General features: G+C 39.1%; 1 protein-coding gene across 2 annotated transcripts; it reads right to left on the bottom strand.

Annotated features, from left to right (window-relative positions):
- Positions 1-53,876: 53,876 nt before the first annotated feature.
- On the bottom strand, positions 53,877-142,225 carry LOC149251426 (SH3 domain-containing protein 2-like). 2 transcript variants are annotated; one of them, XM_089459436.1, is made up of 11 exons: positions 141,891-142,225; positions 141,612-141,678; positions 137,625-137,747; positions 137,459-137,528; positions 137,212-137,363; positions 77,322-77,423; positions 76,940-77,140; positions 76,780-76,842; positions 76,494-76,649; positions 76,311-76,385; positions 53,877-54,412 (listed from the first exon to the last, which is right to left on the bottom strand). In XM_089459436.1, the coding sequence occupies exons 2-11, from the start codon at positions 141,669-141,671 to the stop codon at positions 54,296-54,298; spliced, it is 1,119 nt and encodes a 372-aa protein (XP_089315562.1). In that variant the 5' UTR covers positions 141,672-141,678; positions 141,891-142,225; the 3' UTR covers positions 53,877-54,295. The 2 variants fall into 2 exon arrangements, with proteins under 2 accessions (XP_089315562.1, XP_089315563.1); XM_089459437.1 differs by having other exon boundaries at positions 141,908-142,225.
- Positions 142,226-144,179: the final 1,954 nt, after the last annotated feature.

Raw genomic sequence — 144,179 nt, 5'->3', positions numbered from 1 at the left:
AAGGAGGGATTGAGAATTAAGGGTGGGAGATAGTTGTGAAGGATAAAAATTGTTTAACTATACATTCAAACTTAACTACATATTTCTGATAATATCTTATAGATAGATTAATAATTGTTCGACTCACCATTAAATTCAACATTGAAGTTGAATACCTACTTAACCTAATTATAATATAATTAAAAATTAAATAAATAAAACAAAAAACTAAATTTGACTTTAAAAACAAATAATCCATGCTATTTGATAGATAATTCTCTTTTGCAGATAGAAGTGAACTCCCTAGATCTATTGGCTTATCTAGAAACAATGGGAACAAATTTAAATACTAATTCTTTCCTTAGAGAAATTGGAACATGGAGGAAAGACCAACCTAGAGTCCAATACAAGTTCTCATCTTCTCCTTGTTTGCAAGCTTTAGCTCCAAACCCAAATGTTATAAATAGGACCTACCAAAAAACTAAAACAAGAAAGATAACTATAACATACAAATAGCATATCCTAACATCTCTAAACAATGACTCAAGAAGGAATTGCAATACATATGCATCAATAAGGCATAAGCATAGAAAACATAGCACTTTTTTATTAAGGAATATAGGAGAAATTACAACCCTTTATAGTTATTGACCTTGTATATGTCTCCCAGCTATCATGTCCTTCCCTTGTCGCAAAGCAAGCCTTATATCACAACTCAAGTGCATGGATGGATAATGGATACTTAGGCATAAAGAAGCAACATGAGGGCATAACTAAGAGTCTCCAAAATTACAACCCATACTCTATGGTAGGTAGTGAATTTATAGGTTACATGAGGCTATAAAGGTTAGGTGTAGCTGTTGTGAATCATAGTGACAGTGATCTGGCTAGAAGCACCAATATAAGCATAGCCTAGAGCACCTAGAGCAAGGACAAAAGTTGCTTGATTTGGTAAGGGAAGAATATCCAATTTGGAAGCTTATCTTAGTGGCTTGCCTAGTTTTGATTTACCAATCTAGGACTTAGATACACATATGAGGGTGGATAGTATCTCTTATTCTTTACGGATAATTCTCTTCTACAGATAAAAGTGAACTCCCTAGATTTAGTGGTTGATATAGAAACAACAAGAAAAAATACTAATGCTTTCATTAGAGAAATTAGAGCATGGAGAAAAGACCTACCTGGAGTCCAATGCAAGTTCTCCTCTTCTCCTTACTTTCAAGCTTTCAATCCAAACACAAATGCTATAAATAGGACTTGAAAAACAACTAAAACAAGCAAGATCACTACAACATACAAATAGCATGCACTAACATCTCTAAACAATGAGTCAAGAAGGTATTCTAATACATATGAATCATTACAGCATAAGCATAGGAAAATAAAGAACTTTTTGTATTAATGAATATAGGGGAAATTACAACCCTTTATATATCTTGGCCTTGTAGATGTCTTCCATCTATCATGTCCTTCCCTTATCACAAAGAAAGCCTTCAATCACAACTCAAGTGCATGGATGGATAATGGATCCTTAGGCATAAAGCAGTAGCATGAGGGCATAACTAAGAGTCTCCAAAATCCAACCCAAACTCTATGTGAGGTAGTGAATTTATAGGGTAAATGGGGTGGTTTGGGATTTACCAATCTAGGACTGATATCCACATATGAGGGGGGATAATCTCTAGGGATAAGAGATAAGACACCAAGCACAAGAGTTCAAGATCTCAACCAATAGTAAATGGTTAAAACCACTTGTGAAGCTTTTGGAAATAGAATATTTGAAATTATTTTTAATTTTTGTTGAATTCTAGAGGCCATCACACCTGCATTGAAGGAAACATTCTTTGGTCAGTATAGTTGCTTAGTGTACAACTTGCAACAATGTGGGTTGCATGAAAGGAAAGTGTGATGGGTCCAAAAATTAGAATTTTAAGTTGTTTAATCCAAAATTCTTGGAATTTTTAGAGAGTGCTTTAAGCTTTGCATGGGATGAATGCAAGGTGTTATTTATGTTGATTGATCTGATTTTCAGGCCATTCGATTGGATGTGACAAAATGACTTGTAATAGATTTCCCCCTAAAGTACAAATTCAAAATCAATGGGTGAGGACTGAAATGTTTTACCTTATGACAAGTCTAGATCAAGAATAGATTATTTGACATCATCATCTACTATAATAAATAATCATCAAGATATCATTGTTGAGGTAGGCAACCATACTCAACATATAATTCAGTTTACATGTACAATAATCAAATTCATGTCCACTAATTAAAGGTGGTGTACCCATTCTTAGATGACTTTCTGAATGATCATAGCCATCATACTTAATAATCTTGTATAAATCCTAAAATTTCACCCTGTATGGATGAAACTAGATTCGGGGTCTTCTACCTCTCCACTCGATAGTATGATTCTAACCATGTGAATAAATGTGTTGGTGTCGAACATGGTAGAAACCATTTGATTACTAGACAATGATGTAATTTGTTAGCAGATGCGAGGTACTATAGTAAAATCTATGGGGTGTGAATAAATGAGATGAATTCAAACACCACACAGTACCTTCCAATCGAAGGTCAATGATGAGAACTTGTCGCCAAAAGTGAGGAAACTTTGCATTGAGGTATGCAATATCCAAGGCACTAAAGGGAGTTTCTAAGTCAACTTCTTTTATAATGTAATGATTTTGATAGGAAGTGACTCATCACAAGAGGGCCTTAATATATCCCCCATCAACAACCTGAAATGGGTATCAAGTTTTGATACAAAATATAATAATTCAGAGCTAGTTCAAGAGAGGAAGACATGAAGTAAGGCTTAAGGGTATCGTAGCAGATGTCAATTGAGGATGGAATTTCTCTTGAACTTATTAGTGACACTAACATGGATTTTCCAGCATTGACTCAAAGACCCATCATGAAGGCTTTCATTAAGGTGTGATCAAAAGAGAGACAAGAGGATTCCCCAATCCAAATCAGTCATAGAAATGAAGTGAAAGAGTATCATTTTCAAGAGCGACTTGCTACCATTAATAGGTATTATACCTTATTTTCCTAGTTTCCCAACCATTCTTGGACAATACCTCTTTATTTTTTACAATATTGAGGAGGATAACATATGCTTTATATATAACTTCATCCTTCGAATGAATCCTTCTGATTGTTTTTAACAAACCCTTAGAAGGAGTGGTTTGCTCTCGTCATGCTTAATTAGCCCAACATTGTTTAATAATTTTACGAATCCAGTGAAAGAATAACTTGACTTCTTTTTCATGTTTAGAGAGTTTGAAAAAGAGGAAAAAAAGAAAACTCCAACATGTTCCTTTTCATAAATTTATCCTTTGGTCCTGAAAAGGCGTAAAACAATACCCTGGAGAACCTTTTGAGCCATGTGTGACTAAAGTATTCCCTTTTCATAAATAGTCTATCTAGTCCAAAAAAGGGTTAAACCTATACTGGACAGACGTCTTTTCATTTATAGATAAATTTCTTTCGGAGTAATCACATCATTAGGATTTGGTCAACATTTTGAACCAACTAATGTGGTTCATCCTCAAGACAAGGCGAAACAATCATACAATCTTCATGAATAAATAGTAAGGATGCATCATGGCCCAAGGTCAACAAGCTGACCTTGGGCCATGATGCATCCTTACTATTTATTCATGAAGACTGTATGATTTTTTCACCTTGTCCTGAGGATGAACCACGTTAGTTGGTTCGAAACGTCGACCAAATCCTAATGATGTGATTAATCCGAAAGACATTTATCTACAATATGGATCACAAAAGTCTTAGTCTTTTCATTTACTTTAACGAGTTCGAAAAGACAAGTTCTCGACAATGTTTCCATGTTTTGGGAGTCTGAAAAGGGCAGAAAGAGGACTCCAAGGGATTCCTTTTTCATGGTTTTAAAGAGCCCGAAAAAGCGATAAAAGTATACTCATTCAAAAAATGACTTGTATCTGACTCATAACCTGCATTTCATCCTTCAATTATCATTCAACCTGCTCAAAACACTACAAAACATTAAAATATAAAATATGTGGTAAAATTAGGTCGAAAACATTTAAAAATATCAAAATATATTAAAATAATGAGTTATTTTGACCATAAAAGTGAAACAAATAATTTAATTTCTTATCATTTTCATTTTACCCAATTTGAGTGAGCTCTGAGCAGTTTTTTACCTTCAATTTTCAGTAGTTGATTACATCCAATCTGATGGACCATTTCAAGTACCATCAATTCCAAGTAGGATATATATCCTTTCTTGTCATTTTCATGGTTTCCATTTATTGCTTCATGCATTTTTTGAGAAAAAAATTGAGTTTTTAGGTTTAAAAATTCACCCTCGGCCCGTCGTACTCCTCCTATATCGGGAGGTCTGATAGATCATTAAAATTAACATTGATAAACGCAACCCAATGCACTCACTAGTGAGGGTGAGTGTGATGAGTCACTCTGCTCAAGAATAGACAATGGGCGCAACAAGGGTTTCAAAAATTGGATTTTAAGTGATTTTTCTCCCAAAATTTTTCAAATTGTTGATTCTATATGTTTTTCCATGTTATTTTGTAGGCATTTATCAAGGTGAAATGGCTTTAACCTAGAGAGAAAGATAGCATGAGGCTCAATATATGGTTGCTTCCAATGATCCAACAATTGTATAAGCTTTAAGGAACAATGGGCTTATGAAGTTTGGGCATGAGGGCCTAGTTAGAGTTGCTGGAAAATTTGGTAAGATGTTGGGACACACATGGATAGTACTTCAAGATTGCAGTACACATTTGCATTATAGATGTTGAATACATCTACTTCCTAATGGGGCTATCATGGAGAGAAGCTCTGGTTTCATTATCTAGATTCAAGAGAGGTGGAGAGATAGTGAAGGATTGCATTATTGTTCATTGTTGACCTCACTCTAAGGTAACCAAGAATGTGAAACTTGAGATAAAGGATGTCATTTAAATTCCCCTCGGGACAATCCTTTTTACTATTACCCGGTTGGCATATAGTGTTTCTTTACACTTAGCTACCAAGACCCAAATGCAGTACGCATTGGAATGCTTAGCACCCATAGTATTCAACTGGCATGAAGTGGTTTTAGTTAATATGAAGGAACAAATCAATAGGGAAAAGACTAGATGATTGAAAAAAATTTGATATGGCTTTATCTTAGTATCGTTTTCTTTATAGAGGGTGGCATTGCTATGACATTAGCGGGTATCCCGCGAAATTCCAGAACCTAGAGAACCTCGTATGAGGCAATGGGTAGATTTGATGACACGGCATGAAGAGCCCCCATAATGAAATTCACTCCTATCTTATTTGATTGGCTATGGAAGAAATTAATTATGATTTAGGATTATCCATATGCCAGAGTTAGTTTCCATAGAGATCCAAAGCTTGTTTTCTCTGAAGGAGAAATGGAATGATGCGGGTAAAAAAAAAATCATTTTGAATTTTTTGGTATTTTGGATTTTACTTTTTTTATGTATCAAAGACTAACTATAGGTTTTATATGCATATATTGGACTTGTGCGACCAGTAGGCATGCCACCTATTCATCATCAAGCACAATCACATCTTGTAAAGGTTGGAGTTGTAGGGTGAGAGGAAGACATGGTTGATCCTGACACAATGATGGTACCTGCCACGTTTGAGCATCATGTCAAGGGTTTGACCCATAGTGTGCCATAGATGGGGATGAATGAGGTTTCTATGTGTTTACAGTGGTACACTATAGGAGTGTTGGCTCATATCGGTCGATTACTACACAAAGTTACTCGCGCAATCATATGTTATCATGAGCATCATCGGGATTAGTCACTTGGGAGGATTTTGAGCCACATTTTTGCTTACATGTATTTTGATATTATAGGTTGTGGACCATATGTGTCTCATACACAATTTTTGTAAAACCAAACATTATATAAATTTATTTATCTATGGATGTTTTCTATCTATTCTACTTTTTTGCACAATGTATAATGATGATTACATTTTTACATGTATTGCAAATGTTTGTCTAATACATGATTGGCTAATGCATATGTTAATTTATTTAGACTCCTAGGAACATGTTGATATTGAATGTAATCAAAATGTCATTCTAAGAGGCAAACCCTTAAAAACATGCATAACATAGTTGGACTTCGTACTAAGTAGACATTATTTAAATGTAGCACCATAAGTTGTGAATCAAGTCTGACGAACTAATGATGAATACCACATGAAATGACATCAAATAAAATTTTGATCACTGCATTATACTCGGCGATATCATTTGTTGAGCAACTAATTCAAATTCCTTGTAAACTCACTAAATCATCATTGGGAGCATAGATTTCCCACGTTGCGGAGGAAAGGTTTCGGGTACTACAACTAGCACCATCAGCATAACCAACATATAGTTGAGGGAACACCAACATTTGAAAATCAAATGTAATCCAAGATAAGCGTAGGAGGTAGAAAACTCTCAAGAAAATGGACTACAAACACACTAGCAAACATATACAGTATGTACAGTAGAAAGAATCTAATCATAGTATCTTTTGAGGTACAACCCCTTTCAGGGTTAAGCTAAGGGAATTCTATCAAAGTCAACAAGCTCATAGGCCCCTTTTGCTAGTACACATTTAACTATATATGGACCTAACCACATTGATTTGATTTTCCCATCTCCTAATTTATTAGCTTCCTAGTCATACAAAAGAACCATATCACCTTCCAAGAAGGCACTTTAACATTTTTTTTCACATTTTATTTTGATACGCTTTTTGTGAGCCTTGCCATTGTGGCATCACATAGAGTCTCATCTAGTTGTGCTAAGTGCAAAAAATGTTCTTCTTCAATGGAGGTTGTGAGAAAATTCTCAATATGTTGGACACAAATTGTCATTGATGTCAATATGGCAATATTCGAGGAGCAAACGGAGCCAAGAGGAGCAGACGGAACGGAGCCAAGAGGAGTAGATGGGGCCGAGAGGAGCAGACGGCGCCAAGAGGAGCAGACAAAGCAACCAAAGGAACTAACAGCAAATAGAGCCATTAGAGCCACAGAGGAAGTAGACAGAGTTATCGGGAGTCATCGGGAGCCATCGGTGGGCATCTATGGCACATTACACTATCGGGAGCGGCAATATGCCTCAAACTCATGTATACATACACTTAACACTATCATAGGCGCAAACGGAGGCCAAAGCGTACATATTACAAATACACTATCGAAGGCGGAGCAGTATATTATATCAGCGGATTCTATTAAGTGTCACACCTGAAACCTCCGATTGTGATTGTAAGAGTGGACCCGAAACTGTGACTGTCGATATGCTGCGACTACGACTGCCGATGTTGCAATCGCCGATAGCTATTATCACATCGGGAATTCGGAGCGAAGTCATACAGTGGTAAGCGGCCCCTTTGTGATTGCCGATAGCGATGAACGTTGCGGACCCAATGCGACATCACAACTTGGCTTAATATAACATCGCGTCCAGTGGTGAATCGCCCATCGGACATCAGCGATAACATGAGGTTGATGTATAAAGGACCCCTGGAAGACAATCGCAAGCCGTTATATCTCGGACGGACAAATCCAATGGTCGCGATGCACGGAAGATGCATAAGGTTTATCGGGCGGGGAGAACAGGCTTAAGCGGTAAGCGGTAATGCTCGCACTGCCCTTGGGATTCAAGTGGTATTTGTACACGAGCTCACGATTCCATTAGAACTGTGATGCGTGGTGGCAGGGAACAGTTGAAAACCGCTTTATTGTGAGTTAACGCGCGGGAGGTTCATGGGATCAGGAGGAGCGAACGTTGTCGGATCGCCTGATGAATGATTGGATGGTAGGTTTAACTTCACGTGTTTTTTGACTTATGTGATAGGAGAACAGCGGATTAAGGATTATGCGAAGGCGCGCGGTTATATGGGTTTAGTACTTAGCGCCTAGGGGCTTGATGGAACAGAGGTCTATGCTGAGTTATGGAGGAAAAACCAGAGAAGGCGAGGGTGAAGAGAGTATGAGAACAATAAAGGAGAAAGAACAAACAGACTACTACGGGCTGCCTCGGCGCCTATCACACGGCCAAGCTTGCGTCTGGTCCTCCAAATGTCAAGACATGTAGCAGAGCTAACAGGGACCTCTTTGATATTTTTTAATAAGCATCATTTTTATTGTAATTCAGTCCCTCTTCCTCTTGAACGTGTCCTGTGAATCATTGGTTAATTCGACCGCAGAGGAAGCTAAAGCGAATGGAGGAGGGAAGCCAGAAGGTCGAACGAGTGTTGAGTAAGCCAAAGCTCAAGCAAGCGAGAAGGAAGCCAAAGAGCCAGCGAGTATGCAGAAACGAATGGACAAAGGCATGGGAATGTAAAAAACAATAGAAACTGAGAACTGTTGGTGCTGTTGTTGTGGTGAAGAACAAGGGCAGAAGAGGGAGTAGAAGCAGCGGAGGCTGTAGAAGCAGCGGAGGCAGGAGAGTAGGAGTGGGAGAAACTCAGCTGAATAGAGTGCAGCAGCATACTAGTGTATGCCAATATTGGGTTGGAGCCCAGGAGGTTGGAACCTCAGAACTAAACAGGACTAAATTCATTAGGGGTAGGTGCTCCTAAGTGCAGAACCACTGCTAAACAGAGCTAGTGCTCTGGAGGTTGGAGCCTCACTGAAGTCCAAGTTGGAGCTTGGCAACTATTCACAGCTAGATATATACTTATATTGTATTTATTTCATTGCATTGTCTTGAGTTTTAATAAAAGCATTTATTCCAGCTGCCGGTTTCTGTGTTCTATGTATACATATACATATCTATATTTTCTTTTGTAAATCACTAGAACAATTAAAATATTGTAAGAAATATTGATTCACCTCGTCCCTCAGTATTTCCAACAATTGGTATCAGAGCAGGCTTCTTCATACTAGCCTAACAGCTTGAAGAAGGATCCGCAGTGATAATGAGAATCACGAAGCATCAGGAAGACCTCCTTTGTTCGATGGCACTAACTTTGATTTCTGGAAGAAAAGAATGACCTACTACTTAATGTCCCTTGGACCTGAAGTCTGGCATTTTGTTCAAAATGAATACCAAATGACTTCCACTCTTCCAACAGACCCAGACGAGAGGAAAGCCTACATCGCAAATGCAAAGGCCATGAACTCCATCACCAGTAGAATCACTGATTCCGAGTTTACAAAAATCATGCACTATACCTCTGCCAAAGAAATGTGGGAGAAGCTAGTTGGCTTGTACGATGGAGACTCAAAAGTAAAAAAGGAAAAGCTTAAAACTCACAGAAGACAATTTGAAAGTTTGAGGATGGAAGATGAAGAAGATATTGCAGCATACCTCCTCTGAGTAGCTGGAGTGGTAAATTCCCTGAAAGGATTGGACAAAAAAGTTGAAGAAATTACCATTGTTCAAAAGGTATGGAGGTCTCTTCCAGACAGATTTGACTCCAAAACAAGTGCTATAGAAGAAGCAAATGATCTAGATACCCTCAAAATGGATGAACTCCATGGAATTTTCACTACCTATGAAATGAGGAAAGGTGGCGCAAGCTCCAAAGATGCAGCATTCAAGGCCTCAAAGTCAAAGAAGGGGAAAGAAAGGAATGACTGTAGTGATGAGTCAGATGTGGAATCCGAATTGGCTCAATTTGTACGAAAGCTGAAGAGAGGATCTAAGCTTAAAGGAAAGTATCCTCTTATTTGTTTTAAATGTGGTAAAATAGGTCATTATGTAGCAAGATGTCCTCATAAACATGACAGTGATGATGAAGGAAATTCTAAAAGAATGGCACACAAAAAGAAAGGGTTCAATAAGAAAAACTTCTTCTCCAAGCAAGATGAGTCTGATGAGGATGAGTTTATGGTCATCAAAAAGAAATCAAATGAGGAAAGTGATCATGATGAAAGCCAAGAAACATTATTCATGGCACTCACAGATGATGATGACTTAGGGCTGGAAGGAAATGTAGATGAACTGTTAATAAGCACCATTGAAGAAAATGAGAAACTACGGAACAAAATCATTTCTCTCAAAGTGGAAAATGAAGAAATAAGAAGGAGAGAATATCTCCTGGAAGCAAAGCTTAAAGGAAAAGAAGAGACTTGTGAAGAACGTGAGGCCGAAATAGTGTCTCTAAGAAAGGAGTTGGAGCAAATTAAAAAGGGCTGTAAAAGCTCTCAAATACTTGAGACTATTCTGAAAAATCAAAAACCTCAACATGACAAGTCTGGAATAGGTTTCAAAGGAGAATCCTCAAGCACTAAGAATAGTGCAAAAAGCTATGCTGATGCACTTTCCTGCAATCCAAAAGATGAAAAAGTATGTTATCAAAAGTGCATCCCAGATCCCAAGAATGAAGAGAGAATTACTCCAAAGAAGAATGTGGAGTCGAATCATGCGGACTACAGCAAATACAAACCTGTACTCCACCAAGGACCCATCGCAAATCCAAAGAATGAAGGAGTAATTCCCAGGAAGGAAATCGACTCAAACCGTGGTTGCTTCAACAAGTACAAAACCATCTTTCTTGGACATTGCTTTCACTGTAAAAACTTCGGTCATCAAGCCAAACATTGTATGGCTTGCAGAAGTGGAAAGACAAAGCTAAAGGACTAAATAATCAACTCATATGCCCCCAAAAGGCAGGGACAAATCAAAACCTTCAATTCATTTGATCCCTTGACCAAATTTGATCCGATTTGCTCTTTTTGCTACAATAATGGACACTATGAACAAGACTGCCCACTCAAAGGAAGAAAGACAAGTACCAATAAATCCATCATGGACAAATGCAACCTGGCTCTATATGCTCAAAATAATGGAAACCAGCAGTTTGTAGATAGTGGGTGCTCCAGACACATGACAGGAGACAGAAGGAAGTTTGTCTCACTGAGCAAAAAGGAAGGGAATGTGTCCTTTGGAAGCGGATCTGGCAGAATTGCAGGAAAAGGAATAGTTACTCTGATCAATGGAAAAGGAAAAGTTCAAGATGCTCTGCTGGTTGATGGACTCAAACACAACGTCCTAGGTGTCAGCCAAATCTGTGATCAAGGACATAAGGTTTTTTTCAGCACCAAAGACTGTGAAATAAGGAACTCTGCCTCAGGGAAACTTGTGGCAAAAGGGGTGAAAACACCAAACAACATTTACATTCTAAACAAGATTCAATAAAATAAATGCTACTTGAGTCAGACATATGAGATTTGGTTGTGGCACAAGCAACTTGGACATACAAGCTTCAAAAATCTTATCAATATCAGCAAGATCAAAGTTGTACAAGACATCCCAAGGCTGTTCAAACCAAATCAAGCAGTATGTGGTCCATGTCAACATGGAAAGCAGACCAAAATCAGCCACAAGACAAAGGAGCCCTATACATCAAAGCCCTTGGAGATCATCCATGCTGATGTGTGTGGGCCAACTAGAAATCAAGCACTCCAAGGAGAAAGGTACTTTGTGTTATTTGTTGATGATTATACTAGAATGATGTGGATATATTTCATAAAGTATAAACCTGAAACTTTTGAGTGTTTTAAGAATCTAAAAGCCCTTGTAGAAAATGAAAAAGATTCAAAAATTAAGTGCCTCAAAACAGACAAAGGAGGAGAATTCACATCAAACGAGTTTAGTGAGTTCTGTAATATTCATGGAATTAAAAGGGAATTCTCGACTTCCAGAACACCTCAGCAAAATGGGGTAGTTGAAAGAAGAAACTGAACAGTCCAAGAAATGGCAAGAACTATGCTATTAGCAGCAGACTTACAACCTAAATTCTGGAGAGAAGCGGTAGGGATAGTTGTCTATACATTAAATCGAACTCAATTAAGACGAAATTGTGGAAAAAAATCCTATGAGCTATGGAAAGGAAGACCTGCTTCGGTGAAGTACTTCAAGATCTTTGGAAGAAAGTACTTCATAAAAATAAATGATGCCTCACCCGGAAAGTTTGATTCTCGGGTAGATGAAGGGATATTTCTTGGATACTCTACACGGAGTAAGGCTTACAAGTGCTACAATTATCGACTAAAGAAAATAGTGGAAAGCATTGATGTAAAGGTTCTTCCAGAAAACGAAATTGAAGAACATGAAGATGACTCTCTCATTGAAGAAGAAGAACCTAAAGAAGAAGAAATAGATGAGGAAGAAGAAGAAGAAGAAGAGGAAAGAGAACCACCTAATACCCCTTCAAAGATGAAGCATGTCCAAAGACATCATCCAGAAGAGAAGATCATTAGCGATAGAGATGAAGGTGTGCAGACCCGAAGAAGGATATCAAGCACACCCATTTCCCTCCTATCTATGATAGAACCAAAAACATTTGCAGAAGCAAGTAAGGATCCTCATTGGGTAAAACCATGGAAGAAGAAATGTTCCAAATTGAGAAGAACAAGACATGGGAGCTGGTACCTTGTCCAAAGGACAAAAACATAATAGGAACCAAATGGGTGTTAAAAAATAAAATGAATGAGGAAGGACAGGTTATCAAAAACAAGGCAAGACTTGTCTGCAAAGGCTATTCACAAATTGAAGGAGTTGACTTTGAAGAGACATTTGCAATAGTGGCCCGTATGGAAGCTATCAGGATGTTCTTGGCATTTTCTTGCTCAAAAGGATTCAAAATCTATCAAATGGACGTGAAATCGGCATTTCTAAATGGGGAACTCAAGGAGGAAGTCTACATGGAGCAGCCAGAAGGTTTTGATCTAACAGCAGGAAAGGACTTAGTCTGTAAGTTGAAAAAGGTTTTATATGGGTTGAAACAAGCTCCTAGAGCTTGGTATGCAAGATTGGATCACTATATACAACAACAAGGTTTCAAAAAGGGAGTGGATGGAAGCAATCTATACATAAAGACAGATCAAGGTAAGTTACTAGTTGCTCTTTTTTATGTCGATGATGTGATTTTTGCTAGTAATAATGATGAAATGAGCCATGAATTTTCTCAAGGCATGTCAAAAGAGTTTGAGATGTCAATAATAGGAGAGTTGTCCCACTTCCTTGGACTTCAAGTATCCCAAACCAAAGTAGGATTACGTATATCTCAAACCAAATATCTAAAAGACATGCTCAAAAAATATGGAATGGAGGATTGTGCACCCATGAGCACACCTATGACCACAAACTGCAAACTGAGCAAAGATTATGACTCCCCTCTAGTGGATGAAACTCATTACAAGTCAATGATCATGTTATCACCAAAATAGGACCCTGATAGGCTTCTGATCAGACTATCTCAGTGTAACTATTTCAAACCAATCTTTTAGCTAAGGCTTAGCCTCCTCAGCCTGAGAGGGCTCTCTCAAAGGGTTAATGATTTAGATTAAAGATATGAATAGATGGCTAACTCTATGGTTTGTAATTGTATATGTTTATAGGTTGAAAGATGAAGGCTTGCTACCATTGGGCTATGGAGTCAAAGTATGTTTCAGTACCACAGCAAGATCAGCTTAACATGAAGTCAGGGCATTCAGCATTTGAATATTCAGAACATACACTCATATGTAACCACACAGTTTATAGATGCATACAGGAAATCAGAGCACATTCAGTGAATTCTGAGTGATTATACATCCATACCACTGTAAACAAAACTAAGGAAAGGACAACATTACACATTCTGAATATAAGAAATCCTTCATGAATCCTGAGTAGTGAAGCCAAAGCATTCTACCTAGCATGGAAGTCAAGGCATTATAGAGTTCAAGTGTAGAAATGACAATACAAAACAGTGAAACATAGTAAGTTTATCTATGAAGGAAGTCAGAGCATCAGTGATGAGTTCTGAGTATCATAAGTAAACACCACTGCAATGTAAGTATTGGAAGATGCCATCATAACAAGAACATACAAGAACTCTTCATGAATCTTGAGTTGTCTAAGTAGAAATCTGCATTAGGTTAAAAATATACACAATCTGCACATAGAGCAGCAGCTGAGCCAAAAAGTCTCCAACCCCTTGTACATAAGCTCTTCTGCTATATATAAAGCATTTACAATTATGATTCCATCATCCCTCATCAAGAGAATTCGAATTTTCCATCAGTGACACCTATTCTAACCATAAAACAAACCATTAATTAGAACTAGCTGTTAACTAGGAGTGCTAGTGACCTAATACAACTAGGAGTGTAACTCATTATTATGATTACAACAAACTTATCTAAACATTTAAAACATTCTTTGACACCTAACACTCCATGAAGTCGAATTTGATTCACCCAACTGCTGATGACAAACCCTAGACAAACCCTAGAAATTAGGGAACATGTTTCCCTGTTTTTAGGATTAGATACTTGAAAACTGGCACGTGGGACAGAGCCTTTATCTCTTCATCCATGACACATTTTACGAAACTGAAGGAGGTTTTTGTAGCCCATGTTGTCCAAAACAAAAACCTCTCCTGGTTTTTTAACACATTTCTCCAGCTGTCCAGAAACTGTCCTTGAAAAACATGTGTCAAACAGGAAACTGTCCCTTGCTCTGTTCTGGCTGAAAAATAGGTCTTGGGACAGAGGTCATAACTTCTCGTAAAAAATGTATTTGGAAAAAATGAAGGAGGTTTTTGTGAAACAATCCGTGCTTAACAAAAACCTCTCTTGGTTTTTTGAAACATCTTTTCTACCGCCCAGAATGAGTCTTTGAAAAACAGGTGTAAAACAGGAGATGAAAAACTGCACCTACAGCAGTTTCGTAACGCAACTTTGGTCCTTCATTTCTCCCAGATCATAATGGATTTGAAGAAAGTGGAAGATTTTTTTGTACTTTAGTATCTTAGGAATAAAAACCTCTTTCAATTTTCAGAGATTAGTTTTCAACTGCTCAGAAAAGCTTTTGGAAGTTAACTAGTAAAACAGTTTTTTCTGCTGAAACATGTTGCTACAGGGGTTTCGTAGCGCTATGAAAACACTGATTTCGTAGCGCAAAACAGGATTTTTACACTGTCTGCGCTACGAAAACGTGGATTCGTAGCTAGTTTCAAAATTTCTCCGAAATTATGTGAGATATGTCTTCTAAACATATGGTGAGGCTTCTAGGACATGGAATGAGGCTATCAAACTTTATTTGAAGATGGAAATGAGACTCTAACCCTATGACTTAGACTCTAAAACATAAAAATGACTTGACCATGACTTGACCATGACTGATACAAGAATTGAGAAACCATGTAAGTTGTCCAAACTTTTTAAGGAAGTTTTACAGTGATAACAGATCGGAGCCCTTCTATACTTAACAGCTACACGACTAGACATAATGCAAGCAGTAGGAATGGTGGGAAGATTTCAATCTGCTCCCAAACAATCCCATTTATTAGCCGTAAAAAGAATTCTCAGATATCTGAAGGGAACTTCTGATTTCGGTCTTTGGTACCCAAAGAACTCAACACTGACTATAACTGCATACACCGATGCTAATTGGGTTGGAAGTATAGATGATTGGAAAAGTACTAGTGGAAATGCATTCTTCCTAGGAGACTGTTTGGTATCCTGGCTCAGCAAAAAACAGGCATCCATATCATTATCCACAGTCGAAGTCGAGTATATTGCTATAGCAGACTATTGTACTCAGATACTTTGGATGCAGGAAGCTCTAAAAGATCTCGACATATGTACAGATCAACCAATTACTACCTATTGTGACAACACAAGTGCTATCAATCTCAGCAAAAATCCAGTGATGCACTCAAGAACCAAACACATACCAATCAAGTATCATTTCCTCCGTGAGCAAGTAATTGAACAAAACATTGTCCTAGAATATATCAGTACTAAGGAGCAGATAGCTGATATTTTCACAAAACCTCTTCCTCAAGAAGCATTTGAACATCTGCGTCAAAAGATGGGGGTTATTTTCTTATCATCACTCAAGTTCATTCATAAAGATGTAGCAGGACAGGGGGAGTAGTTTGACAGGGGGATTCCGTATGCATTCCTTTGCCATTAATGTCAAAGGGGGAGAGAGCAGAAGAATATTGCCATCAAAAAAAAAGGGGGGGATTGTTGGACACATATTGTCATTGATGTCAATATGGCAATATTCGAGGAGAAAACGGAGCCAAGAGGAGCAGACAGAACAGAGCCAAGAGGAGCAGACGGAGCCAAGAGGAGAAGACGGCGCCAAGAGGAGCAGACAAAGCAACCAAAGGAACTAACAACAAACAAAGCCATCAGAGCCGCAGAGGAAGCAGACAGAGTTATCAGGAGTCATCGAGAGCCATCAGTGGGCATCTATGGCACATTACACTATCGGGAGTGGCGATATGTCTCAAACTCATGTATTTACCTGCCGGCGGAAAAAACCATATATACATGCACTTAACACTATCAGAGGCACAAACGGAGGCCAAAGCATACATATTATAAATATATTATTGGAGGCAAAGCAGTATATTATATCGACAGATTCTATTAAGTGTCACACCCAAAACCTCCGATTGCGATTGCAAGAGTGGCCCCGAAACTGCAACTGTCGGTCTGTTGTGACTGCGACTGCCGATATGTTGTGATCGTCGATAGCAATTATCGCATCGGGAATTCGGAGCGAAGTCATACAGTGGTAAACGGCCCCTTTGTGATCACTGATAGGATGAACGTTGCGGACCTGATGCGACATCACAACTTGGCTTAATATAACATCACGTCCAGTGGTGAATCGCCCATCGGCCATCGGCGATATCATGAGGTTGATGTATAAAGGACCCCTGGAAGATGATTGCAGGCCATTAGATCTCGGATGGGCAAATCCAACGGTCGCAGGGCGTGGAAGATGCATAAGGTTTATCGGGCGGGGAGAATAGGCTTAAGCAGTAAGCGGTAATGCTCACACTACCCTTGGGAGTGAAGTGGTATTCGTACACAGGCTAGCAATTCCATTAGAACTGTGACGCATGGCGGCAGGGAACAGTTGAAAACCACTTTATCGCGAGTTAACGCGCGGGCGATTCGCGGGATCAAGAGGAGCGAATGTCGTCGGATCTCTTGATGAATGATCAGACAGCAGGTTTAACTTCACATGTTTTTTTACTAATGCGACAGGAGAATGGCGGATTAAGGATTATGCGAAGGCGCACGGTTATATGGGTTTAGTACTTAGCGCCTAGGGGCTTGACGGAATAAAGGTCTATGCTGAGTTATGGAGGAAAAACCAGAGAAGGTGAGGGTTAAGAGAGTATAAGAACAATAAAGGAGAAAGAACAAACAGACTGCTACGGGCTGCCTCGGTGCCTATCACACGGCCAAGCTTGCGTCTGGTCCTCCAAATGTCAAGACATGTAGCAGAGCTAACAAGGACCTCTTTGATATTTTTTAATAAGCATCATTTCTATTATAATTCGGTCCCTCTTCCTCTTGAACGTGTCTCGTGAAGCACTGGTTAATTCGAGCACAGAGGAAGCTAAAGCGAATGGAGGAGGGAAGCCAGAAGGTCGAACGAGTGTTGAGGAAGTCGAAGCTCAAGCGAGCAAGAAGGAAGCCAAAGAGCCAGCGAGTAAGCAAAAACGAATGGACAAAGGCCTGGGAATGTATAAAACAGTAGAAATAGAGAATTGTTGCTGATGTTGTTGTGATGAAGAACCAGGGTAGAAGAGGCAGCAGAAGCAGCGAAGGCTATAGAAGTAGCAGAGGCATAAGAGTAGGAGTGAGAGAACCTCAGCTGAATAGAGTGCAGCAGCATACTAGTGTATACCAAGATTGGGTTGGAGCCCAAGAGGTTGGAGCCTCAGAACTGAACAGGACTAAAGTCATTAGGGGTAGATGCTCCTAAGTGCAGAACCACTGCTAAATAGAGTTGGTTCTCTGGAGGTTGGAGCCTCACTGAAGTCCAAGTTGGAGCTTGGCAACTATTCACAGTCATATATACTTATATTGTATTTATTTCATTGCGCTATCTTGAGTTTTAATAAAAGCATTTATTCCAGCTGCTGGTTCCTGTGTTATGTGTATACATATACATATCTATATATGGTTTTGGCAATCACTAGAACAATTAAAAAATTGTAAGAAATACTGATTCACCCCCCCAGTATTTCCAACACAATAGATAGCTTTAAGGATGGAATTTCACACTAAATTGGAAGAACAAATTCCAGAACATACAGCAACTGAAAAGGTGTGAATCTAGTAGCAGTTTGGACATACATATGGTATTCCTATAAAAAAAAAAAAAACAAAACAAAACAAAACAAAAACAAAAACAAAAAGAAACAAAAAACATAAAAACAAAAACCAAAAAAACAAAACAAACAAAACAAAAATAAAAAACAAACAAACAAAAACAAAATAGCAGGCCAATTCATTTTATGAATCCCTACCATGTGTTGAAGCATTGTTTTCAAAACCTTATTAATGGCTTCTACTTGACCATTGGCATGTGGGTAGTAGGGAGTTGAGATATCATGTTGTAAGAGTAGCTAGTTTAGACATCATGTAATTGTGAAAGTGTTTACCATGGTCTATAACTATAGCTTGTGGCACACCAAATCTGACAATAACGTGATTGAACAGAGATAATGCAACAGTGTTGCCACTGTTGTCCTATGTAGGCATCACTTCGGCCCATTTGGTAAAATAATATACATAATCAATTATATAAATATGCCCCCCGACCAAGTGAGGGTTATAGGTCATGAAGTTGATACCTCATTCTGCAAAGGGTCCCACAACGACAATTGGATGTATTGGAGTAGGTGGAGCATGGACTTTTTGGTTATGAATCAGACATGTGTGAAACTTTTGGACCGCTAAGATTAATTCTCTTAACACAGTCTGCCAAAAGTAACCAACATGTAAAAAAAGTTGGGTAGTATCATAGCCAAACATATTTCCATCGCACGCTCTAGCATGAAATTCATTTAAAGTTTTCTCCACCTCCTCATGGGTGAGACATCGTCAAAAAATCATATCAACACTACGGCGGTAAAGAATGTCACAAATTATGATGTATTGGCGAGCCTAGTATCGAATCTGACATTGATTAGAATGAGTAGTGTCAGCCAGAAAGTTTGGGTCTAGAGATAGATGATTATATCTCCATACCAAGGATCAATAGAGTTGATCAAAAACAATGTTACATCAGGGATCAAGTCATTAGTTGTTGATTCTAACAAAGAGGAGGGAAGGTTTCACATTAGTTCGAAAAAGACTAAATATTTCTTAGACTTGGATTTGATAAACTCCAAATAAAATCGTGGAGGATAACGATCCACTTCGAGTATTTTTCCCCCAGTAATTGACGTGACAAGATATAATTCATAGGGTTTCAATTAGAAACCACAAGAGTCTTATGAAGAAAAATATAGTGGCGAAATCTCAGAATAGTTTGGACAACCTCCAAAGTTAACTTTTCAACATGTGAATATTTGGCTTTAGTACCAGTCAGATTATATCTCAAGTAATAAATAGGATTTTCATCTCCTAAATCATCTTCTTGTACCAATACCATAGCGATAGTGGTGACAGTTGTAGAAAGATACAAGAAAAAGTCTTGATGATAATCTAGGGGATACAGTAACGATGCTTTGGCTAAGACACCCTTAAAGGCATCAAAAACCTTTTAAGAGGTATCATCCCAATAAAAAGGAACCCCTTTCTTCAATAAAAGAGTAAATCCTTTAGTAATTTCAACATAGTTAGGGACGAATCTTCGTAGAAAGTTAGCCTTCCCTTGCAGGAGTTGTAACTAAATGAGAGAATGGGAGGCTATAAAATCAAGGATAGTTTAGACTTTCAGGGGATCAATGTGGATTCCTTGCTTGGATACTATGAATCCTACAAGTCAACCAAATTGAACACAAAAAACACATTTGTTTGGGTTAGTCAGATATTATAGTGTCAGCAGTGTAAGAAAAATACTCTGAGATGCACTGGATGGTCGTGATGACTCTTAGAGTGGGCAAGAAAACCATCAAGGTAGGATTGCATGATATTATTAATATTGTGAAAAGCATAATTCATTTCCCATTGGAAAATTGTGCCAGCATTCTTAAGGACGAAAGGAAGTTTACAATAAGTAAACATGCCCCATGGGAAAATGAATGCAGTATTATGTTGGTCTAATGGGAGTATGTTTATCTGATTGTGACCAGAGAAGCCATCCATAAATGATAAAATTTCACTTACGCCACAATCATCAACAATTTTTTCCATGAAAGGGATTGGGTAGTTGTCCTTGGGACAAGCTCAGTTAATATCCCGATAATCAACGCAAACTCATATTGTACCTTATTTCTTCATTACATGAAAAATATTCAAGACCCAATTAGTTAAAGGAACAGGATAAATAAAACCATCATGAAAAATATTTTCAACTTCTTCCTTTATCGTAACAACTTTCTTAGGTTGAACTAGATGCAAACGTTGTCTAACTGGATTACCATACATATATCTTTTTATTTCGTGCACCACAATATTTAGATCAATCTTTGGCATATATTTGTATGTCCAAGAAAACACATCACGGAATTCTTGAAAAAGGTCTTTATAATTCTTAATCTTATCACGAGAACAAGATGCACCGATATGGACATTTTCAATAATCATTGGCTTAACTGAAACGTCGAGGGGAATAGTGTCCTCAATATTTGCTAGGTTTTTCTTAGAATTCACCTCATAGATGGAGATGTTTTTCTAAGGTTCCTTAGTAAATTTAGAGAATAAAAGGTTTCAAAATTACTCTCAAGAGTGTCAACCTGAGGCAAGAAAGACGAACAATGATGATTACCAACCCAAGTTTTCTCATCTCACATCACGATCTTCGTGATGCTTTCATCTATGGAAATGTGTTGTTGAAAGGATTATATTGTGAAACTAAACCTGAATCTTGAGAGGAATAATCAACCAAATTCATCAAGTTATCGATTTCATAATTCTTCGAATAGACCAAGTGAATAGCCTCATAAGCTAACTCAATCGGGCTAAGAAACATACAATCAATAAAAGAGTCAATATTAGAACTATGAGGAACTATCCAGGCATCATATGGAATAGTACTAGACAAATCATGTTGATCGAAGCAACCATAGTGGGAAAGTCAGGAGGAGTGCGAAAGTTCCAATCAAGGATGAGTCTTTTAATAATCCTACTATGACATTTTCAAAAGGCAACGGGGTCTTTCCCACAAAAGGTATATTTCCAGTAGCCTAGGAATCGGTGGCGAAAAAGGAAATCTCATCAATGGCTATGATTCCCCCCTGGTGAAGGAAAAAAATCATCCAAAAATAGGACATATTGTGGCAGAGACAATGCCTGATCATGGGCCTTCACAAGAACCGCAGGACGATATTTTCCTCCATCATCATTCAGTTTCCTCTTTTCTATTTTTCTGCAATTTCTTTTATTCTATAATTTCTATATTTCCAAGAACATAATCAAATCTTGGAAATCAGCTTGGGAAACAAAGCTATCATAGGCCTAGACAGCTAGTCAATCTGACAGTTGGCCCTGGGCTGAGATATTTTGTAAATGTGGATTCAAATCCCCCCTTCTTTGTATAAGTAGGGGGAAGAAACACTTAACGGAGGTTCCGGAATTCTGCACCCAAGTGGTCCAAATTATTTGGTTCCATGAGATACATTGTTGAAGGTTAATGGAATGGGTACTGGGACTCGAGGATTAATGAAACTATTATGTTGATTCCTATCAGAGCAATGTGCAGTACATTTCCTCTTTTGTTTATCACTTCACGTATGTTTTTCTCCCTTTGAAATAGTGTGATCAAGCTATTGGTTTCTCTCTAATTCATGGATTTATCTAGGCTGCTGAATAAGTGAACAGACCCTGTGTTTGAGATAGAGTTAGTTTTATTAGTCGGTAACCTACAGTACCTGTGTACAAGATAGATTTACTTATGTTATTCGATTAACCTGCAATACCTGTGTGAGCCCAGATTTATTCATGTTGTTTGGTGATAAAGGTACCCATGACCTATCTGACATGAAACCTTCATCAATGCTCCATTGTTTCTATGATTCCACCTCCTCCCTATTCCATATTTCTGCTGGAACATTGTTGCTTAGGATTTTGTTTGTTTATAGCCCTATGGGTCGAATTCCCTCCTTTCCTCCTCTTCACTTTACTACAAAACCAATATTAATTTGTGTGTTGTTGTGTGTCAGCCACTAGAACAAGGCATTTCCCTTTGAGGTTGGCTTTATTTACGCCCTAAACATTTGGATCCATGTATTTTCTTGAGTTTACCTTCAAGAAGGCTGATTGAACCTAGCCCCCATTTAATTATCTAAACTTCATGAAAATTGGAGTGCAACCGAAAGCCCCCATTAATAATCTTCCATGCACTCCTCTATTGAAGGTGTCCTCGACACTAGTCTACAATCAACCCAAAGGTTGTCTCTAGGAAGCTTTCTAGGTCTCCCAAAGCACTTGTACTACGGGTGCCAGAAAAATCCACAACACCCTAGAAAATACAGCCCCCAAAATACACCCAAAACCAAACTTGGAAACAAGGATGGTGAGGATATGCTTACATAAATATTTCAAGTTATCCATAATGCCCACAGTAGTTCCAACAATATCCACAACAATTTCCACAATACTCTCTCCAATTTCAACAACCTTATTTTAACCAACATCCACAACCTAAAGGTACTCAATCAACATAACTACAATTTCCCTCAACTCAACCTCATCAGCCACCAACTAAACTACCTGCTCAACCCATTCTGAACCTAAATAATAAAGTAGCTCAAATTTCTTATAATACCAAGCTACACAAATTTATATCTTATATGATTACTCCTCTTGATTTGAATGATATTCATCTTAGATCATGGTGAGTACATAAAAATTCTCCTATTATTATTGAAGAGGAAACTCCTAATCAGTCAAACAATAATGCATAAATTAAAAACTAACAAACAAAACTTATTTTTCTCCTCTAATAGATCAATCGTCAACATCTAAAATTCCACCTTTTCCAAATAGGTTGAATGTACCGAAGGATGTGTAATATAATCTCATTATGATCTATTAGATGAGTTAAATAATGTATGTATTATAATTCTTTTAGCAAGAGAAATCAAGGATATTCCAATTTACGTAAAAATGGTAAGGGAGTTATGTTTAAAGAAATTGGCAATGAATAAAAAGGATCTAAAAGCAATACAAGTTATTGGAAAATTGTATGGTTTAATGATGGAAAAAAAAGTGTATAGAAAAATAATATTGCAATTCCAAACACTTTAATAAATTTAGGAGCAATAATTAATGTTATGGCAAACAGTACCACGAATGATGTCCACTTAACTAATATTCATCACACACCTATAGGTTTACCATTAGCAGATAGTCTACAATAAAACTAGGATTGTTAGAAGATATTTTGGTTTCTTTAGTCTCATGGGAATACCCGATAGATTTTATGGTTTTAATACCTAAAACTAATTTTGGAGTGCACCAACTAATATTAGGGAGGCCATGGTTAGCTAAGTTGATGCAATCATCAATTATAGATCTGGATATATGACAATATCAAATGGAAGTCCAGTTAGAAAAAATACTTTATATCCACCTAGAAAATCTATAACTAAATTAGAAAACACATAATGGATTGAAGATACAAATAGTGATGAAGAAATTATGCATGTCCTAACAATAAACCAAGTTGCCTCTTTTAAGGAATATATTGAATAAAATCACATTACCAATTTCATTAACAAATTTTATTTTTCTTAATATCTTGGAGGGTAGTTTTCTTATGTTGATACCTTGGACCAAAAAAAATTAGGAAAATTGTACTATGGCTAGTCTATCATCACTATTTGATTTCATGTCTTTTATTAGTTCAATATTGGAATCTTGTAGATCTCTTATAGAGCTTAAGCAAGGAAATGCCTTTAATATCAATTCTAAACTTAATGAATCTCAAAAATCAAAATTAATTAAAAAACTACAAGCACATTCTAATGCTTTTACATGAGAGTATGTTGATATGAGAAATTAATTCTAATGCATTTATGCATCGTAATTGTTTTTCAGGAAAATTCTAAACTAGTCAAACAACCCCAAATACATATGAATCCTATCTTAAAATAATTTGTGAAGAAAGAATTGTAGAAATTACTAAATGTAAATTTCATATACCTTATTTCTAATAGTCAATGGGTGTCACCATTAGTAATTGTTTCTAAAAATAACGTAAGTGGCATGTTTGCATAGATTATTAAGAACTAAATAAATATACCTTAAAGGACCATTTTCCTCTTCCATTCCTAGATCAAGTTTTAGATACTTTAGCAAAGGAAAAAAAGTTATTTCCTTCATGGTTTTATCGGTCACAATCAAATTCAAATCATGATAGAAAATCAAGATAAATGACATTTGCATTCCCATGGGGAACTTATGCATATTGAGTATTACCATTTGGGTTGTGCAGTGCTCCTACTACTTTTCAGCAGGTTGCATTAGGTTTATTCTCTAACTTGATTCATGATTGTGTGGAAGTTTATACTAATAATTTTGTGGTTTATGGTAATAATTTTCAGGAGACATTGAAAAATCTTTAAAAAGTTCTTACTAGATTCCAAGAAAATAATTTTTCATTAAATCACGAGAAATGTCACATGTTACTAATCGAAAATATTGTATTGGGTAATTGTATTTCATGTACAGGAATCAAGGTTGTTCCAACAAAAATATAATTTATTTCCAAACTTCCAAAACCAAAGACTTCAAAGGATGTAAGAATTTTCTTGGGTCATGTAAGTTATTATAGGAAATTAATAGAATTCATAAAAATAGTTCATCATTATTTAGATTGCTTCTTAAAGATAGTGAGTTTTATGGAATATTCCTTTCCAAATTGGTTTAGATATATTAAAGGAAAAAAAATTGAAGCAAATGTTTTAAGAGAACCAAGTCGATCTCTCATTTTCCATGTATTTGTTGATGCTTCAAACATAGCCTTAGGAGCAATCTTGGGACAAAAAGAAAATCAAATTTCTGATGCCATTTCAAAGAATTTAACACATATTAATTTAAGTTATATTGTAACAAAAAAAAAGAGTTTCTTGCAACAATATATGCCATAAATAAATTTAGGCACTACATCACTAGTTATGATATTTTTATTCATATTGATCATTTTACCATTCAATATTTAATGAAAAAACCAAATACTAATGGTAGGATAACTAGGTGGGTTCTTCTACTACAAGAATTCAATATCATCATCTTAGATAGACTTGGAAAGAAAAATGCGGTTGTAGACTTTCTTTCTAGAGTGCATAATAAAGGTGAAACAGTTGCTATAGATGTTAATTTTCCAAATGAGCTTTTATTTGAAAATTTCTACTAAATCTCCTTGGTTTGCAAATATTGTTAATTACTTGCTATATATTCTTGGATTGGAGGATATCTCTTTCTACAAGGCATGATTTGATCATTTGATGTGTGCGAGAAGCTAAAGTGTTGACATTTTCAAAGTATGTCATGATGAACCTCATGTAGTGCATTTTGTTGATAAAACAACATCCTATATAGTTATAAATTACGCATACTATTGGCCTTCCCTCTTCAACTATGCCAATAAATAGATCAAATGCCTTCAACCAGTGAAAGCTGATGAAATTCCTTTACTACCTGAAGTCCTTCCAGTGTTTTATAAGCTCCATTACATATAATACCACGAGCAGAATACTATGGGTACACAATACCATGTGCCCCAAAACCATCACTGTTTAACCTGGTCAACTTTAACTCTATCCCGAGTCAAGTTTACCTAACAATTCCCCCCTTAAACTTGACTTAGGGTTCCTTGATTAACTCCAGCCAAACCTGCTAAGTGAGACAATCCCGCTCACTCTAGCTCTTACCCCACCATTATTACTAAGAGGAATAAATATAAAAATAGCCAGCAACAAGGTTGCACGAAACGGGGAAACGGGTACAAGTTTCCGAAACGGGAAGCGATACGAAATGCAACCTCCCCAAATTTTGGAAACGGGGAAACGCGATATATATATATATATATATATATATATATAAAGACATTTAAGAAATATGTGCAATCATAAAGCATATATGATACATTCTAATTTATTACATTATGATAAAGTTGTCAATTGTCAATGCATAAACTATAAGTATCTAAATTTGCATCACATTTACTCATGAATAATCACATAATGAAAATAGAAATATCCAAAATCAGCCACGAGAAATTTCTAATTTCTTGTTTATTAAATACAAGTTTCATACCCTAGTACCCTACATTCTCTTGATTATTGGGAGTTTCCCCTGCATAGAGGGCTTGGTTCTCTTGATTAAATACAAGTTCCATACCCTAGTACATGATAAAATCCAATGGAAACATTACAATCCCCCCAATCCTGAAATCCTGAAAAACAGATAAGTCTGCTGGATTTTGAGTGAGATCTAAAATTTTACTTTCTCCATATGAAATCCAATGAGGGCGAAACCACTCTCAAACATCCTGAGTCATTTCATGGTAATGTTAAAAATTTAAGTAAAATGATGAAAATGAAAAATAAAGGAGAATATCACTTTTACTTTAAGAATTTAACATTACCATGAACTACATATCAACACTAGGGCAAAAGTTCACTTTTATAACTTTAAACAGGCATCTGGAAGCAACTAGAAGTCACTAGGCTAACGTAAGAATAGATTAGAAAACAAATAAATTAAAAAATAAATTAAAAAAAACAAGTAAATGCTTAAACGTGGCCCTGAAACGTGCTTCAAGCTGTATTGGCCACATTTCAGTTTTGTGAAACGTGGAAGTACGGCCTGAAACGCGTTTCAGGGCCATACCAAACACGTTTCAGCGTTCCGTACGGAAACGCCCTTCTGCCCCACGTTTCCTGCAACATAGGCCAGCAACAACCATAAACACATAAACGCAAATGTTTATCTGGGAAAACCCCAAATCCGGGGAAAAATCCAACCTAATAAGATCTCGGATTTTAGAGATCTGTGGCATGAATCTTTTAAATAATTGACCGGAGAATCCACAGTTTTATCATTTTTGGATCGACGTTTCGAATCCCAAGTGGGATCCATCTTCAGGATGAGAGAATGATGGATCCCACTTGGGATTCGAAACGTCGATCCAAAAATGATAAAACTGTGGATTCTCCGGTCAATTAATTAATAAGATCTCATTAGGATTGGCCAAAACCCTAGCCAATCCAACCAAGTGAGCCTTCACCGCTCACCTCCAGGTCTTGCATTACAATGAAGTCCTTCCAGCCTTTTATAAGCTCCATTACATATAATACCACGGGCAAAATACTATGGGTGCACAATACCATGTGCCCCAAAACCATCACTGTTTAACCTAGTCAACTTTGACTCTATCCCGAGTCAAGTTTACCTAACACTATTGGCCTTCCCTCTTCAACTATGCCAATAAATAGATCAAATGCCTTTACAAGTACAACCAGTACAAACTGATGAAATTCCTTTACTATCTGAAGTACTTATACAACCTTTTGAAAAATGGGATGTAAACAGTGTGGGACCCATTAATCCAACTTCAAGAAAGAAAAGGTATAATATTGTATGTACAAATTATGTTACTAAGTGAGTAGAATCTAAACCTTCTCTTTGAGCTATTGAACAATCATTCATAGATTTTTTATTTTAAGAGATATTTACTTTTTTTGGTGTGCTCAATATACATCTAAAATTATGCATCAATTCTAGATCAGATATCAGGAATCTTCCCCATATCACCCATAAGCCAATGGGAAAGTGGAATCAACCAACAAAGTTCTATAATCCATTCTTACTAAAACAGTTCAAGTCCATCATAAATATTTTGTATATCTTCTTCTAGAATAATTATGGACATTCAGGATCACCCAGTAAAATACAACTAGATTTTCACCATATGAGTTAATAAATGGTAAGCAAGTTTTTCTTCCTATTGAGTTTTAGATAAAGACTTACATAATAATTAGCAGAACTAGACTTAAATATTTCAGAAGCATGTAGCATAAAAACTTATGCTAAAACACAAACGCTGATAGCTTGTAGATTTAATTGTTAAAAATACACACGGGTATTTAAAATAATTATTTATTATTATATAAAAATGTATAAGATGATTTGAATGTACAATGAGGACCTTGCTTTTATATCTAAGCGGATGACCTTTCATGAATGGGCATGTCTTTTAGACATGCATTTTCACTTAATTTAATGACTAATTAACCTAAATAATATTTAATTATTTAATATTTATATTTATTTTATTTAGCTAATTGTTATGAATTATATTCATAACATAGCCTCTCCCTTAGGAAGCTTTGTCCTCAAAGCTTTAATACTGAGGTTTTCTTCACTTAGTCGCTATCGATGTATACAACTTGGTCATTAATTCGTAAAGTAGCTTATTAATACTATTTCCTTGGATTTATTTATTTATTTTGTTATTTTTTTAATTATATATATATATTTTTTTAATAAAAAAAATTCTAACTCTTCTTTTTAATTCTAACAAATTTTTTTAATACTCTCTTAATTTTTATTTTTTTTAACTCTAAATTTTCTTTTATAACTCTTATCATTATTTTTTTTAACTCTAATTTTTCTTTTATAACTCTCATCGTTATTTTTTTTAACACTAATTTTTCTTTTATAACTCTCATCATTTTTTGGTTACTGTTTCTCTTTATTTTATTTTTTAACTAAAATATATATATAAAGTTACACCAAATAGTTTCAATTCCACTCACATTTAAATTTTTCTTAACCTCTTATCCTCACATATATGTTAACCAATTTGATATGTTTCTGGAGTATCACGTTTTATGTCGCAACCGCAGCTTGATTAAGCAAATGGCAATGGTAATTTTATTTTGTGAAAGGTTACAACGCTTCAAAAAGTCCTTTATTACCCAAGACATCCAGTGATCAATCAGTGACAAGGGATTTTGCATATAGCTTGTAGACTTGCTTGTTACATTAAAACAATGGCCAAGGCGATATCCTAGTCGGCCTAACGAGCTTTTATGTGGTTCATAATATGCACCGAGAACTAACGGGCGATGCTGCCTGTTCCTGGTCACAATGGTTGACCCTGATATAAGCCACGGCTGCACCTGATACCAGCCACGACTGCACAATTTCGAAAATTTTGGGCGTTTTGCCCTGATTTTCAACAAATATGCCCTGGTTCACAATCCACTTGCAATGCAGGCTCTAAGATAAATAACACGAGTAACTGCGAACCCAAAAGGAGAATTCCAGAGCAAGGGGCTGGAACTGTCCTCGAAAGTGTGCGATACCGCCATGAGTGGCGTTGTATCATAGGAGTGCCGCATTTCTCCGTCTTCAATCAATAGCCTATTCCTCTCTTCAATGTCTTTCTCCCACCTGAGCGAATTATATTTTTCCAGCGTAATAGCCCCTCGCAGATTGATCGCAGTCGGTGTCGGCGTGGGCAGATCAACTCCACCCATGGGAGTGACACCAGGTGTAAATGCTGATGGTGTTGCCCCTGGCAACGGTATGGCGCTCCCCATGCTTGCCGGAGTCTCATCCCATCGTGACCTCGTCTTCTTGGGTGTAGGAGTCGCCATTCTAGCAAGCTTGGGGGTGGCATCCCATGTCATACCTGCAGGTGTTGCGCCCGGCGTAATACCTCCTACAGGAGTTGCATTAGCATCGTTCTCACACATTTTCCTTACTTGAGACTGGAGTAGCTCAAGGTTGTTGGAGGTAGCCCTAGTTTACCCGGATATTTTTTTGGCTGCAACATCCATCTTATTAAGAATCAAAAGTTCCTTTTGCTCATTAAAGGATTCACGAGCACTGAACCCCTCGAAGAACATGATAGCATCTCTAACACTAAGTCCATGATCAGTGTTAAATCGGGGTTTTAATGCTTTGATATGGTCATCAGGATAGACAAGACCAGCTTGATGAATAGCATCAAGGTAAGTATCCCAGTTAGTATAAAATGCATGAGGAGAAACTGTTAAGCATCTGTTACATCCAAAGGTTTCAACAGGAGTACATATTTCCCTTGACTTTAGAGATGTTGGAGTATTATACAAGCCCTCAAGAGTTTGTAACGAAGCCTCCGAAACTCCGACACGCTCATCACTTTTGGGAGAATCCTCACTAGCCATGAAGTCTTTTTCGTCAACTGTAGGTCCTGCACTCTGGTACTCTGAGGCCAACTTCTGAATTACACTATCTTTGCCTCTTAAATCTTCAAATACTTCTTGTGCAGAGAAAAAAACCTGAATTACAAGACATCCATTACAGGCTAGTGGGTGCATGAATTCAAGGGATTGGTTCGTGAATTAAATAGGCTGCAAGAGCAAGTATCAGGCCCATGTTGCTTGGAAAATAAGAAGAAGAAAAGAGAACATATATTTGTGAAGAGGGATTGCGCATTGCCAGGCAGCAAGGACGCAGCAGTAATTGTGGCTGAGAAAGAGGCCAAGGTAAAAAGCACAAGGGGGGAGAATCCCAGTAAAACAAGAAAAGACAAAAGCAAAGAGGCATTCAAAGGAAAGTTAGAGGCAAAGAGGGGGAGACATTCATTCAAACTTATGTAGGCTAGAGGTAAGTAGAGAGGAAGATGAATTGAGGATTCAACGAGAGCTTTCTGCAGGCAACGTTGAAGAGAAGAGCAGGGGATTGGTTCTCTGTCCCTAGAGGTTGTGGGTTGAGTTGCTAGTCTCTAAAGCCCTGTAATATCTTCTGTTCCCTGGAGGTTGTGGGTTGAGATAGGATACCTAGAGCCCTATAACAGCGTGGGTCCTTGGAGGTTGTGGGTTGAGACATAGGTCTCTGGAGCTCGGTAACATCTTGGGTCCCTGGAGGTTGTGGATTTGGATGGAATCTCTGGAGCCATGTAACAACTTGGCTCCCCTGGAGGTTGTGAGTTGAGATGGCGGACTTTGCAGCCATGTAACAGCTTGGGAAGAGGCCATCCTGAAGCAGCAGCAAAGGAAGAAATGAGTACGCAAAGGAAGACTTACGGTTACTGCCCTATGGGTACAATGGATTCTAGAATCCCTAGAAGGGGTGGATCACTGTGTGCACTTAGGGTGAGGTGGAATACCTATGGACTCCCTATGTTGACAAAGGAAGTAGCAATGAGCGGGTGAGATTGAGGAAGGGGGTCCTCTGCAGTCCATGTTTCAATGTGTGACTGGGGTTTTAATCCCTTGAGCAAGCATCCCCCTCGGACTCTGGAATCTAGCTCGGGGGTTGCATTTGCAAGTGTGGTTGCAGTTGTCTATAGTTGGGTGGAGAGTCCTTGTCCTAGACTCAATTTTCCTACAAGTTCACAGATAAGTATCTATGCATGCTTTCTTACCTATTAATGTATTATGATGCATGGTTTCTTGCGATGGTTCTAGATTTAGGGACTGTATTGAGTTGTATATGCTTATGCATGTGGTTAAAACCTTTATGCGGAAATTTCACTGATAGATGCATTGAATGTGTTTGTGCATGTGTTATCTCTTGAATGAATGACACTAATGAATAAACCACACAATGCCTTGAATTTTAAAGTAAAATACTGAGTGAATAACTTACTGGTGATAAACATAGAACTTTTGATGCATAAGATGTGTAACAAACCACATGATAACAAGGACTATGTTATAACATTGAGTTGAACCTTAACTTGAATGAAATGCTTAATTGTGTTAGGAATAGCACATAAATAAATACAAAGGAACTCATGACATGTTACGGGACGTAACAAAGGCCATAAGGGCTCAGAATAAAACTTGAAGACATTGGGCTCAGGGACCCTCAATTAATATAAAGATTACATGAAATACCCTCTGCTTAGCAGGGTCTGCAATTTCTTAAAATTATTTGTTTTCCAAGTTACAATTTGGTGTGCCTCATTGCAAGCAATGCATCAATGTTGAGGGAAGCTTTCCCCGGGGCCAGTCGATCCCATCAGATTTACCTAAATGGACTTCAACCTTGCATTCTCAACAGGCTACATATATATCATGGGCATCTTAGTGTTGTCAATGAGACACCGGAAGGCCTTATGTCGCGACATGGAGTTGCTTATAGGCTCAACATGGATTCGGGTACCATTGGTGTGTGGAAGGAGAGGTGGGAACCTCTCAGCAGCCCGCACCAATCCTGTGGTAGGTAATAGACGCAAGAGTGCCTACACCACCATATGTGGAATTCCCTATCCAAGGGTAGGGAAGACCCACAGGCTAAGAACCCATTAGAGAATTGACCGCCCAAGCTGAAGAAGGGTAGCACCATGGAATGTCTTTCTTAGCAATTGGAATAGTTACAAAGCCTTGATGTAGATATGGAGGTCTACCAAATCTCTGAGACAGAGCCATTGTCACGAAGACTGGATCGAGGAAGCTTGTGCAGTAGCAGAGCTCGTCTTTGGGGCGATCACAGAGATCCCCTTCGGACACTTCACATAAGGTCGATTTGAGATCCCTTCGTTGAGCCATGGTAGGGATTGAGAGGAAGGACTTGTTGCAGTGTAGAGGAGCGGAGCCCTGAACTTATAAGGAAGGATTGGATATCCTTATCCCTTTACAAATCAAAACCCTAATCGGGAAAGCTTCCTATTGGCGTGGCTAAATCTCCTCTTACGTGATTGGTCGAGAGCGTGATGATGTGGTCAGAAATCCCAAGGAACCAGGAAACCCAAAATCTTGTAAGTTGTTTTAATTGAGCACTGAGAAGTTTGTCAAGTGTTGGAGCAGGAACTGTCTACCGACTGAATCTCATGATGGAGATTCAAGTTGAGGTCAGGAACCCGTAAGCCCTTGAATCTCATAAGTTATTTTAATTAAGCACCGAGAAGTTTGTCAAGTGTTGGAGAAAAAACCGTTTATTGACATAAGCTCGTGAAGAAGATTCGAGCAGAGGTCGTGAACCTGGAAGCCCAGAATCTCGTAATTTGTTTTAATTGATTACCGCGAAGTCTATCAAGTGTTGGAGTAGGAATTGTTTACTGACAGAATCCCGTGATGGAGATTTGAGCAGAGGTTGGGAACCCAAAAGCCCGAAATCCCGTAAGTATTTTAATTATAATTCTATAGAGCACCAAGGACCAAGGGACCAAGGACCGTCAAGAGATGGTGACGATAAAACTTGGCGTTCCCCGAATCTGCCAATCGATGGAGTTGTGGGGCTACAATGAATAGTTAGCCCGGAAGTATTGGGGCCAGAGACTGTCAAAACACAGTGATAAAAACTTACTTCCATTACCTAGATTTGTCAGCGCGGAAGGAGTTTCCCAGAGGTTGCTTAGCCCGAAGGCCTGGAACTCCCGAAAGGCCTGGATCCCGTAAGATATTTAAATTGAGCGTCGATTTGCCTATAATTTTAGTTGATGACGCACGGGTTGACAAAGAATTTCTCTGTACCCAGTACAATTAGCTCGGAAGTATTTTAATAAAAGGGTATGGGTTGTGGGGCCTGCAAGGCAGTGATCACGTGGTGAGGTTTTCCTCATAAATGATACATGGTCCATCCTAGAAGACCAGAAGCTTGTAACTATTTTTAATTGAATTTTAAGAATAATCGAGGATTTGGGGTAGCAAGGATGAGTGGTGGTATAGACCGGGAGGTTGGAATCCTGTAAGGGAATTTTAATTGCATTTATAAGAGCTTTGGGGACTCGGGGTTGCGAGATTGAATAGAGATAAAAGGGGTCATAATGGTCTTGCGACAGTTTCCCTTTCAAAGCCTCTCACATCAAAGCAGTACAATTGAATAAAAAAACTACCCCATTTCTCGAATGTCAAAGAAGGGGTTGGGTATAATACAAAGTGGTATCAGAACATCTAGGTTCAACACTTGGACTAGATGGGCTTCGTCACGGGAAAGTGATGATTTTTGAAAAAAAAAATGAGTGATTGTTCAGGTACTAAAAGTCGGTCTTAACTATTGTGTGTTTCTTGCTAATAACCTTGGGAAAACTTGAAGAATGTTAGAGCCATTACTGAGAAAGAGTTGACATGGGAGGAGTTTGATAAGCTCTTCAGAGAACAACACTTGTTTGAACACTACTATGATAATAAAGAACAAGAGTTTTATAAACTCAAAATGGATCAATTAACTAGTGATGAGTATGTCACGAAGTTTTTGGAATTGTTAAGGTATGTACCATATCTCAAGGATGAGAAAGCCAAAATTTAGAGATTCATTAGTGGGTTGCCTATGGCATTCAAAGATAAAATTGAATTGTTGGAACCCCAAACCCTTAAGGATGTTATCAAGAATTAGAACATGGCTATGAACAAGCAAAGCGCAGGCCTAATATTAAAATAATAGGCAGGCCAAAAGCAGCGCTAGACGTAAGAGGAATAGGCCCAAGAAAAACTTAGAAAGAAAAGAGGGGAAACACCCAACTCAGACAAGGCAATTTCAGCAAAAAACTAATGTTGTTGTTAAGAAAAATGTGCAGCAATCAGCGTCAGCACAGCCCAAGTTTGAAGGCCAAGAACCACTCAAGTGTTGGACATGTGGTGGGAACCATAGGAGGAGATATTGTCCACATCAGCGAGTTGTCAGACCAAAGGTTTATAGTGCCCAAGAGGTGAGAATAGTGGGTGAAGTATCTCAGAGTATGCCAAGAATTTATGCAGCAATGGACAACCACCAAGCAAATTACCATGCATCCATCATTGAGATGGAAGGTAAGCTACAAGAGAAAGAGATATATATTTTAATTGACCCAGGTTCTAACTATAGCTATGTTAGCCCAAAGCTTGTTGAGAAGAATGGATTGGGTAAGGAATTGCATAAAGAACCTTGGGTGATTCAATTGGCAACGGGGAGAAGGAGAAGAATCTTCCATCGGGTAAATTCATGTGCATTTGAACTCAGTGGCATACCTACAACAACCCACTTGAATGTGTTAACATTAGGTGGGTATGGCATATTACTGGGCATGGACTGGTTATACTTACACCGGACCAAGGTAGATTGCTATGAAAAAAAATAGAATGCTTGGATGAGAAACGAACAAAAAGAGTGTTGCAATGCAGGAAAAATCCCATATCAGTGATGTTGGTCACTGTTATGCAAGCCAAACACAACAGCAGAAAAGGATGCAAGTTTTTTGTAGTACAAGTTTCGAAGAATGAGGAAGCCGATGGAGAAACAGAAGATAAGGAAGTTGAATTGCTTCAAAGGTACCATGTTTTGCAACAGTGTGTGAATGTATTCCCAGTGGAGGTTCTTGGATTTCCTCTTCACGGAGATATAGATTGGTACTTGAAGCAGCACTAGCATCTAAGGCTCCATATAGGATGAGCACCCCAAAGTTGGTTCCGCTAAAACTACAGCGAAAGAAAAATCTTCACAATGCTTACATAAGGCCAAGTGTGTCCCTCTGGGGAGCACCGGTATTATTTGTAAAGAAAAAAGATGTAACCCTTAGATTATGTGATTACAGACAGCTGAATAAGGTAACCATCAAGAACGGGTACCCATTACCAGGATTTATGATCTCTTTGACCAATTAAGGGGAGCATCAATTTTCTCCAATATTGACTTTAGGACAGACTACCATCAAGTACGAATCAAGGAGGAAGACATACATAAAATTACTTTCAGAATGAGATATGGGCACTACGCCCCTACCATGTTCATGTGCTTGATGAACGGAGTGCTACATCCTTATTTGGACATTGTGTCATTATGTTTGTTGATGACATATTGGTTTATTCAAAATGGAATAAGAGCATGAAAAACATATGGTTGTAGTGTTGAAATTATTGAGAGAACATAAGCTCTATGAAAAGCTTAGCAAGTGTGATTTCTTCCAGTCACAAATACATTGCTTAAGGCACATCGTCTCTAAGGAAGGTCTATCAGTGGACCCTAAAAAGATCAAAACCATAAGGGAGTGGCCAACTCCAAGAATGTGGGTGAGGATAGATCATTCATGGGATTGGCGGGATATTATAGGATATTTATTTTAAATTTCTCCAAAAGCTTTGAGCAGTTAAAATGATTGCTCACAAGTGCCCAGTGCTGAGAATCACAAATCCTGACAAGGATTTCGTGGTGTGTATAAATGCTTGCAAAGAGGGACTCAATGGAGTCTTAATGTAGGAAGGGCAAGTTATGTGCTACGAGTCTATGAAATTATATAAGCATGAGGAAAATGATGTGACACATGATTTATAATTAGCTTCCATCATTCATGCTTAAAAAATGTGGAGGCATTACCTCCTTAGCAAGAAGTTTATGCTCATGTCAAACCATAGTGGGCTCAAATATTTGTTTGGATAACCGAAGTTGAATGCTAGAAAGGTAAGATGGTCGACCACGCTCAGTGAATTTGAGTTTGAAATTAAGTACATAAAAGGTCAGGAAAACAAGGTTGTTGATGCTTTGATCAGAAGAGTAAATCACTTGGCAACAGCAAGTTCATATGCAACAAATCTGGAAGAAAGAATTAAAAGCACTAGACAACAGAATGAAAAATATTAACAAATGAAAGAAAGGTTGTGGCAAAGCGGTGAGGATCAAGGATATCACCTCAGTGAGGACGACCTAGTCAAATTCAAAGGCAGAATTTATGTGCCTAACAGTGATGAAATTAAAAGACTAATAATGAAAGAGTTTCATGTTAAGCTTTATTCAGGCCACCCAGGGTATCAAAAGACCCTTACATCCATTAAGAAGTACTATCACTAGTTGAACTTGAAGAAGAAAGTGGCATATTTCGTAGCAAAATGCATACAGTGCCAACAGGTAAAGGTCAAATGCAAATATCCGACAAGACTGTTGCAGCCTATCCCTATTCTAAAATGGAAGTGGGAGGTAATTTTTATGGATTTCATTACAGGATTGCCCAAAACATCTAAGCAAAATGATGTAATCATGGTAGTGGTGGATAAGCTTAGCAATGTCGCTCATTTTGTGGCAGTCAAATCCACCAATTTCGCTAGTGATATAGCAGAAATCTTCATAAAGGAGATTGTGAGGCTACATGGCATCTCCAAGAATATTGTGTTAGACAGAGATGTCAAGTTCACTTCCAAGTTTTGGAAGTAAATGTTTGCAAGATTGGAGATTGCATCCCTCAAATGGTATGTAAAAGAATTAAGCTTATGTTGCTTGCATGGATGTAGAGGAAATGGTAGACTAGGATTTAATGTAATTCCACAAGGGATAAATGAAATATGACACAAGGTGGAAGGAAGAGGTTGTATTATATGTGTCTTATGAGGTGTAAGAATAAATGTGGACTAAATCTGTTGGGTTGTGTTATATTCTTTCCACGACTAACCCACGTAGTTAACCGGGGGCTTAGAAGGGGGGCGGAACCCCCCCTTTGTTTCGCCGATTGCATAGTGGAGGGGAGTCATAGGGGGTTTGAGGGGTGCAGGTAACCCCAATCTACGGGGTCTGGGGCAGCACCAAGGAAAATTTTTTTTTTGGACTCTATATTAAGTTGGGTGGACCTACCTGTGGTTTTGTGCATGATTTTTCGCACATGGTTTTGGACGCGATGGTTTTCAGTCCATGGTACTGGATGCTTCGGCATATATAAATATGTATTGTAACATTGAAAGGAATATAATGAAAAATCAAGTTGGTAATCCCGGTTTTGGGATCCAGGAGAAAATCTTTGTGTATCTGTGTTTTATGTGTTATGCTCTTGCATTGTTTATTTTTTGTGTTTTAGAATTCGTATGCAGGTAATATATGTATAGGGTTAAAACCTACATTTGGTATCGGAGTTGTTTTGGATTCAAGGGGACGCCTTTGTTGCTAAGGGGTTTCGCTTGGGCCTGTGGTAGACCCTGTTCAGTGGGAGATCTACGAGATCATCTCTAGTGGTAAAAGAAGATGGCGAGCAGTGGAAAGATAGAGATCGATAAATCTAATGGTCAGAGTTTTGAGTTATGGAAACTCAAGATGGAGGATATGTTGGTCGATAAAGATCAGTGGATCACGGTAGATCCAGGTACTAAACCAACAGGAGTGTCTGATGAAGAATGGAAGAAGTTGGATCGGAAGGCAAAAAGCACAATACGATTGTGTATCTCAAATTCACTATGTTGAATGTATCAAGGGAAGCTACGGTGAAGGCTTTGTGCGACAACTTAGGGAATTTGTACCAATCTAAGTCTCTGGTGAATAAACTGTTCCTACGGAAAAAGCTGTATAACGTGAGGATGAAAGATGGAGACTCGGTGACAGAGCATCTGAACGCATTTAATATTGTGGTAATTCAGTTGTTATCTATTGATATTAAAATGTCAAATGAAGATAAGTGCATCAATTTGTTGTGTTCTCTACCAGATTTGTGGGATAGCCTGGTTATTGCAATAGGTAGCAATGCAACTGCCTTACAGTTTGATGAAATAGTCTCATCCTTGTTGACGGAGGAGATGAGACGGAAAAATGTGGAGAGCTAGAATGGTGATGCCTTGTCTGTACGAGGACAGTCCTAGAACAAAAACAAAAATAAGTCATCAAGTGGGAGATATAAATCTAGAGGGAGATCTAAATCTCCAAGAAAACATGTAAAGGTGGTGTGTTGGAAATGCGGAAAGGAAGGGCACTACAAAAGGGACTGTAAATCTAAAGCTCCTGATAAAGGAAAGGGATCTGATGATGCTCCTTCTACAGAGGTGAAAACCACCTCAGATGAAGGTGGGGATGTGTACTTGGCCTCTTCAAGTACACATGTAGATCATGAGGCATGGTTGATTGACTCAGGTGCATCCTTTCACTTCACTCCCCAAAGAGAGTGGTTCTACGAGTATGAGAAATATGATGGTGGTGATTTCTTCTTGGGAGATGATAGGAAGGCTAGAATCGTTGGTTGCGGAAAAGTAAAGATGAAGTTGCAAGGTGGAAGGGTTAGAACACTTCCGGGTGTTCTGCATATTCCTACATTAGCCAGAAATCTGATTTTTGTAAGCAGGTTGGATGATGCAGGTGTAAAAACAGTGTTCGAGAAGGATACATGCAAGATGGTTCGGGGGGCACTGGTATTGATGCAGGGAGTTCGAATTGGAACTCTGTACAAGCTGCAAGGTAGCATTGTTGTTGATGGGTGCAACAGTTCCATGGTTCCTAAAAGTGGAGCAGAAAATCTAGTGGTCTCTGGAGAGAATACCATATTGTGGCATCAAAGGCTTGGACATATTGGAGAGAAGGGCCTTCGAGTACTTCATGGTAAAGGTATGGTAGAAGGTATGAGTAATAGTTCTTTGGATTTTGATTTTTGTGAAAATTGTGTATATGGGGCGTAGAATCGGGTGAGTTTCCCCTCTGGTGGTAAGAGGGTGAAACAGATATTAGAGCTTGTGCACAATGATGTGTTTGGACCTGTGAAGGTTCCATCACTAGGTAAGTCTGTGTATTATGTATCATTTATAGATGACTTCTCAAGGAATACATGGATATATTTCCTTAAGAATAAAACTGAAATCTTTGATAGGTTTAAAGAATTGAAGGCTCTGGTGGAAAACCAAATAGATAAGAAGATAAAGGTGCTGAGGACAGATAACGGTGGAGAGCTTTGCAGTAAGTAATTTGAAGAATTTTATAAGAAGTGTGGTATAGCACAGCAGAAGACTACTCCATATACATCTCAGCAAAATGGAGTTGTAGAAAGAATGAACGAGACGTTGATGGAAAGGGAAAGAAGCATGCTCAGTGGTGCCAGGTTAGGGCAAGAATTCTGGGCAGAGGTGGTGGAGACAGCATGTTACATGGTCAACAGATCACCTTCATCAACGTTGGAGGATAAGACTCCATAAGAGGTATGGACTGGTAAGAAACCCTCTCTTTCACATCTGAGGGTATTTGGATGTGATGCATATGTACATGTTCCAAAGGAGAAACAAACCAAGTAAATCTAAAAAGTGCATCTTTACTGGGTATAAGGATGGTTTAAAGGGTTATAAGCTTTGGAACCCAGTAACAAGGAAGGTTGTGTACAGCCGAGATGTGGTGTTCAGAGAGGTCAAAGATGTTATTAAACATGAAGTCCAACCCAAGGAACCTGAGAAGATAGAGTTTGAGCTAAAGGAGGAAGAATTAGACTCTACAGCAGAGGAGGAATCAGAAGATGAAGAGCCACAAACTCCGGGTGTGAAAAGATCAGCTCAAGAAAAAAGGCAACCAAAAAGGTATATTCCATCTGCTTTCAGTTCAAATTTTTCTTTATCTATTATTGATGATGATCCCAGTACTGTGAAGGAAGCAGTAGATTCAGAGGATGGAAAACTCTGGAAAGAGGCCATGGTTGATGAAATGGCATCTTTGCACAAAAATGAGGCTTGGGATCTGGTGGAGTTGCCGGTTGGAAGGAAACCCATTGGCAGCAAATGGGTGTTCAAGAAGAAGATAGATGTAGAAGGAAAGGTGGAGAAATACAAAGCTCAGTTAGTAGCAAAAGGTTATTCCCAGGTGTCGAGAATTAATTTTGGTAATATTTTTTCTCCTGTTGCCAAGGTAGCTTCTATTAGATTACTTTAATCTGTTGTTGCTGCTTTTGGTTTTGAGGTAGAACAGATGGATGTAAAGACAACATTTCTTCACATGGATCTGGAAGGGGAGATCTACATGAAGCAACCTGAAGGCTTTGCGGTGATGGGTAAGAAAGAACCAGTATGCAAGTTAAAGAAGTCTTTGTATGGGTTAAAACAATCACCAAGGATGTGGTATCAGAAATTTGATACATTTATATGGGGACTTGGCTTCACGAGAAGCGAAGCAGATCACTGTGTGTATTTTAAATTAATTGGTGATTGTGTTATTTATCTGATCTTGTATGTGGATGATATGTTGTTGGTTGGAAATGACAAACAAATTATCCAGGATTTGAAGACCCATTTGTCCTCCAAATTTGACATGAAAGATCTTGGTGCTGCAAACTATATTTTGGGCATGGAAATTAAAAGAAATTGGACAAAGAGGAAGCCTTGGTTAAACCAGAGGAAGCATGTCGAGACAATATTGCAGATGTTTAATATGCAAGATAGTAATCCAGTGAAGGTTCATATTCCTGTAGGTGTAAAGTTATCTGTTAAACAATGTCCCAAGACACAAGAAGAGGAAGAGGACATGTTTTGTGTTCTATATGCAAGTGCAGTCGGTAGCCTAATGTATGCGATGGTCTGTACTAGACCAGACATTGCACATGCAGTGGGAGTATTGAGCAGGTTTATGTCAAAACTAGGGAAGGAGCACTGGACAACAATGAAGCCGGTTTTTAGGTATTTGCGTGGCACTAGTGATTATGGTTTGTGCTACCAAGGAAGACTAGGATTGGACAGAGTGTTGGATATTCGTGGCTTTGTTGATGCAGACTGGGCTAAAGATCTAGATCAGAGAAGATCCAGAAGTGGGTATGTGTTTAACCTATTTGGAGGTGCAATCATTTGGATGAGTAAGAAACAATTTGTAGTGGCACTATCAACTACAGAGGCAGAATACATGGTAGCCACTCATGCAAGCAAGGAAGCAGTTTGGTTATAGAAATTGTGTTCAAGTATAAGGTTAGTACACGGAGCTATAAGGATAGACTGTGACAGCCAAAGTGTAAGTTTCTTGGCAAAGAACCCTGCATATCATTCAAAGACGAAGCACATTAATGTTCAGTATCACTTTGTGAGGGATATGATAGAAGACAAAAAGGTGTTGCTGGTAAAGGTGGACACTTTGAAGAATACTGCAGATGCATTGACAAAATCTGTGAGCTCTGAGAAGTTCTCTTGGTGTAGAGAAACAATGGGCGTTGCAGGGCTGGATAAATGACTAAGCTCTCTTGTGGCCCCCTGTGGAAAGAAAACAACAAGTGGGAGAATGTTGGGTTGTGTTATATTCTTTCCACAACTAGCCCACGTAGTTAACCGGGGGTTAGAAGGCGGGTGGAGCCCCCCCTTCGTTGCGTCGATTGCGTAGAGAGGGGGAGAGTCACAGGGGGTTTGAGGGGTGCATGTAAACCCACTCTATGGGTTGGACCCTATATTAGGTTGGGCGGACCTACCTATGGTTTTGTGCATGATTTTTCGCACATGGTTTTGGACTCGATGGCTTTCGGTCCATGATTTAGACGTGATGGTTTTCGGTCCATGGTATTGGATGTTTCAGCATGTATAAATATGTATTGTAATATTGAAAGGAATATAATAAAAAATCACGCTAGTAGTCTCGGTTTTGGGATCCAAGGGAAAATCTTTGTGTATATGTGTTTTATGTGTTATGCTCCCGCATTGTTTATTTTCTGTGTTTTAGGATTTGTATGCAGGTAATTTTTGTACGGGGTTAAAACCTACAAAATCAAATTAAAAGTGAGTTTTCTTGGGGCTTCTTAAGGGCCAATAAGTAGAATCCATGCGTCAAGGTAGCATGATAAAGGTTAACAAGTGGGTTGTGGTGGAGCAACAAGTAACACACATGAAAACGCATAGAAGATACATGATTCAAAATCATTGTGATACTTGTATTAATGTTTCCATCACTAGAATAAGTAAAAGATGGGAAGGATAAACCCACTTCAGTTACAAGAAACAAATGAAAAGAACATATATATATATATATATATATATATATATATATATATATATATTCAGAGAGAAATAGTACAAAAATCTTATTTATATCAGCAGCAGCAAACCCTAGATCAGCGGCATCAGCATCACCAGCATCACTGGCATCACCGGCATCATCGGCATCACCGACATCATCGGCATCACTGGCATCAGCATCATCGGCATCACTGGCATCAGCGGCATTTCCAAGGAGAGTCAGCTTCACCTACTGTGCAGTTCTGAGAGAGAGTCTGATGGTCAATGTTGGTCAAACTTCTGATCTGCAATTGCAGCCCTAAATTTTGCATCCTTCCTTCCACACGTGTGAGAGAAGAGTCCCTTTTTGCGCAGTAGGAGAAGAGCCTCTTTTCTGCGCAGGAGAGAGAGAGAGAGATGTGATGAGATGTGTGTGTCCAAATGAGGAAAAGACCACCTGTATTTGTATACAAATGTTGATGATGAATAGATGCATCTGTTGGGCTTTTGAGCCTACATGAGTTGCTGGTCAGCTTGATAACTATTCCAAAAATAATGTAAAGGAAGACCAATGTTTGACACATGACAAGGTTTGTTGCATTCAAGAAAAGAAAAATTCAATTGCAAAATTCAATTGAAAAATTCAATTCTATATGAGCACCAAATTAAACCTAAAACAAAATGGCCTATGCTCTCGCATTTCTCATCAAAATATTTGTACAAGATAAGAAAGAAAAAAGTAGTGAAATAAATGACTAAAAAACACACTTTCCACTACCACTTCAAGGAAAACACATGTAATAATGCTTCAAAATGGTGTCAACTCCGTAAGGTATAGCACCCACTTAATGTCTTCATTGAGCTATGTAATTATTGTGTATGGAGGGAAGTGCCTAGACTCCAAGCAATGATGTGATGGGACCAAGGATTTAAAGCCCTTGCAATGGTGTGGCAACATAATTGTAATGAATGACAAACTTGTCACAACACTGTAGAGAGTCCTTACTAGTGGCTTTAGACTAAGTCAACACAAAAGCACCATAGGAGTAAAAAGAAATAACCCAAAATAAAATGGATGTAATTGTGTACAACAAAGATCTCTCAATTACACAAATTGTATAGGGTACTTGGTACACTCAATAACACTCAAAACTCATTAGACTCCTCCAACATGATAACTTATTACTATTATGGCAACAATTGAAGGCATACCAACTCTTATGGTGAGAATGAGTCCATTAGACACAACACTTTGAACCACATAACAATGACAATATTACCTAACACATGCAAAATGGCATGATCCTACAATCAAAGGAAATATGTAGGGCAAAATAGGGTTTTGGACTTTGGAAAGGGGAATATTCCATGCGGGGCTCATTTATTGCTACAATGTTAACATGAGCCACAACCAATGTGGCCTAAGAATCCCAAGACTCACTTATAGCTATGATTTTAAGTTAGGTCACAACCCATGTGGTTGGAATGCTCCAACATGTCATTGCAAAAGGTCTATGCATGCCAAAGTACAAATTTGGGAGGATATGTGACCAAATAATTTACTATGGGTGATCATACAAGATGCATAGGAAGGCATAAAGAAAGGTGAGACAACAATAGGTTCCACACTTGATAAAGCCAAGCAGTAGATACAAGATAATTGTTGGGTGAGTCTAAGATGTCAAATTTCACTATTAAACATTGATTAGCAATATCCCTTATTCGAAGATAATTATTGTGGTTATTTATGATGTGTCTCATGAGTAATTCCTTGATCCAAAAATGGATCATTATATAATTTTCCATCTACTTTGTCAATTCTAACTAGAAGGCATCGGATCTATTTGCTTGTAGAGCAAATTTCAAGGGTGTATACTATTTTGTTGATTTGCAATCCTAAAACTTCTAGAGCACATTTGGGACATTAAAAGGTTATTTTTTGGGTGAAATCCTTAGGGACAAATCATAATTTCTTATGCACAGTGAGAGTTTTCCAAAGGCGCAAAGATCATCTCAATTGAAATTCATATGAGTTATGCCCCCAGAAGTTGACTTGTGTTGTTGACCCCCATGGTATTGAGTGGACGCCATATTATCTCTCATTGGTCACACATGCAGAGCTAGTCATGTGTGGACTTTCAAGAAGATTCTAGGAGGTCAATGTATAAATAACTCAAAATTTCCAGTTGCTAATGAATTCAGAGTAAAAAGAATAGACACAAATTTCTTCTACTTAATCTACGAAAGGGAAAATATACAATAGAAACACATGCAATCATTCAATCACAATAAACACAGTATTTTTAATAAGGAACCCAACTGGAAAAAACCCCTCCTCTATTTGTATTATATCATATGAGACAATGATCAATTAAAATGACATCTTCAATCCTTGAAGCACAACCTACACTGCAATATTGATCTCCTCCTCTTGAGTCTGCTCTGCCCGGTACTTAGGAAAAATAGGCCTCTTGCTTCCTTAAATTTTCCTTGCACAATTCATGCTCCTGAAGAACAGGGAAGCTCATATTTCCTTGCATAAATCCCAAGAGAATTAGCTCACCTACTCAATGCAAAATTTGTACACTCACTAGTATATAATAATGATTACAATTATGCCTTTTTCCCTCCACTCAACTAGGCAATTCGAAGTGCACGCATGACTAGGGTTATTTTTAGTAAATTGACTAGTTAACTGAGAGATCAATGAGTTAACAACAATTACAACTACTCCATTGAACTCATATTGATTATATTCAAGACTAGAGCTTAGATAACTTAGTTTCACTAACTATAATTCCACTAGATTGCTAGATCTTAGCAATCAACTCATGCACAACTCTACTTCTCGCCCACAAACTCGAATTGACTAACTTAACTAAATGACTTGGCCATATCACTCCTGCTAACTGCGACTCAAGTCATTGTGCTGATGTGGAAAATTGAATTTCTCCATTTGACTAAGTTACAAGTCAAATGAAGTATTTTCTTGCTACAATATAACACTCCCTCTTAGAAAGAAAAGGGTTCTGCATAACCCGAAACATGCTCTAGTGAAATGTACAGTAACACAACTAACACTCCCCCTCACTGTTGGTTGCTCCTGCAACTAAGAGCATCCAAAATACCGAATCAATTGTGTCCTTGAGCTGCAACGATCTCCTGAGTCTCTGACTGCTACTAGCCTCTACACAGTCGCTCAAGATCTGATTGCATCACTGACACTGATCCTTCTGCTACTAAATAATGTGGGCCCCTGTAGCAAGGGCAATGATCCATTAGAAGAGTATACTACAATTGTTGTTGCTCTCCTATGGACCCTGCCCAAATCTTTGCAACTCTGGGACTAAGGCTCTACATTGCCCCACCTCACTCCTGGAGGTATAGTTGCATGCATGGCGAAATCTACCTGTAGCTTGTAGATATTTTTAACTTGAACACCAATTTGTTTTACTTGTCTAATAGCAACATGCTTCATAAAAGCTTTCCCCTTAGTGATCAACACATCATATCCATGGTCTTCAAGTACAGCTACAGAAACTAGTTTTTTCTTCAGACCAAGCACATACATTACATTCTTTAGGTGAAGATGAGAGTCTGACTCCCTCTTAAAGGTGACAATGCCAATCCCTTTAGTACTATACCTCCCATCATCTCCAAGCTATGTGTAATTGTAGGTCCTTCTCCTCTAGGTTGTTGAAGAACTCCTTATTTCATGTCATATGATATGAAGCACCAGAGTTTGAGTACCACTCACTCATTCTTACTGTGTTTGTCATGCAAACAATGAGGGTGAAATCCAAATCGAATTGTGATGTGAGAACATCTCCTCCTGTTGGTGCTAAGTTCCTTACTAGATTTCTTATGCGGACACTTGGTTGCATAGTGTCCATACTCATGGCAGTGAAAGTATTTGCTTTTATAGAGGTATTTCTTCTTGCCATGGTTTTGGCTAGATTTTGTCTCACCTTGGGGCCTTCTTTCCTTTGGCATTCTTTCCTTTGCTAATCTTCTTCCTCATCAACTTTGAATGTGACACCATCTCTAGTGTTTCTTCTAATCTCCTCCTTCACCAAATTAGATCAAAGTCTCTCCCACTTTGGAAGTTTTCCTTAACTAAATCCGGATAGTTGTGCCAAGACTTCAGAAGACCAAGGAGTGTTAAGCCCACAAACTCAAATGTTGACACAGTCTCTCCTACTCCTCCAAGTTCATCTCTAACCAAAGTGAATCTTCCAGGTTTTTGCAATATCTTTCTTCCACTATGCTAGTTGTTGTGCATCTGATGTTGTTGGTTTTGGAATATCAATTTGGGTGTACTCTAATACTCCATTGTCATCCAGCACAACTGTTGTGCATCTGATGTTGTTGGTTTTGGAATATCAATTTGTGTGTACTCCAATACTCCATTGGCATTCAGCACAGCTTCCATTCTGTCTTTCTAAGCCATGAAATTTAAAGTGCCCCCTGATGCATACTCAAGCCTCAATCCATATGACATTATTCCTACAATGAAGAAAATTCCTACACCACAAATCTACTAATCGAAATTTCTCTAAGAGAAGATCAAAATATGGTTTCTATGTAGTTTTCAATAGCTTTTATACCATGTAGAAAGAGCTCGAAATTTGCAGTTGTTAATGAATTCAGACTGAAAACAATAGACACAAATTTCTCCTACTCAATCTACAAAAGGGAAAACATACAATAGAAACATATGCAATCATTCAATCACAATGAACACAGTGTTTTTACTAGGGAACCCCCTTGGGAAAAAACCTCTTTGTTTGTATTATGCAATGTTCCACCAAGTCTCCGAGACGGGGAGACGCACAAAGGGGACATGTGGGAGAACCCTGAAATTTTAGGGAAATTTAGGGGAGACAGGGGGACGTCGAGGTATATATAATATAATTTTAATTATATATATTATATATATGTATATAATTTTGAAATTTTCGTGTTCATATTCATTGTTCAATAATGCTAATTCATCAAGATTCAATACCATAAGATTCAATAATAAATTCAATATGAAATATTCAAATACAATGTACATTGATCCATATCATTCATCATTCATCAATCATCATTCTGTAATTTACATCATTCTATAATTTACATTGAATCATTGATTTAAAAATTAAATTGAAAATTGAAAATTCTGAATTCATCATTTATCAGTCTAGTCTTCTAGATTCTAAATTGAACACTAAATTAAAATTTTCAATTTATATAACTCAAAGTTTCAAACTCAAAAATAGTTAAGAGTGAAGAGTCGGTCATCAATATCTAGTGTCACAACTCAAATGTTAAAACTTAAAAGTAAAAATGGAAAATGAACATTGAAAATAAAATCAACTTCAAGGACTCAATCTCAATGATTGGTCCTCTACATCCATCGACTGCATGAAGTCATCAGGAACATCAATGGGAATGTCATTATCTGAGTCAGAGTCACTCTCTTGAGTAACCAATGGAACTCCAACCAAACCATGCTGCAACTCATCTGGTCCATCCTCATCATCTATCTGTGCACTATCCTCTGGATCCACATCCCATCGTGTTGTTGGTCCCCTCCGATACTCTGGTGTCTTCCTATGTGCAAAACGTAGAGAACTATGCACTGCAACTAGCTTCTCTGCTCTCCTAGAGGAAAGTCTATTCCTCTTGATAGAGTGGATGAAGATATATGTGGACCAATTCCTCTCTGTTGCAGAGGAACTAGCAATCTAAGACAATAAGCGAATAGCAAGATGTTGGATCTCTGGAGCCTCATCCCCATGCATGGTCCACCAACCAATGGGGTCAGTCTGGCCTAAATCATTGCAATCTTCCCTTGCATCCGGCTTGTTGAAGGGACCACTGAGACTTGCAAATTGCATCCATTGTCTCCTAATGGATCTCCCTTCTTCTGAACTATACATCTTTGTAATGGCTGCTCGAAATCCCTTTTTGACCTCTGGATCTTCAATGGGAAGAATTCTACCACTTCTTGCCACATACCATTTTGGGTTGAGTGCATATGCCGCCATGTGCAAAGGTGTATTCATTCGATCCCACCTACACTGAATAATGGGTCGAATCTGAGTCGTATAGAACTCTAAGGAAGGATCTTTCTCATGAATGGCCGCCCTTACTTAATCCAACATACTATCAAAAGTCTCATAGATTTCTCCAAGAGTAGGAGAATCTATGTCAGTGTAGTGAATGACCTCAACTACAGGACGTAAGAGTGACACCAAATAACCACAATCTATCCACCAATCATTATCCAATATCTGAATCCTGATTTTCTTCCCTTCCTCTGTCTTGGATTCTGCCCATCTGTTCTAATCTGGAGTCACAACCATGGCCTGCAATGCTGACTGCACCTCCAACATCCTCTCTAATAAAAGAAAATAACTACCATATCTGGTATCGGTAGGCTTGAGGAATTCCTTCCTCGCATGAGACCTGTACATGGCTAAGGAGGTGTGGTGATTGCAAATAAACATTTGCACATTTCTTGCAGATGTCACCAAGTTAGATACCCACTCAATTTTGCCAATGTCTTTCAATGCATTATTGAGATCCTGTTGATCTACACACTACCGCTGCATCTGTCACAACCTGTACAACATTTGTAGAGCCAACCTCCTCTATAGCATCACGAAGAAGCTCAAATTGCAAAGCTGCATCTTTGCGCTTTCCAGAACAATCAATAGCTCTAAGAAAGAAAGGCCCCTCTCGGCAAGTGACTATGATGTTGATAAGTGGACATTTGGCAATGTCTATCCACCCATCCATAACAATAGAACAACCTTCCCTCACCCATGTCTACCTCAAATTTTCCTTTTGCACATTAATATTGGCCACTTGCCTTTCTAATATCACTGTCCTCAACTTATGTTCACCTGGGGGCACATATGAGGGTCCTGCTGTTGCAATTGCCTTGACCATCTCCTTGTAGTAAGGAGAACGACTAACATGGAAAGGAATTCCGTTGGCAAAAAGAAATTTTCCAATGACATCATCTGTATCATCACGGTTCAACTTACTGTACATCCCTGCAAGAGTTGGTCCCACTGCACAAGAGCGGGAACCCTTAGTCCCAATATGAGATGGTGGAGGCATATCTTTCTTTGATTTTCTTCTTGAGGTTGGGCCATGACATTTTTGCTTGAGAACATGCCCTTTGCATCTGCTGCCATTTGCATTCTCAAGAGCTATGATTTTTGCAGCAATGTTAAATGTGAACATATGCTAACCCCTTTGCCACCTACACCCAAAAGATGCATCCTGAGACGACTATAACTCCCAGCCCAAGAATGGGCACAAATGTCGCATTTCCAATGGCGTGTCCCACCTCTTGTGCTTCCCAGTTTTGGTTGGGTTGAAGAGCCAGTGATTTTGGTAGCATATAGCAAAAGAGGTTTGCTTGGATTGAATGTCCCCTTTGCATATTCTGCCAATGACTTTGATGGGGTTGGAGTCGTTGAAATGACATCAGCACTAGCTGTACTACTAACATGGGTTTCATTCCTTGTTGATGGCGTTTTAGTTTGAAGAGGACTCCTTGTTTCAGTTTGAGAATCATATTCATTTTCAGTTTGACTGTCACTGCCACTTTGGTTGTCATCACTCATTTTGCAAATAGTTTATTTTGCAGATTTTGTATTATTTAATGCCCTGCAAGAAGGGTTTGCTTAAAAAAAATTAAAATTTAAACGATTAATTTAACAAACAATTTAAATTTTACAGTCCTGAGTTTAAAAAAAAAAAAATTAATAGTGAATTTGACAAACAATTGAATTTACAGTTCTGAGATTTTTAATTTTTAATGCCATGTAAATGAGAAAACTTCAAAACTTTAACACTGAAATAGAAACATGAAAAAAAAAATTGAAAAAAAATTGCAGTCAAACTCACTATGTACAGTCTGGAGCAGCTGCGTGGAAGTTTGGAACAGTGTTACACTTTACAGGCTTACAGTTACAGCAAAGATGCCAGCTGCATGGAGGGCGATGGTATAGCAGCAATGCTGCCTGCGTGGAGGGTTTGGTAAAAGTTAAAACAGTTTAATAATAACATTAATAATACATGCCCTGAACAGTGAAGGCTGAATCGAATTAAAATTTTTAAATTTAGACAAAACAAAAATTACCAGCGGCAGCACGCTGTTTCAATTTCAGTTTTGAGATCAGCCTTTATCACAGGTCTATATCGGTCCTTTCCCAAGGCTGAGACTGAGGTCCAATAAGAGTATGACAACAGTTCCAAAGTGAAAATAGCAAAATACTGCTCCAAAAAACAAACCAGAAATTATGACCAGAAAAGCCCAAGACTTGTGAGCAGAGAAGCCCAACGAAACCACCTCAGAGACAGCAAAAAATCCACGAAATTACTTCACAAAATCACCTCAGAAACGAGTTTTTCTTGTTTGAATTCGGTAGTCAAATGAAGAGGCCCAGCTTCAATATATTCAAGATTACGCTGAATAGTTCGTACGCTGCCGCCTGCCGCCTTCGTGGGAGGATGCCACTGCAAGTTTGCTGAATCGTTGAATCTTGATACGTTGCCGCCTGCCGCCTTCGTGGGAGGATGCCACTGCAAGTTTGTTGAATCGTTGAATCTTGATACGCTGCCGCCTGTCGCCTGCGTGGGAGGATGCCACTGCAAGTTTGCTAAATCGTTGATACGTTGCCACCTACCGCCTGCGTGGAGCAAGAGGGAGGATGCCACTGCAAGTTTTCAACGTGTTACGTAACTGCTAAGTGCTAAACCTAACAACAACTGCTAAGTGTTGAACCTAACAGCAAGCCGCTGCGTGGAGAAGAGGGAGGATGCGTTGAAGCTTTGAGGAGCAGATGGAAGAAAAAAATGCATTGAGGTAAGAACATAATGAATAGCGGCAGAGTGAAAACTTGAAAAGTAGAGTTAACCCTAACTTTTCAATGTTAATGTAATTTTTATTTGTAATTGTTAATTTAGTTTATTTTTATTTTTTATGTTTTTTTAATAAATTAATTTTCATTTTTTTTATTTTTTTTTTTTGTTTATAAAGGGTAATTAGACAAAAATGAAGGGGGACACCTAGAAGAACCCCATTTTCGGGGGGACGCCCAGAAGAACCCCATTTTCGGGGGGGACGCCCAGAAGTACCCCTTTCGGGAAGTCGAGTCTCCCACACTGGGGAAACGCACCCCCTTGCGTCTCCCCGAGTCTCCCCAAAAGGGGGACGTGGGGAAACGCACCCCCGAGAGTCTCCCTGTCCCAGGTGCGCAGGGTGCACGCACCCCACCCTGGGGTACGCGTCCCCGTGGAACACTGACTATTTCCTTACGCAATTCTTGCTCCCAAAGAATTGGGAAGCTCATATTTCCTTACACAAATTCCAAGAGAATTAGCTCACATTCTCAATGCAAACTTTGTACACTCACTAGTATACAATAATTATTTCAATTATGCCTTTTTCCCTCCACTCAACTAGGCAATTCGAATTGCAAGCATGACTAGGGCTATTTTTAATAAATTGACTAGTTAACTGAGAGATCAGTGAGTTAACAACAGTTACAACTATTCAATTGAACTCATACTGACTCTATTCATGACTAAAGCTCAGATAACTGAGTTTCACTAACTATAACTCCACTAGATTGCTAGATCTTAGCAATCAACTCATGCACAACTCTACGTCTTGCCCACAAACTCGAATTCACTAACTTAACTAAGTGACGGCCATGTCACTCCTAATAACTGCAACTCAAGTCATCCTGCCGATGTGGAAATTCGAATTTCTCCATTTGACTAAGGCACAAGTCAAATGAAGCCTTTTCTTGTAACAATTTAATAGTCAAAACCCCTAAAATCGCAATCGAGAGTTGAGGCATGAAAAAACCTTGACCAACAATCATGACACATTAAACAATGCTTTACTCATAAGAGAAAGGGTTTCATTCATGTTGTATTGATTACTGTTCCATAATTGAGTTGAGCAAAGGAGTGGGATATTGTGATAAGGGGAGTGTATATATGAGAAGAAAAGAGCAAGACATAGTCCTCACTTAGGTTTCCCCATATTGGATTTCCTAAAGAACATCTTGTTTCCATTGTATGGATAATGTAGTATTTCTTTTGCTTTCTTTTATTTCATTCTCAACGTATTACAATAATTTAAACACTAAGCTTATAATGTTAAATTTTAATCTGAAATAAACACTACATAATAAATATTTTACAAAAACTTGTAAAATATGTTATAATGAACTATTGTAGTGGAATATCCACCACAATTTACAAATCATTTATATAAAAATATTATCTATACATGGCTTTGTTACAATCAAGCTTACCACTACTATAAAATTAAACCTTAAACAACAACAAGCTTTCATGTTATGTTCAATACCTTATAAACCTATGCCCAAAGATGGGGAATGAAATGAAAGCATAACTTTAATGCAATATTGTTAGTGTAGATGAGGCATCCATTCTTCAAATAAGAAGAAAAAAAATTGTGATTCAAAGGTGAATGAAGTACAAAAGTTTAAGCTCTATTAATTTTGAAAATTATTTGAAATTTTTATATATAATATTTGCGGTAAAATTTTAAGATTAAATTTGGAAGTGAATATTGATTGTAATATGGGAACATAAACTTTTGTAAACTGTCTAATTGCGACATATACCAAAGCAACACATATGACATGAAAACAACAAATACGATGAAATATTTGCACCAATAGCCCAAAATGTTTATAGAGTCAAAAAGAAAAGTTGTTCATATAATCAAAAAGAATATAGTGGAGAGTCTTTAAAATTGATCAATCACAAATGTGAGGTGCCCCTTAAAAAGATAAATAGATTTGCCTTACTTTTATAATGAATGATTGAGGAAAAGCTTAATATAAAATGGAATTGGATGAGGTCCCTTGAAAAGATAAATAGATTTGCCTTGGTTTTATAATTAAGTGATTGAGAAAAAGCTTATTATGAAATGGAATGGAGTGGAAGCTATTGGTGGATTTCAAGTGTTTACTCTAAGAATAATAAATAAATGCAAGGGATATTGGATTCAAAATGTTTGCACTGAGAATAATAAATAAAGCAAGGATGTTTTAACCATTAACAATAAAAGCGCTGTCATAATCCCACACCTTACACAATTTACAACTAGAGCCCTTTATAGAAAATATGAGAACAGCTCTTCCTCGTCAAGTATAGTTATTTCTTGATAATTGTGGAATCAACGTTATATAGAAAGAGTGATGATCTATTGAAAAAACGCTAAAATGGAAGAAAACAGAAAAGGCAGTAAGTAATACGTACTTATTCATTAAAAGATTTCAGGAAAGTACGATAATAAAAGGGATACATAAGCATAACTGTGTTTCATAAAAACAACATATTGCATCACGTAAAATGCTCTCAAACTGTACTTTCTCATTTTTGTTCCAAGCAAATATAATCGAGTTCTTTCTTCAACATATTTCTTCTTGAATCATGCTTATCCTAAGCTGTTCTTGGGATCATCAAGAATGATAAGCTAATTATTACCAGAAATTTATAAGTTTGCAATATTTATGCCCCAAACAAATGTAAATGTAATGAAACACAACTGATTTTCTTTTCCAAACCATTCACACAAACTCACAAATCCCTTTAAAACAATGCCACGTCACAGATTTCAGGTTGACATGGCTGTTTATGAACTGAATAGTTAGTCAGGAACTATTGATAATCAAACAATCAGTAGCTTCCAATACACTTAAGTTCTTAACAAACACCAAAAATGTACAAATCCGGGGCAGGTAGTTGAAAGGATGAAACCATTAGAATACTTCAGCAACTTTGCTTGCTTGAACCCGCTGACGCCTCTCCACATAGGCTGAAGGAAACCAACCTGCTTTTCCATTACATTCACCTTCAGACCAACCTGAAGAGTTGACCTGAAAAATGAAAGACTATTCATATCAGCCACCATTCTCATATATCATATATTAGTCAAAACAGGTAAAAAGGCATATCAATGCTTAAGCACCGAAATCCCTCTTGCTCTTTCTACCACCCTTGTTTTGACGCCACAGTTACAAGTTGAATCATATCATATTGTACGATGAGGTTTATGTGATGGGTGTCAAACCAAGCATGCTGAGTTATAATGACCCCATGTTACAATTATGTAAATGCATTAAGTATTCCAAGTGTGGAGCCCAGAGCAAAGGCCCAACTAGTAAATAACATGTTTGGGCCAAAGCAATGGACTAAGATATGGTGTGGTAGGTATGTTTCCAGCACCCACCATGTGGATACCGCCATGTAAAAGCATATATAAAAATAAAATATATTAAAGTGTTGTACTTTTTGGACCCATATGCAACTAAAATCAATCAAATCATGACGAAAATCAATGAATATACAACCAAAATAAGTCTAAAAAATAGAACAATAAGACAATTCCATGCATTAACATTCACCGAATATGTTTCTTGAGGATGCAACAAAGGGACTATGATGTTAAACTTCTAATTCCAGATCTGGTTTACTCTTCTATTAAATTTATAAGTTTATAACCCAAAAATTCAAATATGCACTTAATAAAAACAGACTGGAATTTTAACTCAAACATTTACAGTGGAAGCAAAAACAAAAAATAATTCTTGCACAGAAATTAACCCTCCAACTGAACTTCACTTTTATTATTCAAAACAGTGAGGGCTCCCTAACTGAGAAAATAACCCTACTAAAAAATACAAGCTACAGCAACTATAGATATTTTTGGGCACCTGTACCAGCTGTACAGCCCTCCAAATCTCCTCTGGAACATCTCAGCAACCTGCTGTTTGCTTCAGCTTGCAATCTTCCCTCAACCAATCTGGACTCCTACGCACCTTAGCACTTGTACCAGTTGTACAAACCCTTCCGACGTGGCATGTGTAAGATCTTTATCTATTCAATACAGCCTCACATGTGTGGCTGCTCCTTGCTGATTTGTTGTACAGCCCTGCAGGGAATGATCTCTTGCTGCTGAAATTTCTCTTGATATTTTCCTCCTTGGTCTTGACCTCTAGATGCAAGTCCTTCACCTTTCATTGAGATCTCTCACTCAGAAAATGATCTCCTCAAATCTGTCTTCTTCTCTCCTTAGGCTGTCTTTCATAATTCTCCATTGAGTTAAATCCCTAACTCTAATCTTCAAAGCAATTGATGGTTGAGTTACATCTCACCTCACTTGAAATCAATGGTTGAGTTTAAATCTGTCACTAATATAATTACATTTCCTTAGATTTCTCAATAGCCAACATTAATTTTACTTAATTAATGTGTTTTTCCTAAATCAGACTTAGCGATATCATAAAAAACAACTTAATAAATTAAGCAAGTTTCCTAAGTGAGACTTTGGACAACTCCTACATGCTTGACACCTAGCCTATACAGAAACACCTGCCCGCTGCTAAACTTTAATATATGATACATCGATACCACAAGAGGGGATGAGGTAAAGGGGTATATAAGTGATTTGACATTGACAGTTGTCCTTTAGAGTGTACTAACCTTCCTTGCTCAAATGAATCTTTGACTTGTGTGTACCAAATACAAGTTATCACATCCTTGGGAAGACAGTAAGCATCATGTAATATAAGGTCTCTTGCTTTTCATTTATCATTCTTCTATTCACCAATCAGCGTCTTCTCCCTTGTTATGGATATTTTCCTCTTCTTGATTGATGATAGTATCTCATGTCTTGGAGGCGCTAGCGTTTCTTGGCAATTTTGGAGCAACTTGAATTCTAAGGTTAGGGTTTCATCCTTTAGAGATAGTGGAGCTAGGATTTTGTAATTAAACCATAGATTATACTTGTTGAGAGTTGAACATGAGGAGACATCTGTCCCCATAGGACGTGTTAGTGTGATGCTTGCTTGTTGGAGCTCCTTGGTATTGGCTAGGGTTTTCTCTTGGTTTTCCTTAGACAGGCTTTTGAAGAGCTAGAGGACTTTACTACCCTTGGGATGAGGCTATAGTATGTACATGAACTCCATCTTTGGACATATATATGAAGTTTTCATCAATCCAAAATTGTCTTATTGAGGAGTTGCATTTAACATTGATCTTGAAAAAGATGAGGTGAAAATTGTTAAGTAGTTTAATATGATCTTGAGAAAGATGGGGTGGATTTACTCCAGTAATTACAATTGTTATAAAATGAATTTCAGATCTGTTTTATGTATGATAAGATTTCTCTAGAAATCTTGGACTACCTTGTCGATTGGGGTTGTTAAGAGGTGAAAAATTATCCATTGTTGTTGTTGTTGTTTTGCTTATATTCCATAACCACCCTAAAGTTGAAAATTCACAAGGTTAAATATAAGAAACCTCAAGTAAAGAGGTGAGATTTTGAAGTTACATCAATTGGACTAGATTCAGAAATTTCTATATGATATTAGAGCTTCTATTGCTAATATCGCTTTAAGTGTAAGGTGGAGTTGGTATTTCCATTGTGGTGTAGCTGGGAGAAGCACTTAAAGCCAAGAAAGGATTTTGTCTACTTCATATGTTGTTGATTTGTATACTTAAGGATTGCTCAGGATGTGTAAGATAACTTTCAGTCTTAGAGGGTTTGACAGGGTGGATGAAGTTTTCATTTTTGATCCTCAAAAGCTTAGATTACAGATACTTATGGAGGAAGCCAATCCTTGGGAGCATGGTAAGAAAGTAATTTTGGAACCTATTTCCAATATAGTTGGTCATTCATCGAAAGAAGTGTTGATTTTTGTAGCTCAGGCAAGTACTTTCGCACAGGGCTAAGTGTCTAGGTGTGCAAAAGTCACCCACGATCTCCTTAGCACACTTGCTCTAGGTTGAGCAAGTTGCTTTGTAACTTAGGAAAAAGCACATATTAATATGTTGGGTCATTGAGCTAAAGTAAACTTAGGAAAAGTAAAGTAGTTTACTTTAGTGACTTTGTTTAAATCTCAACCGTTGATCTCAAGTGAGGTAAGATTATTCTCTATCGTCAATCACTTTGGAGATTAGGGTTAGGGATTTAACTCAATGTAAAGTTATAAAAGTGAGGCTAGGGAGAGGGAGAAGCAGCACTAACCTCGAGAGGAGGAAGAGTGTGATATTCCAAAGTGCCAGGTCCAAGGGAGTGCAAAGAAGATAGAGATTCATATCTGCAGAGCAGATCAAGCACCGATCTAGGGTAGATTTGCTATATCGGGTCAATTTTATTTTGTATTCTGTATTTTCTCAGTTGGGCCATTTCCCCACGATGGGAGCCCACGTTCTAAGATTTTATTAATAAAGAGTTGTGATTAGGAAGGATCTATTGTGTCATCGTGATTAAGATCATTATATTTTGCTTCAGTTGAATTTTATTATGTTAGGAACCTAACTATGCATTTAAATCAGTATTTAATTTTTCTGCTAGGAATTTAAGTGTCAAGTGCTAAGTTTGCAAGAATCTAACATGGAATCAAAGCGGAGAAGAAAGGAATCTAACATGATATCACAAAAACCCAGGTTTGTATAGGATCATTGGGCCAAGTTCGACTGCAATTATGCAAAGGTTGAATTTCCTCTTCTTTTTTGCAGCAAGTGGGGGGTTGATTTAATACAACAAAAAAGAGACAATTCGGGCCAGCTGGTGGTGAACAACAGCTCCGCCAAACCATGCAACCAATAGCCGGCAAGGCAAGGGCCGCTGTGAAATGACAAGCTCAAGGAGATTGGTGGCTCAAATCGTAAAAATGGTTATAGCAGGGACAATCCAATTAAGAGAGCCATTGCACAAGTCCAGCTAGTTGCAGCAAGAGAAAGAATGGGACATGAGAAAGGTTATGGTCGAACTATCGCAGTTGTAGGTAACTGAACAATGCACAAGGAAAAGGCTTAACGTCTGGTGGCAGACACCCAGCAGCGACATGAGAGCACCGACAAAAAGATTGGGCAAGGCGCGAGCAAGACGTTATAACGTAGTGACAAACACTAAAAGAAATCGTGACAACCGAAACAAGCCACCAACTGTCGTGGGCTTGAAAGTCATATATTGTGCATTGTTGCAGTGAGAAGGGTTGTTGATCAATTGTAACGAGGAAGGAGCGGTTGATGAGGAAGATGAAAAGGTCATAGCGATTCAACAACAAGAGAGATAACATCAGGGACGGCCTCCTACTCGCAATGGACTAGGACGTGGCGAGGGGGTCGATGAACTAGCAACGGAGTTGTCAAGTGAGACGTTGACCACGCGCGGGGGGAAATTAGTCAAAGGAGACAATCATAGACTTGAATCGAGTTGAATGGTTAGAGCCGAATTGGTGGCGACAGGATGAACACTACAAGACGCAACCTTGATGTGATGCAGATCGTAGCAATTGAGGGCAGATTTTAGCGACATGCACTCACGGGCTACAAATAAGCAAACAACCACCAACAAGCCAACGACAATCTTGAGAGAGTTGGAGAAGGTTGTGGGGCCACTAGTGGACATGTGAGCCGAGTTAGACCTATGCAAAAAGAACAATCGCACAGGGCCACAAGAGTGGTGATGCAGGTGGTCAAGTGGTGGCAAAGACTACGTGAAGAATATGCACAAGAGTGTCGGGGTTGTACATGAGGAGCCATCGAGAAAGGGTTGCACAATGCAGAGTGCAGTCGAACTATGAATAAGCTAGTTGCAAAGGGAGCGACAAGGTCTAGTAGTGCCATAGAGATAGGCTACAAAGGATCGCGTCGATGGTTGTGTGTCGTGCTAGGCATGATCAGCTAGTTGTGAGACATAGTAGCTAACAAGGAGACGTTAGGTAGGGGATCTACCGCAACAGGCATGAGCCAACAATTGTTGGCAAAGTTGGTAGACGTTAGGTAGGGGATCTACCGCAACAGGCATGAGCCAACAATTGTTGGCAAAGTTGGTAGTAGCTAGTAGTAGGTACAAATGACAATACGAGTAACCAACAAGATTAGCAGAGGTCAGCTCTCAAAGGGAGAGGAAGACCATACCAATCGATGGATTGGCAACAGATTTCATGAGTATCTCAAAGGAACGAGATAGACCCATAGCAATGCTAGAAGGACTTAGCATAGAAGCAATGGCAAAAGGCATTACAGTGACAAAGTACAAGGAGAGGGAGGCTCTGAAGGTTGAGCAACTTAGAGGGAGTCGGCCTTTAGGATTAGGTAGGAGGAGCAACCAGTAGATTCATCCAAGTTTGTCAAGAAGGTCTCTTGGTACAAGATGACCTTACAAGATATTCAAGAGTAGGAGACTTCTAGGAACAATGCCAAGGGGAGTTGGACATCGAGTATCTTTCCACACCATGTGGCAGAGAAGGCTTCCAGTTCAAAGGTAGTAGGCAAGGTAACAGACACAAGTCCAGGATCGAAGACAGGTCCAAGGGGTAGAAGTACCTCCCTCACTAGGAGGGAGTGTTGATTTTTGTAGCTTGGGCAAGTACTTTTACACATGCTTAAGTGCTTAGGCGTGCAAAAGTCGCCCATGATCTCCTCAACACACTTGATCTAGGTTGAGCAAGTTACTTTGTAACTTAGGAAAAGCACATATTAGTAAACTTAGGAAAAGTAAAGTAATTTACTTAGTGACTTTGTTTAAATCTCAGTCGTTGATCTTGAGTGAGATAGGATCTAACCTCTATTGTCAATCACTTTGGAGATTAGGGTTATGGATTTAGCTTAATGTAAAGTTAGAGGGAGAAGGCACACCATACAATGGCACTAGCTGCAAGAGGAGTGTGATACTCCAAGGTGTCGAGTCCAAGGGAGTGCAAAGAGGATGGAGATCCAAATCTGCAAACAATATCGAGCACCGATCTAGGGCAGATCTGTTGGATCAGGTCCACATTTATTTTGTATTTTGTATTTTCTCAATCGGGCCATATTCCCACAATAGGAGCCGAAGTGAGTTATGAGATTTTATTAATGAAGAGCTATGATTGGGTAGGATATGTATGATTGAAATCGATATACTTTGCACCCGCTGAATTTTATTGTCTTAGGAACTTAGTTGTGCATTTAAATCAATAGATAATTGTTTCTACTAGGAATTTAAGTGTCGGGTGCTAGGCTTGCGGAAATCTAACAAGAAGAAAGCCAAGGCTAAGAGACTAGTTATTGATATCTGATGAAAGATCATTTCATCTCTCACATTGCAGTGAAGAAAACAAGTAAGGACATGTTTGGAGCTTTGGTTGATTGGTCTCATGAAGGAGATCAAATAAGTATATATAAAAATAAAATATTAGAGACACAAAACTAGACATGGCAAAAAGGCCTCAGCCTTGATGTATTCCTCACATTCTCATTGTAATATACAAATAATGTTTATGATACATATAAATACATGAGGAGAATTTGTCTCAAGATAGTGAGTCTATCTTGGACACTATGGTTGAGAAAATATCTCAGCCAAACACTAATCTAGGAGCCTAACTAGTTGGAGAGAATCTCTCAACCAACTAAGCCTAACTTTACTCCTAATTATGAGGAACAAACCCAATCTAGAAAAGTAGGAATAAATCCTAGCTTTCATGATTTAATTAATTTCATATTTTTGGACTTATTATTGTTTTTAATGTGAGAGTAAGGCTAACATTCCCCCCTCAATGATAAGTCCAAAGTAAGAACCTGGTACCATCTCCAAGTCCTCATGCTGAAACTGTTGATCCTCAAAAACACTCCCTGAAAAACCGCCAAAGTTGGATGCTGAAAAAACTCCAATTTGAAGAGAACATGAATCAGCTGCAAGTCTGATTCATCTCTGAAAGTTGCTTGACGACTCCATCACGTGCCAAGCTACAAAAGGATCCATTTGTCCTTCAATCAACATCCTTTGTCCACTGACAAAATGTTTGACGATGCCCACTAACGAATTTGCTTTGTCCACTGGCAAAATATTGAGAACGCCCACTGGCGAATTTCCTGATGTCAAAATTGCTCACTATGGTTTGTTGAAAACTACTCACTGCTGCTTCTGTTGTTGAACGCCCACAGGCGAATTTGTTGATGCGAAACTACCCACTGGGTACTTGATGTTGATGATGGCAAAAATTGTTGATCACCCACTAGCGAATTTGTTAATGATGCCCATTGGATGCTTTGTCGATTCCCACTAGCTAATGAGGATGCCCACTGGTTGATTTGATGAAGACTTCCCACTGTCTGCTTTTTCTAATGTTGTTGAGACTTTTAGTCTGACAACCACCTTCAATTCCATTATCATTTCCCCCCTTTGTCAGCTGAAAGGAGAGACAATCATTTGCACTTGATTTCTGAACCCCCCCCCCCCTTCAAGTGTAGGAGAATTTCTTAATTTTACTGTAGAATTGGTCTTCATGTGAGACTGAATCCTTCGGTAACACATAGACAATTGTTTAACTATAGATGACCACTTCCAAGGATCAATCCATGCGTAATTGATCTTCACTCTGGGTGGTTGATTTCGCTTGCAACATCTTTCAAATGAATGATTTTTCTTGTCACAATGGTGACAAGGATGTAAGTCAAAGCATTTACTCTCCATATGGCCATTTCGTTTACAATGGTTACACTTAACCATATTATGATCACTGTCTAGAAAACCAGCACTTACAAACTGAACTGGCTTTGAGAAATCAAGAACAAAGTGTTTTCTTTGTTGTATCCTAGGCCATGTTGATCTTTGTTGAAGGAGATTTCTTCCCAAGGTCTGATCACTTTCTTGGAAAGGCTATCCTGTTGTTATTCTTCATACTTGTTGTTGCTGCTAACATTCCGTCCTTGATTTATTAAATCTATTGTATCACACTGGAAATCAATCATGAACAGTTCATTTGTTTGACATGCTACATCAAACTAATCAATTTGATCTTTGGTACTACTTGTTGCATCATGAAGTCGTACAACTGGTTGGTTGAGATCACTTGTGTCACAACTTATATCAACTTGATTGATTAGATCATCTGTGTTGCAACCTTCATTAATATGTTGAATAAGATCACTTGTATCACAACTTTCATTTGTTGTTGTGATGAGATCTTCTGTGTCACAAATTGCATCTGCCTTCTCTGCACATTGTGCATCTAATAAATCTTGTTTTTCACTTAACTTAATTTGAAGTGCATGAATGAGTTTTTCTTTCACTTCGAGCTCAATTTGAAAGTCTTTCGCTGCTTCTAATGTACTGGTCATTTGATTGATTAAGGTTTGATTTTGCTTCAACTTCCATTCCAATATTTCAATTGTGTTTTGTAACTCATGATTGCAATCTTTCAACTCTTTAATTTCTAGCTCTGCACTTTGAAGACGTTTTCCACCTTTTCCCATTTTGACACACTTGCTTGCACTGGCTCGCTTGATTTGAACTTTCTTGATTTTGTGAACTTGCTTGCTTGATTCTTTGCTTGACTGTCACTTGAACTTTACGCTTGCTTAAATGCTTGCTCAATCAGTTTCAAGCTTGCTTGATGTTGTGAATTTTGCATTTGCTTGAACTCACTCACTTGATTGATCAAAAGAAGGGTGTCGAATACTATCAAAAATGCACCCAAGAGAAACGCTTACAATGATTCGGCTCAGTTAAAAACAATGGATTCACTTGGTTTAATTGATTCCCTATCAATTCAAAGCTTGGGTGTCGGGTTCAATCGAGAATGCACCCTTACAATTCAACTCAATTTGACTTTGATTACAAGCTGACTTACAAAAATCAATTTATTTGCAAGTTACACAACGACTAATTGTCGTTGAATGTTGATGTAGTCTTTTGAAATGCATGAGTTTGTAGTTGCATTAACTTGAATGCCTTGCGTGAATTTGCTTGTTGATGTAGAATGTTGATGTTGCCAACTTTGATTATGTGTTGTAGTTGCACAAATGCATGTGATTGTTTGTGTTTGATTGAATGCTCGTTGCAGCTTCTTAATTTTAGGTGCTCTGATTAATGTGCTTGTTTCATTCACTTGCTTTAGACTCCTTATGTGTGTTAGATAAGATAATTGTAGTGTCAAAACTAGACACAAAACATGCACAATCAATCACTACACAAGGTGTACCTAAGATCCCCTTATTCAATTTCGGGCGGATCTAGGACACTTAAACACCACAGAAAAATTATGTCTTTATTAAGTATTTGAGTACATAAGCAATCAAATTCACCCTTATAACTCCAAAATTTCAAAAATCACTTATTACTCCAAAAAAAACACTTATTACTCCAAAAAGCACTTATCGGTCCAAAAATATTACAAAAACAAATTGCTTATCACTCTAAATATAACACAAATATACCTTTATCTCTCCAAAAGAAATACTTTATAAGCTTCACATACCCACTTCCTCTTCTTTTTTAATGTTTTACTTTTTTTTCCGAAAAGTAAAACCATTGAATAATAAAAGTTTTATTTTAACCATTAAAAAAATATTCCCATATGTTTCTTATAACTAAAATTCGTGGGCATCAGCGTTATTTATGAAGCACTCAAGACACACTTTGTCCTCGATTTATAAATATAATTAAAGAGAATTTAATGATACCTTCCTCTTTTTTTGCATGCGGCCATGGACTAGAATTTCATGATCTTCATTCCACACATGGTTCTCGATTACTGTGGCTATGAAAAAATTGGTTCCATTATGTATTATTTTTTAATTCATGTTGGATGTTGGCTCCTCCACTGGTGCAAGTAGGTTCCTCCACAGGGTCTAACGTTGAGCCTCAATGCAGATTTCTCACAAGCTTACAACATACCATATCAGCACTGACACAAGGCATGGGAAGGCGATCCAGTGCTGCAAATAAATTGAACCAGTGACCCACTATAACACTTTGTTAGTTCCGACTTGACGTTGTACTAAGTTTAAACTTTGTTCCAAATTAACCAATTTCCCACGCGCCTTGCTGCACAATCTGTACGCTCCAAGAGTCTTCAATTTCTTTTGCGGAAGCAATATGATTCATTTCACAAATAGTTAAATCGTATGTGCACTATTTTTTGCTCATGAGCATTGCGCCTATTTAACATAAGCATCACACAACGCCACACTACATCGATTCCACTGATTAAAACAGACCACTGCCTGACATACACAACTCCAGTCGATAGCCTTCAAGATGTCAGTTGATTCAAATTAAAATTAAAGAACCGTGGCATCAACGTCAAAAATTCTCATTTTTCAATGTTGTTCTATGTATACATGCTTTCCACTTCCGGTTATCCCCATTTGCGCCATAGAAAACTTCAATGGACTGGGCATCTTAGCACATGGCAGTGATCTCATGCCCTTTCCCAACAAGATTGATAGTCTGGAAGCCAATATTTGTAGTCCAGAGCAACGTTGGGATCAATGGGGGTATAAATTTCCTGGAAAATGAAATGGGGTTACAGGGACCTTCTCAACCCTTCTCTCGTCGCACAAGTCATCACGCAGCCCTGCCATTCATAAATGAAGTGCAGCCCATGCTACCAATGAACGAAAGTAGAAAATGACATAAAACTTTATGGTCTACCGTTGTGATGTCTAGTGTTGTTGAGAAGGATAAATCTTGCAAACAGATTCGATAAAATGTTGCAGCAGTTGTGTAATTCAGCAAGAGTCATCCTCGGCCATTTGTCTTCCCCCAGCAAAGCTATTGCGACATAACTGCAATAATGAAGGACATGTATTGCACGACAATGACAATTGAGTGATCTAATTGTAGAGGATCAATTCCTGACAAACTCTCGCATAAATGATAGAGTAATCAAATTATGGCAGAAATTCGACCACTACATAAACTCTCCCAACTCTCACAACAAATTCGACCTCTACACTAATTCACCCAACTCCCACCTAATGCTTTGATCCACATGAAGGAGATCAAATAAGTATATATAAAAATAAAATATCAGAGACACGAAACTAGACATGGCGGAAAAGGCCTCAGCCTTGATGTATTCCTCACATTCTCATTGTAATATACAAATAATGATTATGATACATATAAATACATGAGGAGAATTTGTCTCAAGATAGTGAGTCTATCTTGGACACTATGGTTGAGAAAATATCTCAACCAAACACTAATCTAGGAGCCTAACTAGTTGGAGAGAATCTCTCAACCAACTAAGCCTAACCTAACTCCTAATTATGAGGAACAAACCCAATCTAGAAAAGTAGGAATAAATCCTAACTTTCATGATTTAATTAATTTCATATTTTTGGACTTATTATTGTTTTTAATGTGCAAGTGAGGCTAACATCTCAAAACTCTTTTCTACAGAGATGGTCTTGCAAAATAGCTTTCAATTGTTCATATGAGCAAGGCAAATACTATGTAACCTACTTGACGAGGATCGCTAAGTTAGGAGATCAGTGGGCCACCACTGCAACACAAGTGGAGGATCAAGGATCAGTGTCCATTGCCTTGAAAGGACTTGCTCTTTCCTAGAAGCTTTAAGTTCAAGGTGTTTGTGCTCTAGAGACATTGCTAAACTTCACAAAGCATTAGATTGATCTTGTGCAAGAAGAAATTAAGCAGCAATATTTTTCAAGGAAACGAGGGGAAGTTGATGTGATTGGTCTCGTTAGGAAGACAAAGAAGGGTAGTAAGAAATGCCACAAGAGAAGGTACAAAAACATGAAAGTACTTGAGGTGAAAGGTTCCCAATGTCACAAGATGGGACATTATGTTAGCAAATATCCAACGAAGAAGAAGGGAAAGAGAGTGAAATAGGTCTTTGTCGGAACTATTGTAGGTGACAAGTGTAGATGAGGATCCCTCTCACCTTGACACTTCCTTTTCCATGATCTCTTGCTTATCCTCAAACATTATGTCTAGTGTTGGATGGTATGTGGACAATGGAGCTTCAATATATGTGACATATTACAAGTCAGCCTTCAACGGACTTCAAGAGCACGAATAAGGCCCAAGTGTCAAGCAAAATTTAGGAGCTACATTTGACAAATGGGCTAATTTTCCATGCTCTCCCCCCCCCAAAAAAAAAAAAAATAATAAATAAATATATATATATATATATATATATATATATTCACCAATTTCCATTTTTTCAAAACTTGATTCACCCAAATTTCATAGGGAAAAATTATTTTGCCTTAAGAATTGCCAAAATTTTATAGAGATTATAAAATCATTAGAAATTTAAATATTTTTACAAAAATATTTCCAAAGATTTTACGGGTTTCATATTAGGGACGAGTAAGATTCACCAAGTTTAATTTCCATCCTTAAAATTTTCCCTAATGAGTGTGGAGCTTGGTGATGATGCTATTATCTAAGTCGAGTTGGCTCCATTTCCTTCCAAATGCCTCTAAAGTAGTATTCTTGAGTTGAGGGATGTTCTATTTATTCCCTATTTTAAAACAAATCTCCTTTCATTTTCTTGTCTGACAAATGTACAATGGAGAGTTACATTAGAGGGACAAAAGTGCACCATCAGTGATTATAGTCTAGCTAGTCCGAGAACATTGGCTAGACGGTGAGAGAGGGTAGCCTTTGCAAGTTTCTTCACTCCAGCGAAGCTAGAAGAACCTTCGAGTTTTGAGCAAGCTCAAGCATGTGGGAGTGCCCAAATATTCAGTGATAGCGAGTATACCTCCTAAGAGATATACTAGTCATATTGCATTGGTTTCTTCCATCCATGATTCTTTTGATGAGCACAAACTTATAATACAAAGGGGTGAATCAATATAAGAAAATTTTTACTTATTCAAACATTCATGAACCACAAGAGAACTATCACATATGAAATCTATCAACTGCAGAACATGGCATACAAACTTACGCGGAAACCCTTTCAAGAGAGAACCACAAAACGTCTTTTTATAATTCTTTGTAAGCACCAACATATTGTTACAAATATTTGTAGGCACCAACCTACTAGAGACACCAATCCCCAACATTGCAAATACCCGTAGGCAACATCCTACTAGAGACACCAATCTCTACTACTGCAAATATTCATATGCACCAACCTACCGAAGACACCAATCCCCACCACTACAATGGGGTTTCAAAAAACTCAAGCAGGCCCTTCCTTTCAAACAGACTTCAAGGGTTTCATTCAAATCCTAACCTCAAATATTCATCAAACCCTAACTCTTCTTGCTATAAAAAAGGTGCCTAGGGTTTCCTTCAAACCCTAGAATTCTTTTAGGTCTCTACCATCTTCACTGGCTTTCAATAGGGGTGATCTCCATAACTTTTCTTCTGAACCATCTCTAATACCATGTTGATTTTACTTGGGGCAATATTGTTCTTTGCTTTAAAAATTGCATTGCATCATTTTCAAATTAAATTCACCCCACAGCGTTATAACAATATTACAACATATGCAATTATGTAGAAAGAACAATTCCATCAGTAATGCAACGGAACAGTAAAAAGGAACATCAAAAGAAAAGCATGCACATAAAGAGACACCAGGATTGGTCGAAGACTAAGGCAAAACCCCACAAGGGGGAAACCCTAGAGTTCTTCTTCTTCTTCTATTAGATTTCATCAATTGTTCAGCTGAGATACAAAGTACATCATTATCATTGTAAATCATGTCAAGCCATCTATGACCAATATAGAGGGGTTCACAACAACATTTGTGAACAATACGAGATATTGTCATCTGACTCTGATAAGGATACAACTGTGTATATCTTAATTAAGGACAAACAAGCCATACAGTTGTTAAGGTTGCAACATAAATATTGTTGAGAAACAAACCCTACATACAACGATGATGTCGCATTGTAATGCCATGAAGAGTATCTGCCTCGACATATAAGATATGTTTGCCATAACATACATACATATTGACTGCCATGAAGAACAATACCATATCGTACATACCCTTTCCTGTCTTGTCTTGTCTACCATGAAGATCAATGTCATAGAGCCATACCATTCATACATATTGTCTGCCATGAAGAACAATGGCATACCATGCATACCCTATCATGTCTACCATGAAGATCAATGTCATATATCCATACAATATATATTGTCTACCATAAAGAACAATGTCGTACCATACATACCCTGTCCTGATTGCCATGAAGAACAATCTTATACAACCATACCATATATATTGCATGCCATGAAGAACAATCTCATATAACCATACCATATATATTGCCTGCCATGAAGAACTATATGTAACACGAAGTAATACTAATTATACTGCAAAAGCTGAGATCAACTGAACTGTAAAGTGTCGAGACCAACTATACAATGACCATAATGTCTCACCAATGTAGTGTCATCAAGATCATATTGCTGAGAGACGAAACCATATGTATATATACTGTCCTGTACCTAGGAACAGATTGAGAGCCGCGTCCATATGTCACAGTCGAGACTCATGTATATAAGTTGTGCCGAGATTGATAATGCGACAGTACAATTTAGTGCCATTACAAGATGCCCATTGTGAAAGTGATGCTAGCAGTGATGACATAATGCGATGCCAACAAAAACCAAAAAAAAAGAGATAAGATGCCATATAGTTAATGTGATGCCATGTGGTGCCATGTAGAGATCATACCATAATGCGAATGTAGTGTCACAGTAGGAGTGAAGATTTTGAGTCTTCATAACGAGAACGAAGTTAATGTGAGTCCATTTGAGCAGAGCAAGTGAAGATGCAAGTGTCTCAAGCAAAGATGTGAAGATGAAGACAGACACAAAATTCGAGCTTCAACTCAGAGCCATCTGAATCTCACTTGTGCAAATATGACTAACTTGATCGATGATCCACTAAAATCTAATAGGTTCCTTTTATAGATTAATGGGGATTCAACCCGACCTTGATGTGGAGGGAAATAATCTAAATTCAAAATTTAAATTTTCCCAATAATATTTGCTTTATTAAATAATATTTCCTTTTTACCAAATTGAGATCTTCTATAGGGAAATTGGGTTTTCTTGCTGGGGAAGGGGATTTTCCCAATGGAAATTGATCCTGATGTGGAGGTTTGTCGTTACACCAAAACCCGCAGGTTTTTGGTAAACATTACAAGCCAGTAACTAGGATCCCCAGGGTGGAAATTACGGATTCTATAGAAGTGCGGTGATTCTTCCAACACCCCCCCTCAAACGCAACTTGGGGGAATCGAACCTGGGTCCAAGCTCTGATACCATGTAGAGGAAGGAACATGATCTGAAGACCTTTTATCCATAAAGGCGTAAAAGGCAGACTCTGTCTGCTCGGAATATTCTGCAACATTTGCTGTCTGATGTGGCCCTCCCTGTTTCTTCTGTTCAGAAGCAATCCTCTGTCGGCAATCTTTCTTCATGTGACCGAACCTGTGACAGTAATTACACTGCACACTTTTCTTCCTAGCAGGATCAAAAGGCTGAGAAGAGCCTTTCTGCTGAAAGGACTGAGAGGACTGATATTTTGCAGCAAATGCATTTTCCGAGGACACTGATGAAGCACCACTACCAAACTGTTGTTTCCACCGATCCTGCTGCAGAAGTTTGGTACATAATTCTGGAAACTTCAGATCAACATTTGTGGTGGTAATGTTGAGTGTTTCTATGAGATGTTCATAAGATTTCGGTAGACTTTTCAAAGTAATGACTACCATATCTTCTTCCTCCATGGTCCGGCCAATAGCTTCGAGCTGATCTCGAATGTCTTTAATTTTGTTGAGATGTTCCTGTAAAGACATATGTTCGTCCATCATGATGGAGAACAACTGATTTTTGAGAAAAAAAAGCTCTGCTTTTGTCAGATGTCTCGTGCAGTTCTTTCAACTGTTCCCAGATTTCGGCAGCTGTCTTGCCAGAAGGAATCTGTGGTAACTGATCATCAGCGACAGAGAGCTTGAGAAGCATAACAGCCTCTCGATTTTGATCATCAAATTTATCTTGATCGGTACCAGCTGTACCGGGACGAAGCTCTTTGCCCAAAAATTAGCTGATCAAGACGCCTGTATTCAAAAATGGTCAACATTCTTTGTTTCCAAATGTTATAGTTGCTGCCATTAAAGCGTTGATTTCCTTCTAACATCAGATTGGTGAGGGTGGCCATTTTCCCAAAGAAAATACAGAAGTCTGACACAAAGAAAAATGTAGCTGCCTGCCAATTCTGGTGCAAATCAAAACAGACCAAAAAAAATAAATCTCCACAGAAAAAAATGCGAACCTTCCGTTTCAGTTTGGCCACAATCTATATATTAATCGGCATAAGCACAGTTGTATGCCTATTGACGACTGGCTGGACGCTGATACTGATGATGACGAAGATTTTCCAGAGGGGAAAGAAGAACCAAAACTTTCCTGTGACTGACTGTAAAACACATTTAATTCACAGTAGTAAATACAGGCCAAGCAAATGCAAGTAGACTGTATATTCAAACGCACAGCCAGTCAACACAAACCGCATGTCGTTGTAGATCGTTTACAAAAAACTGCGGTACAGGTGACTGTGGAGAGAATCTGTAGTGCAATAATTATAGTGGAAATATAGCTGCAATCACAAAAGTGGAGTTCGAACTTCTGGGCGGAAACAGGAAAGCCGGACCTGTTTGACCTTACGCTGGCGAGCGATTACTGTCTTCCAATGTCTTTGTCTCTGTGCTGCAGCGCAGCCAGTGGCTTACAAGACGCTTACAAGACGCTGATTGTGGTAAACACTTGCAATTTCTCAGTGTAATGTCGAATCTGATATTTATTATCGGAATCGATTCATCATAAAAAAATTCCCGGCAGTGCCAGATTATTCCGCAAAGAAAAAAACGATGACGTGTGGGCGAGATCGATATATATATATTGTTCAACACAAAAGTGCCACAGCAAACATGCTAGATTAGGCAGCACGTATATATTAAAACACGCTGCCACGATCCCGCTTTGGTCCCGATCCCTTCAAATTGACGGATGGATGAAGCGCAAGGTTCTGCGGAATTTTTCGATGCCACCGAATGATCGAAGGGAATGCGAATATGACTGCACGCCCTGTCCCTAAAATTCTGTGGGGATCTTGCTGCATAAGAACACGACAGAGACGTAGGAGAAGAATCCAAGAGAAGAATCCATTTCTGTATCGAGATGGACGACTGTAAGCTTTTATCACGGTGAGCAAAGTCGAGGCTAAGACTCAGTGAAGGCTACCTGGCTTACAGAGGGCTCGACCTTAGAAAGGACTCAAGAGATTAGGGTGCAGAGAGAATAACTGTTCAAGAAATATCTTAACCTCGCTCTAATACCATGTGGAGGTTTGTCGTTACACCAAAACCCGCAGGTTTTTGGTAAACATTACAAGCCAGTAACTAGGATCCCCAGGGTGGAAATTACGGATTCTATAGAGGTGCGGTGATTCTTCCAACACCTGAAGCTACCCAATTTCAACAGTTTGATGTTGTTGATGGAATCCAAACTCTAGCAGGATCTATCGAAGCCACAAGACTTCCTAACTTGCATTGTCAGTTGCTCAGTACTCTGCTTCTATTGAAGAAAGAGCAATAGCTTGTTGCTTTTTACAAGCCCGAGTGATAGGTCCAAAGCCAAGACTGAAAACATAACCTTCAGTAAACTTCTAATCATCAGGGTCACCAACCCAATCTGAATCAGTGAAACCAACCAACAAATGAGCCCCCCCCCACCCCCCTGTAAACTATAACATATCCCAAACTGAACTAAACACCGAATATATCGAACTATCCTTTTCACTGCTTTCTAGTGACTTTCATGGGGCACTTGCATATATTGGCTAATAACAAGAGTAGCGAAGGAAATATCAAGACAAGTATGTGTCAAATATAAGAGGCTACCAACTAACGACACAAAGTGGCATCAACCTCAAGTGTAGTGCAAGTGGCAACAAGTTTGACTCCGGACTGAAAGGGAGAAGGGGATGGTTTACAATATTCCATGTGAAAACAACGAAGGAGGTACCATTCATACCTAGATTGGGAAAGAGAAATTCCTTCACTGGTTTGCCATACTTGGAGACCAAAAAAATAATGCAAATAGCCTAAGTCTGATGTATCAAACTTCTTCTTAAGGCTTGATTTCTCATGGATTAAGAGTCTATGGTCGTTACAACGAGGATAAGATCATCAACATAAAGAAAAAGGGTTATCAGATGGCTTCCAAATTTCTTGATGTAGGCATTCGGGTTAGAATTACATCTAGAGAAGTCGCTGTCAAGAAGAAAGATATCCATTTTGCATACCAAGCTCAAGGAGCTTATTTAAGACCATAGAGAGATTTCTTAAGGTGGCAAATAAGGTTGGAGTTACCCTGAACATACCAAGAGGTTGTTCCATGTAGATTTTTTTTATAGATCCCCATGCAAGAAAGCAAATTTAACATCACTCTGATGGATCTCCCATCAATGTGAGGCAGAAAGGGCTATAACAAGGCAGATAGAATTCATTTTGGCAACAGGGGCAAAGGTTTCATTGTATTTAATTCCGTCAACTTGAGAGAATCCTTTAGCAACTAATCAGACAACTTCTATCTTATGCATACTTAGTTCTATGCACAGATTTACAATTTTACATCTGACAAGTTTTCTTGAGTTGTTGTTTCCCAATCTGGATGGCCTGAAGCTTCAACAAGTGCTTATGGGTCATGAGTCTTTGAAACTTGGGCCAAAAGAGAGGAGGCTCGCTAGAACTATGAACGAGTATGACATCAATGTCACTAGTGGTTTCTCATGTTGAACAGACCCATCAGGGAAACTGGGGTGCTAGTGCAGGTTCATGTTCGTTGGACTCATCTTGAGAAAGGTGAGCAGGCAGAGGTGGAATTTCATCCTCTTTGTGATCATTGGAAGACGAAACCAGAATAGGAATAGGTGGCACAAATGCTATCTCAAGTTTATCATGCTATAGTTTTTTCCAAGGTTGTCAGTCCCACTGTTGCAAACCTAAGTAACCAGATTCGTCCTAAACCCCCTATGAATCCAAATCCTGCAAATCCCGTACGGACACGTCGTGTCCTGATTCTGGGATTCGAATCCCCTAAAAAGCAATCCGTGGACTTAAAATACGCGCTGTTCCTTTGGTTTTTCACCTTATTTCTCATTCAGTTTTCTGCTGCTTCTGTATATCACTATCAAACCATGGCAACCTCACTGTCACTGTCGCTGCTTCATCTATTCATTGCCTCTGAAATCATCAACAACAATCTTTCACAAGAAATGGCAAGTCAACCACATCACAAGAATAATATTGTTGGAACAAGAATAGTACTGCTGTCACAGGAATAACATTAGTGTAACAGGAACTTTGTCTTAGTTGTCAATGGGTTGCCACACATCCCTGTTCATATACTGCCACTATCACTGCTCTTGTTATATCACACAGTCAACTCTGCTTCTTCTTGACTGTACATTAAACCTTTGCTATCACAACCAATTCACTGCTCAGCATTTCAGTTTAACAACAACACATTATCTGTTGAAAGTAATTCCCTATGCATATCCGCTTGCACACTGCCCAATCAACTCTTGTTAACACATCATCAGGCTTTTACTGTCATAATTCTGCTGCAAGATTAGGCCACTTCTCAACTGGATGCTATTTCTTTTCTGAGATGACAACACACTGCAAAAGAACTACTTCAAGATAAAAACCCTAACTGCTGATAATAAAGACCTTGTACAATGAAACCTTTATAATTCAAGTAATGAGACCCCTGCTGCCAGCGTACTTATGAAGTAGTTGTAAGCAGTGTTTTACAAAACGGACTCGGATTCGGACTCGGCCGAGGATCGACTCGGACTCGGACTCGGAAACGGCAATGACTTGGCCGGCTCGATTTCAATGACTCGGTCGTTGTAAAAAATACATTAAATATTTATTTTTTTTATAAAAAAACATAATTTTAAATATTTTAAACATAATTTTAAAGATTTTCATTCAAGTTTCCAAACACACAACATCATCTCATCCCGTGGAGATATCTGTATTAGAGAAGGGAAACGGCTGTCAGTTCTTGTGATTTCTAGCTGACAAGCAAAGGACATTTGAAGCCACTGTAAAAGTTAGATAATAATAAACTTAGGTGTCTGCCAAGTGAAGAAAGATGAAGTTACCATTGCTGTAGCCATGGAATAGAGATAGAGAAAGGAATTGCAATTATAAAGGAGATGCTTGTGGAGATAACCGTGTTAGAGAATGGAAATGGCTGCCAGTTCTTGTGATTTCTAGCTGCCATGCAAAGGACATATGAAGCCACTGTAAAAGTTAGACAATACTAAACTTAGGTATCTGCCAAGTGAAGAAAATTGAAGCTACCATTGCTGTAGCCATGGAATACAGATTGAGATTCTGTTGTTGCAATGTGTGAATAGTTTCAAGGTTAAAGTTGTAGCCAAAAGGATTTGGTGCAGTCTTGGCAATCATAGAACTTATTTGGTGCACTTATGTCATGCATATTCCAAGCAATTTGTCACATGGAATATGATTAACTAGACTCTGACACAGTCATCAATTCAACCCAACCTCACTCTCCAAATTGTAATATTGTAGGTGAAACCAATTCCTCTTCACAACATCACACAAGCATTAGTGCCCTTTAACGACTAGCTTCTTTTATTAGCAATTCAACAGCTCTGAATTTCTCTTTGATTCTGACCATAAGTGTATTTCACCTTTTTTCCTAATTACAACCTATCAAAATTAAATGACAATTAGCAGTTATATGCGGACCTTCACACTCTGACAACAGCCTAGTTATATGCTATGACTCGGCCGTTTTTTGACGAGACCCGGCCGGGTTGACCGGGTCAGCTATGACCCGGCCGAGTCATTGGCTGACTCGGCCGGGTCATAGCTGACCCGGTCAACCGAGCCGGGTCAAAGGCCGTTTCAAATTTTTTTTTAATAACTCGGAACGAAACGGCCGTTTCCGTTTCGGTACGGCCGTTTCGTAAAACACTGGTTGTAAGTTGTCTTTCATTTATGAATTATGAATCATGATTTATGTGACCACTGACATGTATTTGAATTTTGTATGTACTATGCATGCTATAGATGAAGATCTATGTTTGAAATCAATGAATTTGTATCATTAATTAGAATTTGTGTAAGAAATATCTAATTTAATATATAAATAGATATATATTTAATAAAATAATATATAACAAATCCTACATGTCCTGTTCCGGGTGGTCAACGTGTCCGAACCGTATCCTACAAATCCCGAATCCCCATGTCAGATGACTTAGCTGCAAATTGCAATAAAATCACAAAAACATCACAAAGTCACAATTTTTCTGCCCAGCTGAAAAAATCAGCCGTCAAAATCAGCGATTTTTTCAATGCCAAAAAAACGTGATTTTATCATGAATATTGCATGATTTTCATGGGACAACTGAAAATTTACCAGGCCATAGATGGGACTGATTTAAGTTGGTATTTTCTTTTATTTTTTTTCCTTATTTTTTTTAATTTTACCACTGTTTGCCCATTTTTACCGATATTTTCCCAATTTTTATGATTGTTTGCTTTTCCAGACCCTTGCCAATTTTATCCCGATGCCAATTCAGCAACATTGGTTCTGACCAGCTATTATTTTTTAGATCAGCTTGCTAGCTTTACACTCCTAGTCACTTGGGAACAAACTAATGTTCTGCATGGGATTTATAATAAGCTAATAAAACCTGAAGTCACTCGGGAAAAAACTAATGTTCTGCAGTGGATTTATATATGCCCATGCACATTACAAAAATCTTTGCTGAAATCAATCCATAACAGTGCTTCTTTACAACAAGTTTATCACGAAATGTTTGCAGCTGATCCAGTGCACAGCACTGATACTCTCACAAAAAATGAATTGATAATATTTGCACAAAATGTTCAAATTTTCAAAACTATGTAACCTGTAACATGGGTATGAGACCAAACCTGTCGAACAACAACATAATCACCAACTGCCAAACTCAATTCCCCCTCTGTCTCAGCTTCAAATGCATGCATTGCCTGTAAGTAAATAGGAGGCAGATTTGAACTTTCAGAATGGCAAATGTCTGGACAACGCTGCATGTCATTTTTCTGCATATTTATGACCAAAAGATATATGCAACTCACCTCTGCCAAGAAATACATAGCTTTATCAACAGATCTATCTAAAGATGAAGCCTGCATTGTCCGACCCCCATTCACACTGGACTCATAAGATGGAGGCATGTGATTATTAGCTACTGTAGGAGGTGCAGATTCAATCCGCTGTCTTTCTGAAACCATCTGTGAAGACAATATGGTACTGAACCAGTCATAAGTCTAAACTTCCAACAATATCTAATAATATTCAATGAAATAATAGCATGGAATTTGTTTAATACATTTCTTTAGGCCTGCCAGTGTAGGATAATACCTCTGCTTGAACCTCATCAAGGATTTGTGCAATTCTTCGATGGTGTGCACTTTCTGCTTCAACCTAGAAAATATAGCCACCCAATCAGCATGTTGATGAGAACAAAAGTATATTTTTCAAAAGCAGGGAAATAAAAGTTGTACTGAATGGACAAGTATACCATAGATATAAGACGCTGAAGTGTCAACCTTTGTTGTTGTGCCTCAACAGCTGCCATTGCAGCTACAGCTTCCTTTCCCAAAACTGCCATGTTGGCCTTGAGCTCTTGCATCTTGGTTTCAGCTGCTTGCAACTTCATTATATTTTCAGGGTTGCCTGGAACCTCTCTAACCCTTGCTTGTCGTCTCGCAATTTCAGCTGTCTGTTTATATACAACATTCAACCATAATGATAAGATCAAGAGTGGGAAAGGATTTGATTAACCAACTTCCCTCTCTTCAGTCTGCAAGTATTCACTAAATGTCATATTTGACATAAAATCATAGTAATTATGAGCAATCTAAAATTTCAGATACAACATACATCTCAGAACAAAAAGAGACCTGTAGTTCAGCTTCTTGTCGCATTCGATCATAACGTTGAGCGAGATGGCGAGCATCTTCCAGAGGAACTCCTGTGATCATCGCTCTTAAAGGATCTGCTATCTGGAGATTATCAGTACCGAATCAGTATAGATATATTTGAAAAGGATGACATTATTCACTGCCTCAAATAGAAGATTCACCGAACTAATAATGCAAAAAGATGAAGGAAAAAAATATAAACATCAAGCTTGATGGCAAGGAACATGAGAGTATACAGAAAGGATACATGAAATAGTTAACCCCAAGATACCGAAAATATTTCTTCACATTAACTAAAAGTCATTAGAACAGAAGATCTATATTCCTTCATCAAGTTGTAAAAGGAAAAGGATTTCAAGAAGTAACTGTGATTGAAGCTACTTGGTATATACCAGTGTTTTTAAAACCGGAACCGGTGACCGAACCGGTCCACCTAGCTAACCAGTTTACCGACCGGAACCGGTCTAACCGGGACTGGTTTGGTCTAAACGAACCGGTTTTTAAAAAATACATTAAATAATTAATTTTTAATGAAACAAAACTATTTTTAAGATGTAAAACCATGATTCCAAGCCAATAGAGACAAAATATGCAAAGTTTGCTCATTTATATACCATGCAAAGGTGAATATATCAAAATGGCACCGAGTGCAATACATATCATCGACAAAATAGCAAAATACATAAGAAATGAGGCTCTAAATGGCCTATAAAGTCCAAAAACAATGCTGCAAGCTATGAGGCCATTGGCCTACTACAAGTCTACAGTGTACACATGATCAATCATCAAGTCCATCACCACTACTAGACACAGGATCATCATCAGGAGCTACATAGACATCATCTGGTTCAGAGTCTGAGGATGCCTCAGCACAAGTCAGAGTAAGGTCTGAGTTACCTATGTGTTTGAGACTGAGTCGTGAAAGAAGTTCAAAGCCAGATCTCTGTAATATTGTTGTGTAATCTGAACTCTCCTAAAAGGGCCTAATCTAGGCCTTGTTGCAGATATTTTCTAGCAGAACTTGATCAAGATATTTAAAACATATTGATGACACCTTGTTGATGGACTGACGCCAGCAACCTGTGGAATAAAAGGTTCAATCACAAAGCGAAGATGCATGACAAGAATTTATTATACAGGAAAGAAGTAATGAATTAGTCATGAGAATGCAGACCTACAAAAAGATCATTGAAACAAAGCCAGAAATCAAAGTCCAAAACATATTAAAGAAGGCCCGTCGTGAAGTTTACAAACAGATTTTGAATTGCACTGTCAAGTACCTCATTTCTCTTTGAGATTTATTTTGTGCTTTTTTGAAATACAAATCATTTCATAGTTTGAAGGACTCTAAGATCTCCATGCAAAAGACATTACAATGATGGGTAGCTCAGCATCTCATAACTCACAGCCATAAATGAGTCTAACAAAATTATAAGTCTGCAAATGAAAGGTATGCATCATGGCTTGATTTACCCACAGTGACCTTAATCAATATTAAAGATTTTGCTTTGGCATCATTCTTAAAAAATTTCAAGGCTTGGAATAAAAGACATGTATCAAGAGGTTGATTTCACAAGAATATGATCAGTCAGATCATAGAACTGTCAATCTTGTTGAAGATTGGCAGCTTCGGTCAGAATTTCGTTAGCAAATTAATGGAGAAACTTAATATTTATGACTTTGGCCAAGTCAGCCTCGTAGAAGACAAGTTGGCCCCACATTTCTGACCAGCATTGACTATCTTGATTGACTTGTCCATAAACCGGCCGGTTTAGGACAGAACCGGCCGGTTAGCAATAAACCGGCCGGTTTTGACCTAAACCGGCCGGTTTTTACCGGTTAGGTCTATTTTCTGGGCAAATGAGGCTTCTAACCGGGTTTTTTCACCGGTTCTGACCGGTGAGCCTCCCAACCGGCCGGTTAGGCCGGTAACCGGTCAGACCGGAACGGTTTTTAAAACTATGGTATATACTTAATTGGTTGTAGAGAAATATAACATTACTTGCAGGGATACCTCCATGCATTACATACATTTCCATTGGGAAATTATTATTCAGGATCCACCTTTGGGCCTTTGTTGCCTCTCACAAGTTCCAAACCAAATCATTCCAAGCACTTCAAAATAAAATAATAGTGTAGTAAGAACATCCAGTTTATCACTCAAAAAACCTGAACCTCAAATATGCCTTTAGAGGAACAATCAACTGTGAACTGCTTAAACTCCTGTGAAAATTTCGATGATAATCATGTTGCAATACATCTATAAGAGATTCTTTCCAATTGGTTACAAAAATGTCTGTTCCTGTAAATAGTCGCAAAATCAGATATTTCCTTTTCAATATTGCAGCAAAAAATTGTATCTCAAAAGAATTAAGAAATGTGTTCCAAAACAAGTAATTAGCCTTCATGCTCACTCTGCATTACACTATGCCACTTGTTGGAAACAACAAGGGGGGTTGGTAAATCAGTATTTCACTTAATTTTAATTTCTTTCAGAGCATTAAATACCATTACCACAAATCAAATAAGATAATCAACAACACATCACATCACATTAGCCTAGAGGGTTAGCTCAATTGGTCGAGGTCCCATTGTGAAAGCACCTCACCATCAAGAGGCCGCAACGTCAATTCTCCTTGATGCCCTTGCGGTTAGGTTCTAATTAGTTAGGTCAGTGGGATGTGATCCCTTCAAGTGGATTTGCCTGGATTTTCCTCTTAAAAAAGACACACATCACATGAACAATACTCGAGAGCTTTTCAGTGGAAACCCTTCTGGGAGAAAAACCACTGAATGCTTTTAATACATATCTTGAAAATTACATCAACAGGAAGTTCCACCTTCCAAGATTCTCCAACAACAACTGGAAGGAAGCTCAAACCCCTTAATTTATCAGCACCAACTGCCTAGTTTTATTAGCTCCAACTGTAAGGATGCGTCAACACCTTGGTTTACCAACACCAACAGCCTAGTTTTATCAACTCCAACTGAAAGGATGCTCCAACACTCTCATTTACGAGCTCCGACTGAAAGGATGCTCCAACACCCTGCAAGCTCCAACTTGCCCTAGCACCACCCTGCGACCCTCCCGTAACAAGGGCAATAACCCACATACAATGATATTCAATTAAACCCTTACTAGTGTCTCTGTTGATCAGTGTGGAAAAAGTCTGCAAAAAATCTCGATTTAATCCTAAAAACGCGATTTTTTGAAATAAACGATTTAATCCCCCGACTTTTTGGCGACTTTTTCACAAACGAAAAAATCGTGATTTTTTCCTTATACTCCTGATTTAATCGGGAGTCGACCCAAAAAGTCTTCCTCCCTTCCCAGGCCGCGGATAAAGAGGCCGCAAAGGTGAAAAAACTGTAAATTGAAGCTGTCATCCATGCATTTTCAAGTTATTGCATTGTATTGTTTGTCATACTTCTTGTGAGCATAGCAGTCTCATTTGTAATCTGTTAGTTTTGAGGTTAAGATATGTTTTTGTTTTCCAAGGAAAAACAAATCTTTATACTTCATATTTCTAGTTAGAAAACAAAGTATACATTGGCTAAGCTTCCAGGCTTTCAGTGATCCAAACTCTAACATCCACTGCCCCTTCAAAAGATTACAAAAGTACCAAAAGGACAGTCATACAACAGTCTTCTGTAGAAAGAACCCCACACCATCAAAAACATTGTTACAATTGTTGAATGCTTCCAGACGAAACAACAAAGAGGAGGTAATGAAGATCAAATAGCAACAACCTGTCCAAAAAAACAAAACCAGTGCCTCAAAAAAGAACCCATTTTTCAGACAGGAACAAAGTACCTGTGAAATCTTGTGACAGCAAAGATCCTTCCTGCAATGAGAGGAGGTTTTGAAAGGGAATCTTCTTTAGTGGTGAATTCCTTGTAAATGTGGGGAAAGGTTATGTATCAGAAGTGGATTTTACCTCCAAGAGTTTTTGAATAATAGATGCCAAGGCTAGGTTAATAATCTGACATCTACTGCTTTCTCAGAAAATAAGTAGCTTGGATTCACCAAGCGTTAATTTTCACATCTATTGTGATACTCACTGTTAATTTTCATTGGACCTACCACCTAACACCTTATTACCCAAGCAGATTACAATCAACTGAATAAATGCATGACTTATTTCTTAATACAATTAGCGGAAACAAAAAATTAAAAGGGGAAGAGGATCTCAGTGACTGATTACTTGATGACTTTTAGATGATTCATGATATACATTTATTATAATTTTTGTTGATGTTTTGACTCTTGAGAGTTGAGACTCGGACAGGACTCAAAATTCAGGAGTTGATTCACTATTTTGATATGTGATGTAGCATTAGATTTCATATACATGTTATATATTAGCTTTCTTTACATGTTTATGTGGAAATGCATTTATTTGATGTTGTGGATACTCTAGATGTTAAAAAAAAATTAAAAAAATGAATAATTTTGTGTTTTTTTAATTTTGCCGACTTTTTCAAAAAACTCCCGACTTTGACGAGTTTTTCAACTTTTGGACCCTTGCCGAATTAATCCCGACTTCGACTTTTTCCACATTGCTGTTGATAAATGCCCAGATATGCAATGGTGAAATGTCAACAGACTTTGTCAAATTGTCAAGCTGCTAGAGGGCTGCTTCTAAGAACTTGCCTCAATATTCAAGATGCAATTCAAGTACAAACTGAATAGAAACTTGAGCTCATACCTCAAATGTTTGTTCGTTGTTAAAAATGCACTTTCTCTACCACAGATGCTTCAGATGAATGCTTCTTTAAATTGAATCCTAACCAGGTTACCAGACCTTGACGCTGCCCTTCTTTTGTGACCTTAACTCAATTCTTTGTTAGATCTATTTTTTATTCGTCAATGAAAATTGCTCATGGAACCATATCAAAATCGGCCTTTGTACCTTGAATTGCTAGCAGAGGTAAGGTCTTCAATTTGCCCTTGTAAGGACTCGGATATGCTCTAAGGCAGCAGTTTAGTCAAGCCTTTGTCAATGGCCCTAACTAGGCCACATCAGCTACCCTTCTATTCAGCCACAACAAATATAAAGAGTGCTTGCTTCAGCCTTCAAAAATGGAATCCAAATAGACCTTGAAATCTTCTTCAAACACAGCTTTTATGTAGCCTCAAAAAAGAACCTTACAAGATGACGAGATAATTAAGCTCAAAAAACCTTCAAAAACTTGGCATGAATGATCCTCAAAATAACCTCTGATAAGGTCTCAAAGAACTCTCAAATAGATCTTAGTCCAGCCTTAGAAAGGCCTAAAACAGTGCGGAAATAACCTCAAAAATTCTGCAATGGAGTGCCACAAAGAGGCCGAAACAAGTCCTTGAATCTGTCACAGGAGGCTGAGATGACCCTCAGGCCTGGTGCCAGTTAGCCCACAGTAAGCTTCCAAAACAATACGAATATGATCCACAAATCCAGCCTCAAGAAGCTCAAATTATGCCACCAAGATTCTGTCTTTGAGGGTCAAAAAGCCCTCAGAAACCATTACAGTCCTACCTCAGAACGTCCAACGAAAAACCAACAACATAGTATAAGCATTTATGCCAAAAACCCTTATGATCTCGAACTACTCCTTAGATAATCGTTCTTCCCTGGCCTCAGAGGAAAAATGCTTGAGATAGACGTGTAAAATGATGCTTGATGGAGGAGAATCGAGTTCATATTTATAGTAGAAAGAGGGGTCAATAAGAGGGGTCAACTAGACCTAGAGCCGAGCTTATTCAAGCCTTAAAAATTCAATTTATTTGAAGGCTGACTTGATCTCCAAGAAAAAAATATTTTCAAATAACAATTAATCCTTCCCTCAATCTCCAAGACAACCTTAATTTAATTTTATAAGATTCTTCTTATGAGAAATTCTTCAGATTGATAATGACCAAGTACCATTATGAATACCTCCCTAGTTAAGAGAGAGTGTTGAAGAAAGTGTAACTAGGTTCAGTCTTCATAATGAAATGATCTTTGTAAATGATGTAACTAAAAAAAAAAAAAAATGTGTATGCCTTTCTACATGGGTTTCATGAGCAAGAAGTGTCATAGGTCAAAAGACTTCTTCTTGATGTCTTTAGGTTTTTATTTAATTGTCAAAGACTCATGCCATGTATTGAAGAGCTCTTTAAGAGCCTATGTGCAATGTATTTTAGCCTACAAATTGTGAAGAAGCCCTCTAAAGACCAATCATAATCCTCCAAAGAAGTCTGCAAGCGAAAACAAGAAGAAGTTCTTCATATCGGCTCCAATATAGAATTAATTAAGTAAATGAAAGTCATGGCGGCTCAAGAAATAGTCATCACAGTTCATGATCTCACGTCGGCTCAAATGGGAGGCTCAAACAACTATAAATACCCGTCTAAGGTATCCGCATTTGTCATGAACAGAATTCGGAAATCCTCTCTGAAATTTCGCATGAAAAGAAAGAGCAGATCTGCATAGGCCTAGGGCAACTGTTTTAAGGTCTGTCTGCACCTCGGATGGGTTTAAGGGCAGACAGACTAGGGCTCGGATAAATTGAATGAGCAGGGAGCAGACTTCACACTACAAGAAGACCATATGGAAGGAATGTTATCACCTTCATCTTCGCATGGATAAACAAGGGTACAGAACTTGCTTTATTCTTCTCTGAAATTTTCATATGGTATAGAAGCAAATGCGTATTACAGGAAGGAGATCAAGGACTTGACTGCACCTCGGATGGGTATAAGGTGCAGACAGTCCTGGTCTCAGTGGATAATATAGGAGCAGAACTCAGTGAATGAAGGACCACAGTCTCGGCATCAAACCTATCCTCTAAACAGCCTCCGTATACTTGAGTCTCAGTGATCTCACAGTCCACACAGTCTCAATATGATTAATATGAAAGGATCTCATCCTTGTCTCAACATGTGTTGCAGTCTCAGTCTCACTGTTCAAGGAGAATTACTATGATCTTGCAGTTGAAGTCATAGTCTCGGCATACATGTCATGAACCTCTCTCTTGGCATGCTAACAGTACTCACAGTTCAGTAATGGAGATATGATGAATCAGTCATCATAGTGATTGTCACAGTGAAGATCTCAGCGACAGGATGGAGAGGCAAGATCTCAGTGATGCAGCAATGATGGCTTCAATGGTACAGCAATCATGATGATCTCAGTAGTGTTCAAAGAAGAGGATTGATGTCTTGGTCTTGGAGAGGCAGAATGTGTCGTCATGGTCTTGGTATTCGTCAATGGAATCTCTATAAGAAGAATTTATGCATGGGTTTTCCTCTCCAAGAAGGAGAGGTTTTGGCCCAGGCAGAGAGCCAAATATTTGTGTTCTTGTCTCTTTTGTTTTTGGTAGCAGTTTGATGAAGTAAACACACACACTAATAATGAATGGAATATCAAGTTAAGATAAATTGTTTAAGTACTTCACAAATTGTTATCATGTTAAAGAAGAATCACTCTTAATTATGTTTGCCCTAGATTATTCAACAAGCAAGTCAAAGGACCACCTCCGAGCAAAAGCAGAACCAGTCAAGTACTTCATCTTGTACATTCTGATTTATGTGGACCTATGCCTATAACTTCTCTTGGTGGCTTGTATTATATAATCTTTGTGGATGATTTTTCTCACACGACATGGATTTTTTTTTTGACAAATAAAACTTAAATATTTAATATGCTTAAAGACTACAAAGCTTTGGTAGAAAAACAAACTTGAAAGCAGATCAAAATATTTAGATCTGACAATGGAGGAGAGTTCACTTCCAATGATTTCATTGACTTCTGCGAAGAAGTTGAAATCAGGAATGCGACCATTGTGCCATATAAACCACAAAAAAATGGTGTCGCCGAAAGGAAGAATAAAACTATCATGGAAGTAGTCAAAGCTATGTTGCATGATCAGAAATTACCAAAGTTCCTATGGGGAGAAGTTGCTAAAACAGTTGTCTATGTCCAAAATAGATCCCCTCATCGTGCCCTAAACAACAAGACTCCTAAAGAGTCTTCACTAGTGAAAAGCCCGAGGTGGGGCACTTGAGGATTCTTGGTTGTCCTATCTACTTCCATGTTCCAAAAGAAAAGAAGAACACGCTGGAAGTTTCAGGTAAGAAAGGTATGATTGTTGGTTATTGTGATAATTCTAAAGCTTATAGAATATACGTACCTAGTCAAAGAAATATAGAGTTCAGCATGGATGTAACATTTGATGAAGATGCAACTCTTGCAAAGGAAAGAGACACTCCTCTTCCTCCTGCTAATGTTGATAGATAAGATTATGTATTTGAAATACAAGAAGAACCTGAGGTTGAAGCTGATCTTGTTGATGAACCCATGGAGCCCATGGATATAAAAAGCAATGTTGATCCCAATCTTTACTTCAAATCAATCCAAGGTATGTCTTTGATTTTGGTATTATATGTTGATGATTTATTTTTGACCAGTGATGAACCTCTTATCCTCCAAAGTAAGAGGGACTTAGCTTCTAAATTTGAAATGAAAGATCTTCATTTGATGCACTATTTTCTGGGTCTAGAAGTATGGCACAGACCTAGTGAGATTTTTCTTTCTCAAGGAAACTATGTTGTTAAACTACTAGAAATATTTGGCATGACAAAATAAAGTCCATGAATACTCCAACGGAGATGAATTTTAAAAAGCTATGTGGTGAAGTTGCAAGACCTAATTTGGCTAATCCTTCAAAGGTTTGTCCACTAATTGGGGCATTGATGTTCTTAGTGAACACTAGACTAGACATATGTTTTGCGGTCAATACTCTAAGCCAATATATGATTAAGCCATCACATGCACAATGGAATGTTGCAAAGCATGTATTGAGATAACTGCATGGGACCATTAATCTTGGATTGAAATATATTACCGAAGATGTAAGACTACATGGGTACTCTGATGTTGATTAGGCTGGTAACTCTACTAATAAAAAAAAGCACATTTGGGTGTTGCTTCAGCCTGGGATCTACCATGATATCTTGGATGAGCAAATAGCAAAAGTTTGTAGCCCTTAGCACAGCTGAAGCCAAGTACATTGTTGCTAGCATAGCTAGTTGTGAGGCAATATGGCTAAGAAAGCTCTTTGGAGAGTTGTTTGAGCATGTATTGGATACGACAGTAAGAGTGGGATTCGTCTTGCTGAAAATCATGTGTTCCATGACAAGTCCAAGCACATTGAGATCAAATATCACTACATCCGAGATATGGTGCAAAGAGTAGTGAGACTCCATCATATTGTTATTGATGATCAAATAGTTGACATTCTTACCACGCCTTTGTCGAAAGGGAAGTTCTTGGTTTTCAGAGATCAGTTTGGACTAACGGATGTGACCCTTCCTAAAGGGGGTTGTCATGGATAGTTGAGATGATACTTGGTTGTGCGTGATCCTTATCAAGTGGTAATCCCTCGAAGCAGAGACTTGGTTATGTGTGATCCTTGACAAGTGATAATCCCCCCAAGCAGAGATGAGACTTGGTTATGCGTGACCCTTGTCAAGCGGTAATCCCCCCAAGCAGAGATGAGACTTGGTTATGCGTGACCCTTTTCAAGTGGTAATCCCCCCAAGCAGAAACTTGGTTGTGTGTGATCCTTGACAAGTGGTGATCCCCCCAAGCAGAGATCAGACTTGGTTGTGCGAGATCCTTGTCATGTGTTGGCAAGTGGTAATCCCCCAAGTGAATATAGGGTGATGGATGAATCTCCCCTATGATGATTCTTCTTTATTAGATTGTAACATCATTGTTCCAAAGCAGAGATCCTTGTTTTAGAAAGAAATTCCTCCCTAGCTGAGAGTGAGTGTTGAAAATTGGCAACTAAGGGATGAATTTCCTTGCATAAAATCTCATTTCTAACAATTCTAGAGTGACTTTCCAAAAATTGAAGGTCATGTCTATCATTTCAAGCATGTCTTTCCAAAAATAATAAATCACCTTGCTTCCATTGGTAATCAAGGATAGATGATGGAAAATCACTCAGCTTATCCTTAATCAATCTTAATTGTTGAATTTTTACTTAATCATCAAAATTATCATTAATATTATTATTATTATCCTTATGATACTATAATATTGGTATCAAAATAGAAATACATGTCACCTTTCCTACTTAGCACTCAATCATGCCACTTTGTACCTCTCTCTCTCCTTGATGGCAGTCGTACTCCTCTCTCTCTCTCACACACACTTAATGGATTTGTTGCACTCCTCTTACACTCTCTTACGCGCATTAAAGACTCGTCATACCACTCCTCTTATACTCTCTTACACGCATTAAAGACTCGTCATACCACTCCTCTTACACCCTCTTGCGTGCATTAAAGACTCGTCATACCACTCCTCTTACAGACATTAAAGTCTCGCCATAAAAGATTCCTCTTACACACTCTTCAATACATAAGTCAACTCTCTCCTTCAAGGTATGTGTACTCCTCTTTATGGCAAGAGTTACAAAGGCAAGTGTACCTCCTTAATGACATGAGTTACAAAGGCATGAGTTCCTCCCTAAATGCCATATGTAACTCCCACACAAGGCATGTGAGTTACTCCTTTCCTTCATGGCTCAAACTCCTTACTCCTCCTATATATATGTGCCTCTCATCTTCACTCTTGCTCACATGTGCATTGTGAAAAGAGACTTTGATCTTGTGAAAGAGAGAGTTGGAGAGACTAGCGAAGGACTGAGAGAGTGAGAGAAAGACTTGTGTTAGTTTTTGTAGCATCGGATGTGTTCTAGACACAAAATTTGGTGGAGAAGCTAGAATACAAGATCTCCAAAACCCAGAAATTGTTTCTGGAAATTCCTTCTAGAAATGACTTACACCACAAAAACGATTTACACCACAAAAAACGATATACCTCCAGGGGTGAGGTGGGGTGACTTGGTGTTGTAGCCCCAGAGCACTACATATGGGCAGGGTCCTTGAGAAATCCACCTCTTGGATCAGTACGAAGCTATAGGGGCCCAAAGTATTCAGTAGCAAGATGGATCAGTGGCAATAGATGCAGTCAGTACCAGAGCAACAATTGCAAACTAGTAGCAGTTTGTAATGTTCCAAACTTAAATAAACAGTGATATGCAAAGCAAAAACGATTTACACCACAGAAAATTTTAACAATCAGTAAATGCTCATAAAAACTCCAGAAGTAGAACCAGTTGAGCCATTTTATTAATCAATGGAGCAAGTACAATAGTCTGGAGGAATGCACCTAGGCTTACCTCAATGGCAAGAGTGACAGAACCCAGGTGATAAGACAATGATCTCAAATACTACACTGTTGGTTGGAAAAGAACTGCAAGAAACTCCACCTCCATTGCTCAGCAAATGCTACAAATTCAGCCCCATGCTCCTTGACCAAAACCCACAAAAACCCAGAAAGAGTTTGGACTAAATCCAACCTCCCAAATTCGGCCTCCAACATGCCCTACGCCCTCCAAACTGCTCAAGAATATGTCTTGCAAGGATACTAGTAAAATCCTCCAGCCAAGCTCCGGAAATGTAGCAATCCCCTCCACAAATGCTTCCCTTAGCTCCCCCAGCAAGACTAGCCTCAAAGACTGATACTCTACCTCCCATGTGTGCACAAAATGTTGCCTCTGCGCTGGCCTAGGAAGTGTGAAAGTCACACTGAAGAGATGCACTCTCCCCCAACTCCAAAATGGCAACAAAACTCCTATGCCTCCTCTCCAGAAATTCTCTCAACCAAAACTCCTCTGCAAGATGCCACAAACAAACTCGGCCTCCCTTCACTGCGTCCTCCAGAAATACGCACCACCTGGAGATGAATGCAACTGCTGGAAACCACAATGAAATCCTCCTCCAGAAGAATGAAGATAAACCTCTCTAGGGTGGCACTCGAAGTCCCCCGAAGAAAGGGTGAGCTCTTCGCTTGAAGAACTCTTGCTAAACAGCTAGTGACTCGGCTAAGCAGCTCGAGCAACCAAAGAGAAATTCGATATGCCAAAAGATGAATCAAATGAGGAGAGTTGCCTTCCTTATATAGATTTCATGGAGCACTTTTCCCTCCATTTTCCTTCCATCGTGGGTCCCTCACTTAACCGACGACTTCCCTTCCATGCAAATCAAACTAGTGAATGCATATTCTCCTAGTGTGGGTGGCCCCCACATATAACTTAACCACATCAACTTAATCACATCAAAATAACTTATGCTAAGTCTAACCTCCTAATAAAATCAAATGGGTCCCATCACCTCCAAAATTGGCCCCATCTGCTTAGAAATTACTTAATTAGATTATTAACCAGTTTTTAAATATTTGTTAAGTCTAAACTTAGGTTATATGGTTAATTAATCAGTATTAATTAAGTTTGTTAGTTTTTATAGCATCGGATGTGTTCTAGCCACGAAATTGTGGGGAGGCTAGAATGAATGAGTTCTCTAAAACCCAGAAATCGTTTCTGGAAATTCCACCCAAAAGTGTCTCAATTAAATTATTAACCAATTTTTTAATTATTTCCTAAGTCTAAACTTAGGGAATATGGTTAATTAATCATTATTAATTAAGTTGTGGTGAGAATCATATAGAAACTCACATGGATCGACAGGGAATTAATCTGGGCCATTGATTATGTTTTAATCTTGGTCGTTGGTGCTCCAACATAAGATTATAAGAAGAAGTTGATGGGAGAACATACCAATGTAGATACTCAATTGCCCAGGCAAATCGATTTTCTCAGTGGCTGAAGTTCAACAAGAGAAGATAGAGCCAGAAGATGAGTTGCAGAGGAGAGAGAGAGGGAATCAGTAGTAGTCCGAGAGTGCAGGATAAATTCAGGAAGGGCCAGCGTTAAAGAAGACACAGTTCATCAAGGCATTGCACAGAGAATGACACAGTGAGACCAGCGTGAGGGCAGAAGGTCTGTTCCAGTGTCAGAAAATCGTTGTGGAGAGTGAGAAATTTAATGCTAAATTTCTCTCAGTGTTTCTTTCTCTATTTTTGATGTCTGATATCTTGTACATGAATTACTATTAAAGAATAATAAAGAAACCCTCATCTATTGTACCGGTTTTCCCAAGTTTGGTTTTTCCAGAGACGATTGTCCAAAAATAACTGTGTCAATGTGCTTATATGTGTACTAGCATTTCTCTAAATTTCCCTACATTTATTTTTTCACAATATTTAAGTTGTGAAGGCTGCAATGTATTTATTTCGATATGTGTCGTAAGAAACTGCAAATAATTTGTTTAATTTACTTAACAAATAACAGAGATAATATCAATTACTACAATAGGATTCCAGACATCGGAAGTCAAGGCGAGAATCATCTAGAAACTCACATGAATCGATCTAGAGATGATCCTAGCCATTGATTGAGTTTTAATCTTGGTTGTTGGTGCTCCAACATAGGATTATAAGAGGAGGTCGATGTGGTGATGGAGTAGACACTTGAGTAGTTCGATTTATTGGCAGATCAATTTCCAGAGTAACAGCAGTCAGTTTTCAAAGAGAGCTAGAGATCGAAGCAGTGTGTGAGGCGTAGAGACAGTGAGGCTAGAGGAAGTATTCCAGATCCATCCAGTGCATTTGCAGAGAGGCAGAAGAGCCACAGAGAAGATATCGCAAGGGTAGTGCAGCATCTTCTAGAGGCAAGTTCAATTTGTTGAGAAGGATTGACGTATTCAGTTCCAAAGGTCGGCAAGGCGTCCCAAAGTGCCGAAAAAGCATCTTTCCACCCAACAGAGGGCAAAACAGCTTCATCAAAGATCAGTCAGAGGCTTGACATCAAGCAAGTTGCGCAGAGCAGGAGGCTAACGTAGAGGGTCAAAGGGCCAAGTTTCTAAAGGCAAGTTGTGTTGGGATTGCCTATGGGGTGAGTAAATTTCTCACTAGGTTTTTGTCAATATTTCTCTGTCGGAAAGCTAGATTTCGACATCTAGTTGTACTCAGAATTTCACATTGTTTCATAATAACAAAACCCTCAATTGTTGCACCGGTTTTCCCGCATTGGACTTTTCCGAGGACTTTTGTCCAAAAATAATTGTTAATTTTATGTGTGCGCTAGCATTTCTCAACTTCCAGCGTTTTATTTTTCCGCAAAATTTTATTTGTGATGGTTGCAGTGTATTTATTTTGATATTTGTTGTAGCAGAGAAATTGTTAATTAATTAACAATTAGGAGAAATAATATCAATTGCTGCAATAAGATTCCGGTATTGGAATTTTAATAACTTGGATAGTAAGAGCAGAACTTAGTGAGCCAAAGTGATTCAGTGTTTGCATCAGCTACAGCTATCAGAGATCTTCAAATTTGAGTGAGCTTCTTCATTCTCTCATTGTATTTTGTTTCTATGTTGAACAATTGATTTCTAATAGAAGAAGAATCTGGTTGGGTTTTGCCTTGGTCATTGGACCTAAATTTATGTCTCTTTGTGTTCTTGGCAGTATTCTATTTTGCATATGGCTTATATGGTGTCTATTCTATCTACAATTGCTGAACTTAATTTGAAGTTGGAAGAAGTTTTATTTAAGTAATTGTTTTAGCATAGAACATCCATTTTTCAACAGTTTACATCTAACAAACAAACCTTGGGATTCAGGGTAAAAATATTTGAAGAAAACAATATTATTTCAGTCTTCTGAGTGAAGGCAACAACAGTGAAGAATTTTGTTCCTCGAGAATCTGATGCGGGAGCATCTTGACTTTATTAGAATATATGTGTGTGTGTGTGTGTGTCTAAGAAGTCTGTGTGTGTGTGTGTGTGCGCGCCTAAGAAGTCTCTAGATATGTAAATTTCTAGAAGAAAAAAAATGTAATCAAAACTAATTGTATTTGTTTAGAATATAGTTAAGATAGGTTCCTAAGTTTGAGAGGATTCCCCTCAACTTCCTCCAAATCTATAGGAGAGGAATTATCTCTTAAAGCATCGAAATGTTTCCTTCCTCAAGTATAAATAGGGATGTAATTCATTTGTTGAGGGAGGCAAGAAAGGCCTCAGCCTCTAATAATAAATAAAAGTCTAGAGTTTTCATGGTTTTGGCCTGTTCTTGTTTAGATGCCACCACCATCTTGCCCGTTTTGCAATCAATCCCAGCATTTTTCCGTGGCTAACCAAGGACGCCCAAGATCAAAGGGTAGTTGAAATTCTTTGGGCTGAATCACAGTGAAATCAGCCAAATATTCTCAAGCTTCTACGGTAAACACAATTCCCTCCAAAGACCCTCTGGTCGGAACATAGAGCAATCATCTATTTGCAACGATGTGTGTGTTCCACAAGCCTAGCAACTTCAAGGTTTTCACAGTCTTAACAGGAATCATGTTAATGGCAACTCCAAGATCTACCAAAATCTTCAAGATGACCAGAACATTAAGCTTAATGTCCATATCACCAATGTGTTTGAACTTTGAAGCATAGAACTTCTCGATACACAAAAAATATATATATAAATATTTATTAATAATTGAATAGACAGATGATGAATGTTTACAATGGGGTTCCTAGCTTATATATCGCCATGGACACCCTTTCAGGAAGGGCATGATCTTATGATCGTGCCCTTTCGTCTAATTAATCCTAAAATTAAATAATAACCGTAGAACTAACTAATTTTTTACATAACATTGTCTTCCTCTCGAAAGAATGCTTTGTCCTCAAAGCATAAGTGACGACGGATGTTGTTGAAGAATGATTCATTCTCCCAGAAAGCGTCTTCTTCGGGTAAGTCCTTCCACTTGATCAGATATTCCAAGATGATCAAGGTCCCACACTCTAAAAGGTCTTGGATTAATCTCTCAATTTCCGTTTTTTGGTGATGTGGATATCGGTATGGCTTGATGTTGACGAGGTCTAACCCTGCCTTGACTTCTATTATCTGCTCAATTTCCCTATTAGGCAGCATCTTCATAGGTAGGTCTTGAAATATTTTGTCATGCTTCTGAATTAGATCTTGTATCTCTAGTGACTCTTCTCTGGTCATATTTGTAGATAACATTTCTAATTGGTGACATTGTACTACATAAGCAGGTGCTCCTTTTCGACTCGGCTTCATCATCTGAGATGATGATACAACTTGATTTTCTAGTGCTTGGAATCCGTGTAATTTGTACTTCTGACCTCCCCATTTGAATTTTATAAATTGCACTTGATGGTTGGCGGCATAAGTACCCAAATACCTAAGACTACATCTACTCCTCCTAATGGTACCGTAAAGAACGGAGACTCTAAATTAAAGTCTTGAATCTGCAATTTGACCTTATGGCATTTGCCCACCTTTTCAATCTTCTTACCATTAGCTACCATCACTTTCATGTTTGGTAAGGGAAATGAAAAGATATTGAGTCTCTTTGCCATGGTTGCATCTAAAAAATTGTGTGCTTCTAGAGTCGACGAGAACCACTACGTTGTTCTTCTTTATGTGTCCTTTTAACTTTAAGGTCTGGAGTTGTGATATACCTATCATTGCTGATAATGACACTTGTGGAATACTCCCGTCATCTAATTCTGGTGAGAATTCTGGGGCATCTTCTATTTCTTCTATGTCAGAATCTTCACTGTTTGAATCATTGGTTGCTTCACAATTATATAGGTTCTTTGGTTCTTTTCCTTTAGCACATCTATGTTTGGAGTCCCACTTCTCACCACAGTGTTTACATTTACCCTCTTTTATCCTTTGCATTTCCACATTAGATTTTTCATCTTCACGACGATGTGGTGGAACATATCTTGTATTATTTGAGTCCACATACTAGGATATCCTTCGTCTTGCATATGTTTTTTCCGCTTTTGACCAAAATATTGGTTCGAATTTCTTTTCGGCTGTTTTTTCTTTTCGTCTTGCTACTTCTATTGATGTAATGTCATGCATCTCAAGTTCTGCTTGTAAATGGGTTTTGAGTCCCGAGACGTATGATTGAATTAGATGAGATTTTGATAACCCAGGTACTCGTGTTACTAAGGTCTCCCATTCTTGAGTGTATTCGTCCACACTTCCTTTTTGTCATAATTTGATGAGTTTTGAAAAGAACTCTTCTTCCTTTACACCTTGGAATCTTTTAAAGAATGCATCTTTAAATTTTCTCCAGCTAATGACGTGTGTTGTTTTTTTCCACCACATATACCAATTATATGCTTCTCCTTCCATTTTCATGGATGCGTGCGGGAGCTTTTCGTCATCGTCATTGATGTCATATATCTCAAAGTATTCTTCTGCTTTATTTATCCATGCAACATTGTTTTTTTCGTTTCCATCAAATTTAAGCATCTCGACTTTTGCCCTTCGCTGGTATGTTGGGTGTTGATTGGTAAAGGTATTCCAAAGTTGCTTGTTTGTAAGGGTTGTGTTACTCACTTCTTGGTGCGGTGTCGCTGATTTTTTTGGGGATTCAACTTTTTCATGAGAGTCTGTTGACTTTGTTGAATCTGATGAGATGTGTTCTTGATTCTCTTCATTTTCTTTTAGTAGTTGTTCGGGTGTACAATTCGCCTTTTTACACAGAATTTTCAGCATTGTTAAGGCCTCTCTGGTGTCTACTTCTGTCTGGACATGTTGATTTTCCATCTTTATTTCTATTCGATTTGTCGTATCTTGAAGATTTTTTATTTTGTCACCCTGTTTTTTATATTGTCAGCCTACTCCTCAAGCTTGATCTGGAATTCGTTTAATCTTTTACCGACCTCATCGTGGTTGTTATTTATCTTATGCTCTGAGTCCAACAATTTTTATTGGAAATCCACCATTGTCATTGTCGACATTGAGCGGGTTTGCGGGGTCGTGTATTTATGTGCCAGTTTAAAATTTTAATAATTTTCTTTTAATTAATTAAATTAACTTTATATATATATATAACTTTTAATTAATTAAAATAAATTTAATTAATTAAATTATATGTATTAAATATAATATATATAAATTAACATTATGGAAGTCCAACAACCCTAAAAACCCTAACAAATAGTTGTGGAAGTCCAAGAGATTGTATCTATGCATACTCAAGAGGAGTCCATATGGACATGGCATCCCTCTCATTTGAAGGAGCTCACGTCGACAAGCAATTTCTTCCATGTTTACAAAATGCCTAATTGGACAAGGCATGTCACTGATCTCAATAACCTCCACTTTATGAAACAGGTGCATATAGTTTATAGAGAGGATACTAAATACACATATAAGAGAGTAGAACAAAAGCCAAAGTAACATAACAAAGTAATAGTCCTAACAAGTATAAGTATCTACAAAATTGAAATAAAAATAAGACATTCAGCCATACATCAATATTTTGTCTGACAAGGCCATCCTTCTAGTATAGCATCTTCAACATCAATCACTTGATCTATATTAGCTACCGCTTCTACCTACGAAGAACCTTAGAGACTAGAGTAAGGGTCCTACCCAGATAGGTTATGAGATTTGTGATAGATTCTCGAAAATGTTTTTTAGGCGTTAAGGCTTGAGGCGATAAAGGAACAAATGTAGCACATCATGTCCAAAGTGTTCCTAAAAAGAGTGTGCCTACCTCTTTTGTTCATGGGATCTTCCATGGGAAAATAAGAGATGGGAGGATCTTCTTTTTGCTTACCTCTAATAGCAATCCAAGACTCATTGTCTAACCTAACTATGACAAAGAAGGAAACATCAAAGTGAGAGTGAGAAAACGCTGAGACCTTATGCTTGTGGTATGTTGGAATTTTTAAGTTTAACTCGTTAGAAATTCTTCCTGTACTATCTGGTTTATTTCTTCCTACTTGTTTAATTACTTAACAAGTTATTTACCATGTAAACACTGAAAATAAACACAAGTACAGTATCAACATCTACAGATCATCAACTAGAAAAAAACAAGCACACAAGTGACACCATTATTTTTGGACCAATGTCCCCGGAAAAACCCAATGCGGGAAAACCAGTGCAGCTATTCAGAGGGTTTTATTATTATGCAGTTTTCAAAATACAACCAAGGTGCCACAAATGGCTCACCCAACAGAGAATGCCCTCGACAATGGTACCTCTTCTCAAAGATAGATATTTTGACTGATTAATCACCGGATGAACGATCCCACAACGAAAAATTGCAGCTTCCACTGCTCTGTGTCACTCTGATAGGGACTGCATCACCCTATCCAGCTCACCAGCTCTGAGTCTGTCCCACGAAATCCTCCCAGTGTTGCCTCTTGGCCTTGCGTCAGCTCTGCTAGCCTCTATGCAGCTTCTGGAGCTTCTGCATCAGCCCTTAGACCCTCTGTGTCACACACAGTGGCCTCTCCTGGCTCTGCGCAGCTCCTAGCTGCCTCTACGTAGCCCCCAGCTGCCTCTGTGTCAACCTCGCCGAGCTCTATGCTGTCTCTCTGAACTCTGCCTCTTTGCTATGCATTCACTGCCCCTCGTTGCTAATCATTGATTCTATATCTCTTAGCAAACCCAGCTATGTTAATTTTAGGTATGTTCTATGCTAGAACAATATATTTCAATTTTCACAGTTAGCTCAATATCTTTTCCGGATTAGCAATCACATCAGTATTAAAGTCAACTGTAGATAGAACATAAATATAAATCGCAGAAGACAAGCCAAGACAAGAGGACACAATATGTGGTGCTAGCTAGGGACAAACCCCAATGTGGGGAAACCCTTGATCAATTCTTCTTATATGTTCTTCAATAGTTCAACAAAGAGAGAGAGATAGTACATTTACAACAGAAGTCGACACTTCGACTTATCTAGATAAGAGCATAGATCATCTCTAAGAATATGATACATGAGATCAGTTGAAGACATGCTGCTTCAACTAATTCTCCAAGGTGACTCCTTCACCTATCGTTGTGCTGCATTTCGTCATCATGTTGCATCTCACCACGCTGCACCATGTTGCACCCATCATCACTATGCTGCATCTCATCACGCTTCATTAATCATGACTATACCCATCACTATACTGCATTATGTGCCATTGTTGCACCATGTTGCCATCCTGACCTATGCGTTGGCTGCACCTTGCTTGCTTGTTGTCCCTAGCATGCTTGTTGTCCCTAGCATGCTTGTTGTTGCATGCTAGTTGTCCCTTGCATGCTAGCTGTAACATTGCATGCTTGGTGTATTTACTTCTAAGTACCATACAACTGTCCTAATGTAGTTAGTTATCCCTTGCATGCTGCTCTCCTTCGAAGAAAGATGCTCTGGCAGTTTCGGCAGTTCTGGCAATTCCAATTGTTCCCGACAGTTCCAGCTGTTCCTGGCAGTTCTGGTTGTTCTCAGCAGTTCTAGTTGTTCCTGGCAGTGTTGGTTGTTCCCAACAGTTTTGGCTTTTTCGGTAGTTCCAGATTTTCCGGCAGTTCCAGATTTTCAAGCAATTCCGGCTTTTCCGACAATTCCCGCTTTTCCGATAATTCCGGCTTTTCCGGCAATTCTGGCAGTTCCGGCTTTTCCAGCAGTTCCGGCTTTTCCAGCATTTCTGGCTTTTTGAGCAACGTAAAGCTTATTCTCCCATGATTGCATTTAGATCTAGGGCATGTTATCTAGAGCAGTGTATACCCTAGGGCACTCCCTCTAGCTCTCATCTTCATCAAACCCAAAACAGGATGAAGTGAGATCACAAGAGTGAGTGCGTGTGTGTCAAATGACTTCAAGTCCTCTTCTATTTATACTAAAACATAGAGGTTGAATAGACATGACTGTTGGGCTTCTGAGCCTACATAAATTGTTGATCGACTTGACAATTTGTCCATAATCAAAATAAATTCATATCTTCATAAATACTTATCGGAATCGAATGATCTTTAGATCAATCCTACACCTCTCGATGAGAGGGATCCAAGAAAAATATTAACAGCCATAAATAAGATGACCCACATGGAGTTTGGCCCTAGTTTCCAATTTTAACACGCTCTAGAGAATAGAATGACTGATCACTCTGGTGTGTTCTCCAACTGACCCTCAAGCCTTCTCTTATACTTTTCTCGTTGGTCCATCAACGGCTGATATTAAATCTCTAATCAGCGGCTAAGATTATATTTGGCTTGATCCATGACTTTTGGAACCTTCTAACCCGGTTTTATATTAATAACCATTAATATTTTATTTTTCCTAAGTTTAGACTTAGGAACTCCATTAAAAATATTAATTATTTTAATATCTCCCAAACCAGTTAGAATCTGCCCAAACCCTTTCTAGGTCTTGGAGATCTCATGTGCTTTAGCCTCTCCACCAATTTTCATGGCTAGAGCACATCTGATGCTACCCCAAATCAACATGGTAGTCTTTTAAAGTTAGTATGGTTGCCCCTTTCGAAAGGGCTACCTGCCTCTTTATCAATGGACTTGATCTGAGTTGGATCATTATATTATTTTCCATCCATCTCAAAGCATTTGGAGTGGAAAAAGTGGAGGAATCAGCTCACAGGACCGTTTTTATCGACGGGACCCAGTTTGGCGAAACAGGGTTTGAAACCTTCTGAGAGTGTTTTGAGGCATCAAACGATGTTTTTGGGGTTAAAACTCTGTTGCTATAGCGCCACACTTTTTCATGCTATTCTACACACAAATACCTTTCCAACAGCGCAAGAAGCGCGTCAATCGGAGTCCGTATGCAAAAGTTATGCCACTCAAATCTTGACCTTCCTGTTTGCACACATATAGTTCGGGAGGATGTCGCGTCAGCCCCCATTATTTATGGAAAAGGGACTAGCCATGTGTTTTTGATGTAAAAGACTCTAGAAGAATCTATATTGTAACTCTAGTTAATAGTTGATGTAGTCAAACTTAACCACTAGTAGGCTATCGGGTTGTGTTATAACCAGGCCACTAGGAGGAAGAGGCATTCCATTCTTTCGAGAGCATTTTGTTCCATAGCTGAGCAAAGAGAACCAAGAGAGGTAGGAGGTAAAGCACACAAAGAAGATTCGTGCACTGTAGCAACCCATGGGCCACAAGCATTACTTCTTTGCACCTGTAGCCATAGTTCTAGACAAAGAAAGAGAGTGAAGCGGCCTCATGTTCCAACTGGGTTTTCTCCCAAAAGGGTTTCCCCGAGAGCATATCTTGTGTCTTATGTGTGTGGGAGCTTATTTTGTCGTTCTCTACTTTTCTGCATAATTTCCATTTGCATGCATGCTCTAATTACAATTAAATCCACAAATCTTAAAGGTTAATACATTGTAATAGTGTGGAATTTTCAAAGTTTTAATATAATATTATTAGATCTATTGTGACGAACTGTCTAGTGGAATATCCACGGAAGTTTATGGATCAGGAGTCCTCATTATCTAGCTCAAGAGGAGATTTATACTTCTTGTGTCATCCAACCAAAGTACCAATGACTCTGCCCAATTTGGGGGGATCCTAAGCGCTTCTCTCATTAGGCTTTGAGGATTCTAAGTGTTTTTATCCTCAAGTTTTGGGCATTTCTTTAGCTCAGGGTCTTCCCATATCAAGATGGGAACACAAATATTCATAAAGGGAGAGAGGGCCACAATCCTAGAAGTATGTGGAGGCTTCAAGGATTTGATCTCTTCAGAGGAAGGTGAGGATGAAAAGGAAGAAGTGGAGATTGAAGGTGGGAGATGGCATCTTAGACGCTGAATAATCCTAGATACCAAATAACTTGGAAATGGGAACTAAAAACCAAGAGTGACTACAAAGTTACCTTTAAACCTTGCAAGACAAACATTGCCATGACGATGGTCACTCTACCCATGATCCTAAGGATATGAAATCCATGGAGAGCACAACTACAAAGTTAGGCCAACCTTGCTTCCAACTATGGAAGAGTGATTAATATATCATCAAATGGATTGGGGCATGTAAGTCCATCAATTTCTCAACCAATTAAGCCAGGAGTGATGTTCATAGTTTGTACAGTTTCCTTCGAGTGGCAACCTATGAAAGCCCCAAATGTCATCACTAGGTTTCCTTCAAGTGGCAACCTAAGAAAGCCCCAAATGTCATCACTAGGAATGACCTTAACCCTGCATGTCACCCTATCTAAGGTCACTAAAGACCATTTTTCAATAGATACTTCATGTTGACATTTGCACTATCGATCGAAATATTGAGTGGGGTTAGATCTCCCTTCCCCAGGACTGATGCACCTTATTTTTAGAACTATGTTTCCTTGTAGGCTCTTCTTCACCTTCTAGTGTTTACCTTCCTAACTTAATTCATTTGTATTTTTCATGTCATTTCATGATACTATATAGTACTCGTGTTTGTCTCCTTTTAGGGGATGATTTAAGCTCTCATTTTCTTCACTATAAACATTTGTTGTGCTTTAGAGTGCTTATGTCCAATTTGTTCTTCTATACATATTAATATATTTTTTTCTGGATTGTATTGTATATATATAGGGTATGAAATTAGTGAAGACTAATAATCCACCAACTCTTTGAGATATACAAAAATAAAATATAAAGTTAGGTGCCATTTTCGGCCAATAGAGAAAAGTGTGAAGAGTAGAAAGAAGTTCAAGCGACAAGAGGAGTTAATAACATAATTGCAATGTCGATGTCTGCCCCAAGGGGCAATTCAATTGGCAAGCACCATGAAAACGAAGTGTTATGTACCAAGAGATTCGAGGTTCAAAGCCCCCCAACTTACTCGCCTATAGAAGGGCATACATAGGCACTTAGGGGATATAGTGGTAGAGCTTGGAATCAACCCCATTTCACGTGAGTATGAAACCAACCTAATTGTTGATTCCTCTAGTCACATATATATATATATATATATATATATATATATATATATATATATATATTGCAATGTGTTAATTTTAGGTATGTTCTATGCTTAGAGCAATTTATCTCAATTTTCACAGTTAGCTCAATATCTTTTCCAGATTAGCAATCACATCAGCGTTAAAGTAAACTGCAGATAGAACATAAACATAAATCGCAAAAGACAAGTCAAGACAAGAGGACACAAGATGTGGCACTAGCCAGGGACAAACCCCAATGTGGGGAACCCTTGATCAATTAGTCTTATATGTTCTTCAATAGTTCAGCAGAGAGAGAGAAAGAGATAGTACATTCACAATAGAAGTGAACACTTTGACTTCTTTAGATAAGAGCATAGATCATCTCTAAGAAGATGATACGTGAGATCAGTTGAAGACATGCTGCTTCAAGTGATTCTCCAAGGTGACTTCTTCACCCATCGTTGCGCTGAATCTCGTCATCATGCTGCACCTCACCGTGCTGCACCATGCTGCACCCATCATCACTATGTTACATCTCATCATGCTTCACCAATCATGACCGTACCATGTACTTGTTGCACCAAGCATCATTGTTGTCCCAAGTACTATTGCTGCACCTAGCTGCGCCATGTACTTGCTGCACCTTGTTGTTGTTGCTATCCCATTGTGCCACTGTTGCACAATGTCATTGTTTTCACGTCATAGTTCTGTCCCAACATGTTGTTGTCCCATCATTGTTTTGAGGTTGATCATGTTGCCAAACAACTGTCCCAAGTGGTATGTTGAACCATGTTGACACCCAACATGTCTCATGTGCTTGCAGCACCATGCTTGCCATGCTTGTCTTAGCATTCCTTTGCTGTCCCATATACAGTTGTCCCTTGCCATTGATGCCTAGATATATAGGTGTAGCTGCTATCCCTAATAGTCATGTTATACCTTGCTACTATCCCCTTAGCCTTGCCATACCTGCTGTTGTCCCATGTGTCTTAGCAGCACCATGTAGCCCAGTTGTCCCATTTAGTAGCATTGTTGTCCTGGGCATGTTTGAGTCCTCAAACTCTCATGTTGTCCCTGTTTTGAGGTCACCTATAGCCCACCTTTTCAGCCATATGAGGCCTACATCTAGGGCACCCTAGGTTAGCGTTAGGGCTTCCTTTAGACTGCGTTAGGGCTGCCTTTAGACAGCGTTTAGGGCTGCCCTTTAGACAACGTTTCAGACCGCTCTTAGACTGCGTTTAGGGCTACCTTTTGGATAGCGTTAGGGCATCTTTTAGATTGCGTCTAGGGCCTCTCTTAGACTGCGTCTAGGGTTGTCTTTTGACAGCGTTTAGGGCTGCTCTTAGACTGCGTTTAGGGCTGCCTTTTGGACAACGTTAGGGCTTCTCTTTGCTATGATAAGATTCCTCCAAGACTGCGGCTAGGGCATGCTTCCTTGACAGCGTTTTTGACTTCTTCTTTGACGGCGTCTAGGGGTAGGGCATCTCCTTTAGGGCAACTCTCTTAGTCTTCTTTCCTCGAACGTCTAGGGCTTCCATTCCTACATTTCTCTTCCACTAGAACCCAAGACAAGTGGAGAGAAATCAAAATAGAAGTGTGTGTGTGTGAAATGACTCTCAAGTCATCTCCTTTTATACTAAAACGTTGAGCACATGTGGGGTTTATTTGGTTGTTGGCCGACCTTGACGAATTATCTTATAACACAAATAAATTCATAACTTCATGAATACTTATCGGAATCGGATGATCTTTAGATCAATCCTACACCTCTTGATGAGAGGGATCCAAGAAAAATATCAGTTTCCATAAATAAGATGACCCACATGGATTTTGGCCCTAGTTGCCAATTTTAACACTCCCTCTCAACTAGGGAGAACTCCATCTGTTGATCCATATGTTGGACTGTACTATCTCTGGCATCAATGCCCTGCACTGCTCTGCTCTTCTGAACCATGAAGAAGAAGAATTGATCGAGAATGTCTCATACCATTCTCTACTGACCCAAAGTCAGTTTTATTGATCCCAGATCAATATCACAAGAGAGTGTCTCAAACCACTCATACTGATCCCAGATCAATGGAGATCATCCTAACATAGGGAGTACAGTAGATACAATGATGCGTCCATCGATAGTACTACTATGGTCCCTAACCCCATTTCCCTGCTCATTGGCCAGATGAGAGGTACGTCCTAGACTACATGGGTAGGATGCCTCGACATGAGAACCATTCATCCTGTCCCTAAGTCGCCTCGGGGTATCAGAGGGGAAGGTTGAGCCATTCACCCTGTACACAGCATGCCATTAGGGGAGGGTGAGTTTCCCTATGGTCGTGTGTTTCTCCAGTAAGTACCCCAAGCCCCCCGGAGCTCCCAGAGCTCAATGCATGAAACATGCAGGACACTTATAAGAAGGTCTCTCAACAACTCCAAGTCCTTCGAGAAAGTCACAAATTTGACCTTTCCCCGGGGCTTTGAAAAAATGTTTGAGACCTGTACATCAGTCTCAATGCGATGGAACCTCCTCGCTCATCGATGTACCATATCCCAAATAAGGTAGTATCTAATGTCTATCTGCTAGAGCAATCATCGAATATGGGATTCCTCAACAATCGAATCCCCCCCTGGTTGCCACAAAGGATCACAGTGGTATTCATCATGTGTACAAACAGCTCGCTGAAGAGTTTCCACAACCGGGCAGCTTCACGTGAGATCATACTCATAGTTATGTATTCGATCTCAACGATGCTTATAACGACCGACTTCTGCTTCCTGCTCATCCAGGATATCGAAGTAGAACCCAAAGAGAACCAGCACTTATAAGTGCTCTGGTGATCCTCCACACTGCGTGCCCAGTCAGCATTCGAATAATCATGCAGCTTCATATTTCTAGCATTGTATCTCAATCCATGAGAGATTGTGCCCCGAAGATATATGAGAAGATTCTTGGCACCAATCTAGTGAGGCTCAACCAAAATATGAGCCCAACATGCTAACTGCAAATCATATGTCCGGACGGACGTTCACCAAGAACATCAACGCAAACGAGTTTATGAAACTCAGAGGCATTTCCCAAATCTGGTCCAGCATCACTACCATATAACTTCTGAAAGTTAAGATCCTCGAGGTAGTCACGGGCTTGCAATTTACCATTCCACATCTGAAATCCAACTCCCTCTTACTTCTGCAAATGAGAGGGTTTGCACCTATCAAAAAAAGGTCGTCCTCATAAGGTGCCAATATGAGAGGTCTATCATCCACAACCTTCAAGCAATGGTTTGGATTGACTTCACTCCTAGTGAATCTCGGCTTTTTCAGACAGCTATCAATCCTCTCATATTAAGCTCGAGGTGTTTGCTTCAAGCCAGAGAGGGTTTTCTTCTACCTGCATACATGAGATTCCCAATCATGAATTTCAAACCCCTTGGGTTGTTCCAAACCTGTGGACCTGCTACATGAGGGGAATGGTCCCCTTGTAAGATTTTCCTTCAGTACATCTTAGACATGTACCTTCATGCTCCTTTTGAATTCAGGCATCCCTGTCACCATCCAACTCACATTGAGTAGGGCCCCACAAAGTAGACCTTCGATGTTATAGATGAGATATGTCAATTGACATGATCCCCAATGAACCATCCTGCAACTTGATACAAATTTCCAACCCTGAACCCATGAGAAAAAACATCTTTGAAAATTCTATTTTCAAACACGTACCTTTCCATCGATGAATGCCACCCTGAAACCTTTGACTTTCATTTCCGAAATGGACACCAGGTTATTCTTGCGAACAGGTATATAAAGAGATTCTCGTAAATGAATTGAGTTACCCTCATTCAATTGAGGGGTAATAGTCCCTACACCCTTTCCGGGATAGGTGGCATTGACTCCAAGTATAATCTCACGATTGTTTCCATCTCTACCAAGTTAGAGAGAGCACCCTTCTATCCGATGAAGTGCCTTGAAGCACTACAATCAATAAGCCAAATTCCAAAGAGTCTGAAGGAGAGGGCCAATACAAGATAACGCTTCTATATCTTATCAGAAACTCATACCTACAGTTCCTTGCTTTCTTGAAAAGTCAGCTATTTCCTTGACAACCTGTATTACCTGTCATTCCTCTGATCATTGAAGATGTCCCTGGAATGATTGTTATCATCATCAAGTGATGTGTCCCTGCCTCGGACACTCCTTCGCATAATGGTCGAACTTATTGCAAACAAGGCATCTGCCTTTCCTTCTGCCCTAAGATCCGGTTTTCCCACTGAAGTGATCTATAGGTAGGTCATCAAAAGCTTCCGCTACGCCATTCTGATAATATTCTCTGCTTCGATTTCACCCTTGGTGAATTTGAAGAGGGATGAGGAATCCACTAATCCCCTTGTCCTTTCCCAACAATCTTCAGCGATTCCTCTTTCCCTCTTGCTTGGGCTTTGTCTTCACCTCAACTCTGATACCATGTTAATTTTAGGTATGTTCTATGCTTAGAGCAATTTATTTCAATTTTCACAATTAGCTCAATATCTTTTCTAGATTAGCAATCACATCAACATTAAAGTAAACCGCAGATAGAACATAAACGTAAATTGCAACAGACAAGCCAACACAAGAGGACACAAGATGTGGCACTAGCCAGGGACAAACCCCAATGTGGGGAAACCCTTGATCAATTTTTCTTATATGTTCTTCAATAGTTCAACAGAGAGAGAGAGAGATAGTACATTCACAACAGAAGTCAACACTTTGACTTATCTAGATAAGAGCATAGATCATCTCTAAGAAGATGATACGTGAGATCAGTTGAAGACATGTTGCTTCAACTGATTCTCCAATGTGACTCCTTCACCCATCATTATGTTGAATCTCGTCATCATGCTGCACCCATCATCACTATGTTGCATCTCATCATGCTTCACCAATCATGATTGTACCATGTACTTGTTGTACCAAGCATCATTGTTGTCCCAAGTACTATTGCTGCACCTAGCTGCACCATGTACTTGCTGCACCTTGCTGTCGCTGCTATCCCATTGTGCCACTGTTGCACAATGTCATTGTTGTCCCATCATAGTTCTGTCCCAACATGCTGTTGTCCCATCATTGTTCTGAAGCTGATCATGTTGCCACACAATTGTCCCAAGTGGTATGCTGAACCATGTTGACACACAGCATGTCTCATGTGCTTGCAGCACCATGCTTGCCATGTTGTCCATGCTTGCCATGCTTGCCTTAGCATTCCTTTGCTATCTCATTTACTATACAGTTGTCCCTTGCCATTGCTGCCTAGATATATAGGTGTAGTTGTTGTCCCTAACAGTCATGCTATACCTTGCTATTGTCCCCTTAGCCTTGCCATACCTGCTGTTGTCCCATGTGTCTTAGCAGCACCATGTAGCCCAGCTGTCCCATTTATTAGCATTGTTGTCCTAGGCATGTTTGAGTCCTCAAACTCTCATGTTGTCCCTGTTTTGAGGGTCACCTACAACCCACCTTTTCAGCCGTATTAGGCCTGCATCTAGGGCACCGTAGGTTAGTGTTAGGGCTCCCTTTAGACTGCGTTAGGGTTGCCTTTAGACAGCGTTTAGGGCTACTCTTAGACTGCGTTTAGGGCTGCCTTTTGGACAGCGCTAGGGCTTCTCTTAGGCTGTGTTTAGGACCGCTCTTAGACTGCGTTTAGGGCTGCCTTTTGGACAGCGTTAAGGCTTTTCTTAGACTGCATTTAAGGCTGCCTTTTGGACAGCGTTAGGGCCTCTCTTTGCTGTGATAAGATTCCTCCAAGACTGCGGCTAGGGCATGCTTCCTTGACAGGGTTTTTGACTTCTTCTTTGACAGTGTCTAGGGCTAGGGCAGCTCCTTAGTCTTCTTTCCTCCAACATCTAGGGCTTCCACTCCTAGATTTCTCTTCCACTAAAACCCAAGCCAAGTGGAGAGAAATCAAGATAGAAGTGTGTGTGAAATGACTCTCAATTCATCTCCTTTTATACTAAAATGTTGAGCACATGTGGGGTTTATTTGGTTGTTGGCCGACCTTGACGAATTGTTTTGTAACACAAATAAATTCATAACTTCATGAATACTTATTGGAATCGGATTATCTTTAGATCAATCCTACACCTCTCGATGAGAGGGATCCAAGAAAAATATCAGTTGCCATAAATAAGATGACCCACATGGAGTTTGGCCCTAGTTGCCAATTTTAACACAATGACAATGCCTTGAAAGCACAATGTAGGCCATCAATGTACAAGTTGACCACCTGAACAACTTGAAGATAAGAATTCAAGAAGAATTATGGATAGGAAAGATCCCAAGCGGCCAAAATTGTAAAACTCCAAAAATCACTTGATATTTATGCTTAATAACAACTAATATAAGCATAGTCAATAGCAATGCAAATGCAAGCCCAAAAGTAGATTGTACAAACAATCTAGTATGGAAAATTGCGATAAAGTACACTACAAATACCACTGTGTTAGACAACACTAGACCTTTCCAACACTATTCATTGACCTACACTACCCAAGCATCAATGCATGTCATGTTGAAAGCTTATAAGAGGATGAAACTCACTTGAGACCATCATCACTACAAGAACCCTACTCAAAGATGTATAACTAACATTTTCTCTATTGTTATTGGTTCCTCGACCTTTGGATGTAACGAGCACCTTCTAAAGTCTTGCCTCTTACAGTAGATTACATTTCTCCAATAAATCTAAAACTTCTAGTGGGGGAGAGATTGTTTCCTATGTTGAACTACTTCTCAGGATTGAGAAATGGCATGGATGAGGACACATCCTGGAGACAGCTAGAGCACACCCCCAAATTTTTTAAGGGGCAACAAGTTGGGGACAGCTATATATATGTGTGTGTGTGTGTTAATTTTAGTTAACAATGGTATGTTCTATGCTTAGCACAATTACTTCAATGTACTTCAAGCAGCGCAATGACAATTTCCAAATTAGTTTCCAATCACAATCACAGTAACCATAAATCACATTGACAGTAATTGTAGATAGAACATAAAATAAAATGCAGAAGACAAGCCAAGACAAGAGGACACCAGATAAATTCTTCTTATTATTATATCAAATGTTCAACGGAGAGAGAGAGAGTACAAAAAGCCAAAATTGACTTGCCAAATCAAAGTCAAAATAGCCCGTCAAATCTGCAGTGAACTCAGCACTAACCAGAAAGTCAAAGATGGTCAACGCAATAGTCAAACTTATCCATTGAATCTCAGTCAAAGGCAATCAAACTTGGCCTCCAACAACGGTCAAAGTCAGCCCAAAATAGTGATAAAATCTGCAGTCAAACTTGGTCAACCTTGCAGTCAACACAAGTCAAACAACACAAAATTTCTCAATTTTTGTGTCAATTAATGCAGTCTAGGCAAACAGAGTCACCCTCCAAAATCACAGTCAAACTTGGTCAAACAATCCTTGGTCAACGTTGGTCAAACCCTTGCAACAGTTGTGAAATTCAGCCCTGCAATCTACCCAGAAAATTCGTCCTCCTTGCCACATGTGTGAGAGAGAGAATGCCCCATAGTTGTACGAACCAATGAGAGAAGGAGAGAGAAGAATGTGTGAGTGATGATGATGCCAAATGAGGTGAAAGGTCACTTGCATTTATAAAGGTCATTAAGAGTGAAGTGACACATCCATTGGGCTTCATGAGACTACATGATGATGTGGTCGACCTGAATAATTTGCACGTGTGGACATAAATTCAAAAACACACTTCTGCTTGTCCAAATTAGATGATCTTTATATCAATTTTGGTCCTCTCAAAAATAGGAATTCAATGCAATCATCATCTCCATCAAATGAGTTGCCCAAAGTTGAATTTGGCCCTAGTTTTTAACAATATATATTCATACTTCACCATAAACATTTGTTGTTGCTTCAAGCTTGTAAGCATACCAAGTTATCCTAAAAGCTCGAGCAATTTTAAAAAAGGGCTTAGTGGCATTCCACTATTGACCACTAAACATTATCAAAATGCGACTTAGCTATAGGAAACTTAAGTGTGACTATTTTCAATTTGTAATAAGGTCCATGAAGGGCTAAGTTACCAAGATTTGAATCTAGATTGGATTTGAATATGGACCCATAACAAAATTTTTGAAAAGCTAGGATCCAGATATGGCAGAGAAACAGATGATACAAATAATATAAATATATTATTTTAATTTTTAAAAATAAAATTTGTTTAAAAATTTGAAGCTATGTAAACAAAATTTAATTATATAACTTTATAATAAATAATGCATGTGAAATACAATACACCCAAAGAAATGATATTAAATGATCTTGTAACTTGGGCACCCATAAGTGGATTAAAAGCCACCCCCATGTCCTTCAATTATTAAAACCCGTTGGGGCTAGAAGAACATGAAGAACTAGCTTACATGGAGGAACAACTTTGCAACAAACCAAATCCTACACCTACAATCAATCCAACCATTCTAGACACCATTGACATTTCCACATCCTCTCAATCATTTCAGTTAAATTATGGTTTTTCTACTTCACTTGGAATTTACTAGTACTGTGGCATAATGTCCTACATAACAAAGTCTTGGTCAATAGACCTTTTCATATGCATATGGTTAGTATATGGACATTCGAGACAAAAGACATTAACTTTTTCCATTGGTCTGGTTTCCAATTTGGCAAAGCACAACAAAAGGATTTGATATGGTACATTAATATATTATGGTCAAAGGCATCCTCGAGCTCCACCAAATCGAACAACCACTATGTGACTCAAACCCTGAACTCAATCGTCCAATGCTCCATTTTGTCATGTCGGTCATCTACATCACTCAAACCCCTCCACCATTTGTCGACTCCAACATCCATCGACCATTACCTAGAATTTCATCATCCGTCAAGACTCGAAACCTCAAATTCTATCCTCTGTCACCCCAAAGTCAATGGCTCGTTGTGTTGTTGAACTCAATTGTTGTGAATCCTAATAAATATGGATCCAAATTTGTGTCTAATCCAAGGATTTGCAATCCCAATCCCCAAGGCTAAAGGATCTGGTAACAAAGATTATGGGTCTATGAGACAGAAAACTCTCTATAGCAGCCTTTTTTCCTCATATTTCTTGTCAATGATGATTATGTTAAAACATAAAAGGCATTCCATTTTCAATAGATTTTGCAAACTTATACAGCTATGTTGAAAAACACTATAAAACAGTTTGGTTATGTAAAGAAATAAGATTCATATTTCAAGTTAAGAAGGTGATTGATTAGGAATTTATTCAAACATTTAGTATGCAATCCAAGTCACTATTATCTGATTGATTTCACAAGGCTTGAGTTTGGAATGGTGGAAACAATTGACTTGAATGACTCGTGGAGACCCACGTACGATATGTAAAAGCATATATGAACTGATAAACAAGAAGAACAAGAGCAATAACCACAAGGCTCAACCCTTCAAAATGTTGCATTTCTTATTTTCTTGACATAGGGACTTAGATTGTTGTAATGTTGCTACTGAAAATACAAGATATAAATCATCATAAACCCAAATATGAACCTGCTACGCACCAAAATGGGTAACCCTATAGGAGAAACCTTTTCTCCTATTCTTGAAAACCAGACAGTCAACCCTGCAACCAACAAGCCATGACAGCCACCACTAACTAATGACATGCCATTATATCTTCACCGCTTGCATCAGCGATATGCTTCTCACTCATCCGACAAGAGCACATGGACGAAGGTGAATTCCAATCCAAAAGTATTTTAATCATTTTACAATCGGGTGCTTACGCTTGTTTATATTTGGGCATTTGATATGGATTATGGGGTGACCAGGAAGAAGGATGGGTTTTGATCGTGATCTTGTTCTCTCACCTTAAATGGGGGGTTAATCCGTGACCCTAGTCCAAAGGGACCTCCCCTAATGGCCCAATTGGTATAGGAGGGTCACTAATTGGGAAGCCCTGATTGAGATAGCATAGTTCCATCTATCCATTTTCCATGCTTATCACTTTCCATCATACATTACAAGCCCTTATCTCACATCCATTCTTCGGGTTCAACTGATCATTAGTTCTTTGGGATTTGGCACCCATACATCCTCATACCTAGGTAGGGCCCAAACCTTGCCTTGAGAGGTTGACACAGCGAAAAGAAAAAGAAAGAGCATATCATGGCGACAAAACAAAGTTAAAAGAGCTGGAGAACACATTACATCATCATTTGATGTGTTGCTAGTGGATCAGTTGTCCTTCTTTGGGCAGATTGTGAAGGACATATTAAGGTTGTTTGGGAGCGCAACAAGTAGGTGTCTTTGCAGCGCTAGATTAGTTGTTGAGAAGGACGTTAACAGTTGTAAGAAGGGTGAAGTGAAGTAGCTCTAGTGTTGATACCTTTAAGGACAAAGGACAACTAAGTGAGTAGTTGGATCAGCCCAAGTTCACTGTTGGAGAAGGACATTTGACAGTGATAGGTGGTAGCCCTCCATGCCCTAAGTTTGTCTTCATTAGGCAGCACAGGAAGGCAGCAAGTAGGCAGTTGGTGAAGACCCAATTGAGTCATTGACGAACGAATGATCAGCTAGAGGGCAGATTGGAGTCGTGTTCCGTGATCTAAAGGAGCAGGACCATTGATAGAGACAAAGAGGTGTTGTTGCAGATCGAGAACCAAAGGACCAAGCAAATGTGTTCAAGATAAGACCAGTGGAGATGTGAGGCATACTACATCAGCTAGGAGGTCAGATTGTATCTTGTTCAGAGTAGATTGGTGGTCACAATTGGTGACACTAAACCCTAGTTTGCATCTTGTATCAGTGGATGTAAGAGGACCATGATCCCTGGTATGGGAGCCCTAGAGTCTAGACAGTTGTATTACGATTTGTTAATATAACAAAGTTGGGTTATTGTAAAATTGTAAAAAGTTGTATATTTGTGCACATGTTGATTTACTATTGTTTATATTCTGTTGTGCAAAGTAGTTTGTTGTGGCATTTGGATTGGTAGTGTCAGAGATTCTAAGACCCTAACCTATATTCTCTAGTGTCGTGGAAAAACAACAATGGCTGTTGCTTTCACTAGAATCTATGTTGAGATTGTCAGGTGGTTCAGGTACCTAGGCCATTAGAGAAGTATATTGGCACCAACAAGTGAAGCTTTGAGAGCCTTGGGCCTCCTAGCAGCGACAACACATCACACCCTAAGCACCTCTTGCACCCAAGGCGTTCTGCCACTTTGCCCTAGATTTGACCATTCTTCAAGATGATACAACTGAACCCAGCATGCCCCCAGGCCAAACTTAGCTCTATATGAGGGATGGCAGTGGATTTAAGGCCCAGATGAGGATGGTCTCACCTTCAAAGACTTGGGACAGCTAGTAGCACCTAGAAAGCCCTCAACACTAGAGCAAAGATGGACATTATGAGCAGCTAGAGACCCATGGAGACCCCTTTGTAGTGCATCAACTAGATTTTGGAACCACTTAGAACCATTGAGGTGAATTTGAAGACCAACCCTAAAATCATGATTTTTACATGCTACTACACCACATTGGAGACCTCATAGCACTTGGAGATTCCACTTGGAGCTTATTTCATGCATGACGTCAGCCCTAGAAGGCTAGCAGTTCACACGTGTGGGCTTATTTTGCACTTATGATCAAAAGCTAGTGGGTTGGCTTGTAACCCAAGGGTTTCTCGAGATTTAACTTGTTAGTAGGGGCTTTTAGGCTAATATTATGAGGAGAGGACTTATAAGGATTCGCTGATCTTAAGCATCCATAGACTCCATCAACCCAAGGACTGGGCATTGGCCTTGTTTAGTTGGTGATAAAGTTAAATTTCATCCACAAACTAATTTTCGTTCTCTCTTTTCTCAAATTCAGCCCTCTTAAGGACAAGCAACCTAGTTAGGGCCTAGTGCAAAATTGCTTGGAAGAGGAATTTTCTTCGTTGGAAGGTGTTGACGAGTGTTGATATCCATCAACCAAGGTGGTCTCCCCGATGTTAAGTCCCAATCAGACCTCACACTGTTTGGAATAGGAGCCCCACCCCAAGTATTGTCCCGGTTGCCATGTATTCTTATAGATTTGCCTTGGCTCTAACTGTCAGCAAGAGAGAGGAACGCGTGTGTGCCTTCGAAAAGCAAGTGTGCCAGTTGAGCATTCGGTTGAAATGTGTCAAGGTTCTTCTACTATGGAGGGAAAAGGAAGTGAACTTCTAAGAGAGCGGTAATAGTACCACCCTAGTAGAGACACACATGAACGGAAAGGATTCGTCTAACATCCAGCAAAATAGTCCACAAAGATGTGACGGTCATTGCAACCAATACAACACATTCTCAATATGATAAGCACTAAAATAACCAAAATAGTTCAACTACTTTAGTACAGGTGAAAACAAACATGAATCATAAACATTCACAGAACAGTCTTAGAAACATTCATAATCATTGCATGAAGAACCTGTTGGCCGCCAGGCTTCATGTATTAAGTAAAAGTCCCAAGACACATGTATACATCAAACAACACTAGCTCCAATAGTGGAGCGTTGGAGCCACTACTTGCTCCCCAAAAGAACTAGCTTGTCTCTCTAATGCCTTGCAGGAGGAGCCAAGGTGAAAATTCCTTTGCTCATACAATGAGGGTGTATATATAACCAATGGGGTGATGTTTCACCTCCCTTGTGACTCTTTGACTACCCTCATTACTGTTTGACTTCTCCATGACCTTTCAACTCCCACATGAATTTTCACATTACATGGATGACTCTTGGACTTCCACTTTACATTACATTTTCCAATATAGAATTTACATAATCCACAAATGATGTGGCACATGATGACTCGTGACATGACATGGCAATGTCAAGCCACTCTATGTTGCTGCTTTGTCTTCAATAAGAGATGTGCAATGCTTCATCTTCATGAGAGATATGCTTTGTTCTTCATATCCACCCTCCAAAGGGTTGTGAATCAGATGGAGTCTTCATGCAGTCCTGATCTTTGATCTTCTGTTGTAATCTAGTGTTCCTTTGTCTTCTCGCCTGATGATCATCTCATCCCTTCAACTTCATGTGTCTTCTAGCATGGTCCCCTTCTCCTTTTCCTCCCTCATCATCTTGCGATGATAAGATAGAGTACCTGCAACTAAAAACCATTCATGACAAGTCGACATCAGTCCAAAAAACCGTAACTCAACATATTTCATGAACTCACCTGTTAGGACTAGAACTGGTGACTGATTGAGTAGGGATTGCGTAGTTCCAGAGGGCAAGGTCCGAGACCGAGGCTTGAGACTGCACAATGCGCAGTTCAGGATGGCCAAGTTTAAGAGATTACACAATTGAGCGGCTTAAGAGTTCAAGGCTAGGGCTTGAGGCTTGAATATGCCCAATGAGCAATTCTAGGAGGACAGAGGCCAAGGCATTGCGCAATTGAGGTACTCAAAGACTCAATCTGGAGCGTTAAGCCTTGCGAATGCACAATGCGCAGTTATAGAGGCCTAGGCAGAGGAACTGCGCAGTTGAGGACCTCAAATGTTGAAAAATGTAACTAGGTTTGGTCTTCATAATGACATGTAATTATGATTTTATGTAATTGAAGTAAAGAAGAAAATAAAATTATTTTTGTAATGCTTGAATCATGGGTTTCATGATCAAGGAATTTTATTTTATACTTAAGGCTCCCATTGTCAACCTTTAGGGTTGGTCATCAAGTCATAAAGTCTAGGGAGTCAATGTCATTTATTGGAAGACATGTTACATATTGTAAAAAGTAATTTTGCTTGAGTCATTAACACTCCAAGACCTCTTCACAAGCACTCCTTCATGTTGGCCCTCAAAAGAAGATGGAGATCTTTCTAGAATGGCAAGTCAGCCTAACCCATGGCACAACTCGGCTTATTCTTGATGGACAAACCACTATATATAGGGCAGCTCGGACTCACCTAAGACAAAACTCGATCAAGCATCAAGGAAAGGAAAAGAAGTGTGAAGTTCATAAAAGAGGAAGCCTATATCACCAAGCGAAGGAAAGAAGACCATAACCGAGTTTATTTTTCTTATCTATTTTGGGTTAACATACTCCACGCGTGCAAGGAATAGGTGTTGTCTACTGCAAAAGGAGCCAAAATATTACAGTAACACTTGAAGGTCAGATCAAGGAGAAAGTTAGGTTGATTCTCAAACCGAATTACCAAGGGAGAAGCCTCCACCTAGAGCGAAGGAATTCAAGATATCATACGTAGTCAAGTATTGCAATTAGTTTTCTGAAGAAGGCCAAAAGTTGCAAATTTGAACCAAGGGACCGAAATCTAAAGGATGTTGGTTTTTGTAGCATGAGATGTGTTCTAGCCACGAAATTTGGTGGAGAAGCTAGAATACATGTGATCTCCAAAACCCAGAAATAGTTTCTAGAAATTCCACCTAGAAGTGTCTCAATTAAATTATTAACCATTTTTTAAATATGTCCCAAGTCTAAACTTAGGGAATATGGTTAATTAATTAGTATTAATTGAGATAAAGTGAGAATCATCTAGAAACTCACACGAATCGATCCAGAGATGATCCTAACCATTGATTAAGTTTTAATCTTGGTCGTTGGTGCTCCATCAGTGGCTTATAAGTAGAGATCGATGTGGTGATGGAGAACACACCAAGGCAGATACTCAGTTGCCCAAGCAGTTCGATTTTCTCAATGGCAGTAACTCAGCAGAGAAGATAGAGCCAGAGGGTGAGTCGCAAGTGGAAGAGGAGGCTAGCAGCATTCAGGAGAAGTTTTCCAGTTCCAGGAACAGGCAAAGGAAGGAAGGCCGAAATCCCCACAAGGTTTGCGTAAGCACTGCGCAGGGGGTGTCACGGGAGGCTCAATGCAGAGGCTAGGGAGGTAATTTCGGAGGCAGAAATTTGCTGTGGGGTGAGAGAAAATTCTCACAATAATTTTTCCAGTATTTTCCTCAGATTAGATTGCCAATTGAGCATCTAAATTATTGAACAAAGAATTGTTGTTGAAGAATAATAATAAAACCCTCATCTGTTGCAGCAAATTGCTAATGCACAACTAGTGTCAAGTGAAAGAGGAATATCACACTATAAATTCTTCAGCATAACAATGGACATAATTGATATTCAGGAGACTTTAGATTTGTCTTCCAGGTTGGAGGACAAATTTGCTTACTTATCAAGATCAGCTTCACAGGGTGTCTGGTATATAGACAGTGGAGCATCAACTCATATGACAGGGGTTAGAAAATATTTCTCTAGCTACAAGGAGGAGCAGATGGACTTCCAGATTACTATGGGAAATAGAACGAAATGTACTCGAGTGGGGAGAGGTACGATAGATTTTCAGAGGGAGTCAAGAGCAAGCACCAGCACTACAGATGTATTGCATGTGCTAGGATTGGGTATGAACCTGATTTCAGTATCCCAGTTACAATAATAGGGGTATGATATTCACTTCGTAGGGAAGAAAGTGTATGTCAAACACCCATTGGGAAAAGGTAAGACAGATTGGAGTTCGAAGTAACAGATTGTACCGGTTACAGATTGACTCTCCAATGGCACTAGTAGGCAGTGACAATAGCAGTGGGAAGGAGTTGAATGAGTATGGCATAGGAGAATGGAACATCTACACCATGGAGCACTCAAGATGCTCAGAGAAACAATATCAAGGGTTCCAGGACTTGGCACCAAACATGGTGACGTGCGCTGAGGATGCGTACTTGGGAAGTATGCTAAGGCAACATTTCCAAGAAGTGGTAGCAGAGTTGATAGCGTGTTAGGGCTCACACATTCAGATATTTACCGCCCGATGTCCACTAGAGCTCTCAGTGGTGCTGAATATTTCGTCACCTTCATTGATGACCATTCCAGGAAAACCTGGATCTACTTCTTGAAGACCAAAAGATGAGGCCTTCAGCCATTTCAGAGAGTTTAAAGCTCTCGTGGAGAATGCAACAAGGAAGAAGATCAAGGCGCTTCGCTTAGATAATGGTGGAGAATATATTCATAAAGACTTCACAAATTTTTGTGTGAAGGAAGGCATCAAGAAATAATGGACAACTCCATATAATCCACAATTGAATGGTGTAGCGGAGCAGAAAAACAGAACCATTGTTGGAGTTGCAAAGGCTACGTTATATGACCATGATTTACCCAAATTTCTATGGGCAAAGGCATGTAACACGACAGTATATATTCTGAACAGGACTCCTCATAAAGCATTGGGGAAGAAAATGCCAAAAGTATTCACAGGGAAGAAGCCAGAAGTTAGTCACTTCAGAATTTTTTGCGGCGTTGCTTATTGCCACGTGCCAGATGAGAAATGCACCACACTGGATCAAACTACACAAAAGGGGTTCTTCGTTGGGTACAGTGAAATCTCAAAGGCATACAGTATCTACATTCCTAGCAATAGGAAGATTATAGTAAGGCGAGACATGAAGTTCATTGAGGACCAAGCTTTCAAGAGATCTCGTGAGATGCCTGCAGGTGATTAGAATCAGTCAGCGGAAGCTCCTTTGGTCCAGCAGCCACAGGGGCAGCGAGTGGGACAGGTAGGAGGACAGTCACAAGGATAGAGTACTATGACCAGTACCAGTATTTCCTCAGGTGCAGGAAATCCTGGGAGTTCTTAGCAGATGGAGCAGAGGTAGGACGAGGAGTTGGTTGAACCTCCCACGACTAGTGGTCGAGCCAGCATAGAGGTTCATCAGATATTGAGAGATGTAGAGGAGTTTATTGGAACTCCTAGGATGAACAAAAGACAGCACAGACATCCTGACAGGTACCAAGCATTGGTGGCTCAAGTTGTAGAACCTTCCAGCTTTCAAGAGGTCGCACAGCATCAAATATGGGTAGATGCCATGGTAGAAGAGTATAGCTCTATCATGACGAATGATGTTTGGGAGGTAGTGCCAAGCCCGGAATACAAATCAGTTGCAGGTTCTAGGCGGATCTACAAGATCAAATATGTTGCAGAGGGCAGTGTGGAAATATACAAGGCTAGGTTCATGGCAAAGTTGTATGCACAAAAAGAAGGGATAGATTATGAGGAGACCTTCGCCCTAGTTTCCAAATACACTTCTATCCAATCAATTATATCCCTAGCAGCTTAGACAGGATGGTAAATTCACCAGATGGACATTAACACAGCCTTCTTGAACGGGGTGATAGAGGAAGAAGTGTACATAGAACAACCAAAGGGCTTCGAGACTCATGAGAGGCACACTCATGTGTGCGGACTGAAGAAAGATCTATACGGACTTATGCAGCCTCCCAGGGCTTGGTATGGTAGGAATGACAGCTACTTGCAACAAATGGGATTCGTCAAGAGTGACACAGATCCCAACCTTTACTATTTGATGGTAGAGGGTGAGCCACTCATCCTAATTGTATGTGGATGATCTCTTTTTGACAAAATCATTAGGACTCATAGAGGACTGCAAGAGGAATCTAGCAGCAGAGTTCCACATGAAGGATTTGGAGTTGATGCACAATTTCCTAGGATTGGAAGTGTGGCAAAAGGATGGGGAGATCTTCCTTGGGCAAGGAAGATAGGCTACAGATATTCTAAAGAGGTTCAGAATGCAAGATTGCAGACCCATGTCTATGCCCATGATCACCAACTGGAAGAAGATAGATGCATCAGATGACAAGGATGTCGACCCCACCTTGTCAATACTAGGCCAGATATTTGCTTCACAGTCAATACCATTAGTCAGTTCATGATAGAGCCGAAAAGGGTACATTGGGCAGTAGCAAGGCACATTCTGAGGTATGTGCGTGGCACAGTCGAGTATGGGTTGAGATATACTCGAGGAGATGATGTCAGATTATGTGGATTCACATATGCAGATTGGGCAAGCAATTTAGTGGACAAGAAAGGTACCTCTGGGTACTGCTTCAGTGTTGGATCAGAGATGGTTTCTTGGTGTAGCAGGAAGCAAAAGTCAGTAGCACTGAACTCTGCAGAAGCAGAGTATATAGCAGCAACCACAGCTATGTGCGAAGCTATATGGCTTCGGAAGCTGCTAGTGAGCTTATTCAGGCAGAGGATGGAGGCGACCAGTGTGTACTGTGATAATCAGAGTTGCATAAAGCTCTCTAAGAAATTAGAATCCAATGTTTCATGACAGGTCGAAACACATAGATATTCGATGTCATTTCATCAAATATTGTGTACAACGTGGAGTAGTCCAGCTACAGTATGTTCCCACAGAAGTGCAGGTAGCAAATATACTCGCGAAAGCTCTAGGAAGAGCTAAGTTTGTCTATTTCAGAGAACAGATGGGTATGGTAGAGAACTCGTTTCAGTAGCAGAGGCAAATTACCTTATAGATGATTCTCAGCTGCAACAGCAGCAAATGAGAGGGAGTTGCAGTGCAGATGCAATATTGGCAGTAGTATGGCAGCGTCAACAGCAGCACAGATGCAGCGTATATCAGAGTTGCACTATGGTTGGTGGATTATGGCCAGACATCAGCAGTGTGACAAGAGATGATGCAAAGACAGGGTGTTGTGGCAGAGAGTGCAGCACTAGAACACATTCCTCACTAAGAGGGAGTGTTAGTTTTGTAGCATCGGATGTGTTCTAGCCGCGAAATTTGCTAGAGAAGCTAGAATACATGAGATCTCCAAAACCCAGAATTCGTTTCTAGAAATTCCACCTAGAAGTGTCTCAATTAGATTATTAACCGTTTTTTAAATATTTCCTAATTCTAAACTTAGGGAATATGGTTAACTAATTAGTATTAATTGAGATAAGGTGAGAATCATCTAGAAACTCATATGGATCAATCTAGAGATGGTCCTAGCCATTGATTAAGTTTTAATCTTGGTCGTTGGGGCTCCAATAGTGGATTATAAAGGAGATTGGTGTGGTTATGGAGAATACACCAGTTCAGGTACTCAGTTGCCCAAGCAATTCGATTTTCTCATTGGTAGTAACTCAATAGAGAAGATAGAGCCAAAGGGTGAGTAGCAGGTGGAATAGGAGGGTAGCAACATTCCAGAAGGAAGTTTTCCAATTCCAGGAAGAGGCAAAGGAAGGAAGGCCGAAATCCCCACAAGGTCTGCGTAAGCACTACGCAAAGGGTATCGCGGGAGGCTCAACGCAGAGGCTAGGGAGGTAATTTTGGAGGCAAAAATTGGCTGTGGGGTGAGAGAAAATTCTCACAAAAAATTTGCCAGTATTTTCCTCATTTTAGATTGCCAATTGAGCATCTAAATTATTGTACTCAGACCTGGTGCTAAAGAATAATAATAAAACCCTCATCTGCTGCACCGGTTTTCCCGCATTGGGTTTTTCCAGGGACAATTGTCTAAAGTAACTGTCAAAATTCTTGTGTGTGCTCGAATTTCTCAGTTTTCAATATCTTATTTTCCACATTATTTTTTATGTTGAAAATTGCAATTGTGGTTTTATTTGTTGTTTGACGTAGCAAATAAACTGCATAATTAAATTTACAATTAGAAGAATAATTTCCAGTTACTACAATAGATAATAAAATTCACAAAGGATAGTCGAGATAGTAGGAGGAGAAAGTTTGCCCATCATTGACTCAAGGAAGGAGTCAAACTTAGAAGGCTTGTGACTTAGTCTTGGAGAGGTTGTTGTGTCAAGGGTCTTGGTCTTGGTGTTCGTCAATTGAAGTCTCTATAAGAAGAAGAATTCGTTTTGGGTTTTCCTCTCAAGTTGGAGAGGTTTTGGCCCTAGCTGATCGCCTACATTCTGTGTCTCTTGTCTCTATATTGTTTATGCTTTGGTAATTGTTTGATGAAGAAGAACACTATAATAATCTAAACAAAAGAGAAGAACGTAATCTAAAGAAGTAAAAAGCACTCACAAGCAGTTATCATTAGAAGAGAAATCTTACAATCCTAATGCCCTAGATTTCTCAACATGGTATCAAAGCTAAGGTGACAAAACCAAGGAAAGGGAATCTCATCAAAGGACACTCAAAAGGACCTAATCTCGAGGAGGGCATCAAAGCAAATCTAGAAGATCACCTTGAAGTCAAGATCTACAAGGAAGTGTCAAAACCCTAGATCAAAGAAGAAGTCTGCTCCAGAAGAAGTCTTGGGATCCTCAAGTCATCATCTAAAGACCACAAAGACCCTACTCAAGTTGAAGAGATCTACAAATCAAAGTAACTTGAAGACTACTCATCCAAGAGAAGCAAGATCAAGGACGTTGTCATCATCATCAAAATTTCTAAGGCAATCTCCCTCTTGTTGAAATAAGGATTTCATCTCAAAAGAAAATCCTTATCCTTGAAGAAGGTCATCCAAGAAACATCAAGACATCATCAAGAAGTCATCACCATCATGAAAGGATCTAAAGTAATCTCCTTCTCTATGGACTCAAGGATCACTCTTGAAGATAACTAAATTCATCAAGGAGAAGTTCTCTATTATCTATATCATCATCAAATTCAAGGAAGCAGCGAGTGGAAGAAGCATCTTCACAAGTAAGTATATTTATGTCTACATCTAAATCTGCTAAATGTCTTTTTGCAAGGAAAGCAGCAAATTGGTTGGGGCTTCAAACTTTCTTGCATGGAAGAAGAGGACAGATCTGAATCTGATTGAAAATGAGGTCATGAAACATGTTAAAGGCTCAATCACCAACCCTCCAAAAGAAGATGCTCAAGCACTTGAAAGGTTTATGAAAGGGGAAGTAAAGGCTCAGAGGATTCTCATAGAATCTATCAAGGATCCCCTCATCCCATATGTATCTAAACTCGAAACTTCAAAAGAAATATATGACAAACTGGTAGAGTTGTTTTCCATAAGCACTGCAAGAGAAGTTATCTCATTAAGACAAGAACTCTACAAGGACATCACCATCAAAGGATCTAAAGTAATCTCCCTCTCTATGGAGTCAAGGATCACCCTTGAAGAGAACTAAATTCATCAAGGAGAAGTTCTCTATTATCTATATCATCATCAAATTCAAGGAAGCAGCAAGTGGAAGAAGCATCTTCACAAGTATATTTATGCCTACATCTAAATCTGTTAAAATGCCTTTTTGCAAGGAAAGCAACAAATTGGTTGGGGCTTCAAACTTTCTTGCATGGAAGAAGAGGACAGATGTGAATCTCATTGAAAATGAGGTCATGGAACATGTTAAAGGCTCAATCACCAAACCTCCAAAAGAAGATGCTCAAGCACTTGCAAGGTTTATGAAAGGGGAAGTAAGGGCTCAAAGGATTCTCATAGAATCCATCAAGGATCCCCTCATCCCATATGTATCTAAACCTATGTAGCAGAAACGTGGGGGGGAGGTGCGTTTCCGGCCGAAAACGTGGGGGGGAGGTGCGTTTCCGGCCGGAAACGCGTTTCACAGCCGTACAGCCCACGTTTCCCCAAAAACTTGTGCTTTTTTTTTAATTTGTTTTTTAATTTTTTTAGGCTGTCTAGTGAGTTCTAGAAGCCTGTCTAAACTTATAAAAGAGAAGTTTGTCTCATTCTCTCATCACACTATTCAGCAAGTCATTTCTTTTGGAGACTGGCAGTTGTTTAAGCTAGGGTGTTTTGAGCAGTGAGCAAAGTAGATTTCAGCAGCAGGAGAAAGAGATTTCAGCAGCAAGAGAAAGAGATTTCAGCAGCAGATTTCAGCAACCACAGATTTGGCTCAGCTACAGCCATATTTCTCTTCTCTTTTCTGGCATTTTGGGGTAGTTTCAGCCACAGAAAATTAATTTGGGTAAGCCACATTCATTTTGTTAGTTTTTTCTTACTATTTCTTCAATTTTTCTAGGGTTTATGCAGCCAGAAATATGAAAGACGTTTTTTATTTATAGATTTGTTTTTTAAATTTATTTTTGCAGCAATGGCTTCCAGCCAAAGTGCAGCTGCAAGTTCAAGCCCTAGGGCCAACCCAAGGGCTGAATATTATCCTCTTTGGAGGCATGTGACGAAGCTTCAAAGATGTGGAGGTGGTGGCTTATGGGAATGGCGATGCAATCTTTGCAATAATACGTACAAGGGCTCCTACCCAAGAGTGAAGGCACGTCTATTGCATGGAGGAGGACAGGGGATTTCAGGTTGCACAAAAACAGCAGATCCATTGGCAAGGAGGGCATATCAAAGAGAGCAAGATGAGGCGGATGGTACTAAGAGAAGGCATGATGACCTTACTCAAGCTCCATCTAACATTGAGCCAAGGATTGTAGCTGAAGCAAGAAAGAGGAGAGTTGGTCAACTTAACAACATGAACAACCAGCACCCAAAAATACCAGAGGCCCAGGGGCATCCCCTTCAGTTCAGGATAGCAGAATTGCTAGATTGGTGAATGTGCAAGCAAGAGAAGAAACTGATTCCAGAGTGGCTAGGTGCATTTATGCATGTGGTATCCCATTCAATGTTGTTCGCTCTCCTTACTGGCAAGATATGATAAGGGCAGTTAACAAAGCTCCTCAAGGGTACAAGGGGCCCAACTATGAGAAAGTCAAAACCCAGCTTCTTAAAAATGAGAAGGACCTTGTGGAGGAAATTTTAGCTCCAATTCGTTCTTCCTGGAGTAGCTCTGGGGTTACCATAGTCTCAGATGGTTAGACAGATATAAGGCGTAGACCATTGATAAATATCATTGCCACTTCCCCCAAAGGAGCAATGTTTATCAAGGCAGAAGACTGCTCAGGAGAGGTGAAAGATGCACAGTTCATTGTTGATGTTATTATAAAAGTTATTGAACAAATAGGGCCTAACAAGGTGGTGCAAGTTGTCACTGATAATGCACCAGTTTGCAAAGCTGCGGGTTTAATTATTGAGGGGAGGTATGACCACATCTTTTGGACACCATTCATTGTCCATAATCTGAATCTGATCTTAGAGGAAATCAACAACAAAGTTTCCTAGATAAAGGAACTCACAAGGGAAGCAAGGGAGATTATCAAATTCATCACCAACCACCACTAGTCTCAGGCCATATTTCGAGAGTACTCCAAATTGGAGTTGTTAAAAGTTGTTGAGACAAGATATGCCTCAAACTTCGTGATGTTGTGCCGCCTTGTTGAGGTTAAGCATGCATTAGTTTCTATGGTGGTGAGTCAACTTTGGATTGAGTGGAGACAAGCAGATTCAGAGCAAGGATCTATGGTGCGTAGATTGTGCCTTGATGAGGATTGGTGGAGCAAGGTAGATTTCTTGCTAAAGTTCACAACCCCTGCATTTGAGCTTCTCCGGAGTGCTGATACTGACCAACCTTTCTTGGGAGAGGTATATGATGGCATGGATTCCATGGTTGAGAAAACTATGGAAATCATTTCGCAAGAGTCTCCACAACTTTTGTTTGTTGATGATCATTTTGCTGGTTTGATCAAGAAAATCATTGTTGATAGGTGGAACAATTTCAATACTCCATTGCACACTTTAGCACATGCTTTGAACCCCAAATTTTATGATGAGGAGCTTATTGCTCAAAGCAATGGGAAGAGGAAGGCACCCCATAAGGATAGAGAGGTGGCTAATGGGGTGAAAAAGGCCCTTATGAGAATGTTTCCTTCTCATCTACATAGGGAGGTAAAGGAGGAATTTGCCAGTTTTGTTGTAGGAATAGATGATTATGCAGATATATCAGCTTTGGAGGAGAGAAACACCATGAATCCAGTTAGGTGGTGGATTTGTCATGGAGCAAATGGTGTACATTTGATTCGTATTCTTTAACAAGTGGCAAGCTCTTCATCAACAGAAAGGAATTGGAGCACTTACGGTTTTATTCATTCTGTGAAGCGCAATAGGTTGGGCTCACAGAAAGCAGAGGATCTTGTTTATGTGCACTCCAACCTTCGCCTTGCATCTCGTAGGGGTCCAGAATACAACAGTGGTCCTTCTAAAGAATGGGATGTGGATGCAGAAAATCCTGATTTGGAGCTCTCTCTTGCTGCCCTGAATATTGAGGCCGAATCTGGAAGTGGAATTGGTGCATCATCTTCTTCAGCACCACCATCCAATGTTGAGCATTGTGCTGCTTCTATTTTTGATGAGGATTGTTATGATGAGGATTAGTCTTTTGTCTCTATAGTTCTTGCAGCCTTATAGTCTTTGTTGTACTTGCAGCCTCATATACTAATATAAATAAACGCTGATTTTGAGATTTTGCCCTTGGATATATAATAAAGGTTGCTTTGGGATTTTCCTATATTTTTATTTTCATTATGTGATCATTCATGACTCATGAGTAAATGTGATGTAAAGTTAATCTTAATGTTTAAATGTAATAAATTATAATGTATCATTAAATGATTGCACATATATATAATAATTTTTAAATATTTTTAATATATATACAAATATATATATATATATATATATATATATATATATATATATATAGATTCGCGTTTCCCCGTTTCCTAAATTTGGGGAGGTCGCGTTTCGTATCGCTTCCCGTTTCGGAAACTCGTTTCCGTTTCCCCGTTTCGTGCAACTTAGATCTAAACTCGAAACTTCAAAAGAAATATATGACAAACTAGTAGAGTTGTTTTCCATAAGCACACCAGGAGAAGTTATCCCATTAAGGGAAGAACTCTACAAGCTAAGGATATCAAAAGAGGAAGGAATAGCCTCATACTTTATGAGGATATCTGAAATAAGGGATCAACTTCAAGATCTGGGAGAAATAATGTCTGACAAGGAAATGACCACCATAGTACTAAATGCACTACTAGAGGAATGGGGTAACTTTACTTCAAGCATTTATGGGAAGAAAGAAGCTACTCCATTCAAGGATCTATGGTCACTATGCAAGATTGAAGAAACCAAGCTGAAGGCAAAAACTAATGTAGGGTCAAGTGAGCAAAATCAAGCATATGTTACAATGACAAAAAGAAAGGGAAAGTTTGAAATATTTTGTCCTTGGAAGAAGAAGAAAAACATGGCTAAGATTCAATGCTATGGATGTCAAGAATATGGGTATTACAAGAGATATTGTCCTTAGATCAAGAAGGGCAATAACAAAAGGGGAAGAGAAGAAGCCTATACCACTGAAGAAGTGGAGGAAGCTAAAAAGAAGAAATCCAAGAAATAGGAAGTAAAATATCTCTACTATGACTGAGATGGTCGTGTCACCTAGTTCTGCTTCAGGTTTTCTGTTGTAAGATATGACTATCATGAGTCACTAAGAAAGAATGACAGGATGCATCATGGCATCATAGCAGCATTAAAAGCAAGAGCTCGTAACATCATCATAGAGAAGCATGAAAGATAGCTAAAATAGAAGTCTATGGCAATCACCTATTGAAGGATATAGTTCTTGGTAACCTCATTAGAAGCATAAGTGGTACTTATGGAAAAAGAAAAAGTCATCTAGTACAAAGCTCATCATACATCAGTTAAAAGGAAACATCTGCTGGATGAGGATACTCAAGATCCTCTATTGGAATCTTCATCAGAAGGTTCACCAAACAAAAGGAAGCAAGTGTGTCATCAAGAATTCCAACTAGTAAGAATTCATGGAAGGATGGTATGATGTCAAAAGAAGTGAAGCAAATCAAGGAAGTTGTTGAAGGAAGTCTAGATGACCTAAAGGAAAAGGAGGTATATATGCTTCTATTTGATAATGTCGAGTCATGTCATATGGTTGCAGGTAACATGGGTAAATGCTCTATCTTGAGAGCATGATAAAAAGAAAGGATCTCCTCCTTTAAAAGGATGCAGTAAGACATAGGTCACACATTGACTAGATGAAATCAACATAATATGTCCTCATATAAAATATGAGGTGGTTGACAAAAATTGAAGTAACTCTGATTGGAAGTTCTTGGGAAGAAAATGTGTGAAGAAAGAGATCTTGAAATATGCAACTAAGGAGAAGGCACTCAACATCCAAGGACTGGAAGATTTGACTATGATATCTCCATGAAAGATATGAAGACCTTGATGAAGTCTGAAAAATAAAGAGACCCTTGACATATATATCTTTTTGGAGATGTGTCAATATGTATGCAGGATGCTGATGCAAACAGGAAGATGTCATGATGAAAGACCATCACAAAGGTAATTTTGATTTAACGTTAATTTCTTATTTTTGAATAATATCTAGATGGGCTTATGCAACGCTGCCAAGGGAAGAGTTGTGGATGTCTTCCACAACCGATGCTCATGTAGCAAGATGTAAGATCCCTAAGGAAACATGGCATGAAGGAAGGCTAGATATGGTTTAATGGATCACTTTCCAATGAAAGGAATGATGACATGACTGACGTGACTCATGGATGAAAGCGATGGATGGTCTATGCCCTAGGAAGAAGTCTTGAAAGATGTAGACTCTATGACAAAGAAGAAATTCATGACATCAAAGGAAGAAGTTCTACAAGCAGTTGTTTGTCCCGTGATCTCCACATAAAGAGTTGTTGGAAGCAAGTCCCTGGTCAAGAGGGAGCTTCAACAAGTCCTTGATTAATAGGGAGCTTGGGTACATTCCTTTTATGCAATGGGTTGGTCATCCCTGGTTAAGAGGGAGTGACATATATGGTTCTCTAATTCACGTGTCATGCACTAGACCAGGACTAACAATTGTATGTCTTAGTGAAGGCCATGAGGAAAGATAGACACGTCATTCTTGTCTTCACTTGGGAAGATAGAATGGAGGATTGGGTAAGCATCTGGCATCCGATACTCTTTGCGGATGTGGTAGGGCATTCAAGATAAGAGTAAGTCGTGGAGGACCGATATTCTTTGAGGACTGGGAATCCAATATAAGAATAGTCATGGTGGAACATACTCTGAGAGAACCCGAGTGGGGTATGTTACGAGAGATACAATGATGAGGGTGTTTATAAATCATTGGACTTGCCAGCATTGTGCTCTGATCTTGTGGAGAGATAGAGTTGTTAGTCAAGGCCTTGCTATGTGACAATGTTGGTTGACATGATGCTATACAGATGGGTTACCAATCCAACTCTTCTTATGAGAATTCTTCAGATTGAGAATGTCCAAGTACCTTATGAATACCTCCCTAGTTAAGAGCGAGCGTTGAAAAATGTAACTAGGTTCGGTCTTCATAATGACATGTGTAATTATGATTTTATGTAATTGATGTAAAGAAGAAAATAAAATTATTTTTGTAATGCTTGAATCATGGGTTTCATGATCAAGGAATTTTATTTTATAGTTAAGGCTCCCATTGTGAGCCTTTAGGGTTGGTCATCAAGTCATAAAGTCTAGGGAGTCAATGTCATGTATTGAAGACATGTTAAATATTGTAAAAAGTAATTTCATATGAGTCATTAACACTCCGAGCCCTCTTCACAAGCACTCCATCATGTCGGCCCTCAAAAGAAGATGGATATCTTTCTAGAGTGGCTAGTCGACCTAACCCATGGCACAAGTCGGCTTATTCTTGATGGACAGACCACTAGATATAGGGCAGCTCGGCCTCACCCAAGGCAAAACTCAATCAAGCATCAAGGAAAGGAAAAGAAGTGCAAGCGAAGGAAAGAAGACCATAACCGAGTTTATTTTTCTGATATGTTTTGGGTTAACACACTCCACACATGCGAGGAATAGGTGTTGTCTACTACAGAAGGAGCCAAGGTATTACAGTCACTTGAAGGTCAAATCAAGGAGAAAGTTTGGTTGATTCTCAAACCGAATTACCAAGGGAGAAGCCTCCACCTAGAGCGAAGGAATTCAAGATATCACACTTACTCAAGTATTGCAACTAGGGTTTCTGAAGAAGGGCCAAAAGTTGCAGATCTGAACCAAGGGACCGAAATCTGAAGTATTGCCGAGATAGTGGGAGAAGAAGGCAGTTTGATCATCATTGACTCGAGGAAGGAGTCAAACTTGAAGGCTTGTAACTTAGTCTTGGAGAGGTTGTTGTGTCAAGGGTCTTGGTCCTGGTATTCGTCAATTGATGCCTTGTTAATGGTGCTGGACCCGCCAACATGTTAGGGGATCTCCCCAGCAAGAAGTCCCAATTAGACCTCAAACTGTTTGGTGTAGGAGTCCTAGCAATAGGTCGTACAGTAATGCCTTGACCACGGTTTCACACAGAGGCAAGTAAGATGTCCCTGTTGGTAGCAAGGAAGGTGCATGAGAGGTTCTAACACACGAAGAGTCAAGGAAGGTGCATGTGACAACTGCGGCAAGTCAAGGAAGGTGCATGTGACAGCTGCGGCAAGTCAAGGAAGATGCATGAGAGGTTCTAACACACGGAGAGAGATGACTGTGCCCCTTGGAAACCTGTAATAGTACTCGGCTTGGAAGGGAACACACGAGCAAAGATGCATCACCAGCTGGAAAGCAAGATAGCAAGCAATCCAAAGTGACGGTTAAACCAACAGCACATCTGCAACAAGATTTATACAATTGCATACAAAATAGTTCATACACAAATGCATTAGCTAAATAACATACATTGCTATAGCAACCATAATAGTCCAACTACAATAACAACATATGCATGAAAATATGTTGGCTTTGTTATATTAAGAAGTGTAAGTTCCAGTCATACAATACATCCATGTCCAACCACTAGTTCCAATAGTGGAACGTTACAACCACAACCGTATGCTCCTCCAAAGAGATATATTAGCTCTGCACAATGGAGAAGCCAAGGCGTGTTACAATATTGTCCAAGCTTTCTCTAAGATATTCCTATCGAAGCTTGGCTGACCAAAAGCCTCTACAATGAGTTATAAGGGACTATTTATAGCAAAGGGTCGGGTGGCCCTTGACATTCCCCTTTGGGACAGTTCGTCTACCCTCATGACTCTTCATCTACTCGATGACTGTTACATCCAACTATCAACACTTGAGCTTCCAGTTGACAAGACATTACATTACAATGCACATGCACCCATGTGAGACAAAATGGCTTGAGCAAGCCATGCAAGACATCACTAACACTCAGACCGTTGTGGTGAGACCAACTCTTTGACATCCTTGTGATGGTCGATGGTGACAAACTAATGCCAAGCTTGGTCGTCCATGATGGTGTCCGTGCGCTCAATGGTGACATCTTGCTGAAGCGAACTCTTGCCTCTGTTGCATCCGGGTACATTGATATGGCTCCTTCGTCCAACTCGTCTGATAGCATGCGCATGGTCGTCCTGGGTGCGACCGGACCGGCAACATGTTGATGCATAGTGTCTGCGCTGATCTCCAAGCATGTGTTGGTGGTCGTGCGCATCAACTTGTCAAAATACATGTTCAGCTCCAGTTGGACTTGCTTCTTGTCTTCACCTAGGTGAGTGTACCAAATGGCGGGATCGCATGCGTGCGCACAATGACATGCATGCTGTTGAATTCCCTTGCATGTGATCAACAGCACTGCTCACCTTGTCTGCTCTGTGCCAGCTGCTGGGATGGATCCATAACTTGTACAAGCACAGTTTCATCCGTTTGTGTATGTTGCGCCCCCTGCTGTACCTGTTCCTGCTGCAACTCATTCTCTCGTTTGTCCAGCTCCTGTTCTTCCTTGAGTTGCTACTTCAACACATGTAACTTCTTCTTTGTTTCGTTCTCTGCCTTCGCGCGATCTTCATGTCGCGCCATCACCTCATAGACTCAATCTTCAAAGCCGCTTTCGTCATGATTGGATCTGCTTTGAACTTGTAGCTTTGCTCTGCCTCTATGTTGTCAACAACCTTCCTCTTGCACTCGTCGCATGCAGGTGTGTTGCCTTTTGTTGTTGCTAATGGTGTTGCTCACTCTGATGTCGTTGCCATTGATCTCGACATCCTTGTCCATGAACAACTTGATGTCTTCGTGGATAGGCAAGTTCATAGACACTTGATCAATTGCATCCCCAGTTGCGCTCTTAACAGTGTCTTTGACTCTGCTCTCCTGGAAGCCGTTGTACTTGTGCTGCTGAGAGATAAACGAACACATGTGATGCCTGGAGACATAGCAACACTCATGGCAAACAATATGTCAGTCGAAAACCAAAACAAACTTGAGGACTGACTTGCAACATACCTGTGTGATTGAACATGAAAGTTGCGCAATTTCCACCGGGAGGTCGGGAGACTGATTGCCAAAACTGCGGAAGGCACAGTCCGAGCTGTCAGGTGGCTCATTGAATGCTGGAACTGTGCAATGCACAGTCCAGCTTGGCCTACTACGGACTGAAACTGCGCAATGCACAATTTCAGTGAGCAGTGACATGCAACCAGCAAACTGCATTGCGCAATTTCTGGGGCCAGCAAAACACTACCTCTAAAAATTGCACAATGCAAGTCTGGGGGTCAGTGCTTGGCCAGGGTAGCGCAATTTTTGGAGGGAAGGGAGAGCCTTTGCTTCCAAAAATGCATAGTGCTAGCCGAGCAAGGCACAATCCGGGCCAAGGCAACCCAAACAGATCGACGGGCGAATGAAAACATGAGAAGTCTAAATGCATGATAAGATGAGTGCAAACAAGAGTAAATGATCATTCATGCAAACAGCAAGTGCAGGATTTAGAAAACGGGAAAGCATGCATGTGCGTGAAGCGAGTCCCCGCAACAGCAACCGTTCGTGCAAAACAGTGTCATGCATGCGACAGCAGTGAGATGCAAACGAAAACTGAAACGGTGCTTATACAAGCTAACATACATGCAAACGATAGCAAGCACTCACTGAAATCAAGCAGACAGCACTCACACGAAGCGAAACACAAAAAGCAACAGAAACGCAACGCAAGGCATGAAATGCAGGCTTACCCCAAAACAGCGGAGCTGAATGTGCCGACGACTCCTAGATGCAATGTGGGATGTCAGAGTTGCAAGGTCGATGTGAGGAATGAGCTCTGCAGCGTCCAGCTGATGAGTTTCGATAAAACCGAGGTTGTGACGCGTATGCCACAAATCTAGGAAAAGCGACACTTGGCGAGAGCTTTCTGAAATGATCCTTGCATATAACCTCCAGTTGCTAAAAATAGATCCCTAAATTAAGGGATGCCTTTGCATGTTGCCGTGGGAGAAGCAGTCCATGTATGCAAATCAGTTTTGCTCGGTCCCGGAGAGAACCGGTCAACCCAACTACACATGCAATAGTCTGCTCAACTGAGGGGAAAAATGCGCATTTCTGGGAGGGAGTTGGACTCGCTGCCTAGAGGAATTGCACAATTTCTAGGCAAAGCAACTGACTATTGCCCAGAATTGCGCAATTTCTGGGCTAAGCAACCCTACTGGGAGGAATTGCGCAATTTTCTTAATGAACAGTGACAGGCAAATTTGGGCAATTCTGGAGCCCAACAGGCTGCTAGATAGAATTGCGCAATTTTCTCAATGAACAGTGACAGGCAAATTTGTACAGTTCTGGAGCCCAACTGGCTGCCAGACAGAGTTACGAAATTTTTGGAGGGAAGGCTGGTTCCCCTCTAGAATTGCGCAATTTCTTGAAGGAGCTGCTCAACCTGCAGCTGGACCAAGTCCGGAGAAACAACCTGTGAGGGGATGCAACAAGCTTTGATGGACAGGCTGTCATTCTGCAAGAAGATCACTGAAGCTTGTGTACTTGACAAGGCAAGACACGCTGCTGTGAAAGGTTGGTAGGGAGGTTCCAAAACAAAGCTAAGGAAAAATTTTGAGGGTGGATGTAGCCGCTACAACAAGCCTCTATAAGAAGAAGAATTCGTTTTGAGTTTTCTTCTCAAGTTGGAGAGGTTTTGGCCCTGGATGATCGCCTACATTTTGTGTCTTTTGTCTCTATGTTGTTTATGCTTTGGTAACTATTTGATGAAGAAGAACACTATAATAATCTAAACAAAAGAGAAGAACCTAATCTAAAGTAGTAAAAAAGCACACACAAGCAATTATCATTAGAAGAGAAATCTTACAATCCTAATGCCCTAGATTTCTCAACATCAAGGACTCAGGCTAGAGACTTGCGCCTTGAATTTGCCCATTCCGCGGTTTTGGGAGGCAAGGAGGCTAGGTGATTGCACAGTTCAGGAGCTCAAGGCTGAGGCTTGAGGACTGAGACTGCGCAATGCGCAGTTCAGGCCTAGCTGGAGGGCATGATTGCGCAGTTTTGGAGGTCAAGGTTCAGGCTTGAGCACTGAGATTGTGCAGTACGCAGCCCTAGGAGGTAGGAACTTCACATTGCGCAGTGTCAAGACGCAGGGTTGTAGCTTGAGGGCTGAGACTGCACAATGCGCAGTTCTGGAGGCCAGATGAGGCTAAGTTGCTAGGTCAGAGAGATTTCAGAATTTGACTAAGTGTGGGATCGATGAACCTGATGTGAACAATGATAAGACTCGACTGTGATCACACACTTGACCACACAACAACATAGATAATCCAAAACACATGAACAACATACTTCCCTCAATGCGACAACAAGTGTGACACCAAAGATACACTTTGCAACGACTATGGCAACACTTGTGCGGCAGTGCTTAAAACTTTGGAAATGAGTGTGATACATGTTTACATAGTAAGTACAACTCATTAACGCAAAAATTACCCTTTAAAAAACACCAAAGCTAGCTTTCGTGCGTTGTGCGACACTCCACATGCCAAAATACGACATTCACTATATGAAGAGAAAAGTGGGAATGACACTTGTGATACGCGAACAACAGTGAAAGCGACACATGCCATAGTGAAGATAACATGAAAATGACACTAGCGAAAGCAAAGGTGCACAAAAGCGACACTTTGAAAAACTCACCAAAATAGCAGTACAAATGCAACCAAAAGTGAGGGACTGTCAATAACAGTGCGCATTGACTATCGACATGGGTTGAACGTTGCAAAGACATTGTCTTGATAGACAGTGCTATGCTTGTTCAAGCTTGCGTAAAAGAATGCGCTCATGAACTTGTAGCAAACTGAGCATGTGTGAGCAAGTGACCTCGACTGATCAAGAAGTGACTATGGAACGACCGATCGCAAGATCCATAGTAGGCTCCAAAATTCAAGTGTTGGCAAAATTTTGGAGGGTGTTTGTCGTAGCGACAACAGAAGGATTTGACATCAAGGTAGTAGTGGTTGCCTCAAATCATTCCCCTTGGTGGCTAATCATTCCATTTTTCTCCCTAATTCCTCTTGCCTTAGGAGAAACCCTAGTTTCATTAAACTTCAACTTGAGGGCTTCTTAAAAGTTTCATGAGCCATTGTCTTGCTAGAACTAATCGTTGGAAACCTTTTCTTGGTACCTTGACCTTGGGTTATTCCATTTTCTATGTTATTAATCAAACCCTAGGTCTAGCGTGCCCTAGTTTGGCCTCTCCAAGGGATGTGAATTGTCCCTTCTTCATTCCTTGAGCCTTGTTCCTAGGTTGTGTCATCCATTAGAAGCCCTTTGTCTCACCTTATACTTATAAACCTAGGATATCTCTTGAGTGACCTATATACCGCGACTCCACCCAGTGGTGAAAATCCATAAAGAGCAGGGGGTGGTGGATGTGGTGACTGTGGGCCACTGCCTTATTGTTGTCACTTGGTCTACTACTTGCCTTGTACGGTACCCCTCTACAAGACCTACAAGATTTTGTGGCAACAGAACCCATCATACAGAACCCATGTTTTGAGCTGCAACTTGTACAACAAATCAAGATTTAGTGCAATACAAAAAAATGGATGGGACAATGATCATATTGTCCAAACATTAATCAAAACGAAGATATATGCTTGGAATATCCCTGAAATCTGCCCAAAAAGTCCTTCAAATCTGCCCATAACATCCCTGAAATTTGTCATGAACATCCTTAAAATCTGCCTTGAACATCTTGGGGATGGCCAGCAAGTCCCCAAGTCCCCAGTGAAGTCCCTGGCAGTTTGAGGATGTTTCCTAAGGGTCCCCAATTCCCAGAAACATGGGAAGTACACAGGCTTTTTTATGGGGGACAAGTCCCCATACAACAAAGGTTATTTCTAAGGTAAATATGAAGATATCACCTTTAGAATCAAAGAAAAGGGATATGAGTCATCAGTAGTAATGAAAAAATAGATTTGTTAACACTAACAGAAGAAAATATAAATCAGTGGAAACATCTTTCAATCAATAATTCAATACATTTACTTTTTTCCCAGGAATGCCTCCCAAGAAACCCTTGGAGTATGTCTCCATGATCCATGGATTGTGCATGGAGCAAACCATCCACCCTAATTATGCAGCCTAACCTCATGGGGATCAACAGAGTCAAACCCATGACCTCCCCAATTTGAGAGAGAGATCTCATGTCTGTCATTACCACTTGAGCTAACCTTTAAGGCTTCAATACAATACAATACATTTTTAATTATCAATCCAAATTTTACCTGCAGAAGAGTTGGAACATCTCCTATCATTGATTCTGGATGGAGCTTCTCAGTCGATTCACAGGGGGTTTTATTGCTGAGATTATGGTGTGCATGTGGAACGACAGGGGAAATGATGACACCTTGGTTGACGATCTCCCGCCAATGAATCCATCGTCTCAACTTCCAAAGGAGGAATTATATTTATGGAAAATTGAATCAGGCTATTATTCAGAACAGGGATCTCAATGTTGACGCCAGAGCTTTTAGATGAGTAAAGAATTCCTGCTCGGAGGCTCTCTGGAATCAAATATTAGCTGATTTGGTTCTATGCTGGCAGAGGCTGAAGGGGTTAGCATATGGAATCTAAAAGCAATTCGAGCTTCCAACAAAAAAGGTACAGTGGTTTCTCTATCCTTAGTTTTTTCTTCCTATGACCAGTCAGGATTAAAGAGCCACTCCAGAGGTCCTAGATTTTCTCCCAGCCTTGGAGTAGAGAACTGGCTGGTTGGTTATAATAGGAAGCATTTTTTGGCTACCTCTAAGTTTCTTCTGCACGTTGGTAAGAACAATTCAATGATTTCAGAGGTTTGGAAGGGTGCGCGTCAATCTCACTCTTATTATGTGCCTGTGTACAAAGTTGGACTAGAGAACAATTCCATTAAAACCAAAGGAATTAGCAAGTTTCTTTGTAGCAGTGGGAACAGGAGCTGGGCTGAGAGTTTGCGGACCCTTGCTAAATCTGGGACCTGGAATACTGCTCACTTTCAAGGTGATAACATGGATTCGGACTCGATTTCTGGTTCTTCTTCCATGGGCAGCCCCTGTTCTCACTGTGTGAATACCCACGAGGCTCTTCATCATGCTGATTATGAACTCCAAGTCAAAGTCCTTCAGCTGACGCATGCTCAAATTGAACTTTCAGATAAACTAATGGCCCTTCAGTTTCAGCTCTCTCAGGTGATAGATGAGATGGATGCTCTCGGGAGCATGATTATGGAATTAAAGATCAGCAACGAAGCACAAGCTGCAACTGCTATGCCAATGGAAGACAAAAGAAGGCTGGATATCGATCTCAACCAGCCTCCTAAAGCAGAAGAATGAGTCCTCTGGTTCACTATCTATGCAATTCTTGAATTTTTGTCAGAAATCAATCAGGTGAGATAGGCAGTCTATAGATATGTGACAAGGATCTGTTCAGTTTAATACAGCCTTAAATTTCATATGTTTTCTAGTGTCCACTTTAGTTAGTCAGTTCTGTCTTGGTGTAGTCATTTGTCTTGTTCAGTGCACACTGCATAGTATTTGGAATGGAACTTAGCTCTGCTAGAATATGAAGATGTATCACCCGGATTCTGAGCTGCGATCGGGCACAGATTTTCAATAAAATTTTACTCATTTTTGTTAAAAACCCAAAAAAACAAAAAACTTTTGGAACAGACTTTTTCCAGTATTTATTCCTAGAAAATCCAAGCTGTCTATTTTAGAATCCTTTCAGTACAAATGAGCTTTTGTCTCCTGTAGGCTCATCCCAACAACCTTAGATTATTTGTGCTCGTTCTCCAACTGATTTCCCTCTCGCGTTCCAGCGTTGACAGCCACTTTGAAATGTTAATTGAGTATAAAGCAACCTTGATCACCAATTGCTTTATGCCCAAGAAAAAGATCCCCAAAATTATATAATTATGTGTGTGCATGTTTGCATATATGTTATTGCTTAAAAGGATGTGTGTGTGCACATATCATTGCTTAAAGGGTATGCAGAGGACAAAGGGCATATGAAAATCATAAAATAATCATCCCTTGGTAGCATGCCAAACCTTCAATAATTTCCTCACATTTAAGAATGTAATACAAGGCGAGTAGAGAATTTGACCCCATCAAATCAACAGTTAAAAATATCATATAAAATTTGACTAAAACTAAGAACCAGACTAAAGGATAGTGCAGTGAATGCAATGCATTCTGCTCTTCAAACTTAGAGAATAACGATAACATTCTAGAAGCAATGCCAATTTCACAAGATTGATTAAGTTCATCTGAACATTATTTTGTAAATATGTCAAACCTGAGAACCAAGTGCTCTGTTTAAGTTGTCCCGTTCCTTATCAATGTTAGCACGGGCTGTGCCATAAGCAGATGCAGCTTTTGCTAAAGTCCCACCACTATAACTAGTATTTTCCGCCCCATACTTACGGCAATCTTCAGATAGCTTTGTTCCTAAAAAATTATTAAGATGCAAGTTCAGATTTGTCATCCAATAATATCCCAATGTCTGTAACAAAATATGGTTCTTTTCTTAGCAAATCAGGTACCTATTTCAATCTGTTTAGAACCAGTAGCTATAAGTCCTTCAACTCCACGCACAATGTCTCTTTGAAAATGCTGAATCATATAGTGAACAAAATAGATTAAATTGTTGAATATGCCAAATCTGGAAGTAAAAATGACAACCTTGGCTTTGAGCTACTTTGTACATACCTTTCCTGTTCGAGTAGATATATAAAGTTTCTCAAGTAGTTGGTGCCGCTGAAACTCTGCCTCATCTGTAACTATTGTATCAGAATTTCCATATCCACTCGCACTAAATTGTTTAAGAACAGCCTGTAATATACAATATAGGAATGCCAATAATATTATTTCAAAGAAAATCCAACCACAGAAAGATGAAAAATATAGAAAAAAAAAGCTTCCCAAGATGCACGAAATGCATGTTGAACAAACTAGGGAATCTACTGACTAGAAAATTTCAAAATAATCAACTGCTGCAAAGTACCATCACTAGTATCACGCAGTAACTATTTCAAAAACTTTCCGAAACACATGAAATTGGTTTATACTGAAACAATAATTCACTGTTGCAAAGTAAAGACAAGACACTATGACATTCAACAGTTTGTCTTAACTCCTGGCCATTACCATAAGCTCCCTGTCGTTCTGGAACCTCATTTCAAAAGAAAACTTATGGAAAGACATAATTCTTCAGAAATACAATGCTCCTACTACTTTACTAAATTGGATAAGGACCCCTCGGAAATCTATGAAAATACTTTCGAATCACTGGAAAGCTATGGTACTAGCTTTTCCTGTGATCAGAAATTTTCTTACTTGGAAAGGTTGTAGCTGGAAAAATGTATGGACAAAGACCAGATCCTATCATAGAATGTGGAAAACAAATTTTCTTAAAGCAAAATTTGATAAACCATATATATAAAAGAGGGGTCAAATGTAGACCCACTGCCAATGAATGTCTGGCAACATGGATGGAAATTAGCACAGCCTATTTCTTTAGATGAGGCATGGTCAGATAAATGTCAAATGTATCTGAGGCATGGTCAGATATATGTCAAATGTATCTGAATGAGTTAAAAAATCATGTTAGACTTAGAGATGGAAAAAACTTTTTGATGTATGCAAAATACAAAATTACGGGAATGTTCACAGTAAATATGAGATATGAAGCTTTAATGGATCCCACTGGTCAAGATGATGTCTGGTGATGGTCAAAAATCTGGTGAAGAAAGGCCCCAAAGAAAATGAGAATATTCTTCTGGCTAGCACTTAGGAATTAAGGTCCTCACTTGGGAAGGTCTACAGAAAAGAGGAAGACAGGGTCCTGACGTTTGTCTGTTATGTATGAGGGAATCAGAATCTATTTCTAATTTATAATATATATATCCATTGCTTATACACCCAACACTGGTGGAAAGTTATTGAAAAGTTGACTGGAATTAGAAAATGTCTGCAGGGGATCATCAGTGGAGGAATGTCTTCGAGCCTGGTTTCAAAAAAGGAACTAAAGAGATTAGCAATTCCATGTTTAATCTTATTGGGAAACTGGCTTTCTCGAAATGCACACATTTTGAAGAAAACCAAATCCCTTCTTTTCAGATATACAATAAGGTTGTGTGATCCTTTTCTGAGATGATAAAATGTCTCCAAAAGTACGACAACTTAGACAGGTTAGTGATTTATTCATTGACAAATATTTTCCGTGGGGTTTCTTCGACAGAGCAAGACAAGGTCCAAATGATATCAGCAGAGCTGGTGCAGTTCTGTGCCTCTCTGAGTTGCAATCCATCAAGTTCAAGGCTGAACTGGGTGTTGGAATAAACAATTTTGGAGAATTGAAGGCCTTTCAGATCTTACTAAAAATTGCAATAGATGAAAGGATCTTGAGATTGCAGATATATGGGGACTCTTCCTTGTTATTCACTACGTTTTATTGGAGGTTTTGGCAGGGAACCTAAAGGAGGCTGAATCCATGTTTGAGTCTATCACTTTCACACATTTATGCCATGAACATAACATGCTTGCAAATGCACTCTCAAAGAAAGCTCAACCGGTGGAACCTGGAATTTCTTTGCTAAGAATCTATCAAAGGACTCTTGACACAGTCAACATCCTGTGCTTTTTAGTGGAATATGTAGTTCCTTAGTTTTGACAATATATAAATTTTTGGAGTGTCATGTAACATTATACTTTGTAGAAGTCGATACTTGACAGTATGAATTTTGAGGAGACTGTAGAATGAGAATCCATTCTGTCTTTAGCTGCTTCTTTTTTTTTCAAGGAAAGAAATCAGCCTTCCTCTCAGCGCAAAGGCTAGAGTGAGGTTTCTGGTACCAGGCCAGCGCACATATACTCACTTAGGCATTTCCTCTCATCCCAAAGGCTAGAGTGAGGTTGCTGGTACCAGGCCAGCGCACAGGGATACTCATTTAAGTGTTCACAAGGTTCAAAGCCAATAAAACAATATTTATAGGCATGAAGTCATTACAACAATATTTATTAAGGCATTATACCTCATCATGTCACTAGTAAGGAATTCAAACTAGGTGGAGAAGATAATAGTCATTCCACCCAACCACCCAAAATAACCCCAATTGACTCATATGCTGTGTTTAGTTAAGGTTTTCTTTTTCAAATATTAAAACATGAAAGGCCTTATATTTCATCTCATTATGTACTCGTGCCAAGAGCATATAAAGAATGTATTTCCATTTTTTCTACTGAATAGAAATTAAGATTTTTTCCATGGAAAAACGAAAGTTTCATGTCGAAAAGTTTAACTAATGAAACCAATAAATTATGTATGGCAACTTCCCACTGAGAGTGCAGTGTGCACTACATAGCTGGGTATTAGAGAGAGACAAACAATCATATGGCCACTGGCAAATCAACTTACAGACCATAGCAGAGGATTTTTAGTATCAGAATTTTTTTTTATTGAAGTAACCTAAACAATCTTGCTCTGGCATCTTGCAAGTTATACTCAAAATATTTAAAGAAAAAAGAAAATATTAACGAAAAAATTACTTGCAATATTCAAAAGGAGGCCATTCTCATGTCACCCAGTAGACACGATGTAAAGGAAGATAAGCATAGTCACCCGACAGTCATCAGCGAGGTAGACTCTGCCTATTCAAGATAGACGTCCTCTGGAATTTGAATATAGCTAACGGGCAAAGAAATATTGAAACTGGCAGGTTCTTAGTCAGTGATGTTCACATTACAAGGGAAAGTCTTGCTGAAAGACAAGGGGCAGAATGCCCATTTTTTACTCGATGGCTCCAAAACTCAATATAACATCAATTTCATCAGGTAAAGAGACCTGTCAGTCCAGTAGTCAATAAAATGACTGGCAAATACTAAATAGAGATCATTGGTGCAAATTACACTGAATCATACATCGCCTGGATGGCATAGACTCTAATACGAATAGCTCTCCATGCACTTGAGCTAGCCACAGTGCCTTTCTTGGTTATTTAGTGTAGTTGTTATAGTAAACTAAAGAGGATACGTAAAGTTCCTTTGCATCAATTATTATCCTCAAATCCCACATTTCTTTGAGGAGAGACATTGAACATTGCTATCATCCCATTGTATAGAAGTTACGCTGGCATCACCCCTGATCAAGGCTCACTGTAAAAAGAGCTGTCTACATCAGCAATCAATGGATGTGTCACAACTACTAGTGCTAGTTACACATAATTGGTGGTCTTCCCTGCAAGTCTTAGCAGGCTGCCAATCTAGAGGCCACATTACCCCACAACACGACGTACTTTGCACTGATCATAGAGCAGCTGCCAACTACCAAATGATCATGATCCATATCCATAATAGGCATACCAGGAAGGAACTCTATGGTCATAACTCAATCTCAAGTTTTAACATACAAAGTGAAGTGGGTATGGTTTAAAGGCAAATGCAACACTTGATGTATTGGCAAGAACCCCAACTAATCTAAATCCCTCACACAATCACAATGTCATTATCCGGGAGCCCCAGCTCCATTACCAATGTTGACTAACTGAACCGTCTCTAGAATCTAACCTACGAGCCTTATAATTACAAAAGGATTAAATTCCCGCTAGTATGAAGGAACAGTGGCATATGCATCCATTGCTGTTTCCTTCCTAGTTCAAATTTGAAAAACATAAAATTAAAATGACTACAATGCAATACCTGCTGCTGTTTCGCAACCTGTTCTCTCAACTTGTTTGCCTGCTTTCTCAGTGCATCCATTGTTTTCCTGTTATCCATCATAAAGAGCCCACATTTCAGAAATCTCTATACAAATCCACATCCATATCGAAGAGCAAACAATCCTTAAAAAATTGGGAATTCGAGGAACAGTGTGCCTCTCAATAATTCAAAAATATTGTGGATTCAGATATTCACAGATCCACTCTCAAACATGATCAGGTGGGTAAACACAACTAAATGCTGGTTTCAAATCAAGACCTTAATATTAGTCAGACCTTCCGGCTGAGATCCCCCAAGAGCCAATAATGCAATGCAAGCTGCGAAGGGGCTCCGTCAATCATTTAAAATGATTAAATGGATAACTAACATTTATGTTTCGATCACAGCAAATCGATCGCAACAAAAGCCTAAAGGCAATTCACAATCTGCAGGGACATCAAATCCGCTCAGTTCTCTCGGAGCCGAGCGAAGGCCAGAAAGGATATGAATGAATAAAAAGTCATGCAGGAAGTAAATCATTCAAACACATAAGGAATTCAAAAGCCTCGATGCTTCTGTTTCATCCGTCGAACTCCCCTGCCACTGTGCAAAACTTGGTATGCCCTTTAATATATATTTTTTTTTAAGAATATTACTCGGTCAGCCATTTATTTTAGGTTTTTTTAATTATAATGATATACGATTATTATTATTATTATTACCATTGTTTCATCCTTTTATTGTTAAAATTACTTTTGGCTTTTATATATTTAAGTTAAATCCTTCCCACGTAAACGATTTTGATTTTCCTTTTTTATATTCATTATAAAATATGTATTTATTTCATTTTAATTTATTAATAGTATTTATATAAATAGAGAGATCTCTTCAGCCATGTATTAAATATTTATACCTGTGAGATATCTATTCCATTTTTTAAAATTTTAACCTTAAAACATTGTAATGTGAGATATCTACTCCATTTTTTAAAATTTTAACCTTATAACATTGTAATGTGAGATTCCATTATCCCAAAAAAAATCTTTATTTTTTAATCTTTTCAATTTTAAAACCTAATTTCCCAGATGCGGGTGATTGTTAGTCACAAGGGTATGTTGGAGGCTCGCGAGATGGGCAAGTGGCAGCCCACCTGCGTGAAGCACATGACTCTTGGCATGAATGACAGGCTTCGCACATATGCATTTAAGGCAGCATTTACTCTGCCCACCCTGTTTTTGGTCTTAGGAACGATGGCGCTCCGTCTCATTTTCATTGTTGCGGTTCTTTGGCTTGCTCTCGGCTCAGTCCTGGTCGTGGTCTTGGGCTTCTCTCCAAGCGAAAGTCTGTCTGCCTGCTCCCTTTTGGCACTGGTGAATGACGAGAATTCTTCCTGTTTGGTCTTGCTCTGTAGAGCTTTTTACACCTTAATCTGCTCCGGCCTCCCTTCAGCTCCTCTTCCTAAAGCCTTCTGCTTTTCACGGGCTCAGTTTCCTGCTCTCTCAGTGATTTCGTCCCTCAGTCGATCTTACGCCTTCCCTCCTCCGTTTAATTGCTCCCATCCCGTAATCATGCTGAAAGAAAGGAAGAAATTGATCAGCAGGCGCGGCAGTTCACGTGGTCGAGCCACCGCCCAACATATCTCTACCTCTCTGGACCCCTTTGAAGAAGCGTCAGCCTACCCAGCAACTAGAAGTGGCAGAGGTCGAGGTCGAGGGCAGGATAGAGGAGAAGCCTGTCAGCATCATGTGCATCCCACTGCCCGTTATCGCATTCCCTGTTCGCTAGCAAATTCCTCTTTCATCGTATCTGTAACCATCGAAAGGTGTGAGCACAACTCGGGTCCGGGTGTTGTTCATCAGAGGGCTACAGAGGAACAGAGGGTGGCAAGTCAAACTGCCACCCCGCACCAAGGTACCGGAAGCATTCTCACCACGCACTCTGAGGCCAATGTCGGCCCAAGCACAAGAGGAGAGCCTTCCAGCTCTGCAATCCACTCCTCTGAATCCATGGACTCCGGTCATTTTGGGTGCAGGGTTATAGAGGAACAGCCAACCACTTCATATGAAGATTGACACAGTCAGCGCCTCTGGTTCCAAGGTTTTGCCTCCGAAGTTAAAGCTCTCATCCTTTTTGATCCATAGGGTTCATGCCTATTTCAAGCTTTTGTTCATGACTCAGGTCAGGGTCTTTTTATGCCTATATCTATGTAAAAATTGATCCTTGAAACAGCAGTGTTTCACTCAGCTCGATAATGTTGTTTGGGTCAGATTTTGTGTCTGTCTGGTATGTTCAATGTTCCTGGATATTATTCTCACTGATGTAAGTCATTTTGATGGTTCTAGAGTCAGGATGTCAAGTTTTTGCTATATGCCAACCTCATGGCATGAAATCTCGAGGCTAGCCTCGCTATAACTTTTTTGTATGAATATAGGAGTAGACTAATTGAAAAAAAAAAAAAAAAAACCTAATCCTTCAAATATTTAAATATATCAATTTTAATCATAAATATATATATTCTTAATTCTTTTTATCACAACCCAACCATATAATATGATGTTCTTTTTCTCA

This window comes from Pinus tabuliformis, chromosome 7 (assembly GCF_031772625.1).
Source record: "Pinus tabuliformis cultivar Carrire ecotype Pingquan chromosome 7, CPIR1, whole genome shotgun sequence".
Taxonomy (NCBI): Eukaryota; Viridiplantae; Streptophyta; class Pinopsida; order Pinales; family Pinaceae; genus Pinus; species Pinus tabuliformis.
This window is presented reverse-complemented; position numbering and strand designations above follow the sequence as displayed.

Excerpts from the sequence above, each read along its gene's own strand:
- LOC149251426 (XM_089459436.1), bottom strand. The coding sequence starts at position 141,671 with ATGGATGCACTGAGAAAGCAGGCAAACAAGTTGAGAGAACAGGTTGCG. Across the intron at positions 76,843-76,939 it reads TTCAGCGTCTTATATCTATG|GTTGAAGCAGAAAGTGCACA; the intron begins GTATACTTGTCC and ends TATATTTTCTAG. Across the intron at positions 76,650-76,779 it reads TTGATGAGGTTCAAGCAGAG|ATGGTTTCAGAAAGACAGCG; the intron begins GTATTATCCTAC and ends TTGTCTTCACAG.